We start from the raw sequence: 144,179 nt of genomic DNA, 5'->3' as shown, positions 1-144,179 counted from the left end.
ATGTACGTTAACATAACTTTATTTAACATACGCATATCTTCCAAATATTAAAAAATATAAAAAAAACAATTTACAGGAAAATAACACCCACACCCAACCTCGAAAATGTCAAATATTCCACAAAAGTAGAATAACGAATGGCAAATATTCGAGGAAGATCATATCTTAACTTCAATCCAAAATGAAACGATAATTTCACGTGTTATTGCCAAAACAAACAAAAGAATAGAGCAGAAAAAACACAACGCGGGAAATGTGACAGCATAATAGAAGAAATAACACGGAACAACAACATGTTACACAAGGAAAATATCATCTGAGATTTAGATATGACATTGCAAAAACACACGAGGAACAAAAAACTGAAATGCCATTGTAAGCTTATGGAAAAGAAAATCAGCAGTAACAAAAACAACAACATCTCTCAATACTTATGAAACAATCCAGTGAGTGTGACAAGTAAACATATGCTGTTGTAGAACAACAGGCTGTGTGTTACATTCACCATACATTATGGCAGCATACTGCGACAATACTACGTGGTCTGGGCAGAAATGATGCTGTTTATTTAGGTGTCTTTGGTAGCGGTTGCTTTCCTATGTGTGTAAAAATAAAAACTCATAAATCTTGCAAACAGTCTCCCCAACCAAAAACAAAAATACTTTACAAAGTTTTTTTAGGTTCTATTCAACATTGATTTCCTAGTGCCAATAAGTACCTATGTCAGTTGCCAAAGAGGGAGTGATCCAAAAAGCTCCTTTTGTCTGTCTTTATTTTCGTGTTTTTTCTGGAGAGTTTAGCCTCGACAGTATCATCTTTTCTATCTATTGTTACGCTTAATACATACATAGATGTTGCAAATGATAATGGTAAAAACGTTTAATGGAGACAAAAACCCCGTGTGATTTTTATCTGAAATGAAAACAAAAATACAAAAAGAGAAGAAATTGTTAGCAAACATCCTGATGATCTGTTTCTTTTTGGTTTGGAAACAAAAGGATGTCTTCTGAACTGTGGTGTGAAGAACATAATTTGGGCAGTGGTTTTCTAATTTGGAGAGGCCGTATATATAAATATTCATTATTCTACGTCAAACCTTTAATAGAAGATCATGAAACGACTTGGTATGTATAAAAGATCTTCAAAAGACTTTCAATGGATAAAAGATATTCTATATATTGGGGTACTTGAAGAGATCATCTATTGATATAAGACCTTCTAAAGGTTATTGAAAAGGCTTCTATGGAAAGGTCTTCTATGGAAAGAACATTTTCAAAATATCTTCTTTTGATACAAGTTCTTCAAAAGGTCTTCCTTCCATGGTTAGGAGACCCTCTAAATACCTTCTTTAAAGGAAGACCTTCAAAATGTCTTCTGTAGTTAACCCTTTAAGCCCCGACGTTGCCCACGGGCAACATTTGTGAACTCCCTAACCGCTAGAAACGAATACGAATTTTTTCCACAGAGTACTTATTCCTGCTACTACTAGTCATAATAGATATATTTTCTTATATATAAGAAATATTTTTATTTCGACGGAAAATTACAAGGCCGACATTACTGCTATACAGGAAATACGATGTAATGGGAAAGGCGTCACAACAACACCTAAAGGTGACGCACTGTATTATAGCTGCCATGACATAAAGCATGAGTTTGGTTGCGGATTTGTAGTTGGTAGGAGGTTAAAACAACTGGTCTCCAGCTTCACACCAGTGAATGAAAGACTTGCTACAATTCGAATAAAAGCAAAATTCTTCAACATCAGCTTTATTTGCGCTCATGCTCCCACTGAAGACAAGGACGAACTGACCAAAGATATATTTTATAAGCGCTTAGAGGAAACATATGAGCGTTGTCCTGCCCATGACATTAAAATTATTCTAGGCGATTTTAATGCCAAAATTGAAAAAGAAAATATCTTTGGCCCAACAGTCGGAAAATTCAGTCCCACAGTGAAACATCTGACAATGGTATGAGGCTGATAGACTTCGAAGCTGCAATCACAACAGATAGCCATAGCATATTCCACTCAACTAGCCCAATTGCTTAATCAAAGCACTCCTCTTGGATACCTACTTGGATACCAGAGACCTCCACCAAGGAATCCATGGTATGATCAGGAGTGTCGTGCATATAGGGCTACTTTACAATCCGTAGCAACGCGAAGCGCACGACAGAGATATCAGGAGAAAAGGTGAGAGGAGAAACGCCTTTTCCGCAGAAAAAAGAAGGAGATGGAAAAGCGGGAGTGTGAAAAAATCGAGATGTACAGGATCCAGAATGAAGTCCGAAATTTTTACCAAAGAGTCAACATCAAACTGATGGCTTTGGTACAGGCACATCCTCCTGTAGAGACCAGCGAGGTAATTTGGTAACTGATACAGATAGTGTGCTCAGGATATGGAGAGAACATTTATCAAAACTGTTGGTATCCAATAGCAGCGAAGACGACGAGGATACCACAGACCCAATCCCAGAAGATGGTATTGAATGTATACCGCCCAGCCAAGATGAGGTAAAGACAGCAATAAATCGGCTGAAGAATAATAAGGCAGCAGAAGCCGATGGCTTACCAGCCGAGCTGTTCAAAACCGGAGGCGACACGCTGAGTTAGCACCATCTGGCAGGGAGAACGAGTACCCGATGATTGGAAACTGAGTATCCTGTGTTCCGTCCACAAGAAAGGAGATAAGAATGTATGCTCTAACTATAGGGGCATAAGTCTACTCCCTATATTGGGATATTGTGCGAACGACTAAAGCCAATGATCAACGAGATAATTGGACCATACCAAGCGGCTTTAGACCTGATATTTACCCTGCGGCAAATCCTGGGGAAGACCCAAGAGATGCAGATCGACACCTACCACCTTTTTGTCGATTCCTTCGACAGCCAGCTGCGTTCAAAGGTATTCCAAGCCATGTCTGAATTTGGTATTCCCGCAAAGCTCATCCGGCTTTGTAAAATAACTTTAACTGACACGAGGTCCTCAGTTAAAATAGGAAAGAACCTCTCCGAAGAGTTTTCTACCAAAAGAGGTTTCAGACAAGGAGACATTCTGCTGGAAAATGTTATACGAGAGGCAAACGTCAAAAGAATTGGCACAATCTACACCAATAGCCACATGTTACTTGCTGATGATATAGACATCATGGGACGATCAGTAAAAGAAGTAACTGATACCTTTATGAAGGTCGAAGGAGAATCTGCGAAAGTGGGCCTGGCGGTAAACGGTGAGAAGACCAAGTTGATGGTGTCGACGCGCAATGCGTCCATTGAGCTCGGACCACCTGTGGAAGTTGGTTCCTTTAATTTTGATGTAGTAAAAGACTTCGCCTACCTCGGCACCTCCGTAAACACAACAAACGACATTAGTTGTGAAATAAAAAGAAGAATTGTATTGATTAACAGATGCTACTTTGGTTTAAGTAAGCAGTTTAAAAACAAAGTCACATCTCGTCAAACAAAAATAACGCTCTACAAAACACTGATACCACCCGTGCTGATATATGGCTCCGAAGCCTGAGTACTTGCACAAGCAGACATGACAGTGCTTGTTGCGTTTGAGAGAAAAATTCTTCGAAAGATCTACGGACCAATCTGCGTTGACGGTGAATATCGACGTCGCATGAACCACGAGCTGTATCTGCTATACAACGACATCAATATAGTTAAGTATCGAGATGCAGAGATTTCGTTGGCTAGACCATATCATAAGAATGGGCGAAGATGAACCCGCTAAAAAGGCGTATAAGTACGAACCGCTTGGCTGTAATGGGTCAGCTAAGTATTACTTACTTAGGGATAATGATAAGGATTTTTTAAGAATTATTGACGAACGTAGATTTATCAAAAATATTTTCTAAGAATTTCTGACGAACGTAGATTTATTAAAAATCGTTTTTAAAAATTTTTGATGAACGTGCATTTTTTAAGAATTTTTAGCGAAAACAAGTAAAAAAGTATCAGTCGGCTTTGCCGACAGAGATATACCCTCAGCCTGTGCAAATTGAAACACTTTTTTCATAAAAAACTTATGTATTTAGGGGGTTTCAAAATTTCGATCGTATGAACCGACAAAAATGTTGATTAGGATTAAAGTTCAAAAATTTTGCGGAAAAGGTACTCAAAGGAATGGACCGACATAGACCATGGGGTGCCATAGGGGGTTTTTACAACCTTCGGGCGAATGTAAGTTGCTTCAACAAAAATCAAAGTGATTCAATAGCAGGTCTTAGAGTGAACTTATCCAAAATTTTGTGTGGGAGGTACGGGGTGGAGTGGACAAATATAGTCCATATTCGAACCTGATCTATATCTGGTAGATATTATGAGAATGTGTAAAGTATGGACCAAATCGGTCACTCCCATCAAGAGTTATCGTGCGCACAATTTTTCCGAATATTTTTTAACTTTTGTGGGGTTGGTACCTGAAGAAGTGGACCGATATAGCTTATCTACGAACTTGAAGTAAGTTTGGAAACAATATTACGAAGGTCAAGTTTTGGCCGGAATCGGCATTTCCGTTCGAGAATTATCTTGCGCTTCCACCCATAAACATGGTGTCATAGGGTTTGTTTTTAAACTTTCAGGCAATTTTTTCAGGAAGTAAGGAGTTGCCCCTGAGAAAACTTGTACCTTCGTATAGTGAATACAAGATGCTACAACAAAAACCAAGGCGATTGGAGAGCAGGTCCTAAACTGAACTTTTCCGAAATTTTGTGTGGGAGGTACTCGAAGGAGTTTTAATTACACGATGTGCAAAGTATGGACCAAATCGGTTACTCCCTTCAAGAGTTATTGTACGCACAAATTTTCCGAACATTTTCGAACTTTTGTGGGGGAGGTACCGGAAAGAGTGCACCGATATAATCCATCTTTGAACTTGAACTAAGTTTGGACAAAATATTACGAAAGCCAAATTTTGGACCGAATCGGCAGATCCGTTCGAAAGTTATCTTGCGCTCCAACCACTACACACGGTGTCATAGGGTTTTTTGTAACTTTCAGGCTATTTTATCAGGAAGTATGGACTTGCCCCTAATGAAACTTACAGCGTCGTATAGAGGACAGCGAATACAACTTGCGTAAAGAAAAATCAAAGCGATTCGAGACCAGGTCCTAAACTGAACTTTTCCGAAATTTTGTGTGGGAGATACCCGAAGGAGTGCGCCGATTGAGTCCATATTGGAACCTCATATAAGTTTGGTAGAAATTACACGATGTGCAAAGTATGGACCAAATCGGTTATTCCTTACAAGAGTAATCGTGCGCACAAGTTTTGCGACAATTTTTGAACATTTGTGGGGGAGGTACCTGAAGGAGTGGACCTATATGGCCCATCTTCGAACTTAAATCGAATCTGGACAAAATATTTCGATACCCAAAATTTGAACCGAATCGATTGATCCGTTCGAGAGTTATCCTGCGCACCAGCCAGCCAGACAGACAGACAGACGGACGGACATTGCTAGATCTACTCAAAATTGTCTGAAACGGATATCGTACAAACATACTTGGGGTCTAAAACCATTATTTCGATGAGGCACATTTTTGGTCGTATCAAAGTGTAAATACCCTCTTTAGCCTAAAGGCTGAGGATATAAAAAGATTCATGTAATGTTAAAAACGCATACTCGCGTCTCAAAACATAAAAATTACTACATAGTTACAGTTTGTGATAAGCCAAGAATTGGCTTTTTTAAATATATATATTTTTTTAATGTAAAGGGTGTGGCTTTTTTCTAATATTTTTAAAGATTTTTAAAGAGCGTTGATTTTTTAAAATACTTTTTAAGAATTTTTTCATGGACAGAAAATCTGTGGATAGAAAATCATTAAAGTTCGTCTATCAGAAGAATATATTCAGAAGATCTCCTATGGATAGAAGGCCATCAACGGATAGAAGAAGAACTTTGAAACGCCTTCTAGGGATAGAAGCAGTCTTTTGGAAGGCTTTCTAAGTACAGAAGACTTTCAAACCATCTTTTTAAGAACGATAACATTCAAAACGTCTTCTATAAAAATAAGGTCTTCTAAAAGAAATAAAAGAAATGCTCTCTAAAGGCCCTCGAAAGGTCTTCTAAGGAAAGAAGGACTTAAAAAGGTTATATATGAATAGAAGACTTTCATAGGGCCTTCTGTAGATTGAAGAGCTTCAAAAGGTCTTCTACGGATAGATTGTTGCCACCAATACCAACAAAACTTAAAAAAAAATTATTTAATATTAAAATCACACACTCGCATCTTTATCAAAACATAAAAATTCCTAGTGACAGTTTCTGATAAGCCAAAAATTTTTACAGTAAATACATGTTCTAAAGAAGAAGATGAAATAGTGAAAGATACCCTGCCGCGCCGACCAGCAGTATCAAATACTCAAAACTCCTTTGAAAAATAGCAACACTTGCAGTACGGTTTCCATTAGACTAACACCCATTCACGGATGCCACCAGTTTTTTTTTTTGGAACACAAGTAATACGCGATAATAATAGTGACGGCTGTTGTTCCACACCGAACATGACACTGAAACACTTTCCTTTTGAGAAAGATAATTTTCCACCAGTAGACGACATAAGAGTGTAGTAGTCGACGTCTACAAGCTCCAACGGCACGTGACAAATCGTTACGTTTTAAGGCAATTATTACATTTAACAGACAGACTATCCCAGCGAATGAATATGTTTCACGTAGTACATGGTAGACAGTGTGGAACAGTGGCTAGAAAGAATGGTTCTTTTTGGTGTTATGAGACAAAACCGCCAGAAGCCATTTACGGTTTGGAGTTTGAAATGAGCACCAACACCAGCACCACATTCGTCGTATCTTCAACTTTTGTAATGTGATCTATGCTAAGTATATTTTATGACATAGTCTTGGAAGCCTTGGACATCATCGATTTCAATGGTACACTTTCGGAGGAATCTGTTTAGGAAGAATACGTATTGTACATATGAATACACATGTTTAGCATCCAACATTTGGCGATGTATTTTGAAGTTTTTGGCGTGTTCGCAGTTTTATTCTTCTTTGGTTTGCCCTACCACCTTCATCCTTGTCCTTACTCTGTTGTTTGCTTTATCTCTCTCACTCTCTCGTATTATTCTTCTTCTTCTTAATTTTTATTACTTTAATGAAAAATGGAAGTCGTAAATTTGTCGCAACCACAATTATTCCAAACAATAAAAGGAAAAGCAGAATGGAACACAAAAGGAAAACTTTGCCGAGATATGAATCTTTGCATTTGCCATAAAGAAGTGGAACAGTTTGGATTTTTTCACTTTTTTTGAAAGACCTATAAAAGTCCCTAAACAGGACTTTAAGGTCTTCCGACTGCAGGAGACCTGTGCTTCTATAACAGGAGATTGGCTAAAGGTTTTCTAGCTACCTCTTAAAGGATATTAAAAATATTCGTTAGGGACTTGGATTTTTTACTATACTTTAAGGGACGTGGGCGTGGGCAAGTGAATTTAGTTTAAATAATTTTTGGAACATGAATTTGTACAACTTTTTTGACGTGGATTTTTTAAATATTTTATTTTTAAATACGCAACTTTTTTAAAAATATTTTTTATAGACGTGAATTCTGTAAATATTTTTAGAAACGTGAATTTCTTAAATATATATTTTAGGGACTTTTTTTTAAATATTTTTTAGGACGTAAATTGTTTTAAATAGTTTTTAGGACGTGGATTTTTTTAAATTATTTTTAAAGGACGTGGGTTTTTTATAATATTTTTTTGGGATGTGGATTTTTTTTTAAATATGTTTAGGGCGTGGAGTTTTTAAAAAATAGTTTTAGGACCCGGAGTTTTTAAAAAATATTTTTAGGGACCTGAATTTTTTTAAATAATTTGTTAGGGACATGGGTTTTTAAATAATTTTTTAGGGACGTGGAATTTTTTAAAAATATTTGTAAAACGTGGATGGTTTTTAAGTATTTTTGGGGCGTGGATTCTTTAAGAATATTTTGTAGGAACTCGGATTTGTTCAATAACATTTTTATGGACTTGGACTTTAAGAAGTAAAAAAAGATCAGTCGGCTTTGCCGACAGAGATATACCCTCAGCCTGTGTGAATTCAAACACTTTTTTTCAAAAAACGTATATATTTAAGGGGTTTTGAAAACTTTGAGCGTATGTACCGACAAAAATATGGATTTGGATAGAAGTTAAAAAAGTTCTGCGCGGAAGCTATCTAAAGGAATGAACCTATATATTCCATTTTGAAAGAGGGTCTTATTTTGGGTGTCATTCCCCTCGATAGATATCGCGACCACCTGTCGTTACAGATGGTCACCATATAATTCAAATGTTTTGCACCATTATATCAGGAAGCATGTACTTGCCTACGAAAAACATGATATCGCTGTAAACAGGACCACTAGGTAAAACATTTCAAGGGATCCTCGCACAGACCCTTAACCTGGTTGCTCTGGTTATGAGATATCGCGCGTACTATTTTAGCTAATATTTTAAATTTTTTGTGGGGGAGGTATCGGAAGGAGTGGATCTACAAGCACCACATTCGAATTTCGTCTAATATTTGAAGAAATATTACGATATGAAAAGTGTGGATTAACTAAGTATTAAGTTCGAGAGTTGTCGTGCTCTCCAGCCACTACATGGTGCCATAGAGGGTTTTAACACTTTTCGGGCTGTTTTCTCAAGAAGTATGGACTTGCCCCTGAAAAAGCTTTTACTATCGTAATTGAGGCAGCGAATAAAAGTTGTTTCAACAAAAATCAAAGTGATTCCAGAGCAGTTCCTAAAGTGAACTTATCCAAAATTTTGTGTGGGAGGTACCCGAAGGAGTGGACAAATGTAGTCCATATTCAAACCTTATATATACTTGGTAGATATATTGTGATTTGTAGAGTATGGACCAAATCAGTCACTACCATCAAGAGTTATCGTGCGCACAATTTTCCGAACATTTTTCAACTCTTGGGAGAGGTACCTGAAGGAGTGAACTGATATGGCTTATCTTCGAACTTAAACTTTACTTTAGACAAAATATTACGAAGGCCAAATTTTGGACCGAATCGGCAGATCCGTTCAAGAGTTATCTTGCGCTCCAACCACTACACACGGTGTAATATGGGGTTATTTCACCTTTCAGGCTATTTTCTCAGGAAGTATGGACTTGCCCCTAATGAAACTTGTACTGTCATATAGAGGACAGTGAATAGAAGTTGCTACAACAAAAATCAAAGCGATTCGAGAGCAGGTCCTTAACTGAACTTTTCCGAAATTTTGTGTGGGAGGTGTCCGAAGAAGTGGACGTTTGGGTCCATATTGGAACCTCATCTAAGTCTAGTAGAAATTTTAAGATGTGCAAAATCGCTTACTCCCTTCAAGAGTTATCGTGCGCACAAATTTTCCGAAAATTTCCGAAGTTTTGTGGGGGAGGTACCGGAAGGAGTGGAACGATATAACCCATCTCCAAACTTAGACTAAATTTGGACAAAATATTACGAAAGCCAAATTTTGAACCGAATCGGTTGATCCGTTCGAGAGCTATCGTGCGATCCAACCAGACAGACAGACGGACGGACGGATTTAATTTTTAAGGTATTGCATTTTAAAAAAAAAAAATTGTAGGGACATGCATTTTTTTAAAAACATCGTATTGTTAAAAATATTTTTATGGGCGTGGATTTTTTAAAAATTGTTTAAGAGGCGTGGGTTATTTTAAAAATATTTTTAGTGGCGTGGATTTTTTAAAAATATCTTTTAGGGGCGTGGATTTTTTTAAAATATCTTTTAGGGGCGTGGATTTTTTAAAAATATCATTAAGGGGCGTGGAATTTTTAAAAATATTTTTTTGGGACTTTGATTTTTTTTAATATTTTTAGGGACGTAATTTATTTAAAAATATTTTTAGGGGAATGGGTTTTTAAAAATATTTTTAGGAGAGTGGATTTTTTAAAAATATTTTTGGGGGTATTGGGTTATTTAAAAACGTTTTACGAGAGTGGGTTTTTTTAAAAATCCAAGTCCCTAAGTATTGTTAAAAATATTTTTTAGAGACTATTTTTAAAAATATTTTTAGGGATGTGGTTCTTAAAAAAATGTTTAGGGACTTGTATTTTTTAAAAACATTCTTAAGGATGTGGTTTTTGGTTAGGCATGAGAATGTTTTTACTAATATTTTTAAATATTTTTACAAACGTGGGTTTTTTTAAATGGCTTGATGATTTTTTTAAAAGACCTTTTAAAATTGTTCTGCCCAGCATATTGTTTTGTCCTTACAATTCAATTTTTAACAGCAGCTTCTTTAATTTAATGCAATTTCCTTACAATTCAATGAACAGGGTTGGTACCTTCCGTCCTTCATGCCATTACTTGGTGGCCCTCAATCCTATTACAGTCATGATGACCATAATAACTATTGGCCAATAAGAGTATACTTTGTTTGACTTTATTTTCAACGTCATGCCCAAGAATAACCATACAAGCAGCAACAAAGAAGGGCGAATCTTCTACACTTACCTCGCATATTTGTTGCTAGGAACAAACAAAACTGCCATTGACCAGACTTACAAAATATATTTAAAAAATAAAATAAAAAAACTACAACAAAGGTGAAAAATAATATGGATGTAATAAAAACATTGTGGAAATAGAATGGAAAAAGAAAGCAAAACAGTAAAACAAGTAAAAATGTACAAACACCAGCCAGTAAACAATTTAACAAAAGAAACGAAACTTCGTTTGCCTCTTGTCCAAATAATCCTGAAATACTATTGCCAGCAAAATCTTTGTGTTAAAAGAAGCAATAAAATAAAACAAAAACCTAAATAAAACAACAAAAATAAAGAACAACAAAAACAAACAACAAAACCAAATACCAACCTGTGATGACCTATAGAGTAGGATCTAGGGTCGGGCATTTCATTGTGTACATTGGTGGCCTGTGTTTTGTGTGTAATATAAGGTCCAGACATCATGATAGACAAGACTATTTTAGACAAAACATGGTTCTCGGGATGGCAAGCCAAATTATTAGCAGCAGAATTCTTGTTTTATGCTGGCATCGGCAGTTTGCTTTAGCGCTCAAGATGCTGTTTCAAAAAGAGAGAGAAATGTAATTTTTGGAGAATTGTTATTTAATCAAGCATAAAACAGTTGAAAATTAAATAAGAAATAAAGTTACTTTTTTGTTTGAAAGCAACATGTTTGAAGAACCAAAGCTAGCCACTTGGATCGATTGATAAACAGCTTTCTTTGGTAAAATAAATTGATTTATTTGTGTGGCTGCATTGAGGAATGCCATTCTTTTACAACTCAAGGTTCAAGACAAAGTTGAGAACCATCAGAGCCACACTGCATAATATTTTTAGGAACGTGGAGTTTTTGCGTACTTTTGAAAGAAGTGGATTTTTTATAAATTATTTTTGAAGAACTGCATTTTGAAACTATTTGTAAGGTCCTGAATTGTTATGAATACTTTTAGGACCTGGATTTTTAGGAACGTGGATTGTTTAATATTATTTTTTAGAAACGTGTATTTTTTAAGAATTTTTTTAAGAATTATTTTTTAGGGACATTTATTATTTTTTAAGGAGGTGAATATTTCAGAAACTTTTTTAGAAACGTGGATTTTTTAAAAAAAATTTTTTCGGGACTTAGATTATTTAGAAATAATCTTTTAGGACATGGATTTTGGAACCTTGGTGGCGTTTTTATTGGGTTAGCTGTTGCAATTTCGTTTTCTTTTTTCAAAATAGAAGCATCGTCTGGTTTCCCATTGTTGTTTTAATATTTTAAGACAACTAATTTCTTAGAGGAGAACATTTAGCATTTTTAAGTATCTGGATTTTTTTAAAAACTATTTTTTGACGACGTGAATTTTTTAAATTATTTTTTTAACACCTGGATTTAAAAAAAACTTTTTTAGACAGCGGATTTTTAAAAATTATTTTTTAAGGGCGTGGATTTATTAAAAATTATTTTTAAGGGACGTTACTTTTTTAAGAATATTTTTTTATGATGTGGACTTTTAACAATTATTTTTTAAGGACGTAAAGTTTTTAAAAATATTTTTAAGGACGTGAATTTTTTAAAAATTATTTTTAAGGGACGTGACTTTTTTAGGAATATTTTTTTATGATGTGGATTTTTAAGAATTATTTCTTAAGGACGTGGAGTTTTTAAAAATATTTTTAAGGACGTGAATTTTTTAAAAATAATTGTTTAAAGGCGTATTTTTTTTAAAAATTATTTTTTAATACGTGGATTTTTTATTTTTAAGGAGCCACGTTGGTGGCGTTTTATGGGGTTAGCTGTTGCAATTTCGTTATCTTTTTTCAAAATAGAAGCATAGTCTGGTTTCCCATTGTGGTTTTAATATTTTCAGACAACTAATTTATTAGTGGAGAAAATTTGGCATTTTTAAGTATGTGGATTTTTTAAAAACTGCTTTTTGACGACACGAATTTTTTTAAATTATTTGTTAAGGACGTAGATTTAAAAAACCAACATTTTTTTAAGACCCCGGATTTTTAAGCAAAGTATTTTTGAAGGATGTGCATTTTTTAAAATTTGTTTAAAAACGTAGATTTATTAAAAATTATTTTTTAAGGACTTGGATTTACTAAAAATTATTTTTAAGGGACGTGACTTTTTTAAGAATATTTTTTAGGATGTGGATTTTCAAGAATTATTTTTTAAGGGCGTGGAGTTTTAAAAACTATTTTTAAAGACGTTAATTTTTTAAATTATTTTTAAGGGCGTAAATGTTTTAAAAAATGTTTTTTTAGTAAGTGAATTTTTTTCAAAAAAAAAAATGTATATTTAAGGAGTACATTTCTTAAAAATTTGTTTAAGGGCGTAACTGTTTTAAAAATTATTTTCTACTACGTGGATAACAAAAATGAAGGCGTACATTTTTTAAAAATTATTTTTTAACGACCTGGATTTTTATACCCTACACCACTATGTGGTAAGGGGTATTATGTGTTAGTGCATTTGTATGTAACATACAAAAGGAAGCGAGATAGACCCATAGTTCCTTCTAGGGATATACATAGAATCACTTTCTGAGTCGATTTATGCATGTCCGTCCGTCCGTCCGTCCGTTCGCAACATACAGGTCGCATTTGTTGACCGATTTCGCTGAAAATTGGGGAATACAATTTTTTTAGCCGTCGGAAGATCAAGTTCGAAGATGGGCTATATCGGTCCAAGTTTTGGTATAGCCCCCATATAACGGTACCCCCGATTTGCGGTATTTTGACGTTTTTAGCTACATTTTCAGACCGATGTAGCTATAATTTGACAGTTAGGGTTCTTAAATGTCAATAAACTTATATAACAAAAGTTGTGGACATAGGTCCACGTTTTGGCATAGCCCCCATATAACGGTACCCCCCGATTTACGGTATATTGACGTTTTTAGCTACATTTTCAGACCGATTTAGCTATAATTTGACATTTAGGGTTCTTAAGTATCAATAAACTTATATAACAAAAGTTGTGGACATAGGTCCACGTTTTGGTATAGCCCCCATAAAACCCCCGATTTACGGTATTTGGACGTTTTTAGCTACATTTTCAGACCGATGTAGCTATAATTTGACATTTAAAGTTCTTAAATGTCAATAAACTTATATGACAAAACTTGTGGACATAGGTCCACGTTTTGGTATAGCCCCCATATAACGGTACCCCCCGATTTACGGTAATTTGACGTTTTTAGCTACATTTTCAGACTGATGTAGCTATAATTTGACATTTAAAGTTCTTAAATGTCAATAAACGTATATGACAAAACTTGTGGACATAGGTCCACGTTTTGGTATAGCCCCCATATAACGGTACCCCCCGATTTTCGGTATTTTGACATTTTTAGCTACATTTTCAGACCGATTTAGCTATAATTTGACATTTAGGGTTCTTAAGTATAAATAAACTTATATAACAAAAGTTGTGGACATAGGTCCACGTTTTGGTATAGCCCCCATAGAACGGTACCCCCCGATTTACGGTATATCGACGTTTTTATCTACATTTTCAGACCGATTTAGCTATAAATTGACATTTAGGGTTCTTAAGTGTCAATAAACTTATATAACTAGTGGACATATGTCCATGTTTTGGAATAGCCCCCATATAACGTTACCGCCCGATTTCAGGTATTTTGACGTTTTAAGTCACATTTCTAGACCGAATTAGTTATAATATTACCGATTTTCGGTATTTTGAGGATTCTAGCTAAAATTTTTAACCGAATTAGGAGTTATTTGACATTAAAGGCTCAAAAACTGTCAACATGTTTTATTATAACACCTATATAACGGTACCTCCCAATTTCTAGCCCACCAAAAATTGTCAACATACATAGTTAGATATAGGCACCATAAAAAATGGTATCCCGAATGAAGCATTTTATGTGCATTATCTGACATTTTAACGTACCCACTTAAAGTTGGGAACAGGAATGAAAACTAATTATTCCATTTTAGTTCAGAATATTTTATGGTGGAGGGTATGAAAAGTTCGGCCCGGCCGAACTTAATGCTTTTTTACTTGTTTTTAATTATTTTAATGGAACTTATTTTTTAGAACTTTGATTTTTTAAAAATTATTTTTAAGGACGTCGATTTTTTAAGGATTTTTTTTGGAATTTTCTTCAAAAGGTATTCTGGCCATGACGATCATCAAAAGGATTTTTTGTCCTAAAAAACGTGCAAACGGCTTCTCCCATAAAAGGTATTCTTTCTCATGGAAGACCTTCAAAAATTCTTCTTCCCATAGAAGACTTCTGAGTGGTCTTCTTCCCACAGAAGACTTCTGATAGGTTACCTTGCTATATAAGATATGTAAATAGTTTTCTTACCACAGAAGACCTTCAACGATCTTATAAGAACCTCAAAAGGTATTCTTCCCATGGAAGATCTTCAAATAGTCCTTTTGTCATAAAAGACCTCCAAAAAGTATTTTTGCCATAGAAGTCTTCTGAAAGGTCTTCTTGCCATATTTTTGCCATAGAAGACCTTTAAAAGTTGTCCTTGTTCTGAAAGGTTTTCTTTCCATAGAAGACCTTTAAAAGGTCTTGTTCCGAAAGATGTTCTTGCCAACGAAGACCCTTAAAAGGTCTAGTTTCCGTTGAAGTCCTTAAAAGATCATTTTGCTATGGAAGATTTTTCAAAGGTTTTCTTGAAATTACATATGTACATACATACATAAATGTGTTCCACAACATTCCCGAAGGAACAAGGGGCATGCCTCTCATATCAATGGGCGCACGCCGATTCATATTTGCTCAATGTTATGGGACCTACTGTTTATTGCCGAGTCCGAACAGAGTGTCTTATGACACCACTTGTAGAGATGTTTTCATGGTTGAAATACTCAGGAAATTTAAGCTGTCATTACACTGAGGGTAGTAGCCACCGTCGAAAATGTTGACCTTCTTGCCAGGGATTGGACCGTGAGTGCACTGCACCATTAAAGTACCTTTATAATAGAAGACTTTCAAAGACCTTTTTTGTATAAAAGGCCTTCAAAAGATCTTTTTCCCATAGAAAACCTTCAAATGGTCTTCTTGTCACAGAATAGATTAAAATATCTTCTTCCGATAGAAGACGTGACTATGTCATTTGTGGGTGGTGCACTTCCACATTAGCAAAAGGTCATGTAGACGGTAGGCAATGTTTGATATACTTCTTAAAATTATGATTGAAATCACTACTTGGATTTGTTTGAAGTCTTCTTGTAGCAGTGCTTCAAATAAACCCCAATGGTGCACATGATAATACGAGTGTAAATGAGGTTTAATTATAGTCTGTGGGAAGTGGCGCCGACACCAAAAAATTACTGGCGGCGTATGGTTGGCTAGACCACTTCGAAATTCGTTCTTTCGTTCTTCTTAGCTGCAAGTGCTGGAACACAAAGCTGGAACTGAGATACAGGCACTTGCCAATAAGTATTGTGGTGCGTGCTGAGATTTGCGGCCGATTAGCTGGTTAACCAAGACTTGGTAAAAATCGTGTGTGTGTGGACACGGGTAGGTGAGTGACTTCCTACCCATCCTGTCCCCCTACCGAGGCCGGTGTATTCCGTCAGAAAAGATCCAGTTCCCCGTTTCCAAGTGATCTTGGAACAAACAAGTCTTCTTGATATTAACATAGAAAACCTTCAAACTATCTACTTCCGATCTAAGACCTTCACAAGGTCTTCTTTCAGCAGAAGTCCTATAAAAGATACTATTGCATGGGCTTCAAATGATTTTCTTGCGGTAGGGTTTCTACCCTATAAGACATTCAAAAGATCTCCTAATATAAAAGACCTTCAAAGGGTCTTCTAGACACGAAGGCCTACACCCATATAAAGTCTTCTTTCTACTTCTTCTTATAGAAGATCTTTAAAAGAGTTTTATTAATGGATAAGCCATGGGGGCTTCCATCTTTGCCATACTTAAAAAAATCGACTACCTTCTCTTCAAATTTGTGCCAAATTTGTTTGCAAAAACTTGTTGTTTAACAATATCTAGCGGAAAATTAAATTTTAGTCTCAGAAATAGTAACAAGAAAGCTAACTTTTGAAAAGTTATCAAATCAAAAAGTGATTTTCACCAACTTAGTGAATGATCAAACAAATTTGAACAGAATGAAAGAGAATTTTTACAGATTTGATATGAACAATTTGGAGTGCGGCGACTTTTTGGACGATAAAATCTAAATATCTACAAGTTGCATTTTGTGTAAACACAATTGATATTCTACTCAAACTCAAGATATTGCTATAACACGAAATGGTGGGTGCGGACAATCATGAGAAGTATGATGGCAGATGACAGAAAGCAAATGATAAGGATTGCGGTAGTGATGACTGGATACCACTACTGGTGATGAAAAAACGTGCAAATGCATAAACAACGATATTCTCCAAGAATGATACTAGCAGTAACACCACCACTTGTCCATCAACAACACCACGAAAGAAATGCGCCAACAACGAACGACAAGCAACATCATCTCACCATCACCATATTGAAATCAATGCACATAAATGACATTAATGTAAACAACGAAACAAAACAAAAAAACGAATGTTAAAAAGATTTCTAACTGAAAGAAAAACGAAAGAAGTCTGAAACATTGTGTGACACATGAAAAAGAACAATTTACAATGTAAATACACAGAGTCGCAGAATAAGAAGAAAAGAAATTGTAGAGAAAAAACCCCGTTAACATTTTTTTTAAATTTCCACACTTCAAAACATTTTCAATATAAATGGACTTTTAAAAACGCCGCCGACAACACCAATGCAATCACACTCATAGCATAAAAAATGCCGTATGAGGGAGCGCAGCAGAAAACAAACAGGACAATGACGTAGCCACGAATGGGTAAATGCAAGAAAATACATTCAAAGTAAGATGGCTATAAAATATGCTATACCTGTCATCAGAACCACTTAAACAGGCGCAATCAAAAGCGCTTTACTGTAGTTTCAGCTACCTTTGGTAGTAAATGTTTTTTCGGGTAATGGTAGATATTGTGATTTTTAGAACCTGTTAGAATTTTAGAATTGTCATGCCCCCATTTTTAATTTGTTGCCAACAAATGCACTAATTTATTATATCCTGTATCTCATAAACCAACATAAAAACCAACAACGGCAACAACTTTGAGACTAGAACACTACGAAAGCAATGGTGGTTGTAAATAACTAAACTGTGTTTCACTTTCAACACTTCTAAATTTATTCTTCCTTTGTTGCTTTCAAATCCCTTAAATGTAGGAGTCTGATAGCAAATGATGAAGTCAAACATTAGTGAGGTTAAAAGAGGGTTTGAAAAAAAAAACTACAAATCCTTTTGCATTATAACTATCATTGAGATTAACATAAAAATATACAAAATTCTTCGTTCTCCTCAACTTCATTTTGGCATAAATGAAACCTTTTGAGATTTGTGTAACAAGTTGTGATGAACGCAGGGAGTTTTATGCGATATCCTTAACCATAAATACACACACACACAAAATACTTCTGGAAATACTATGGAAGGGGAATCAAATATTTGCATGGTTTCTTCTTCATCAATTGATATACTCTAAGGAAATTATCTTGCAAGAATATTATTAAGAATAAAGGGAAGGTAAGGGGTGGAAGATTATTATGTTCTAGTTTTGATGCTGAAGAGTTAATAAAAAATAAAACTTCAAATATTTGTTTGAATAAATTTTCTAACTTCCCCTTTGGAATAGAAATTATTTTTTCAATTTCAATGTTTTATTTGAGGAATCTTTAAACAAAGTGAATGCTATAGAACGTTTAAGGTCGCGAACTAAGAATATATTTCCATTCCTATCTTCTTGCTGCTTTATTTCCCAATCTGAGATAAGAAATTTTCCGATTTCGTATTTCACTTGCTCGTTCCATCGAAGCCTTGGCTTTCCAGTTCTGCATGTGCAATGCGGGCCCCCGTATTTATGGTAACATAGGGCGTCTTCGCCACATTTTTTGTAAGTGCTATATTTTCAACACCGTTCAAGTTTTTTTAATTTTATTTTAATGCAATTTGTATGACTGTATACTATAAATTGTAAAGAAAGCATTATTAATTTTATTTATTTTTTAAGTTCTTTCAATAATTTTCAAAGTTTCCAAAAGTGGGGAAGTTGCCCCAACCATGGTTGGCGAAGCTGCCCAAACTGAAGTTTAAAAACCCTCAGCATCACCTAGATTATTCCGATTTCAATCAATGTTAAAGAGTGAAATTTCTCTGTCGTGGTTTCTCCGCCATGATAGCGACAATTTCTTTATAATGAAAGCGACACTTTTTACCATGAAATAAAAATTTAGATTTTGACACAACACAAATAAGTAAGGAACCACCTTAATATAATAGGGAGCAGTTCCCTTATCAAACCGCTGCATTATTACAATAAGCAGAAAGTAAAATAGCAGGAGCTAATTTCGTCTATATAAGCTAGTTGGCAGAAATGTACCTCCAGAAATTGAAATATGGACTAAAACTTGAATTTTAATATTTTTTTACACAAAAGCTATGACCAATTTCACACGTTAAATACCATTCGATCATCATCCAAAATTATTGGTATCTTCATTGACCTAAACTCTTACCTCGTGTAAAATTTTGTTAGTATTGAACTATAACACGACATTTTCGTGATTATAATACACTACGCGCTGTAAGATCCCTTTATACATTAGGCTGTAACTCTGTCATCTGGCCACCTACGCCAACATAATTGACATCAATGGAAATGTCAAGAGTTTCTCTTCCAAATATCAATAACTGGACCGAAATTGGTCTTCCAAGAATAAAGATACAGACTGTACATTAGCATTTTTTACAATTTTCACACAAAAGTTTTGGTCGATTTATCCTGCTAAATATTATCCGATCATCTTCTAAGATTGCTAGCTTCTTCTTCTTTATTTGCCTATTCGATTTTCGAATGTTGGCGACCAAAATGCAAATATAAGTATAGTATTACAATAGTTTGAATTATTAAATATTATTTATAATATCAGTAATACACAACTCTTCAGAACATATCATTGTTGTTAAATGCCTCGATAGCGTTGTTTCTAGAACTAGAATATTATTCAACGGCAATTTGAAAAACATATCAACAATACATTGAAATTTCAAATATGAGAATAAACAGCGTGTGTGAACGTTGTTTGAAATATGTTTTGTAGAAAGTATGATATGAAATACCGCCTAAACAACATGAAATAAGTGTTTTGCAGTTTCAGAATGTTCTGAAGAATTGCTAAGGACATTATTTGCGAAACGCTACTTGGTTCAACTCTCAATAGTTTGGCAGTTACTGACCATAATTTCAGAAATTATGTAATATTTCCTATATTTTATCAATTTTTATGAGCTATATGCGGTTTTTCGTAGGTCGTATGTCAGACATACATATAAGTACTACTACCTTAGGACTACAATATTGCTGAAGACCGCAAAGCAATTAAAAAAGGGGTCGTTTTATCCCGGTATAGATGAGGCAATAAAATCCAAACCCGATCTAAAAACACGAAACCCAACTAGGGGTTTTGTAGTCTTAATATGTACTTTCAGAAAATGTCCACTAGAAGATACGATTATTTGCATTTTCAGTGTTGCACAGTGTTATGAGACCCATACAAAAATTTGATTGGGGCGATAGGTTGGTTACCCATCATCGATACCGAATCTTAGAGAATTGGAGAAATGAACCAGAAAACAGATTCATCAACAGATTCGTCAACAGATTGACGCAACGCACTCATACAGGGTGCCAAGCTTTTTCCTAGTAATATCCAAAGTCTTCACACAATTAAATGTAGGGTGGGATCTAGGACGGAAACTGAACCTCGAGGAAAACGTTGTTCAACGAAATAATAAAATAATTACTACAAATGTTTTTTAGTCTAAATCTTCACTATATATGAAATCATAAAGAAGAACCGTTAAAACCATAGACACATTCCACATATTCTTCGACTATAAGATCACCGTCGTCAATTGGATACGGACAAGTTTAGCTGTATAATTTTCTTTAGCAGTAGGCGGAACACAGGGGATCAAAATTGTTTCTGCGGGTCAAAACTCTGTAACTTTTGAACGGATACATTTATTTTCATTTTTTGATACGTTAAAAAACTCGAATTTGGTCTAGCAGTTGCAGAGCAATTCAAGGTCAAAGTAAAAATTGAGTTCAAACACCAATAAACAAACCGTAAAAATAAATTTTTTTTTCAACAAAATTAAAAAATACTCCTTGGGTTTTCATAAAACTCATATGTCTATTTGTGTAAAAAAGCTATAATTTATATAAAAAACACAAATTTTTACCCATTTGACTTATTTTGAAAAAAAAATAAGAAAACTGTTACACGGACGGAACTGGCGGGTACAATATTATATTTGGGCTGAAAGAGGACACTCTCTGGCATCATTCTACTTAAACGAAACTTGGATCCATACTGTTCCCGAAAAGTTCTAGTTCACTAAATTATATGTATATATTAGGAAAAATGTCTAAAATTGTCCTTTCCATTTCAAAAAAATCAAAAAAAAAAAAAAATTGATACTACATCAATGATTTTTGGTACATAGATTAAGAAAAAAATCAGCATTCCAAATCTGTTTTCGTTACTAACTTTGATTGTTGCGCGCAAAAGATATGACCGTTTTAATTAATATAATTAGAAAAAATTCTAAAAAAATCGCGGCTTAATATAGTTAGCTGTTATATCCTATTATCGTTAACTGAATTCGTAACCTTTTCGATGAAGCAAAAAATAATCGCGAAGTCTCAATGGATTCGCGAAAAATCAAATTTGTTAAATAATTTCACGTATTTACAAAAATATTTTTGAAACAATAACGCTCATAGTTACGAAAAAAAATATAAAAAAATTATAACAGCATCCAGACATTTTGAGGAATAAAATGAAACCTAAGTTGTGAAGGTTGGAGCTATAGTATTCATGTTATTTGCAAAAATACGAAGAAAATATTAGGAAAAAATTAAAATCATATTATTCTAATTTTATTTTTTTATGGTTTTATAGGAAAAGTTGGAGAAAAAATATTTGAGTTCTTCGGCATTTTAGTGAAAATTTCGCGCAATAATGATATTCCGTTGTAACAAATTTTTCGCTTATAGTTTTCCTATTGTATAATTTTATTATAGCCTTATATTAAATCACAAGGAATTCCAATTGTGGCATAACGTTAAAATAATATTATATTGAATATTACAACACTTGAGACGCATATAAACCGCGTAATTATGAAAAGACATGATGCGCACCCGATTTTCCAACATATCGAATCAATCCCTTTTATTTGATGTACAGTTTGTCAAATTCTATTTGGCGGCCACGATGTAGCATATGCTGCATTTAAGGGTGCAAAATACAGTAAAATGGTCATAATTTCCGCGAAGTTCATTTACATTTTATGCGCATCCGATTTCAATAATCACCATTAAAAAATACATCCTTCTATGCCGTTTCAATGCGATCCATCAAGAACCGTGGATGTAGCATGGCACTCAATTTTTAGAAAAAATCTATTATATCTCTGGATTTGCGAGAGTTTTTAAATATCTGTTTTCGCGCAATTTAAACACGCATATCGGTCAATTTATTTAAGTAGAGCTGACACATCCAAAACGCGTTTTAATATGCGATATTTTCAAAATAATTTTTTGCAAATTTGCGAAATTTGAGGGGTATCATATCCACCGATCTAGTGGGTGGATTTTTACGCGTCGTGGCTTGTTAGATTCAGAACGTAATAAAACTAAATTTACGCGGGTTTCCACGGAAATCGAATGACGTTTGTAAATTTTTGAGAAAAATTTACGCACAAAAATTTCGTGTTAGGGCGCAGATTACTGTGATCCTGTGAGGGCTACACCCTCATGTTATACATTAAAAAATGCGAAATCGCGAGTACTACAATCAAATAATAAGCTTTTAGGGGATCTAGCCGCGCGTCCCAATTAGAGCAAAAATTCAAAAAAACCCCATTTTTCAGGTTTCAAAATGTCAGCATCCGTCATCATACATTAGAAACTTCAACTCTGAAGTGTACTCTTTAACTTCTCCTTTGAGCATTAAGCTCTACATTGTGTTGTAAAGGCACTAATTGGAAAATAACATAATGAAACTCGTTTATTTCAACGATTTTTTCCGATTTTTTTACATTAGTACGACCACAGTTCCGCTCAAATTATTATTTTAAGAAACCCCTCGGTGAATCTGGCTTAACAGTTTATTTTACCTAAGTTTTATTTAACATAAGTTAATTTTCTACAAAAAGCTTGATATATAAGTAAAATGATATTTATGGCAGTCCTTTAAATTTCCACTCATCACCTAATAATCATAAAGAAAATATTAGCTTTGTCCATAACATTATCTCGCGCTATCAGTCCTGTGAAATGCAGATAAATTTTAGCAATGGGAAATGAGAACTATTAATTTCTAACGGCGGTTGGATGTTAATCAAAACTTCATCAATTAGTTCCGGCATTCTAATAAATAATTTGATTAAAAAGAGGGGGTCTCAACCCCTCAAACAAACAAACATTCAGCAATGAATGAAAGCCGCAAACACATTAATGAAAAGGGTTAATAGGGGGAAAAGAAAAGAAAAGAAAAGGGGGTGAAAGCTAATGCTTAAATGTTTGATAAATAATTAGATATCATTTTGCATGCTACTACAATTAACCCTAGGATTATTGAGGGTGGATTTGAAGGTACAAAGGATAGATATAAAAGGATATGAGAGAAAACTTATTGAAAAATAACTAGGGAAGCATCAGAATAGAGAAGCAATAAGTCTTCAGACAATTGACTTTTTTATACCGTCAGCCTTTAGGCTAGAAAGGGTATATACACTTTCATACGGGCAAAATGTGCCTCATCGAAATAACGGTTTTAGACCCCAAGTATGTTTGGACGAAATGTGTTTCAGACTATTTGGAGTTGATTTAGCAATGTCCGTCCGTCTGTCTGTCTGGTTGGCTGGTGCGCACGATAACTCTCGAACGGATGATTCGATTCTGTTCAAATTTTGGCTTTTGTAATATTTTGTCGAACCTTAGTTTAAGTTCGAAGATAAGCTATATCGGTACACTCCTTCCTTTGTGGGCACGATAACTCTTGAAGGGATTAACCGACTTGGTCCATACTTTGCACATCGTGAAATTTCTACCAGACTTAGATGAGGTTTCAATATGGACTCAATCGGCCCAATCCTTCGGGTACCCCCCACACAAAATTTCGGATAAGTTCAGTTTAGGACCTGCTGTCGAATCTCTTTGATTTTTGTTGAAGCAACTTGTATTCACTTCCCCCCATACGACTTTCCCATCAGGGGAAAGTCCATACCTTCTGAGAAAATGGCCGGAAAGGTGCAAAAAGCCCCTATGACACCTTGTGTAGTGGTTGGAGCGCAAGATAACTCTCGAACGGACCTTTCGATTCTGTCCAAAATTTGCCCTTCGTAATATTTTATCAAAACATAGTTTAAATTCGAAGATGGACTATATCGGCCCACTCCTTCAGGTACCTCCCCCACAAAACTTCAAAAATTTTCGGAAAAATTTTGCGCACGATAAAAGGGAGTGACCGACGTAATCCATATCCTAATATATCTACTAGTTATTGATCAGGTTCGAATATGAACAATATTTGTCTACTCCTTCTGGTACCTCTCACACAAAATTTCGGATAAGTTCACTTTAAGACCTGCTCTCGAATCACTTTGATTTTTGTTGAAGCGATTTGCATTCGCTACCTCCATTACGACGGTAAAAGTTTTTTCAGGGGCAAGTCCATATTTCTTGAGAAAACAGCCCGAAAGGTGTAAAAAACCCCTATGTCACCATATGTAGCGGTCGGAGAGCACGATAACTCTCGAACTGTTCAACCGATTTGGTCCAACATTTTCAGTCCGATTTGGTCCAACATTTCCGGTCCACAACTTTCGGTACTTCTCCCCAATATTTAAAAAATGCTACTAAATTGCTAGGACGATATCACATGAATGGGGCAACCAATTTGGTCCAAACTATGGATCTCCTAATTTTTTATCAAAATTTAGTTTAACTTCTATAATGGCCCATATCGGTCCTCCCTAAGGGTACCTGTAGGGCAGGGTTCAACATTTGTGTCTTAGTGCAGTTAATTCCTAATCCACATTTTTGTCGGCAAGTTCAAATGTCAAAAAGAGCCACAAAATTCTGAAGAGACCTTAAATACATTCGATCTGTCCTCAAGTGAAAGTTTCACTTCACATTGGCTGACACTTTTTTACTTGTTCTATTGAAAAAATCCCTGAATCCCTGATCAGTCTCTCTTGAAAGTGGGAGTTGAGAACTTCTGTCATGACGACAACCGACAGAATCTTGAAATTTCTATAGAATAATGCCTTTAGTGTTTAAATTGCTTATGAACATTTATGAGCTATTCCAAGCTAAAAGATCAGCCATTTCCGTTCTGTGGGTTAATTGATATTAACACTGTTGTGTGTTTATAACCCTTTTTCATTTAACACAACATAGTAACACAAATCAACAGCGACGTGAAGTCATAACAACCCCCACCCTTCGCAATCTAAAAAGCAAACAAAACGACAAACATTTCAACAGTTAAACAAATAGATAAGACAAAACAAAATTAGGATGGATAATATTTGATATATTAAATAAACAAATTTATACAATCAAATAAAGGATAATCGAGATTTATTAACCAAGCAAGGAATACGGCTGAAGATTCCCTATATGTGGGGGTGGTGGATTGTAATTAAATCGAAACCATCTAACAAAAGGAAAACCCTAGCACAAACAAAAGTTCGTTCGTTTTCCATTTCCCATCTATCTCAATACACACCAAAAATTTTTTTTCTAACATTCCTTTTTCTTCTTTTCGAAAAAACCGACACATACAGAAAAATAGAAAGCCAACCACTGCTTTATTTAGTATTGCCTAAAGTGTCAGTTAATTTGACAAGTTGAATTGTTCACAACGTGGAGGAGTGTGTGGAAATCCAAGAAAAATATAAGCCAACATTCGAAGGAGAGTGTCGAACAGAAAAGGATATAAAATAATCGTAAGTGTTTGTAACATTGACTTTACCACATAACCTTGAAGCCACCAATATTATTGACACTTTCCAGGCGAAAAAAACAACATGACGTCAAAAACATACCCTTAGCAAAATACACCAGCAAAGAAGTGGCGCTTAACACCACTGCCATTGCTCACTCATGGCATACGAACATATTGACCTTCTCTATCTGTGACTAGAAGCACAGGGAAACTGCCAGCAGCTAAGAAATGCTACCAGACAAGTTAACACTTTTCCCCAAAAATAAAATGTGAAACACAAAACCCTCATCAAACTATGTTACGATGTCCAAGAATTTTCATGGAAGGAAAGTCTTTGCTTTCCAGGGGGGCCACATTGACAGCAAATTCTGATCACGTAAAGCAAAGATTGATGATATCCCATGGAAAAATTGTGAAGTAACGTGGAGAACATTATAAAGTCGATACAATTATCCCTCAGACTTTTAAAGATTATGCACGAATGTGAATAAAGTATCCACAAACGTGGATAAAGTAATCCACAAATGTGGATAAAGTAATCCACAAATGTGGATAAGTTTAACCACACGCATGGATAAGGCTATCAAGGCTAGGATAAAGTTATCCATTATCGTTGATAATGTTATCCACTAACATGGATAAGGTTGTACAAAAGCGTGGACAAGGTTATACACATATGTGTATAAATTTATCCACAAACGTGGATAAGGATAAAGTTATCCACAAACGTGGATAAGGATAAAGTTATCCACAAACGTGGATAAGGATAAAGTTATCCACAAACGTGGATAAGGATAAAGTTATCCACAAACGTGGGTAAGTTTATCCATAATCCATAATCGTGGATAAACTTATTCACAATCGTGGATAAGGTTATACAAAATCGTGAACAAGGTAATCCACAATCGTGGTTGAGGTAATCCACAAAAGTAGATAAAGTAATCCACAAACGTGGATAAATTTATCCATAATCGTGGATAAGGTTATCCACGCACGGGGATTAATTTAACCACAATCACGGATAAGATATTCACAAACGTGGATGAAGTTACCCATTAACGTGGCTAAGTTTATCCGTAATTGTGGATAAGATTATCCACAAACGTGGAAAAGTTTAAGGCTATCAAAGGCTAGGATAAAGTTATCCATTAACGTTGATAATGTTATCCACTAAGATGGATAAGGTTATCCAAAAACCTGGATAAGGTTATCCACGAACGTGGATAAAGCTATCCATAAACATGGATAAAGTTATCGACAAACGTGGATAGAGTTATCCACAAACGTGAATAAAGTATTCAACAGACGGGGATAAAGTTATCCACAAATGTTGATAAGGTTATGAGCAAACATGGATAAGTTTATCAATAAAAGAGGATAAGTATATCCAAAAACAAAAATAAATTATCCACAAACATGGATAACGTATCCACAAACGTGGATGGGTATCCACAAACGTGGAATAAGGTTATCTACAAACGTGGATAAAGTTATCCAAAAACGTGGAATAAGCTTATCTACAAACGTGGATAAAGTTATCAAAAAACGTGGAATAAGCTTATCTACAAACGTGGATAAAGTTATCCAAAAACGTGGATAAGGTTATCCACGAAAGTGGATAAGTTTATCCACAAACATGGATAAGGTTATCCACAAACGTGGAAAAGGTTATACACAAACGTGGATTAAGTTATCCATAAACGAAGATGAGATTATCCACAAACGTAGTTAAGGTTACCCACAAACATGGATAAAGTTATCCACAAACTTCGATAAAGTTATCCTCAAACGTGCACAAGTTTAACCACAACCACGGATAAGGTTATCCACAAAAGTGGATAAAGTTATTCATTGACGTGGATAAGTTTGTTCATTATTGTGGATAAGATTATCCACAAACGTGGATAAGTTTAACAACAATCACGGATAAAGCTATCCATTAACGTGATTAATATTATCCATAATTGTGGATAAGAATATCCACAAACGTGGATAAGTTTAACAACAATCACGGATAAAGCTATACACAAACTTGGATAAAGTTATCTATTAACGTTGATAATGTTATCCACTTACATGGATAAGGTTATCCACAAACGTGGACAAGGTAATCCCCACACGTGGATATGTTTATCCACAAACGTGGATAAGGTTATCTATAAACGTAGGTGAGATTATCCACAAACGTAGATAAGGCTATCCAAACATTTTGATAAGTGGATAAGTTTATCAATAATCGTGGATAAGGTTATCCACACACCTAGATAAGTTTATACACAATCGTGGATAAGGTTATCCACAAACGTGGATAAGATTATCCGCAAACGTGGATAAGGTCGCCCAAAAACATGGATAAATTTATCCACAAACATGAGTAAAGTTACCCACAAACGTGGATAAGATTATCCACAAACGTGGATAAGGTTACCCACAAACATGAATAAAGTTATCCACAAACGTGGAAAAAGTTATCCACAAACATGGATAAAGTTATCCGCAATGTTGTTAAGGTTACCCATAAACGTGGATAAAGTTATCAATAAACGTAGATGAGGTTATCCTTTAACGAGGATAAGGCTACCAACGTTTGCTTTGATAAGTTTATCTCGTCACCATAAATGCCCGAAGACGTAACCGACATGAAAATCGAAATTCGTTTTTTGACGAAATCTGATACATAAAGCTAAAATACATACTCTGGCAAAATTTCAAGCTTTTCCGTTCAAAAATAACGATGCTATTCAAGAAATTGCATTTCGGAAAATGGGATAATATTGCAGATTTTGTTGTAATGGAGGATCTCAAAACTAAGCACTTCAGCGGTTTTGGTTTCACTACTAATTCCCCTTGGTATATGATCGATAATATACCATATACTCGCCTTTATAAGATTAATATTCCATAAAACAGTTTTTAATTTAATAACGTTTTTTGCTTCTCCTGTAAAGTTTTGTTTTTGTGGGTTACGTCTTCGGGCATTTATGGTGACGATCTACAAATGTGAAAAGGTAGATTGGGTTATCCCTTAACGTGGTTAAATGTTTGCTCTTCGATGGATAAGTTTATCCAATACCGGGGACAAGGGTGTCCTCGTTAGATGATATTATACACTAAATTGGATAAGGGTATCCCCAAACGTGAATAAACTTATCAGTTTATTCACAAATTTGATTTTCTCTTTTTGGCCCCACCGGTGGCTAATCTCTGCTTTCTATTCAAGGTCTAGCTGCATCTAGACTTCTTGGCATATTTCGTTTGGTTTCCCTGCCTTGCCATTTGGGATGAAATTTATTAAAAAGGGTGTATCTCGTCGACTCTCCCCAAAGATGGCGCCATTATTTGTTTGTGTGGTCATTGAAATGATTATTGTTGTTTTGATTTCTTTTTTTGTTGTTGCTCTTCCTCTGATTCTGTTTTTTTGCTGCCGATATGTTTAAGCATTCACAAATTGGCCTATTTGACTTTTGTAACGTCGTTTGTTTGTCTTAATGCTAAAACTTAAATGCTGTCAGTGGATCTCATATTCTCACTTTCTCTCTCGCTGGCACTCTTTACCCCAATTACTTCCCCATTTATCCCTTGTATCAAAAACAAATGAAAATTGTTGGTGTTGATGTTGTTGCTGTAGTTGTCAGTCGATAAGTACGTTATTATTTCAAACTGTCATTGTGCGGATATAAACATTTATCTGGCCGTTTGATGTTGAATAATATTACCGACACGTTTTCCTCTTTTTATTGGTAAGAAGGAAGGGGAGGTTTGAGTCACTGAAAGTCATGGTGGGGAAGAAGGAAGTGAATTTATTTAGGAAATTTATGCCGACGCCTTATGTGACAACTACTTGACAGTTGTACTTGTCAAAAAAAGAACTGCCTGCCAGGCAGAGTTCTTTGTTAAAAATACGAAAACGAAAAGTAAGCCTGGAATTTTGTAATAATTATTTTCTGTCTTTCTTTTTTCATATCCAAGGAAGTTGGTAATTATTTGGATTTGATAGACCTTCTGTTTTTACTTTTTTTTTGTATTTTGATGAAGGTTGAAACAAATGTTAAGTCAAGAAAATATCCTAATTCTGATTGACATTAGAATATTATAGGTAAAGAATATGAAATAAGGACGTGTGATATGAGTGTGTGGGTGGTTGACATATTAAAAAATCGATTAAACATATGGATGATTTGCATTGCAAGGTATCTATCGACAGATGTACGTACATATATGTATAATACTTAAATATACATCTGTACATAGATACCTTGTTAATCATCCCTATGCCCCAAGGACTTTTTAATGTCTTGTTGTATCTTAAAATGTAAGATGGAAAGTAAGATGGTGAGTGTTATAGATTTTACTACGCTATTTGTAAGCGTGGTAATACAGAAGAAATAAACTTATAATTTATTAACAAGTTAGCAAAGTCTATAGTCGGACGGGGCCGACCTTGTGATACCCTACACCACAACCTCTAGGAATTAGCTATGTGCTACCGCCTTGCCTCCTGAATACCCGGTTTCGATGCCCAGGCCTGGCCACATACAATTTTCAACGGTGGCAAAATACCCCTTTTTAATGTTGGCGATATTTCCTGAGTATTTCAGCAATGAAAAACTTCTCTACAAGTGGCAACTTAGGGCATGCCTTTCGGATTCGGCAATAAAAACTAAGTCACATATCAATGATCTAATATAAATCCATTGATATCAGAGAAGCCTCCCATGTCCCTACTGGTATGTTTGTGGAACAATTATATAAATAGTTCATTGTGGTTACATATTGTGCAAACGGACAGGGCTAAATCGACTCCAAATTGTCTGAAGCGAATTTCGTCCAAATATACTTGGGGTCTTAAACCGTTATTTCGATGAGGCCGAGAGTATAAAATAGCTGGCGAAGCGACCAAATGCTGCAATATTTGTATGAAAAATCCAATTGGACAACTGAACTGAAAAATTCTCTGTCATGATAGGTACAATTTGTAGCATGGGAGGAAATTGTGGTTCTCTACACAAAACACATTATATATTAGGCAGTAGGCCTGTTATCTAAAAGACACATTATTGCAATTTGCATCAGGGGAAATGTCAGTAGTTATTTTTCGATATGTAAGCTACTTTGCCGGTATATGCCCTGCAGGAATTAAAATATGGACCAAAAATAAAATTTGTATATTTTTCATACAAAAGCAATGGCCCATGTCACCCGCTAAATAATATAAGATCTTCATGCAAAATTATAGCCATTTTCTTCAACTTAAACTCTTACTTCCAGCAAAATTTCGCGACTATTGAGCTGTAATTGCGACCTCTAGCGTGTTCATGATAACACTACAAACAAAAAACTGGATATATTAGGCTGTAACTCTGTTATCTTATCATGTACACCAACACAATTGGCATCAATAGAAAGGTCAGCGTTCCCCTTCTAAGTATAGCTTACTTGTCCGGAATGTCTCTTCCAGGAAAAAAGATATAAGCTGTGTATTAAAATTTTTCACAATTTTCACACAAAAGTAGTGGTACATTTAACCCTCTAAATATTATCTGATCGCCATCTCAAATTGCAAGCTTCTTCTTTGTCATATACTCTTACTATATGTAAAATTTCGAGGTGATTGGACTATTATTGCGACCTACAGAGCAGCTACAAAATCGGATAAAAATTATGTTTTTGGTCCATTTCATCCGCTAAATATTTCACGATCATCACCAATTAAAATAGCGATCTATTCTGATGTGAAACCGACCTCCATACCAAATTTCGTGACGATCGGTCCATAATTGTGGCCTGGAGTTTGATTACAATTTATAATGGACAGACGGACACACGGACGGACGGACGGACACACATCTCATAATCGCTTTATCTCGCCGAGATATGAAGATAGGTATACCACATTGGGGGTCTCCGACGAATATTTCGCGGTGTTACATGAATTTTTACCAAAACAAACTTATAATACCCTTTCCACATAGTGGTGTAGGGTATAATAATTAATGATAGTTATGACCTTCAGCTCAAGAGTGTCTCTTCACCACAAACACACTCATTTTTAAACCTTGTCAATTATGACATTTTATTTGTTTTTGTTTTTAATCCAAACATCGTATTTCTTCAAAAAATTATACCAACAGTCCCTTTATTTGAATTATTCCTATGAAAATACTTCACAATTCCTTTTTTATTTTACTAAATATTATATTCAACAATTCTTTTTAACGCTGTCCTTATTTTTATGTCGACCGTAATGAAATCATATTATCTTCTACCATAGTTGTTCCATTTATATATAAAATCTCTACTCTACTTCTACATTACTTTTCAAAGTTAACAAAACTTAGAATTAGAACATCATAAATGGAACATGAATTGTGTGTCTCTCTGTGTGTGTTCCAAATGTGTTTTGACAACTGACATCTGCAAGTGCTTTTTTTCAATTTAATTTCAAAAAGAGTTTTTGGTGTTAAGAAGTGAACTTTGTCATACTCATCGTTTACTTTTCATATATTTTATGAGCTCTATACTACAGTGGGAAATCTTATTCACCTACTTTTTTCAGTTTGAAACTTATATAGAAGGTATTATTAGGGATTTACTGTAAAAAAGCTGTTTTCTTAAGCAAATTTCAAAACATAATTGGAGGATTGCGATGATCCTTCCAAATTACAGTTTTTATTTTGTTCATCATCAGAAAATTCAGAAACCGTTCGTGATAGGGATTTAACTATTTCTGTAAAATTTCGGATAAAGTTGAATATGGGATGGAGTATTTATAGGGGTTTGGGTAGGGATATCCCGCACCCTAGAGCCTTCAAGAAAATTTTTGAAAATTATAATGTGATAAAAAAGTTAAAAAAAAAAATTGCAAATCCAATATGGGTCAATTTTTTCCTAAGGTCCCGATATAGCGGTACCAACCGATTTAGTTTAAATCTAGTAACTCATTTTTAACGCAGTTGCAGTTGACCAATCGAACTGAAACTTTGCACACTTTTCAGATGACAATACATGAATATGGGCCCATTTTTTCCTACAGCCCCCGACCACCCTATTTCAGATATTTTGAGGATTTTTTCTTCGTTTTGCCCGAATAAGATGTCATTCGGCATTTGGGATTTCTAATGATACAGACAGAATGATTTCCCCACCAAAAATTGTTGACATAGATCAAGGTTTTGGTATAGCCCTTATATAGTGGTACCACCCGATTTCAAGTGTTTTAAGGATTTGATCTTCATTTTTAGCCAGAATTGGCTGCAACTTGGCTTTTGGAGTTCCCAATGGTACAGAAACTTTACCACCAAAAATTATGGACATAAGTCCAGGTTTTGGTATAGCCTTTATATAACGGTTCTACACGATTCCAGGCATTTTAAAGATGTAATCTAAATTTTCGGCGTAAATTGAGTTGTGGTGCGAGTGATTTTAGCGAAAAGTTTTTAACGTGTATGGGAGAGGTAGCTGAAGGAGTGGACCGATATGGTTTATTTTCGAACTTAAACTAAGTTTGGACAAAATATTACGAATTCAAAATGTTTGACCGAATCGGTTGATCCTCTCGAGAGTTGTTGTGCGTCGAGCCAGAAAAAAGGAAGTACATGGCTAAGACGACTCCAAATTGTCTGAAACAGATTTCGTCCAAACCTTATTTGGTGTCTAAAATAATTATGTCGATAAGGCACTTTTTGATCGTATGAAAGTGTATATAATCTCGTTAGCCTAAAGGCTGAGGGTATGAAAATGTCATACCAAAACGTGGACCTATGTTCGCAATTTTGAGGGGACTATTGTCTATAATTCGGTGGATACATTTTTTGACCACCTTGAACTTAGAATGCTAAATTGCAGAAAATTTACGCCGTAAATGTAGGTAATAACTTCCAAATACCTTAACCCTAAATTCAAAATTAAAGCAAATGTAGATGTAGATAATATCTTGAAAATAACTGAAATCATCTCACGATGCGCTTTAACTAATTTTAAATGAAAGGTACTTACACCTGAGAAGTTTTTGCGGATTTTGAAACTACAATGTTCATGACGAAAATAAATCGAGGTCAAAGTTCACATTTTTAGGTTTTTTTTTTGTTTTCACGATTATGCTCGGAAACCGTAAGTCCTATCGTAAACGAACTAAAGAAAATTATGTAGCAGTGACATTTCTCTACAAGATTGACCGTAACGGTTTTACCATTTTTAAGACATAGGAATTCAAATTTGGACAATGCACTGATTGTATCGTATCCATATAAAACAATGTCAAGTACGGTACCCCTTAACTAACTTTGAATGAAAACCGCTTACACCTAGGAAGTTTTTGCGGATTCTAAAACAGCAATGTTCATAAATGAGAAAAATACAAAAACAAGAAAATATCGCTTTAAATAAATCGCGGTCAAAGTTCACAATTTTAGGTTTATCTTAGGTTTTCAGGATTTTGCTTGGAATCAGCGAGTCCCATCTAAATGGCACTAAAGAAGATGTTGTAGCAGTGAAAGTCCTCTATAAATTTTTCTTTAACCCCATTTCGATAGGATTTGCCGCTTCCAAACAAAATCCTGAAAACCCAAGGTAAACCTAAAATTGTGAACTTTGACCTGCTGGCGATTTTTTGTTTTTTATTTTTCTCATCTATGAACATTGTAGTTTCAAAATCCGCAAAAACTTCCCAGTGTAAGTACCTTTCATTTAAAGTTAGTTAAGACGCACCGTGATCTGTTAAGAAATTACTAAGTTCGAACAACAAGAGGATGTGCTTCCAATGCACAGTGGATGCACCCATAGGACAAAAACGAAAACTGTTATGTCTGCGTATAACACTTTTATGAGCGTAAAAGTGTTATAAACATACCAAAATTCACTGTACTAACAATGTTTTGTCAATTTATAACGGTATTTTCTGATGGGAGCATCATAAAAATATGTGTTCTTTCTTAAAAATAGTGCGTTGAAAACGGATAAAATAAAGTGCTTTACAAATAAAACAAAAATATAAATGAAATCAAATATATATAACGATTTCTAAAATGGAAGTTGTTATTCAAGATATGAACTTGTTTTCTATATCATTTCATCTGTGCATAGTGATCCTTGTGTATTAATAATAACAGCCAACAAAATATGTTAAAATATGTAATATTTTGTTTTTTTGACTAACTTCCCATAAGCTTTTAACTAGTATCGCTACCGATCTCCACCGCCTCATTAGCATTTTTTTCTAGCTTTAGGTGTCAAGATTTATAAAATGTGTAAGTTAGCTGCGGAAATTTGCGGATGAACAGGTGTAACCAATTTTGTGACATAACCTCTAAATGAAGAATTTGGAAAAGGGCCCAAAATCCGTTAAAAAATACCCTAACCCTACAATTGTTGGTGTTGCCTTGGTCCAAACATTGCATATAGTAATATTTCTCCGAATCTGAGATAGAGCAAAGATATCGGTACACTCCTTCCGGTACCTCCCCCTTTAAAGTTCAAAAATAATCAAAAACATGTAACGCGCGACATCTCATAAACGGAACAACCGATTTGGTCCAAACTTTGGATCTCGTATTTTGTCCAAACTTTATTTAAACTCGAAACTAGGCCATATCGATCACTTCTTTTCTGTGAAAAACAGATTTTCAAATCACACAGACTAAGGGTATATCTCCGTAAGCAAAGCCGACGCATACCTTTTTACTTGTTTTACATTGGTTTTTAGTACAACATTAAGTGGTACTATTGATTGATATGTATTTATATGGTTTTAGCATCGAAATGATACTTAAGCATGCCCGATCATGCACAAAATTTGTGATGATTCTTGATGATACTGAGTCCCTAAAGTTTTAAGATGATATACCAATATTTAATATTTTTGTCGCACTGTCGTAAAGGAATGCATCCACTGTGCAATGTCATTAGCTTTATATTTCGTTTTTTTTTATATATTCTCTAAAATGGTGTGAACGATAACTCTCGCAAGGAGCAATCGATTTGGTCCAAAATTTGCCGTATTATTTCATCCAGTCATGTATCAAGTTGGAAAATGTACAATATCAATCCCGTCCTTCGGGTACCTCCCATTCAAAATTTGGGAAAAGTGTAGTTTGAGGATTCGTCAGGGATGTATTTGATTTTTTTCAAAAGGTTGTTTTCACGGTCCCTTTTACAATGGTAAATTTTTTTCCGGATTAAGTCCATACTTCTTGAGATACTTAGTTCAACTTATATTAATATTTCGAGTTCTCTGTGAAGCAGAACATGGCTTACTAAAAATTTTTAGACTATATGTCAATGATTTAGTATAGCTCAACGGTACAGATTCAACATATTTTGAAACAAACTCATGTTGAATATATTTTGTATATGGCATAATTATTGATTTTGCTTCATTTTCAGAGGCTGTAGGGTATAGAGGAGATATACCTTCCGTCAGCACAGCTGACTGACTTTCTTAAATTTTATTTAAATTTTCTGTTTAAATTGGGTGCAATTTAGCATTAAGGGTTCGTAGTGACGAAAAGACTTCTCCGACAATAGTTGTGGACATAGGTTCACGATTTGGTATAGCCCTTAAACAACGATACCTCCCAATTTCAAGTATTGTACAATATTTTAGCTGACCGGATTTGGTTAGGTGATAGTTAATTGTTTTACTTCCGTAACGGAAAGAAAACTAATTATTCCATATTAGTACAGAATATTTCATGGTTTATGTTTCTACTTGTTTTTCATTAATTAAGTACCTAAATAAAGGTTTTAAAATTTTGTAAGTAAAAACTATACTCATCACAAAAAAAAGTTGCCCCCCTAATTTTGATACTGGCTACGCCCTTGGGTCCATAGTGTGGTATACGATATTTAGTTAGCTTATTCTACTCCTCGCAGGAATAAGTCTTGACGTGGCTGGTGAACTTAGTACTCTCATAGAGGAAAGGAAACTAATTATTTAATTTTACTTCAATTTAAATTAGGGATCTGTTCATATTACTTTTATGTCCGCCACCCTTCTTTATAGTCAATCGCCAGATTATTCTTCTTTATTTTTGTATTACCTGCCTTTTTCCATATGAAGACATGATTATTTTTCGTCTTCTACTGTACGTTAAAATATCCAATTTATGTCATCAAACTTCCTTCGGCTCTTGGAACCAATTACGTAGGGAACTATCAAGTCGTCCATGTAAATTATAACAACATTACTACTGCCTGACTGCCTGGATGGTTGCCTGGTTGACTACGTGAATACAAGGCTTAAGAAAATTGTTTAAGTGTGTAAATATTTGTGCAACAATTTGTTGTCACCATAATCTCTTTTTACTTAAAAAAAATAACAACAACAAAGTGAGAGAAATGTTGTCAACTGCATGCATTGGTACTCATGGTTGGGTTAGTTCCTTTTTACTCTTCTTTTCCGTTTCCGTTTACAATGACATTCAAGTCAAGTTACACAGAGACAGATTGCTATCAAAAGGAACGAAAAACAGAAACAAGAATCTGTTTTACTTGGTAAACATACACTTGGTTCACATACAAATGTGAATTGTAAACAAAAATCATAACAGTTTCAGTTGGGTGCGAGTGCATGTGTGTTACGAAAAAGAAATATCATCAGTGGCATCATCATCATCGTCAACAACATCTTTGGCATTCAAAGTTAACTCGTTTATGCTTATTTTGCTTATCGTGGAGGCGCATCATTTATCCTTTTTTTATGAAAAAAGATAAATAGAACGCGAAGCCAAAATAATCAGCACATTAAAGTCGTGCTTTTGAAGGTATTAGGGGCATGGGTGGAAGGATTTCAATACAGCAGTTTCTTCATTTATTTGCCTTACTCACCCGCCAATATATGTCAGTTTGTAAAGTTGTTTGTTAGTATTTGGATGTGTGTATATACTCGTATTTACTAAAGTGCAGTTGGCATAAGAGGATTATCTGAGATCCAAATAACAAAAAAAGAGAAAACATTGGGATAATGGGAAACAGCGTTGAAAAGTTGAACTGTTACAAAATTTCAGTTATATTTTGGGAAAATTGTTATTCTGCCAATTTGAAAAGTCGGTAACTTGGAGAGTCAGTCTGTCAGATTCACACCATGTCAGTTGTTTTTTCGAAGTGTTGACATATGTGACTGCTTCTGTTGGTTTTTGCGGCGATAAGTGTTCCATAAAAGGATTTGTAATCCTTAAAGAATGTTTTTCTGATCTTCATCATTATTTCCCCCCTTTTTTGAAAGGCTAAAAATGAGTTTGATGTTAACAATTCAAGAGTATTGCAGAATTTAGTTTTGGGTTGACTTTATTATGCTTGTTGTTGTAAACAGATTATAAATAATGTTAAATTCAATTGTTATGTTGAAAGTGAAGAAGTTTATTTGAAATTTCTATGTTTCTAGAAAAATTTTCAAAATTTTTATGAGAAGATCATATGGCCTTCTAAAAGAAGACCTCATTGAATTCCATACGAACAACTCGTTGTTCTCTAATCAAAGGCCTTATGGTCTTCCATTCAATTCTTTGTTGGTATTTTATTGAAAGGCCTGTGGTCTTCTATACTAAGACATTATTGTCTTCTATACGAAGATCTTATGGTCTGCTGAACGAAGACTTTATGATCTTCTATACGAAGGCCTTTTTGTCTTCTATACGAAGGCCTCATGGACCTCTATGCGAAGGCGTTACGGCATTCTATACGATGGCGTTATTGTCTTCTATATGAAGACCTTATGGAGTTCTTTTACACGAAGGCTTCATGATCTTCTATACCATGATCTTATTGTCTTCTAAACAAAGACCTCATTGTCTTCTACACGAGGACCTTATGGTCTTCTATACGAAGACCTTATGGTCTTCTATACGAAGACTTTATTGTCTTCTATACAGAAACCTTATTGTCTTCTAAACAAAGAACTCATTGTCTTCTACACGAAGACCTTTAGGCTTTTTATGGTTTTCTATACGAAGACCTTATTGTCTTTTGTACAAAAACTTTATTGTCTTCTATACAAAAACCTTATTGTCTTCTAAACAAAGACCTTATGGTCATCTATACGAAGGCCTTATGGTCTTCTATACGAAGGCCTTATGGTCTTCTATATGAAGACCTTATGGTCTTCTATACGAAGACCTTATGGTCTTCTATACGAAGACCTTATGGTCTTCTATACGAAGACCTTATGGTCATCTATACGAAGACCTTACGGTCTTCTATACGAAGACCTTACGGTCTTCTATACGAAGACCTTATGGTCTTCTATATGAAGGCCTTATGGTCTTCTATACGAAGACCTTATGGTCTTCTATACGAAGACCTTATGGTCTTCTATACGAAGACCTTATGGTCATCTATACGAAGACCTTATGGTCATCTATACGAAGACCTTACGGTCTTCTATACGAAGACCTTATTGTCTTCTATACAAAAACCTTATTGTCTTCTAAACAAAGACCTTATGGTCATCTATACGAAGGCCTTATGGTCTTCTATACGAAGGCCTTATGGTCTTCTATATGAAGACCTTATTGTCTTTTGTACAAAAACTTTATTGTCTTCTATACAAAAACCTTATTGTCTTCTAAACAAAGACCTTATGGTCATCTATACGAAGGCCTTATGGTCTTCTATACGAAGGCCTTATGGTCTTCTATATGAAGACCTTATGGTCTTCTATATGAAGACCTTATGGTCTTCTATACGAAGACCTTATGGTCTTCTATACGAAGACCTTATGGTCTTCTATACGAAGACCTTACGGTCTTCTATACGAAGACCTTACGGTCTTCTATACGAAGACCTTACCGTCTTCTATACGAAGACATTATGGTCTTCTATAAGAAGACCTTATGGTCTTCTATAAGAAGACCTAATGGTCTTCTATACACAGGCCATATGGTCTTCTATACGAAGAACATATGGTCTTCTATATGAAGACCCTATGGTATTCCATACGAAGGCGTTATGGTCTTCTATACGAAGACCTTGTGTCTTTCTAAAAGAAGACCTTATGTTCCTCTATAAGAAGTCATTGTGGTCTTCTATACTATGCATTTATGGTCTTCAATACGATGACCTTATTAACATTTATAGGAATACTTTATGGTCTTCAATCAGAAGACATCGTGGTCTTCTATAACAATACCTAGTGGTCTTCTACAGAAAGAACTAATGATCTTCCATAAAAAAACCTCATCGTCTTTTAAAGGAAAATCTTATGATCTTCTAGAAATAGACGTCATGATTTTCTACAAGAAGATCTCATGATCTTCGGCAAGAAAACCTCACGGTTACCTTCCAGTAAGATTTTTTTTGCATAGGGAAGAGCTTTTTATGGGTCTGAACGCCATTGCTTTTTACAATTTTTTTTTTTTTATACCCTATACCACAATGTGGAAAAGGGTATAATAAGTTTGTTTTCCCAAAAATTCATGTAACGCCGCGAAATATTCGTCGTAGACCCCTCATGTGGTATACCAAACTTCATATCTCGACGAGATAAAGCGATTTAGCGATGTGTGTCCGTCCGTCCGTCCGTCCGTCTGTCCGTCCATTAAAAATTGTAATCAAGCTAGAGGCCGCAATTATGGACCGATTGTCACGAAATTTAGTATGGAGGTCGGGTTTGGACCAGAATAGAACTGATTAGTTTTTGGCGATGATCGTGAAATGTTAAAGGGATGAAATGGACCAAAAACAAAATTTTTGCTCGATTTTGTAGCCGCTCTGTAGGTCGCAATAATAGTCCGATCGGCGCGAAATTTTAAACGTAGTTTTGGTTTGAGATGAAGAAGTAGCGTGCAAGTCAACGGTATGATCGGATAATATTTAGCGGGTTAAATTGATCAAAACTTTTGTGTGAAAATTGGTAAAATTTCTAATGCACATCTTATAACAGCTAGCCCGGAAAGCTAGTGCACAGGGATAGTGGTATAGGGTATCACATGGTCGGCCCCGTCCGACTATAGTCTGTTCTTACTTGTTTTATTTTAAATATAACTTCTCAAAATTTTTTAGGTTTTTTTGCTTTTTTAAATTCAATTTTCAAAAAATTCTTTCTTAGAATATCACATATGTATACATATGCCGTTTGACTAAATACAGAAGAAGGCGGTTTCGTGAAACCAGCGGATATAGAATGGGCTATATCACGCAGACCTTCAAAGAAGTCTTGTGGCCATGACAAAATGCCTGACATTGCTGTGAAGCGGGCAGGTGATGTCCTGTATGAATTTTTGGCAGTGCTCTTTAACCACTGCCTAAATCTGGCATATTTCCCAAAGGCATGGAAAGTGGCCTTAATGGTCCCTATTCCAAAACCCGGGTCAGACCCAGGGAGTTGCAGTGGTTATAGACCCATATCACTGTTGTCGCCTTTTGGGAAACTTTTAGAGATGGCTATCCAGCAACGGATAAAACGGGATATTGAGGACAGACATATCCTGAGAGATTGCCAGTTTGGGTTTAAACCCGGGCACTCTACAACACACGCACTTGCCTGCTTCACAGACTATGTCTCTGAAGGGCTCAATAGGAAGAATGGAACATTGGCTGTAAGCCTAGACTTTGCTAAGGCCTTCGATAGAGTATGGCACCAGGGTGTTGTGTACAAGCTGCAGTCTTTCGGTTTCAGCGAGCACATCTGTAGACTGATGGCAGGCTTTCTTGAGGAGCGTTACTTCACAGTAAAGGTGGGTGTTAAGCAATCTAGTCAGAGACGGGTATTGTCAGGTGTGCCTCAAGGCTCTATCCTGGGGCCCCTGATATACAATATCTACGTAAGTGATATCCCCGGACCCCCTCAGGGGGGCCTGCTACTAGTCTATGCGGACGACGTCCTCATAGCATTTAAGGGGGCTGTGGCGAAAACTCTTAATAGGAAAATGAACACCTATTTGGAAGAATTAAGAGTGTATTTTGATCGATGGAAATTGCGACTAAATGTTGCGAAATGCCAACCCATTGTGCTCACGGGCGCAAGGGGTCTGGTTTATAAAAATTTCCGACAATTTATTCCCAATTTGCAAATAGGAAATGGTGTTATACAAACATATAACACGATGAAATATCTTGGAATATTATTCCATGATAGGTTCGATTTTTGCAGACATATAGACTATATCTTAATGAAAGCTAAAAAGATTTACTTTATGTATCACCGTACACTGAGTATGAGTGGCGGACTACCTATCCAGGTGAAACTTTTAATATATACCCAGGTCATTAGGCCTATAATTTCATACGCCTTTCCATCATGGTTCGGAATTTCGTCCCACCAGATGGAAAGGATACGTATATGGGAAAGAACGGTCTTGAGTGCGTGCTTAGGACTACGCGGATATCCAACTTACGATGGCACATTTAAATGCCCATCTAACAAATTAGTTTACGAGAGATCTGGCCTTTGACGAATCGACAGTTTTATGGTCAAAAGTGGTCTAAAATTTGTTGAGAAAAACCTTGGCCTAGACAATGAAATGATTAAGAACGCATTGAGTAACAACGACAACCGTTCCATTGAATATAAAAGACATCTTTCTCCTGCCGATCTTCTAACACTTCAGGAGGAGGGATTACTTTTTAACAATAATAATCTATTATTCTACCATAGGAGATATAGATCATATAATATTAATTACACATATACATAACATCACAGTAATGCATACTTACTTTTGTATATATTTGTAAATATTTGTATATAGTTAATTATAAGATAGTTTAAGTTTAGTTTTAAGATAAGTTTAAGCACAATAATTTTGAGAGATTAGCCCTTTTTAATAATCCTATTTTTTTTGGGCAACATATACCATGAATTTTAAAAGAAATCAAAATGTGTGAAGATGTACAAGCAGCAATTCTGCTGTACCATTATAACAATAACATAATTGTTATACAACCCGATGTATCTAGGCTTAAGAGATTTTTCTATAATCCCAAGCATTATATTTACTGATTTAAAAAGAACGAAATGGATTTAATGCACAATAAAAACTTGAAACTTGAAACTTGAAACTGACTAAATCCTTGCTGACAGCACTGAGCATAAAATGTAAAGCATATTTTTTTCATAGTCATCTCAGTAATCATGATTATTAGGCGTATTATCCTTATGATGCCAAAACAGAAAGTTTTTTCACACCACATGTGGTGTGAAATTGAGAAGATTCAAGTTAACGGTAGCAGACATCTTATTTATCCTATTTGGATAACAGTTGGTGTTAAGTTGTTAAAAAGAAAAAAGACGCTTAGAATGCTGGTGATAAATGTGAGGTATTAAAACAATGGTGGCTGACATTGCGGATGGAGGGTGTTTAGAATGTTAACAACATGCTAACATTATTTTTTTGCTGGAAATTATAATGCTTTAAGAAATGTTACTTCGTTTTCAGGTTGACTGAACTAATTTCAATTCAATCGACCTTAGTCTCGAAGCAGATTTAATAAAATTGTAAAAGTTTTCGAAAATGTATTCTCAGCTCTTGAAGGGTATCCTCCTCCGTCTAGATCTTTGAAAGGTCTTCTGTCTATAGAACTAACTTTAAAAGGTGTTCTGTCATTTTAATAGGACTCGGGAAAATATAGAATCTGTTTGTTAGTGTAATGGCGCCCAATGTGGGCTAGAGAGTTTTTTAGTGCTTAGTTCTCCCAGAAATATATCTGTTCCATGCGAGAAGTACTTATGAATATATTTGAGGTCTTTAGTACATATATCTGGACACGACCAAATGGATGATATTCTGTCTATGGATCATGTTTTATATATGACGTTCTAAGGGTATTCTGTCAAATGGCGATCTTTAGAACGGAATTCTGGCTATTTTATACTTTATTATAGAACAGAGATAAAATTCACAATGTGACATAGATATGGAATATAAAGATAAATATAGAAACCGAATTATGTTCGCAATTTATGTAATATTGTGTCCAATTTAATTCTTCGGCAAAATAAATGGATTATAGAGAGTTTCCGTAAGTTTGAAAGTTTCAATAATGAGTTATTCAAGATTGATTTATAATTTGGCTTTCCGATTTATTCCATATTCCACAATTAACCTTTCCTTCTTTACCTTATGGGATATTGGCGCCCAACGTAAGACATAGTTGTTACCGTATTTCTTAAGGTCGAAAATCGAATAATTTTTACAATGATCATAATTATTTGTTAATTGGAATTTGTTAATAGGTATTATACAATAATTTTAACGTTTCATAACACATACCATGACCAACATGGTATGAGTCAGTTTGCAAGTATTTGACTTTTATTTCCAGGTATCTCTCAAGCTATCATTCATTGGATGCATGTACATTTCATTGGACATCTGCCACAATTATTCACTTTACTAAATTATTTGTTTACACTTTTGGATAATTATTAATTTTCCCCGGTTTTTTTTATACAAAAAAGCTATAAAATTGCCAACAGTGAAATAAAGATAAACATTTTTCTTAAAAAACCCCACATGTCTCCACAGTGATGCATGAAAGATTTCAAGTATAACTCTTCCTTCACCCTGACAGAGAGATGGATAGATTATTGACAGCTGTTAGATTTTTTTGTTTCTTCCACGAAAGGATTTCTTTCAATTCAAAGACTTCATTTGCCCACTTTTACTCCTTTAATTGCTAGATTTCAATATTTTATGGGCCTTGGGCGCCACTTCTTTCTATCATACATTAATATACATATATTCCACTATCACAAATTTTACTTGTAAAATATTTCTTAGCAACATGTAAACCTATCACCATCCTTTAATACAATGTATTCCATTATCCCCGAGTGCCAACGTGGTGCAATGGTTGGTTCGATTCCCCGGCCAGGCAAACATCAAAATTTTCAACGTTGGCAAAATACCCATCACGACATTTCTGAGTACTTCAGCCATGTAAAACTTCTCTACAAGTGGTGTCTAGAACACGCCGTTCGGACTCGGCGATAAACTGTAGGTCCCATATCATTCAGCTTAATATGAATCGGGGTGCTCTCATTGATATGAGAGAAGTCTCCCTTGTCCCGTATTGGATGTTTGTGGAACAATTATTATTATTCCTTTATCCCCACCTTACCTACACCTGAATTCAAATCAAATGCTTTTCTTAGGCAACAAATCCGAAAAGTAGAGTTTCTTCAAAATCTTTAGAAATATTGAAATCTTTTCAGATAAGTGTAGATGACATTGAGACAGGATTTCATTTCACTTTTATGGTCGCTCTTCATTCTGCATTCATTAAGACTCAACAACTACAAGGGAAAAGACCATGTTTCGCCAAAAACAAAAATAGACAAAACAAAAAGCAAAGCTGCCATAACAAAGAAGGAATTTTAATTTAATTAAAACAACGACAACAAGCAAGCCACGCCGAGACGATCTCGACACCCAACCGACATTGAGACAGACAGAAAACATCAAATATCACATAGCTCCGAGGCTTAAACATTGAAAATCCAGTTGCTTTAATGTGCGCGACATAATTGGGAGTTGGGGAGGTGAAAAGTGAGAAATGTGCCAACTTTCATGACCGAAACTACACAACAGAAATTCTCGCCTGAATTTTGTTTGACAGACATTTTGGCATTGTTTTGTCTGTCTGATAAGGTAGAAGAATATGCAATTGTTTTTCTTGGGTGATTATGCGGATAACAAAATTCGTTATGGGTGGGAAATCGAATGAGTGTAGTTGTTAGGGGATTGTGTTACACACTCATATACAGCTTAGCAAGTAGCGGGAGTTTTTGTAAATAGTTGTTATAACAGTAATGGTTGTGTTATTTCAGAAGTGCGAAGCAGAGTGGCGGTGATATAAACAATCAAATATCATATATGAATCGTCATTGTTTGAAACGAAATTCTTAAATTTATAATATGAAAGTTGAAATATGTTGAAGCATCTAACTAGAACATGTTCTTAGAAGTTGTCTGATATCTAAAAACAACATACATTTTCATAAGTAATTTTAGTGCGAACATTTATCGCCTAGATGGTTATCGTATATTAAATGGGGGTATAAAATGTGTTTTTATTTCAAAAAGGGCCCCCAATCCTAGGCTTCAGATGCAGCAGTTGTGAGTTGGCAGGGTCAATTAGATAATATGGAATATTGAGAAAATTTGAACCTTGAACAAACCACATTAGAAACTATCCTTTCAAAAGCCAACAATCTTGTACGGAGTTTTAAATTTAAATTTTTTTATAGAGGACCCTTAGGCGTTGAATTTACAAACCTCCATTCGTATGTATATCTTACACTTCAAGCGTAATTTTATGTTCAAATTTAATAAGTCCAAAGCTATCCTTTCACTCAAATCCAAATTGTATCAAATTTAGTACCGTTTATTACTTTTCGTACACATTCGTATTAATTTCCAAAACCGTTTCAATATATCAACACCGCTTCCCAACCTTGATTCCCATACCAAAATTTAAGATTCTAGCTATATCTGTTTAAAATATACAATTAGTACTCAATTTAGTAACTTTTAGTACTTTTCGTACACTTATAGGATGAATTTCCTAAAACCCTTTGGTACAGTTTTCGAACTCTCCATAAAAAAATCAATAATTTTGATTTCCCGTACCTTCCCAGTTCGAATTCCCAGCAACTCAAAATTTCAAAATTCTAGCTTCAGCCGTTTCGTCTGGGCGATAATATGTCAGTAACTTACTCAATCAGACACTCAGTCAGTCATCACTAACCTCTTTTATATATTAAGATTTTGTATACTTATAATAGAAGACCATAAAGCCTTCTTATAGAAGACCATAAATTCTTCCTATAGAAAACCATAAGATCTTCTTATAGAATGCGTTAAAGTCTTCTAATAGAGAATATAAAGTACTCCTATAGAAGACCATAAAGTCTTCGTGTAGAAGAACATGAGATCTTCTTATAGAAAAACACAAGGTATTCTTTTAGAAGTAATAAGACATACTCGTAGAAGACCATAAAGATTTCTTATAGAAGGCCATAAAATCTTCGTATAAAAGACAATGAGGTTTACTTATAGAAAGACATAAGATTTTCCTATTAGGTCGTCTTCCGATAATGTCGTCTAGTAGTGAACATAAGGTTCTCCTATCGAAAACCATAACGTCTCCCTGCGGAAAGCCAAAAAGTCTTATTTTAGAAGGTCGTAAAGTTTTCTTTTAAAAGACCATAAAGTCTTCTTATAAAATACCATAAAGTCTTCCTTTAGAAGACCATAAGGTTTTCTTATAGAAGGCAATAAAATCTTCTAATGTAGAACATATGGTCTACCTAGAGAAGGCCATACGTTCTTCTTTTAGAAGACCATAGGGTCTTCTTACAGAAGACCACTAGGTATTCTTACAGAACGTCCTGAGGTCTTCTTATTGGAGACCATAATGTCTCCTTATAGAAGACAATAAAGTATTATTGTAGAGAACATAAGTTTTTTCTATAGAAGACCATAAGCCATCTTACAGAAAACCATGGGTCTGCTTACTGGAAGACCATTAGGTCATCTTATAAAAAACATAAGATCTTCTTATAAGTGACCACAAAGTCTTCCAATAGAGAACTTAAAGTTTTCTTACAGATGTCTTTTTTTAGAAGACCATTAGGTCCTCTTATAGAAGACCATTAGGTCCTCTTATAGAAGACCATGATGATTTCTTAAAAGAAACATATGTTCTTCTTATAGGAGACTGTGAAATCTTATTAATAAGGCCATGAGGTCTTCTAATAGAAGACCATTTGGTCTCCTCATAGAAAAATATATGGTCTTCTTATAGAAGACAATAAAGTATTCTTAATAATTTTATTATTATTTGTTAATATAATAAATATTTATTCAACAAATAATCTTTAATGGGGAGAACAAATTTTCGACATTAATATAAAAATTTATAATTTTTCTTATTACCACATAGAATAAGAGATACTTGTAAATGTTGACTTCTGAATATGATGAAGCCATGAGAGATTTGTGATCTGTGTTTTTTCTCTTTTTTGGGGTATTGCAGTTTTGTGTGTGTGAAGATATGGTTAATTTTCCATGACACACAAAATTATTAAATTAAATGTATAAGAAGACTCGTAGGTGGTCTTCTATCCACAGAAGACCGACAGGCGGTCTTCTATCTATAGAAAACCTTTAGCTTGTCTTCCACCTATAGAAGACCTAGTAGGTCTTTTATACCTAGAATACCTTTAGCAAGTCCTTTATCTTTATGAGATCTTCAGATGTCTTCTTTATGAGGATTTATATATCTAGAAGAGTTTTATGAGGTCATCTATGTATATATATATACAGAAGGCCTCAATAAGATCTTATAGCTATATATGACTGTTATGAGGTCTGAAATTGGCCAAAATCTCAAAAATTCCTATTGAAGACCACTCTCCAAAGACCACTTCCTGAGAAATTGGCCAAAAACTCAAAAATCCTTATAAAAAAACTCTCCGAAGACCACATTTTCGGTTACCTACCACACAATTGTAGGAAAGAGAGCAGATCATGGACTCATCTGCAGTCCTTTTTAAAATATTGGCAACATATTGTGTTATGGTACAAAATCGTTTGGGGCCTTATGGTAATCGTTAGGGGGGTAGTCTTCCAATGATATGTAAAATGTGTCACAATGTGGATTTGCCTAAAAACTGTTCTTCGCGATTTTTAACACCAATTTCTGTATTATATGCTAATAAATAATACTTTCTTTTATTTAATTTTGGGAACTACAATCCAATCTTCATTTCTTCTAATGTCTCAGCAACATTTTCTCCTGCAACATATTCCAATGCCACACGACTCTGTTGTGTTTGCCGGCTTTACTAACAGTGTAAACAATTGCACTGGGAAGCGTCCGTAACATACAACTACACGACAAATGTTCGTGAAGTTTAAGAGAAAGATAAAAATACGAATATACAACGACAACAAAGAGAAAACATTTTCCCCGGAATGGGCGATTGATGAGTGGCGAATGTGTGTTGCATACAAACTGTGGCTTGTAGGAATCCACAGCCCCCAACAAGAGAAATGTTTAGTAACAAATGAAATGTTGACGAAAGCGGAACTCAGATAACGGAACTCAGATAAATGATTTACTCGTATTTGAAGAGTAATAAATAATTTTTTTAAATGTAATAAATAAAAAAATTTAATACTATGCAATATGGAAAATGTAAAGTTTCGAAAGACTTTGGTAAAATTTCAAATAAAATTATGTTGTTTTATGAAATGCATGATTGTGAAGCCCATAACAAGAAAATAAGTGCCAAATGTCCAAACCATTCTTCAACAAGTGTTTATTGAATAAAATCTGCAATATAAGCGAATGTGAAAAGTGAGAAAAAATTAGAAATTAGTTAAAGGATAAGAAAAACCCATAAAAACTGGTGAATAATAAAAAAACTTGGATATAATCAAAGGATTTCTTCGCAAAAGCAATTTAAGGAGCTCGATGGATAAGAGGTTAGTTAGCTTAAAAGCAGATACTTTTCCGGCAATATAGTGAGAAATTTGTATCGAGTATTTTATTAGACCACTCCTAATTTTTAAATTCGTTCCAATGAATTTTTTCTCCTTGTTAGATTCTGTTTACTAACGTAAAATGCGACTATGCACTTCGTCCATAATATCAAAGCCTTTCTTGCAGCATCTACACTAGAGTAATTAATAGAGTTGTGCCAAATGAACTATATCTAACTATCCAGTTCACTAGGCAGTTCCAATGACCCAATTATTTGTATGAAACAACTGTGTATAAATAATATTACACGTTAGATTTTATGAATTTACACATACATACCTTTTGGGACTAGTACAGTGAACTAGGAACTGGGTTACCCAACTCTAGCATCTTGCTTACGGCAACGTTAAGATCACCTCCCACAGTGAAAACAAGTAAGAAAAGCGTTAAGTTCGGCCAGGCCGAAATTTTTATAACCTCAACCACGAACTGTATTGAAATAAATAGGAACAATAAGTTTTATTTCGTTTATGAAAGTACTAAACTCTTCCTTTTATTGCAGGAGAAGGATATACATCTCAACTGATATTACTCCCTTCAAAAATTGCAAAACCGACTAGACCTTAACTGGTATATTCTGGATTTGGATAGTTAACAACATCGGGAGCACCGTTCTATGGAGGCTGTATAAAACGTTAACCTGTACCGATAAATTTCTGGAGGAAAGTTTCGTAACTCCAGCGAAGGCTAAATACCAAATTTATGTTATTCCCATTGAATATTGTGGCTAAAACTTTCAAAATACCGAAAATTAGGAGGGATCTTTCTAAGGAGGGTATATAAAAACATGGAACAATACCGGCAATTTTCAGGTGGGAAGTTTTATACCACCAAAGGAGATTAAATATTATATTTCATCCGTTTCGATGGGATATTGATGACCCAACTTTAAAATCCCGAAATTCGAAATTTACGCTTCTATGGGGGTTATGGGGGTTATTTGAAGAAAAGGGCTTATACTGATAATTCTCTTCTGCAATATTTTATACACCCATGGCAATTTTAATACTAAATTTCAGTCATATCGGTGGTATATTGAGGCCACAACTTTCAAAATACCGTAAATCGGAAGGTACGGTCCTATGGGGGTATTTGAGGACGTCGACCTTTACCGGCACATTTCGGCTGGAATGTTTCATACCTCTATCAAAAACTAAATACCAAATATCAGCTATTTTGGTGGAGAACGAGCTATATGTAGAAAATCGGGAGGTACCGTTCTATGGGGGCTATGTGAAGACATGGACCTATACCGACAAATTTTAGGTGGAAAGTTTTATACCCTCAACGAAGACTAAGTACCATCTTGCAGCCATTTCCGTGTTATAATAAGCCTAAAACCTTCAATATACCGAAAATTTTGGATATACCGTTGTATGGGGGTATCCCCCAAAACATGCACGTATACCGACAAATTTCTGAGGGAAAAAAGACTAAATACCAAATTACAGCTACTTCGGTGAAATAATGAGGTTACAAAATTCAAAATACCGATAATCGGGAGGTACTGTTCTTTCAAACCTGCACCGACAAATTTCTGAGAGAAATTTTTGTAGCCCGGAAAAAGACAAAATACGAATTTTCAGCCACTTCGGTGGAATAATGAGGCTAAAACCTTTAAAATACCGAAAATCGGGCGATGCCGTTCTATGGGGGCTATATGAAGACGTTGACCTATACCGACTAATTTAAGGTGGAAATTTTTATACCCACAACGAAGACTAAATACCAAATATCAGGCATTTCGCTGAGATAATGAGGCTAAAACCTTCCTAATACAGGAAATCGGGAGATGTCGTCCTATGGGGTCTATTTCAAAACCTGGACCAATATAAACATTTGATGGTAGACATATTTCTTAGCCTCTGGAAACACATAATACAAACTTACAACCGATTCTGTAGTCAGATGGGACTAATACATTCAAAATATCTTAAAGTGACGCGTACTATATATGGGCGTTATATGGGGGCTATGCCAAAACGTGGACCTACGAAAACACTTTATGGTAGATACGTTTCTTAGCCTCTAGAAACGCAAAATGCAAAGTTACAACGGATTCTGTGGTCAAATAAGACTAATATATTCAAAATATCTTAAAATGACGCGTACTATATATGCGGCCTTATATGGGGGCTATACCAAAACGTGGACCTATATAAACAAAATTTGGTAGAAATATTTTTTAGCCTCTGGAGACACAAAATACCAAATTACAACCAATTCGGTGGTCAAATGGGACAAATATCTTAAAATTTTCTTAAAACGACGACGCGTAACGCATCACTTTGTATGGGGGATATACGAAGACGTAGACCTACATAGCCCGCTTTCAATACCAAAAGTCCTACATACATATAATAGATTTTACCAAAATTTCATCCACCTACTTCAATCCGTTCGGACGCTAGAGTGATTTCCACAGACTGACAGACGGATAGACGGACGGACATGGCTATATCGATGTAGAATTGCACACTGATCAAGAATATATATAGTTTGTAGGGTCTACAATGATTATTTCGAGTAGTTACAAACGGAATGACAAACTTAATATACCCACCATCCTATGGTGGAGGGTATAATAATACTGATTTAGCGCGCCAAAAATGAAAAAAAATCACATACACCGATTAACCCTCCGTCATGCACATGTTCCGATGGTCGTACGTAGCGCATGTATCTGGCTAGATACAGTATGTATTTCAGTACATTTATATGAAAAATATGCTATTTTAGTGATAATATTATATTCTTATATTGTTATCACGCCAGGCTGATATATATTTTCTATTTTTTTGTTCTTAGTACATGTTAACCCCTGTAAAAAATATGAGAAATAAAACAAGAAAAATTGTATTTTTGTGTTTAATGTCAAAAAAAAAAAAAAAAAAACAAAAGAATTGCTTTAAAGTTCATTTTAATTAAATTTTGTAGTTATAAAGCAAGTTTTAATTAATTCTTAATTAAAAAAGTCTCACAAAGCTTCAGGTAAGCAACTAAAACATGTATACTCTGATTTCGAATGTTGTAGGCATACCGGATTGGAGCAAATGTGTGTGCATCTGGTCAGATACATGCGCTGCGTATACGATGTATAGATGAAAAAATCTACATACATTTTGCCTGTTGTTGTTTGTTTAAAGTATTTTTTCATAAAACGATACCTTACAATATCACTGTACAACACACAAAAAAATTACAAGATAATTCGACCAGATTATGAAAGAGGACCGAAAAAAAGAAGACACGTGTTTTGGCGTTTTGAAAGTTTACGTCGAGAAGTAACCTAAATAGGCGTGGCAAGTTCCGCCCATTTCTACAGGTTTTGAAATATTCGACATCAGATTCCTTGGAATCCTTGCATTTTAGGTATAAAGAGTCTTTGGCAATATTACTGACAACAATGCGGGGTATCTTTTTATGAAAAAATTAACCCTCATGCGAGTCAATAAAGGGGTCTTTTTGGTTAATTTTTTCAAAAACGTTTGAAAAGTCCTTTAAAATGAGATCGTATCAGATCAAAATATTCTACAAAATTATTTGTCATGAAATTTTACTATAGGCCCCCGAATACACCAAAACTGTAAATCGTACATAAACGCCAGGAAACTGCCAAAAGCAAAATCACGTTTTAGGGTTAATGTTGTACTTTATCTGAGTTTATTAAGTTTTGTCCCACAAAACTTCATTCTAGATAGAAGACGTCAAAGATAAAAATATTCTCCATCAAATTTCAATATAAGTCGATGAATAAATGAAATATGTATTTACAATATATATCAAGAAAATATATACATCAAATTTGCCAACAAAACACCCAAATATTTTTTGAATAAATTAGTTTTGTTCTTTTTTCGGGTTGATGCATGAAAGTAACATGAAATTTAGTTTTAGACGAAAGTTGTTAAAAGAAGAAATATTCTACACAAAATTTTACTATAAGTCCCGGAACAAACTATATATCTAAGTAAAACAATTTGTTAAGAAACTGACGTTACAAAATTAGATATTATAGGTAGAAATTATTTGTTAAACATTTAGACTCTTAATTAAAATTTATTCAATACTGAGTCAAAATCTCCTAAAATACTTCACTTTTTGGGCGTTATGTCAAAAGAAGAAATGTTCCAAATCAAAATTCATTATGAGTCTCTAAACAAAAGAAATTTGTAGCTATAATATTTAACATCTCCAGAAATTTTCGCTTTTTATATATGATTAAGGACCATATTCTACGGTTTTATTCACATTTTCGTTATCTGCGGTCACAAAATATATTTTATTGATGTTTTTGATAATAAATTATTTCAGAAGATTATGTGTGCTCGATACAAACTGTTAATTCAGTCAATTTTATCAGAGCAGGAGTAGCTGTCATCATTATAGTATTTAGGACCATGCCAAAACCATGGATGTTAGGACTCGTATGTCAGATATATATTCACTGGACAATAGCCGTAGACTATCCCCGCATTTTCACATACAATGTCAGGAACCTATGATTTATCCTGATGACGTTATTTTAGTTTATAGTACTAAAATACGTAATTTTTCAAAGTCCAATCTGAGTTATCAATATTTTCCCTATATATATTCACCACAGATATTTCAAAAACTGTTTGGATCGAGCACACATAATCTTCTGAAAGAATTTATTATCAAAAACATCAATAAAATATATTTTGTGACCGCAGATAACGAAAATGTGAATAAAAACGGTATAATATGGTCCTTAATCATATATAAAAAGCGAAAACTTCTGGAGATGTTAAATATTACAGCTACAAATTTCTTTTATTTAGAGACTCATAATGAATTTTGATTTGGATTGATTTCTTTTGACACAACGCCCAAAAAAGTGAAGTATTTTAGGAGATTTTGACTCAGTATGGAATAAATTTTAATTAAGAGTCTAAAAGTTTAACAAATAATTTCTACCTATAATATATAATTTTGTAACTTCATTTTCTTAACAAAGTATTTTACTTAGATATATAGTTTGTTCCGGGACTTATTATAAAATTTTGTGTAGAATATTTCTTCTTTTAACAACTTTCGTCTAAAACTAAATTTCATGTTACTTTCATGCATCAACCCGAAAAAAGAACAAAATTAATTTATTCAAAAAATATTTGGGTATTTTGTTGGCAAACTTGATGTATATATTTTCTTGATATATATTGTAAATACATATTTCATTTATTCGGCGACTTATATTGAAATTTGATGGAGAATATTTTTGTCTTTGACGTCTTCTATCTAGAATGAAGTTTCGTGGGACAAAACTTAATAAACTCAGATAAAGTACAACATTAACCCTAAAACGTGATTTTGCTTTTGGCAGTTTCCTGGCGTTTATGTACGATTTACAGTTTTGGTGTATTCGGGGGCCTATAGTAAAATTTCATGACAAATAATTTTGTAGAATATTTTGATCTGATACGATCTCATTTTAAAGGACTTTTTAAACGTTTTTGAAAAAATTGACCAACAAGACCCCTTTATTGACTCGCATGAGGGTTAATTTTTTTCATAAAAAGATACCCCGCATTGTTGTCAGTAATACCGCCAAAGACACTTTATACCTAAAATGCAAGGATTCCAAGGAATCTGATGTCGAATATTTCAAAACCTGTAGAAATGGGCGGAACTTGTCACGTCTATTTAGGTTACTTCTCGACGTAAACTTTCAAAACGCCGATACACGTGTCTTCTTTTTTCGGTCCTCTTTCATAATCTGTGCGGGGTTTATTGTAATTTAAAAAAAAGTTCGATTTTGTTGTACAGTGTATTTGTAGAGGGTACCTGGAGACTCAATCCCCTAGCTAAATCAGAAATATATTTAAATCACAGTTGAATTCGTAATATATCTGGCCAGTTACATGTGCATGACGGAGGGTTAATGTAGAATTCATCTATAGGTTCCACAGAATATAACTGAATTTAAAATATTTTTTTTGTATCAGCCATATGGAAATGACGGTTCCTATTTATTGACAATTTTTAGACTGAGTTTGATAATATATTTTGTGGTTAGTTTTCGTTCGTCGCACAGTATGAAAAATACCGATCTAGCGTGCAGAAAATCACAAAATGGACTTCAAAAAAACTATGAAACTTTAGTACAGTATATACAATAATTAGAATTAATTCGTCTGAACGGAATAACGGTGCATTTTATATAAATATTTTTTACAGTGTTCACGATGATGTTTTTAGTTACAGTGTTTTATTTTAAAATTGCTATCGACGTGTGTTGTCTCTGAACATATTATTGTCAAATCTTTCATATTTTTGGTTTATCGTAAAGGCATTTAATTAAACTAATTAGGTTTCTAAGCCACAAGTATGTAACGTCCATTATATTACATTTCTGCAATTAAAACAGGGGTAATGTATAAAATCGGATCAGATCGGATATTTTTTTATTTTTACATATCTTGTCTAGAATAAATTATTTCCTTTGACTTTTTGCGATTTTTGAATTTTTGCCGTTTATAAGGAAATATGCCATCCTGCGCTAAGGATGCATTTTAGAGTTTATATTAAATATCAGATATCGCTTGGAATTGACAGACTGAAAAATAAATTAAAAATTGAAAACGGCCGTCCTGCGTTTCCTAGGAAATGGGGGAAAAACGAAAAGTAAAGTAGTAATGCGTCTCTAAATACAAGTTTTTATTACTAAAAGAGCACGATGCAAAGTGGATCCACCCATTGCCAAAAATAAAAAAATGAATGTCAAAATTTTGGTACAACATCTGGCAGCTCTGACAGCTATGACTTGGACCTTTTTAAAAATATATTAGTTTTTGTTTCGTTCGAACGCGATCTTCTTAAGAATAGCTTCAAAAGTCGGAACATTTGACTAATATGATTTGTTGTGAGCACAACCTATATTTTATGTGCGAGTAAATATATTCAAATAATCGCGAAACTAATACGTAAAGCAAAATATTATAGTGGATTTTCAAGGAGGAGGTAATAGCTAAATTAAAAAATAGTGTTTTAACGTGTTGTGGAATTCTAGTTAGCTGCATATTTTCTAAGTGTATTTTGTAATGCCAATTCGATCCTCGGGAATAATTTTCCAAAGTAGGTCATGGGTTTAAGATTATTCAGTATTAAAATTAGCTGCCATCTACTGCCAGACTATAAATGGTGGGTTGCTAACTAAAGCTGTCCTAGAATACGGTTTATTAGCGTATAACTCTCTTATTTGACCACGTACATTAACATAATTGTCATCAGTGGCAAGTTGAGGAAATCTTCTTCCAGGAAGAACGCTATAAGATCTATATTAAAAATTTTACCAATTTTCAGACAAAAATGTTGATTTTTTTAATTCGCTAAATTGGTTGGGTTTTGTGTTTTTTTGAGATTGGTTTTGTTTCCCCAATCCAATCTTTGCATCATGTAATTTTGTATTAACATCATAGATCAATTCTTACCGTATACCCCCATCCAGTGGGGAAAGGGGGAAGAATGTTACGCTCGTGGTTTCTTAAAACATTCTTCGCAGCAGCAAAAAGCTGTAATCGGCGCATTGGCTTGATTTTTATACGCTGAATATATTTGGCCAATGTCTGCGGGAATAGTTAGATCTGGAATCTAGAGGTATTTTTATCAGTGTTCGAAAATAAACACTATAATATCGTACCGTACCGTTCTGTACCGTACCAAGGTGGATAGGTACACTACGATAGTGTACCGCTCCGGAGCACAAACACTAAAAAATTTTTTAGTGATACTGTACCGGAACACAACGATAATCGTAGTGTACCGCATGCCGGAGCACTAAAAATCGTAGTGCTCCGACTGCGGAGCACTAAAAATCGTAGTGTTCCGACTGCGGAGCACTAAAAATTTTAGTGTTCCGACTGCCGGAGCACTAAAAATCGTAGTGCTCCGACTGCGGAGCACTAAAAATTTTAGTGTTCCGACTGCCGCATCACTAAAAATCATAGTGCACCACGTGTTGGAACACTAAAAAATAATAAAGGTATTATGTTTTCTTAGGAAAATTAAATATTTGGTTAAATTTGATCAAATAAAAATTAAGATAAACTGTTACATCCATGTATGTTTAAATTAGTTAAACACATTGCGAAATATGGTCAAAATTATGAAAAAACAATATTTAGTTTTTGTGGAATGAAGCAGAAAGATCGTTGTGCCGGAGCACTAAAAATCGTTTTGTACCACGTTTTGAAACTATAAGGTAATGAACCATACATTAATTTATTATGATTTCTGAGGAAATTAAATATTATATATATATTTTTTTTAATAAATAAAAATTAAAAGAAAATGTGAAAAACATCTGATTTGGTTTTTGGACAATGGAGCACTAAAAATCGTAGTGTTCCGACTGCCGGATCACTAAAAATCGTAGTGTTCCGACTGTCGGATCACTAAAAATTGTAGTGTTCCGACCGCCGGATCTCTAAAAATCGAAACAACGGATCAATAAAAATTGTAGTGTTCGGTTGTGGAGCACTAAAAATCGTAGCGTACCAAGAGCCAAAACGCTAAAAATAACGTTAAGGTAATCGTCTGTTTATTATAATTTATGAGGGAAATTAAATATTTTATGTTTTTAGGATAAATAAATACATATTAATAAATAAAAATTAGAAGTAAATGTGTAAAATATCTGATTTGAATTTTGGATACTACAATTTTTAGGGTTCCGATTGCCGGATCACTAAAAATCGTAGTGTTCCTACTGCCGGATCACTAAAAATCGTAGCGTTCCGACTGCTGGATAACTAAAAATCGTAGTATACCACGTGCAATACAATAAGGTAATGTACCACACATGAGTTTATTATGATTCGTGAGGAAAATTTAATAAATACAAATTAAGAAATAAAAATAAGTAGGAAATGTGAAAAACGTCTGACTGGTTTTTGGACAATGGAGCAGTAAAAATGCTACTGTTCGACGTTTAGGTAATCATCTGTTTATTATGATTTATGAGCAAAATTAAATATTTGATGGCTTTTGGGTCAAGTAAAAATTAATAAATACAAATTAAGATGAGCATGTTATATCCATGTACTTATATCCATGTACTTACTTATTATTGATCCTTTGTTTCGATTTTTAGAGATCCGGCAGTCGGAACACTAACATTTTTAGTGCTCCGGCAGTCGGAACACTACGATTTTTAGTGCTCCGCAGCCGAACACTACGATTTTTATTGATCCTTTGTTTCGATTTTTAGAGATCCGGCAGTCGGAACACTAAAATTTTTAGTGATCTGGCAGTCGGAACACTACAATTTTTAGTGCTCCGCAGCCGAACACTACGATTTTTATTGATCCATTGCTTCGATTTTTAGAGATCCGGCAGTCGGAACACTACGATTTTTAGTGCTCCGCAGTCGAACACTACGATTTTTATTGATCCATTGTTTCAATTTTTAGAGATCCGGCAGTCGGAACACTAAAATTTTTAGTGATCCGGCAGTCGGAACACTACGATTTTTAGTGCTCCGCAGCCGAACTCTACGATTTTTATTGATCCATTGTTTCGATTTTTAGAGATCCGGCAGTCGGAACACTACGACTGTTAGTGCTCCGCAATCGAACACTACGATTTCTATTGATCCATTCTCCAAAAATCAAATCAGACGTTTTTCACGTGTTCTATTATAGTTTATTTCTTAATTTGTATTTATTAAAAAAAAATTTAAAATATTTAATTTTCCTCACCAATCATAATAAACTCCTTTGTGGTATTTTCTATGTATCCACAGTCAGAACACTACAATTTTTAGTGCGCCATTGTACAAGAACCGAATTAAAGTTTGTCATATTTTCTACTTAAGTTCCCAACGTTATTAATTAATATGTATACATACATGGATATAACAGGTGTATCTGTGTTTTTATGTCTTAATTTGTACTTAATTCAAAAATTATAAATTTTTAATTTTCCTCCCAAATCATAATAAACTCGTGTGTGGTACATTATGATTACGTTATTTTTTAGTGTTCCGACATGTGGTACACTACGATTTTTTACTGCTCCGACTGCGGAACACTACGATTTTTAGTGTTCCGACTGCGGAGCACTACGATTTTTAGTGTTCCGACTGCGGAGCACTACGATTTTTAGTGCTCCGACTGCGGAGCACTACGATTTTTAGTGTTCCGACTGCGGTACCCAACGTTTTTAGTGTACCAAAATGTGGTACACTACGTTTTTCGTTGTGCTCCGGAACAGTATCACTAAAATATTTTTTAGTGTTTGTGTTCCGGAACACTAACGCTAAAAATATTTTAGTGATACTGTTCTCGGAGCGGTACACTAAGTTAGTGTACTGTTTATTTTCGAACTCTGATTTTTATCCTAATTACGGATAAACAAACAATAACACATCGACTTCTATTTTTCCCTCTGTGCGTCCTGCACGTAAAAATCTTTTGTACAAAGCTGATATCGATCCTCGAACGTAAAATCAATAAAAACAAGTGGGAAAAGGCTATAGTCGGTACTGGGCCGACTATGTGATACCCTACACCACTATCTCTGTGCATAATCTTTTCACTCGAAAACATTTCTTTTAGGGAGATACGAAAGTTTTCACCTTTCTGGCGTTTATACCAAATGACTTAAGGCGAACTGAACCAAAATAATATTTAATTGTATATTTGACTGCTATCGACATCACCAACATCAATAGGCTTCTATCTCTCTGAGAAAATTTCGTGATGATCCGATCAAAATTCCGACCTGTAGTGTGATTGCAGAAAAAGTGGAAAAAAGGAATGCATTACCGACTATTGCGATATCTCTATTATTTGACCACCTACGCTAACCTACTTTGCATAATTTTAAAGATGGGATTTTCTACTTTCTTAGTCAGGCTTTGCTTTTAGAAGGTCCCCAACCAAAGGTGTAATATCCGTCATTATTATTAAAATCGCAAAAATGAAAAGTTGGGTACTATTAGCAACTATTGCGGTATCTTCGTTGTGTGACCGCCTACGACAACCTACGTTACATCGTTTCACAGGTGATATTTTCCACTTTCATTGCCAAGTTTTGCTTTTTATATACCCCTTATAGACGCTGAGATATTTGCTTTGGAATAAAATGTAGACTTTTTCTCCAAATAACTTTTTTGCTCATTCCGACCCCTAATTACTATCCGACCATCACCAAAATTAATAGGCTTCTTCCCCTCCGGGACCCCCATCAACACTCAAAATTTCGTGACGATTCGATCAAAATTGCGAACTGTGGCGTGATTTCCAAAAAAAAGGAAAAATGGGATGAATTACCGACTATTGCGATATCTCCGTTAGTTGGTCACCTAGCCGACTTGGTTGCATCATTGTAAAGATGGGATCTTCTACTTCCATAGTCAGGCTTTGGTTTTGGAAAGTCCCCAACGAAAGCTGTGATATTCGTCATTATAACTAAAATCGCAAGAATGAAAATTAGGGTTTTATTTGCGACTATTGTAATATCTCCGTTGTTTGATCACCTACGAGAACTTACTTTACATCATTAGAAAGGTGATATTTTCTACTTTCATCGTCAGGTATTGCTACTGGTATATCCCATATAGAAGCTGAGATATTCGCTTTGGAAAAAACATTGTCTTTTTATCCAAATAAGTTTTCTGAACATTACGACCCCTAAATTTTATCCGACCATCACCAAAAAAATAGGCATCTTCATCTGTGACGCCCCCATTAACCCTCAAAATTTCGTGACGATCCGATCAAAATTGCGACCTGTAGCGTGATTTCCAAAAAAGTGGAAAAATGGGATGTACCGACTATTGCGATATCTCCGTTATTTGGTCACCTACGCCGACCTAATTTACATCATTGTAAAGATGGGATCTTCTACTTTCATAGTCAGGCTTTGCTTCTGGAAAGTCCTTAACCAAAGCTGTGATATTCGTCATTATAACTAAAATCGCAAGAATGAAAATTAGCGTTTTATTTGCGACTATTGTAATATCTCCGTTGTTTGATCACCTACGAGAACTTACTTTACATCATTAGAAAGGTGATATTTTCTTCTTTTATTGTCAGGTCTTGCTTTTGGTATACCCCATACAGAAGCTGAGATATTCGCTTTGGAAAAAAACGTTGTCTTTTTATCCACATAAGTTTTTTGCCCATTCCGACGCCTGAAAATTATCCGACCATCACCAAAATCAATAGGCTTCTTCCCCTCTGGGACCCTCATCAACAACCAAAATTTCGTGACGATCCGATCAAAATTGCGACCTGTAGCGTGATTACAAGGTTTAGATGGACAGACGGACAGTCGGACGGACGGACGGACACACATAGCCAGATCGACTCAGCTCGTCGAGACATTAATTTTGGTATATATAAATATGGGTCTACGACCATTATTTCGATGCGTTACAAACTTTTTGGGCAAAACCAACTTATAATACCCTTCCCACATAGTGGTGTAGGTTATAATAAAATCCACGGTAATTAAAAAAGTACTTTCATAATTATGTTTTACTAGCAAATGCCCGCTACTTCGTATGCGGAAAGGGAACAAAATATATATAAACAATATTTAATACGGGAATGGTGAATACTGGAGATTCTGTTGTACTAAGACCTATTTTTATTACCAATATTTTTTTCGATTGTAGTCAGAATATACAAAAAAAAAAATCTGAAGTATCGCATCCCTACACAACTACCATATTTTTTATTTCGAAATTCCAATATGATACGTAGTCATATTGCAAATTTCAGATTTGACTCCTGGTTTTAACCCTTCACTAACACAGCATTCCCTTCCAGTACGAATTTCCAAACACTAAACTTTATCTCACGCCTTCACAACAACAATCACGCACATTTACAATGCAAGGTTCTAACTTTAGCGGTTTCGCCCAGAACCCGAATAGGTCCGTTAAATTTTCGGCATTCAAAATTACCATAAAAATCCACGTTTTCGTATATAATGGTACCTCTCAACTTAGTGTATTTTAAAATATTACTTCCTTATATTCAACATATATCCTAACCCCAATTCACTTTTCCAGCTTTATCTGTTCTCCTGAAACCCATTATAGTATTATTTAATACTTTTTGTATAAATAAGTACGAATTTTCAAAACCCCCTCCCTACCTCCACTCTAAACACCAATTGCTAATCTAGTACAGAATTTCAAAATTCCAGTTCTACCCTTTACAAAGTCACAAATTTTACAAAATTCTCTACCATATAGCAAATACCAAAAGGTACCAAATTTTGTACCATTTAGCACTTTCCGTACACTATTTTTCAAAATGTACTTTCATATCTCAGCTCTATCCGTTCACCTAACCCCAATTTATAGCCAATGTAGTTTCATTTAGCACTTTTCCATAAGTATGAATTTCCAAAACTACCTCAATCCTCACTCCAACAGTAATCTGTTCACGCAAATACAGCGAATTCCGTACCAGTTTGTACTGCTTCGTCCACATTAGTACCATTTTCCAAAGCTTCCTCCATATCTCAATTCTATATTCTAACAGTAATCTTAATTCCAAATTTCAGGATTCCAGCTCTTCAAATCCAAATCATACTAAACTCACTACCATTTAGGACTTTTCGACCTTTGGTACATCTTTCTTACTCTTAATCAGTGACCCCCATTCCAAATTTCAGAATTCCGGCCCTATTCGTTAACACATATCTAAATTGCATTATATTTAGTACTATTTAGTACTTTTCGTATAAGTTTAGTTCGAATTCCAAAAACCTTTAATTTTTACTCTTCAACAGTGATTCTCATTCCAAATTTCAGGATTCCAGATCTATCCGTTCACCCAAATCCAAATTGTACTAAATTTAGTATCATTTGGTACTTTTCGTGCACTTATAGCTCGCATTTCTAAAAACCTTTCTTTGTTACTCTCCATCAGTGACACTTATTACAAATTTCATGATTCAAGCACAATCCGTTCACCCAAATCCAAATTGTACTAAATTTAGTACCATTTAGAACTTTTCGTGCACTTATAGTTCGAATTTACAAAAACCTTTCTTTGTTACTCTCCACCACTGACCCTAATTTCAAATTTCAGGATTCCAGCTCTATCCGTTCATCCAAATCTAAATTGTACAAAATTTAGTACCATTTAGTACTTTTCGTACCCTTATAGTTCGAGTTTACAAAAACCTTCATTGTTACTCTTCATCAGTGACACTCATTCCAAATGTCTGTGTTCCAGTTCAATCCGTTCACCCAAATCAAAATTGTACTAAATTTAGTACCATTTAGTACTTTTCGTATCCTTATAGTTCGAATTTCCAAAAACCTTTCATTGTTACTCTTCATCAGTGACCCTCATTCCAAATGTTTGTATTCCAGATCTATCCGTTCACCCAAATCCAAATTGTACTAAATTTATTATCATTTGGTACTTTTCGTGCACTTATAGCTCGAATTTCTAAAAACATTTCTTTGTTACTCTCCATCAGTGACCCTCATTACAAATTTCAGGATTCCAGCTCTATCCGTTCACCCAAATCCAAATTGTACTAAATTTAGTACCATTTATTACTTTCTAATTCCAAAAACCTTTCATTTTTACTCTTCATTAGTGATCCTCATTCAAAATTTCAGGATTCCAGCTCTATCCGTTCACCCAAATCCAAATTGTACTAAATTTAGTACATTTAGTACTTTTACCCTTATAGTTCGAATTTACAAAAACCTTCCATTGTTACTCTTCATCCGGTAACCCCCATTCCAAATGTCTGTATTCCAGCTCAATCCGTTCACACAAATCAAAATTGTACTAAATTTAGTACCACTTAGTACTTTTCGTACCCTTATAGTTGGAATTTCCAAAAACCTTTCATTGTTACTCTTTACCAGTGACCCTCATTCCAAATGTCTGCATTCCCAGCTCTATCCATTCACCCAAATCCAAATTGTACTAAATTTAGTACCATTTACTACTATTAGTGCACTTATAGTTCGAATTTCCAAAAAGTTTTCTTCATTACTCTCCACAATTGACCGTAATTTCAAATTTCAGGATTCCAGCTCCATCCGTTCACACAAATCCAAATTGTACTAAATTTAGTACCATTTAGTAATTTTCGTAAACATAAGTTACGAATTTCAAAATCACCCTCATGTCTCAATCATACACTTCAACAGTAATCTTAATTCCAAATTTCAGGATTCCAGTTCTATCCGTTCACCCAAATATAATTTTGTACTAAATTCAGTATCATTTAGTACTTTTCGTACATATTAGTACGATTTTCCAAAAACATTTAATTACATCAACACCACTTCCCAACCTTGATTTCCATACCAAATTCCATGATTCTAGCTATATCCGTACAAAATATACAATTGGTACTAAAGTTTGTAAATTTTAGTACTTTTCGTACACTTAGAGGTCGATTTTCCAAAAACCCTTTGGTACATCTTTCTAGATCTCCATCAGTTACCCTCATTCCAAATTTTCAGAATTCTAGCTCTTATCGTTTCCCTAATACAAAGGGTACCATATTTAGTACCTTTTAGTACTTTTCGTACACTTCTGGGTCGAATTTTCCAAAACCCAGCCTTATCTCACCCCTACACACCAACAGCAATCTACACCTAAAATATCAACTTTCTAGCTTCAGCGGTTTCGTCTGGGCGGTGATGAATCAGTCAGTCAGTGAATACCTCACCTCACTGCTCTTTTATATATATAGATTTATTTCTAATTTTCTTTATTTCTTATTTCTATTTTTTTTTCTTTGCTAGGTAAACATTGGTCCTTCGAACCGGACTATACGATCGGTCTCTTAAACCTTTACAAGGGGAGAACAACAAATCAATTTATTTTGCAATAAATTGCGATTATAAAAATCACAACAAAGGTAGGAATACTAGGGTAATGACTTTTTTACAACCACGTATCCCTGTATCGTATTTTGATGAGTTTTTACATAAGATTAGATAAAATCTTAATTGTAAGGAGATTCGATAAAAAAGCTCACGAACAGTCATGTGACAAAATGGGTTTAAGCACACTTTTGATATCACTATAAGTAGATATGTAACTGAGTAAAAGCTTTGGAGCCACACGACATAGCAAAAAGGCATAACCTTTGGTTTTCACTAAATATATCAGCATATGATTGTAATATATTTTCGGGCTTTCGAACCACCGAGTAAAAATATTCACCTGTAAATATTTCGTAAACAGATCGGCATCCCCAAAATACCTGGTACAAAGTAGGCTGGTGCATTATATGAAGTTCTTAAAAGCTTGCATATACAAATAGAGCGTACTTTGAACTGTAGCATTAAAACGACTTTTGCCAGTCATTCACAGTATTTCCTGTCAAAGCCGTGCACATGGTGTAAACTGTCGACAATATTTCTATATTTCTCTTCCCCTTTGTAATCTATTTCGATCATATTCCATACAATCCACTTCATGACCCTCTACAATAATCTCAACAAAAAACATCAAAGGTCTATTTTTATTTTTTGGTATCATTAGAGCGTAACCTCAAATTAGTGTCTATGAATGATGATGATGATGCGGTTCTATTCAAATTCTAATATTCAATAGATACTAATTGGTACTATTTATGCATTCGAAAAAGAATATGAAAAATATACAGATCCTTACAATGAAATAGTAAATAAACTGCTTAATTGATTTTGTACAGGGATATCGATGTAAGATTCAAACAAATGCCATGAAATTGATATAACCATCCAATATAATGGATTATCCGCCAACAGGCAACATCGAGCTGAATAACCAGTAGCATTCATACACTTAACAAAACTATTGCAGCCTGCTGGTTTAAGTTGTTAATAGAGCGACATAACGGTGCTGAGGGAATGGAATGGTGGATGTTTCTAGGTTCATTTAAATGTCATAATTTCCGTGCGTCAAGACATATTCTCGCCCCATTTATTCCTTCGCAAATGGGAGAGTCTACTTCAATAACCGCAAATAACTGTCTTGCCTCAAGTGCAGACTGTTGCTACTACAAAGATCTAATACATGTATGCGATATCCTTTGTATTTACATGCTTGAATATCCTTAGTGCTAGTTGTTAAATTAAAACGAATACCATGTGTTGAAGTATGTGTGTGTGAGTGGGTGTAGGAGTGGTTGTAGTGTTGTGTATATGTGACCGGCATAAGGCTCTTGTTAAAGTCCATGTGTGTAGTATATAGGTCCTATTAAATGCCACAAACAAGTGTAACAACGCCAATGTAATGGGATAACAGGATAATACAAAAACAAACAACAACAGAAACAGAAACAAAGACGCAGTTTGTTGGTTGCATGGTTAATGCTAGTGACAGACTAAAAAAACGCAGAACAAGTAAAAAAGTATCAGTCGGCTTTGCCGACAGAGATATACCCTCAGCCTGTGTATATTGAAACAAATTTTTCCCAAAATACGTATGTATTTAGGGGGTTTTAAAAATTTTGGGCGTTTGAACCGACGAAAATGTTGATTAGGATTAAAGATCAAAAGTTTTGCGGAGGAGATACTAAAAGGAATGGATCGACATTGACCGTTATGGAAGTGGATCTCCAGCCACAATATATGGTGCCATAGGGGGTTTTTACACTCTTCGGGCTGTTTGCTCAAGAAGTATGGACTAGCTACTAAAAAAAAACTTTTGCCATCGTAATTGAGGCAGCGTATGCAAGTTGCTTGAACAAAAAAAAAAAAGTGATTCGATATCAGGTCTTAAAGTGAACTTATCCGAAATTTAGTGTGGGAGGTAACGGATGGAGTGGACAAATATAGCCCATATTTCAACCTGATCTATATGTGGTATATATATTAGGATGTGTAAAGTATAGACCAATTCGGCCACTACCTTCAAGAGTTACCGTACGAACAATTTTTCAGAACATGTTTGAAATTTTGTGGGGGAGGTACCTGAAGGAGTGGACCGATATAAGTTATGTTCAAACTTAAACTATGTTTGGACAAAATATTACTAAGGACATATTTTGGACCGAATCGGCAGATCCGTTCGAGAGTTATCTTTCGCTCCAACCACCTCAGAGGGTGTGCGGGGTTTTTTGCAAGTTTGGACTTGCCCCTTATGGAACTTGTACCGTCGTATGGAGGGCAGTGAATACAAGTTGCTAAAACAAAAATCAAAGCAATTCGAGAGATGGCCCTAAACTGAACTTTTCCGAAATTTTGTGTGGGAGGTACCCGAAGGAGTGGACCTATTAAGACCATATTGGAACCTTTTATTACTCTGGTAGAAAGTTTACGCTACACGAAGTATGGACCAAATCGGTTACTCCCTAAAAGAGTTATCGTGCGCACAAACTTTCCGAACATTTTCGAACTTTTGTGGGGGAGGTACCGGAAGGAGTGGACCGATGTAGCTCATTTCGAACTTAAATTAAATTTGGGCAAAATATTACGAAAGCCAGAATTTTAACCTAGTCGGTTCATCCGTTCGAGAGTTATCGTGCGCTCCAGCCAGCAGGACAGACATATGGACGGACATGGCTAGATCGACTCCAAATTGTCTGAAACACATTTTGTCCAAACATACTTGGGGTCTAAAACCATTATTTCGATGAGGCACATTTCCATCGTATCAAAGTGTATATCACCAATATTTTTGAAAATTTAACATAGCTGAAGCCAAGGTTTACCCTTTTAGAACACGCGACTTGTGATTGTATATTATACAAATTAAATGTTTATGGATAAAATGAAATGTTTTTGGACGTGGCAAAAAATATTGGCCTCAAAAGTTAATTTGCGTGGAAGCTGTGGCTATATTTATGTTAAAAAATGGGTAAAAATGGGTTGAAGCCAACGTGTCTTTTTTTGTTTTCTCTCGATTTGTGAGTAAACCACACTTCTCACGATTTTCCTGTCAAAGTAAAAGTAGAAGCCTACTTAATAAGGATAATCTCACTAATGTATAACTTTTCAAAATTTCATCAGCGTCTACCAATAAATGACGCTGACATTTTGAAGCCAAATTTACAGTGTTTTTTGACATTTTCTTCTAGTCGCGTTCCGCAAACAGATTTTTCAAAAAGGCTTTAATAGGATTATAGTACTTGCGATTTTGAGCTTTTTGATACGTATATCGTGAATGTAGCCTCCACAGCTTCACAGAAATATGTATCGAAATGACGAAATTTTGTGTGAATATTTTTCTAAAAATCATATTATTCGGGCCTAATTTTTACAATTGTCATTCGATTTCCTCGTACTTGATTGCACATTTTAGTTTTTTACGTTCCGGATCTAATACATTATTCTCCGTGAAAATCCATCCACTAAAACGCGAGTTACAAGAAAATCCAAAGTAGAAAAATCACCTAAAATTGTTTTTGGAAATATCGCGTATTTTATCGCGTTTTCTGCGGTTCGTTTCCACTGCAATGAAACTACTAATACAGCATCTTTGTTTTAGCGGAAACAGAGATTTGAAAACTTCACTGATAAGGGAGCTACATTCATTTTATCCCAAAAAATAGTGTGTGATGCTACATCCACGGTTCTTCGTTGACCGCCTTGAAATAGATATATATCGATGTAGATTTTTATGGTGGACACTGAAATCGGATGCGGACAAAAAGCATACGCACTCCGCGCAAGTTAGCGACGTTATATAGGTTTTTAGGCACTAAGATGCAGCCGATGCTACATCTTAGCCACCAAATTAAATTTCGAAAACTATATTCAAATTAAAAGATACGGTATTACTGTACATGAAAATCACATGCGGACAAACTGATTTTGATAATTACGCGATTTACACGTATTTAAAAATGCATTTAAATAAAAATGGGTTATTTGACCTCTATTTCCATTTCAGAAGCTTTGACATATATCCCCATCAACCCAATTAGCTTCCCTAATGGGAAAGCTTTAATATGAATGTCAATAAAGCAAAATCCGTCTATTTTGTTGGGAGATTTAAGCAAAATGAAGGAAGTATTCCTATAAATTTTTACAATATTTTCTACTACATAATGCATGTGAAAAATATTTTTTTAAACAAGAAATTATTTTTTTGACCGAAATATGTGCTTATTTTGGCTGTAACATCCAAACTATAACACCAATCTGTATGATTGTAGTCTCATTTGATTTGTGGTGAAGTTTGGATCCACAACAATTTTTTTTGTAATTTTATGACCACTAAATGGGCCTTAATTTTGAAAAAAGTAGACTTATATTCAATAATTTATCAATTTTTTGTACATTCCGCGAATTCTGTGTAACATTTTGCAGGTATTATGCAATCTACTCGCTGAAGTAACTTCGAGAGAACTTTTTTGTAACAATTGTGCTCATTAAAATAATTAGCGTTTTTATAATATTTTCTTTCTTAAAAAGCGAAATAAAAGCGCCATAACTTTTGTCCGCGACAACCAAAAATTGGCTCGCGACCAGATTCGTACTCGGAATTTTTTTCTTAACCTACATATCAAAAATCGTTGATGTAGCGCGAAAAAAATTTATCCTTTTTTTCTGAAATGGAATATGAAATAATTGACAATATTCCTGATATACCCTCCTTAGCCTAAAGGCTGAGGGTATAAAAAGAGAGTAAACCTAATATACAAGTATTTCTATTGAACTAAAAGCGACAGAATAGTAACAGCAGCAGCAACAACAACACCAACAAAAGGGTGAGTTAGTTAGTGTTTTTTAAACGGGTAATGTTGTGAGGTTTTCCTGTATGTTTTCAGTTTAAACAACAACAAAAGCAACACAAGGATGTTACAGGACCATACTATATTGCGCTGGCATATCGCTTTGAATGCATTCATAGTTGTTGTTGTTCGTGCTGTTTTTGTATTTTATGGCGTACTTGTCGTTATACTTTTTTCACTTTCTGGCCGTAGTTATTGTTTTTGTTTGCTTGTTTTATGTGAATGGTGGCAATGATGATGATGTCGTTAAAGAACAATACGAAGCGGGTGTTGAACAATTTTATAACCCTGCATTCTGGTACCACAAAAATCTACAACAACTAAAAACCCCTTTCTTGTTTAACTTTCAACTTTAAAGCAGAAAAAACAAATCCCAGTTACAGCTCTTGCTACTCGAAGCAAGCACCAACCCAACCACTTACTTCACTCATACATACATAGGCATTGTTTGCAGCATCCAGTATTTGGAGAAAAACAGAAAATTGTTAGTGACAAAACAATGACAAAATTAATTATTTTTAACAACATTGTTGTTACTCCCGATGTTGTTTTTATTTGTTTTTTCTTCTTCTTGGGTCTCAGTATGAGTTTTTCCCATTTTGGTATAAATCGGTTTTATACCCTTCACCATAACATGGAGGATATAATTAAATTTTTCATTCCGTTTGTAACACACCGAATTATTCATCGGAGACCCTATAAAGTATATCTATTCTTGATCAGGGTTAAATTCTAATTCGATATAACCATGTCCGTCCGTCCGTCAGTCTGTTGAAATCAAGATACAGCTTGCAATTTTTAAGATAGGGCTTTGTAATTTGGTATAGAAGTTTCTATTGGTATTGCAAATGGGCTATATCGGTCCATGTTTTGATATAGCCCCTATATAACGGTACAAACCGATTTTCTGTATTTTTAAGGTTTAAGCTTCATTATCACACCAAAATGACTGGAATTTGGTGTTTCGTCTTCGCTGGGGTATTAAACTATCCCCCAGAATTTTGTTGATATAGGTCCACGCCGTCATATATTGAATGGTACCTCCCGATCTTCGATATTTTGAGAGTTGTTGCCTCAATATTCCAACAAATTGGCTGAAATTTGGTGTTTAGTCTTCATTTTGGGGTATAAAACTTTCCATATGAAATTTGTCGGTATAGGTCCAAGTCTTTGTATAGCCCCCATAGGAGCTTAGAATCATTACCATATTTTTTTTTGTTGTAGCTACATATAACGTGAGGCTATCTAATACCCCCATTCATACGACCCTCCGCTGCTACTCATCATTAAATTATTACTATTATTTTATTGTCGGTTATTGTTGTTTATGAACTGATAAATTGTTGTTTTTGTCTTTATTGTTTACTAAGTACTAATATTAGCAATAATAATCGCAACAATATCAGTAGTATGTAGCAACAACTAATAATAATAAATCCAAACAACAAAGCCATATTAATAGGATTATGTATGTTTGATAAGTATGTATTAGTTAGGTTACTAGTGATACATTGAAGTATTATTAAAGGAAGACTAAATTTAGTCATATTTATAAAATGTATTGAAAGGAACTAAATTTGTTATATTTAATGGAATTTGTTATGGATAAAGAACATATAAAATACTGAAGAACATTAATTCAGAAAAAAAACTTCGAAGCCCTTTAATCTACATCTACTCTTCTCTTTTTTTATACCCCACACCACCATGTGGGCAGGTTATTATAAATGGGTTTTGGCCCAAAAATTTTTAAAAAATCGAATTATATCAGAAGGGGTCTGAATGGGCAAACTATTTCTTCAGTTTTCAGAAGAAGTTCATCTCTAAATTAATACCCAGTTCTTTGTGTTTTCTATAGGACCTAGCATTCTAGTAATCGATGTACATTTATAAAGAATGCCTTAATTTCGAGAGTGCGACTGTAATTATTTTGGATCACTTATGCTTCCATCTTCTGGTATAAAAAGCCAGGATGATGAATAGCTTATAGTGTATCCTTAAAATAAATGTTGATTAAAGAAAATGTTATACACAGGGGTAGTTGTGTAGGGTATCACAGGGTAGTAGTAGTAGTGTAGATTATTACATACATAATTTTCTCATAGGGTCTCCTAAAAAAGTGCATTATACCTATTTATTAAATAATGTCTGTAATTAAATAAATGTGGACACCCATTTAAGATTACTTTTTCTTTTGTTTTAATATATTTTGACTTTTGTTGTGAAATAATAAGAATGCTTGTTGGAAGTGGTGAAATGAAATCATATTCAAAATGTCATACAAATTCCTTCTCGTGGCTGCCCATTGTGTGTCAGCCCTTGCATCCATCTATGGTTCCTTCGTCATCTTTCGTCATGTGTGTGCGTTGCTATGCATTGAAGTGCGTGAATACAAGTGCATTTTGTGTTTTTGTCAAGGACTGTTGAAAATAAAATGAAAAGCACTTAAATATCGTTGAATTATTAGTCAAGGCAAGCGGCCATTTTCTGTTCGTGCATTCTCTTCTATAGCTAACCATTCGACAACACAAGAGAGAGTTTCATTTTGCCTTTTTGTATATCCATATACATACGTATGTATAAAGATGTGCATGTGTACATTTATTCATTACCTGTGTGGTATTTGAATCCTTAAAATAAAAGTATCACAGGGCACATTTGGCTGTATTCGATTTGTACAGCATTTGTTAGGTATGTAAATTGCATATAATCCCATTGAGATTTTGATTTCAATGCTATTTAAATTTTTGAATTTTTGCCCAAAAAATGGGAATTTTAGTTGAAGTTTATTCAAAGAGGTTTAAACAGATAGATATTTATTAAAATGTGAATCCCGGTGCCTAAAAGTATGCGTCACACATTGAATTTGGTTGCTATCGTCAGCAACATTTTAAATCGTGAACAAATATAGTCTTGAAATATTATATAGAAAAAATATTGTAAATAATGCGTGTTTGTTTATAGTCCTGGGAAAAATATTCTTAAACAATTGAGGTGTTTGTACGTAACTGAAATATATCTTTAATAAATAGAGTATTTTTTATATTCTTTGAAATGTATTTAAAAAAAATCAGGATTTTTGATAGACATTGGAAAAATCTCTGAAAAATTTTAGAAAATTGACGCCTTTAAAGTACATTTTAATAAATTCAGGACTGCTGGAAAATATTTAAAAAATAGAAGACTGCTGGAAAAAATTAAAAAGTAAAATTCAAAATTTTAAAAAAAATAAAGCGTAGGACTTTTTAAAATATTTGCCTACACTGCGGGAAAATATTTAGAGAAATCCTACAGTGCTGGAAAAATATTTTAAGAAGTCGACGACTGCTTGAAAAATATTTTTTGTTAAATCCACAAGTGCTTGAAACATATTTTAAAAAATCCACGACTGCTGGAAAAATATTTTATAAAATTCACGATAGCTGGAAAAATATTTTAAAAAATTAACGACTGCTGGAAAAATATTTTAAAAAGTTCTACAGTGCTGGAAAAATATGTTAAGAAGTCCACGACAGCTTGAAAAGTATTTTAAGAAGTCCACGACAGCTTGAAATGTATTTTAAAAAATCCACGACATCTGGAAAAATATTTTATAAAATTCACGATAGCTGGACAAATATTTTAAAAATTCCACGACTGCTGGAAAAATATTTTAAAAATCCACGACAGCTGGAAAAATATTTTGTAAAATTCACGATAGCTGGAAAAATATTTAAAAAAAGTCCACTACTGCTGCAAAACTATTTAAAAAATCCACGACTGCTGGAAAAATATTTTAAAAAGATTCACGATTGCTGGAAAAATATTATTTTTTATTATTACACTACTGCTGCAAAACTATTTAAAAAATCCTCGGCTGCTGGAAAAATATTTAAAAAATCCACGGCTGCTGGAAAAATATTTTAAAAATCCACGACTGTTGAAAAATTATATTAAAAAATCCAAGACTGCCGGAAAAATATTTTAGAAAATCCAAGACTGGTGGAAAATATTTTAAAAAATCTACGAATGCTGGAAAAATATTTTATAAAATTCACGACAGCTGGAAAATATTTTAAAAAATCCACGACTGCTGGAAGAATATTTTAAAAAATCCACGACTGCTGGAAAAATATTTTAAAAAATCCGCGACTGCTGGAAAAATATTTTAAAAAATCTATGACTGCTGGAAAATATTTTAAAAAATCCATGACAGCTGGAAAAATGTTTTAAAAAATTCACGACTTCTTGAAAAATTTTTTTTTATTATTTTTGCCTTATTAAGGCAAAAATCCTACCAAAAATTATTAAAAAACAACTTTTTACATGATAATTTAAAAATATGTATATGAATGTAGAAATTTTAAAAAGTCACGACTTTTTATTTTTTTAATTAACTACTTTTGTTAATATGTTAAAAACATCCACAATGGTTTGAAAAATATATATTATATAATTATTAACACATCTATCACTGCTGAAAAGTTTAGAAAAAAATGCAAATTAATAAACCGTGACATGAACAAATATTAACGAGTTTATGGTTGACATTTCGTTGAAAAAATTCTCCACGAAAAAAATATTCTTAAGAATCTGCGAATATTGATAGTCCTTGAAAAAAAATACTTGAAATTGATGGCCCTTAATAAAATTTGGAAAATGGTCACTACTGTTGATAGTCCTTCAAAATATTTATTCTAATATGTTGTTATTTAAATTGTCTAGAATAATGTTCGGGGTCATATGAATTTTCTTGCACCTCTTAATATACAACTTTGGTCTGCTTGTCCTCGTCTTTGGTTAGGGAGATGGACATAGATAATAATAATTAAAAATTTAGCTTTTATACGGATACGACAATTTAAGCCTCCCTCCTTAATGGCAGCCACTGTAGTGCAGTGTAGATTCGAAGTCATCTTTGCTAAACATTAAAGGTGATTTTCAACATTCATATTTTCCTTTGTTTTTAGAGTAGTTTGTTTTTATAAGACCAGCTGATTTTACACAATCTGCCAAATTCATTGTTATTGTGAATTAATTGAGGAAAACGTTAGCAGAAATTTTGACGGCTTGAAGGACTTTCAATTAAAATAGTTTAGTTAGATAATACATGATGAGTTGATATTGTCAACTCCTTCTAATCTCTCGAAAAATTCGTCCATAGACAGAATACTTTTCTTTGGACAGAATATATTTTTAAAGGTTTCTATAAATGGAAGACCTTCCAAATGTCTCCAGTAGACAGGTGTAGGTATACACAATTAAAAGATCATTTGAAGGTATTTACTATACAGAGATTATATTTTTTGATCTTCATTCATGTTAGGTCTATCGAGTATTTACAGTAAACAGAAGATTTCTCTCAGAAGATCCATGGGTCGAATACTTCTTAAGTGTATTAATATATACCTTAGTCTTTCTGTAGTCTCCGAATCAGTGGAAATACAACCTAAACTCATGCCCTTGCATCCCATTCTGTATCCCCTTCATAATCCTGACCTTCCCTTCAATCTATCTGTCATGCAATGCAGAATAAAATAATAATTTTTGAAGTACCACTTCAATTCATGCATGCGTACAACAACCAACACACATGAACATGCTGGGCTGTAGCATCCAACAACCAGGATTTCGATGACATAAGCAAATGTGGTCAAAAATGAGAAGGAGAACAACATGTGGGTGGAGGTATGTATATATTACACTCTTGTGTATGCCAACACAATTGTGTTAATGCAATTAACACTTTCAATTATATTTTTTTTTTTCGAGAATATAATCTTTGCAATTCAATGCAAGTGTTTTCCCCCATTTTTCATTGCTTAGTAATAAGGTCGGGTTAATTATTTGTATACTTCATTCTCTCTTTAAATGCATTCTGCGGTATCAAAATAACTATAACCATGATATTTTGTTGTTGTTTTATTTTATTGGGACCTAAGTTCTGCTAGACATAGCTTACCTTCTTTGCCAACCTAAAGCCTTTTGCTGTTTAGGGCAACCTAAAAAAAATACAATTTAGGTTGCAAAGCTTAATGATTTTCTTGACCCAATTTTCGTTTCGTTGTATTTCTTCATTTTCTTTGTAAAATATCCCTCACACAAATCCTGGGTGTTTTAATTTTGTTTATTGTCCTATTATGATAAGGGGCGAGAAATTCTAACATTTGTTCTTTGATTGTTATTTTTTGTTGTTTTTTTATCATGCATGCCGCTTTACTATTGCCAAAGTTTCAATGAACTTGACACCGAGAATGTTTTGATTTAATTGCGTCGACCATGCAAAACCAATTTCAACAGCCAACAAACCGCTAAAAACTTCAAGTCGTTGCCAATCAACCACAACCCACAAGCGACCAGTGGAAATAATTGTCAATGTTTGTAATGTATACAGATTTAACCTCTTCGCTTTAAACCAGTTTTTTCCTTCTATTTATTTCACTTCGACCTCAATGAGTTAAGTTTCATCCACATTTTTGTTTCTTTCTTTTGGGCGATTTTGTTTTGTTATTTTTCAAAATAGAATTTCCGTTTATTGGTGGCGGAAGCTACTACGCATCCAAAACGACCCAAAAAATGCACGTACACAAAATTCGTGGAGTTTTGCTTAAGTCAACTGATTTCATTAGCGTTTATCCCCTCCTCTCTTAATTATTTGTTTGGTTGCGGTTTCTTTGGGCTGCGGCAAAACCAAAGGAATGGGCAAAGGATTTCAAAAGACCTTTGTTATCGCTTATTTATGTGAGCTTTACGCATTCGAAGAGGCAAAAAGTGCGATATAACCGCTCAAAATGAAAGGCTTGAAAATCCCCTCACAATTAAATTGTGAATTGGTGTTAAAAAAGGGAAATGACATATTAAAAAACGCTTCAATTTATAACATCGTTTAAGAGAGGGTAGATGGAGGGTTAACTTCTTTGTTAACATTTCGTGGTACATTCTCGAAATGGACAATAAAAATCGTTAATAGTTTTGTAAATTCCCCTAGGAAGTAAGACAATGAAATCTTGGGGTGTTAAATAAGAATCAATATATAAAGTTCTGTTAAAAATGGTCACGTTTTGGGAATCTTCTTCTTTATTTGCATATTCGATCTCCGAATATAAGCGACCAATACAATTATATATAATTATCTGTTACAAATTTTAAGGTATGTTCATATATTTTCCATGATCTCCATAAAGGCGTCTCTATTTCTGGCTTCACTAAGTAGGGTTGAGATATTTCCAATGCCGGTCCATTTAAGAATATTGTCAATCCATGATATTTCTTTCCGTCCTCTGGATGGCTTCCCTTCTATTGTTCCAGTGATTATGGTTTGGAGCAGTTTGTATTTTGCGTTCCTCATTACATGTCCAAGATATGATGTTTTTCTTCTTTTTATTGTTCCAATGAGTTCCCGTTGACGGTTAACCCTTGAAAGAACCACAGAATTTGGTGTTAGATGTGTCCATGGAATTTTTAGGATACGACGGTAGATCCACATTTCAAAGGCTTCCAATTTCTTTATTTCAGCGGTTTTTAGTGTCCATACTTCTGAGCCGTACAGCAGAACCGACCAGACATAAGTTTTAATAAATCGTATTTTTGTTTCCATATTTATGTCATGACTACATAAAATATTTTTGTATTTGAAAAATGCATCTCTTGCCATTTCAATTCTGCATCGTATTTCTTTCGAGTTGTCCCAGTTTTCATTTATTTTGACGCCAAGATATTAAAAGTTCTGTACTTTATCGATATGTGTATTATTTATATATATTTCGGTTGTACTTTGGTTTCTAGACCTGGTTATCACCATATATTTAGTTTTTGATATATTAATCTTTAACCCATACTTTTCGCTATATCAATTTAGCCGACTCAAAAGAAATTGTAGTTCTGATACACTACTCGCAATTAAAATGGTATCATCTGCATATCTGATATTGTTGACGAATTTTCCACCAATATATACGCCTTTACGAGCGTTGGACATTGATTCTTCAAAAATTCTTTCGGTATATATATTGAATAATAATGGCGACAATATACAACCCTGTCTAACTCCTTTCGATATTGCAATGCATTCTGTCAGTTCTCCATTAATGTCGACTTGTGCTGTTTGGTTCCAATATAATTGCTTGATGCATTGTAATTCTTTTCCTTGGATGCCAATAGATGTGAGGATTTCCACCATTTTGTCATGTTGTACGGTGTCGAAGGCTTTTTCGTAATCCACAAAACATAGGTAAACATCTTTATGTACATTTCTGCATTTCTGTATTAACACTTGAATAGAGAGTAGGGCTTCTCTTGTACCCATGCCTTCTTTAAATCCAAATTGAGATAGTCCCATGGCTTCTTCACATTTTTTATAAATTCTGGAGTGAAAGATTCTTAGAAAAATTTTGAGAGCGTGGCTCATTAAACTTATAAGTCTGTAGTCGCTACATTGTCTTGGGTGGCTTTTCTTTGGAATTGTGATGAAAGTTGATTTCAGCCAGTCTTGAGGATATCGGCCTGAGTCATATATGTAATTAAATAGCACTACCAAAAGCTGTAGGTTTTCGTCATCTATTAATTTTAACAATTCGGCGGGAATTTCGTCTGGTCCACAGCTTTTTTTATTACGTAGTAATTTTATTGCATATTCCACCTCAGATTTAGTGATTGGGTTCCCAGTGAGCGATTGTTGGTTAGCTGGAACGTTGACCGATCGGTTATTGTCATTAAATATCTGTCTTATGTATTCACTCCACACTATTTTCTTTTCATTTGTATCAAAGACGGCTTTGTTGTTAACGTATAGTACTTTCGGTATTGACTTAAATCGTACTCCAGCGGCTTCCTTAAGTCTTTTGTGTAAATTGAAGTCATCGTGAAGCTGTTGGAGACGTTCAATTTCCTGACATTGACTATTTAAGTGCTCAATTTTTGCAATGCGTATTGTCGATTGTATTTCTCTATGAAGCTCAAAATATAATTCATAATTTGTATGTTTGTACTTTCGACGTTCTTCCATTAATTTGAGTATGTCGTTCGTCATCCATTCTTTATTTTTAGGTTTTTTGTAGTTTCCTAGATTGTTGCTGGCAATAAATTTTAATGAGTGCTTGATAGAATACCAAATGCTCTCTACATCATCTCTGTTAATATTGTGTAGTTCACGATTTATATGTTGCTTCACAATTGTGTGTGTATCGTGGTTATCCAGTTTTTCAACAGCAAATTTTTTTCGCCCAATTTTTTTCTTTGATAGGGATATTTTGCAGCACATTTTCGTCATTAAGAGATTATGATCGGATGGTACATCAGCTCCTGGATATGTCGATGTTTTCTTTATGCAAGAGAAAAACCGTTTATTTATGATTATATAATCTATTTGATTCCTCACGATGTTATCTTTCCGATCTTGTGGAGATTTCCAAGTATATAGTCTTCTTTTTGGAAGACAGAAAAATGTGTTCGTTATTTTCATTTTATATTCTTGGCATAGTTGAATGAGTCTATCTCCTCTTTCATTTCGATTTCCAAGTCCATAATTTCCTGTTACACCTGATACAGGTTCTTCTCCAACTTTTGCGTTGAAGTCGCCTTGTATAATGTTTATTTCGTGGGATTTCGTCGTTTTCAATAAATATATGATCTCATCATAGAATGCTTCAATTTCCTCATCGCTTTTATCTGCAGTTGGCGCGTATACTTGTATTATATTTATATTCATTGGTTTTGCTTCTATTTTAAGGAGCATTGTTCTATCTGATTTTGGTATAAATCCTTTTACAGAACTTGCAATATTGTTTTTTACTATAATTCCAACTCCATTCCTGTGGTTGTTATTCTGATTGCCAGAGTGGCATATCTTCATATTGTTGGATGTGAAATCACCATTATCGGGCCACCATGTTTCGCTTACACCCAATATGTCTATGTTATAATGGTTCATTTCGTTTATTGTATTAGCCAGTTTTCCCGGTTCGTAGAGACTTCTTACATTCCAGGTACCGATATTAAGATTTCTTTTTGTTTTACCTCCGGGGATTCTTAGCACCCTTGTGTTGCCGGAGACTAAGGGCCGTGTATTTTCTTCATTGTTCATAATTGTATGGTTTTCGAGGGAGAGATACTTCAGCGGTTTTGTAGTATAATTATAGTTTGTAAGGTAGTGTAACATATCATTCCTAAACACTAAGATTAAGCCAAACCACTCAATTGTAATTACACTCATTTGAGCGTAGGTAGAGACGATATGTGTGTTCGTGTGTGTGCTTGTTTTTGCAACCTAACTAAGAGAAGAGGGAGTTCGAGTTTTTCAGTTTGATTCTGACCACGAACAACTTGTCATCTCTGCGCTCGCTCTAACAGAATAAATAAACGAAATAAAAATATAAATAAGCGGACAACTGCTGTGTTAAATTTTTCATAAAATCACATCGGACATCCTACAGTTTCCCCTTGCCATCTGGAGGGTTTATAGTTTTCCTTCTACATCTTCAGCCGCTCCAATGGAGTACAGACGCTGTTTGCTGCCGCCAATCCTTTGGTCAGACGCTGCCTTTTCCTTTTTTTTTTGGTTCGCCCCGCATATTTTATTTTTGCGGTGCCCGTCATATCTGATGAGCATTCCCCTATCCACCACCTGGGGAGGCGTCCGATGGGAGAAAAAAAGAGGAAAAAATAACTCCACACGGAGTTTTGGGAATGGGGGGTGTAAATTACAAATCGTTATAGTCCATTTTCTCTAATCAGTTCGATTAATTGTTAAACTAACTCAAACTTGACTAACTAATGCTAGAAGATTCACAAATAAATTCGACATTGACCGTCTAAAAGTATGCATTGCACATCCAACTATTTTATTTAATTATCTACTGAAGATTTTAATTTATTTGAAAAATTTGCCTGTTAGGGCGGAGATCATTTAATATTAATTTTAATTTATTACTCGTTGGAGTTGAGCTAATTGTTAGAAGATTTTTTGCAATCTTGGGCTTTCACTTTTCATTTGCAAAAAATCTGCGATCGTTTAGCTCAACTCCAACGAGAAATTAATTTAAAACAAGTAAAAAGTCGATAAGTTCGGACGGGCCGAATTTTTTATACCCTAAATCTAATGTTAAAAATGTATTTAATCAGGTGGTACCTTAATATGGGGGCAATAACAATTTTGACGAAAAGTTGTGTAACTGCAGGGAAGCACAAACGTCTATTTACTGGCAGTTCCGTCAAAAAATGCAGCTAAGACCCTCAAAATACCGAAAATCGGGAGGTACCGTTATATGGGGTATATACCAAAGCATGGACCTATGTTCGCGATTTTTAGTGAAATTTAAATTTAGTTTAAATCCTCAAATATCGGGATATCGTTATGGAGGCTATATCGAAGTGAGGACCTAACAATTTTTGGTAGAAAAGTTTTGTGACTACAGGGATGCACCAATGTCAAATTACAGGTAGTTCTGTCAAAAAATGTAGCTAAAACCCCCAAAATACCGAAAATCAGGAGGTATCGTTATGTGAGGACTTTACCAAAACATGGACCATTATTGACAATTTTTGGTGAAGAAGTTTCCTAACCACTGAGAACCTCAAATGCCAAATTACACCAAAACATGGACTTATCTTGACTATTTTGGGTGGAGAAGTATCGTGTCCACAGAGAACCTAAATGGCATATTACAGCTAGTTCGCTTAAAAATTTTACCTACAAAAATCGGGAGGTGTCATATGGAAACTATATCAAAGTGTGGAGCTATCTTAAACAAACTATTAGTAGTTCCGTCAAACAATGTAGCTAAGACCCTCAAAATACCGAAAATCCGGAGGTACCGTTGTATGGGGACTATACCAAATACTATGACCTATGTTGACAATTTTTAGTGAATAAGTGTCATGAAAATTTTATTGAAAATTAAAAATAAATAAATTCTGGAAGTATCATTACTTGGGCGGCCAGAAGTACTAAATTATATAGATAGATAGGTTTGAGAGGTCCAATTGTGTTAAGATAGACTTTAATAGCTACAGTAGCTTATGTGTACGTGGCTATTGTCTTCAGAGAGAATGTTGCAAGAAGCAAGCAAAATTTAACCTGTCGATTGCGATACTTTAACTCTGAATTACTGCTGTTTGGGAGTCTCAAAACAATGTTCCCGATTATATTTTTCTTCCGTTGCAAATTGTGAAGACCTTGATTAAGCAAAGTGGCAAAATCAAAAACAAATAAATCACTTCTTATTTCACTCCTAAATAAAAATTCAATTTATGTTTATTCATATACACACGTTTGTTTCTTTATTATTCTTGTACTTACTTACTTAGCTGGTCCACTACAGAACATTTGTTCCATAGACCGAACTAAGAAAAGATCTCCAATTCTATCTGTTTAGTGCTTCGCGCTCTGGAATACCGCGCCCTGTCATCTCTTCATCCACTTGTTTGCGCCATCTATTTTTTGGCCTGCCAATTCTGCGTGCACTGCCATGTGGCCCGTATTCATACGCTTTTTAGCGGGTTCATCATCGCTCATTCTTAATTTATGGCCTACCCAACGCAATCGGTGCATCTCAATACGTTTAACTATATTGATGTCGTTGTATAGCAGATACAGCTCGTGGTTCACACGACGTCGATATTCACCGTCAACGCAGATCGGTACGTAGATCTTTCGAAGAATTTTTCTCGCAAACACGTCAAGCACTGCCTTATCTGCTTGCGCAAGTACCCAGGCTTCGGAACCATACATCAGGATACATCATGGTAGTATCAGTGTTTTGTAAAGCGTTATTTTTGTTTGACGAGTTGTAGCTTTGTTTTTAAAGTGCTTACTTAAGCCAAAGTAGCATCTATTGGCCAATACAATTCTTCTTATTTCACAACTGATGTCGTTTGTAGTGTCTACCTCAAAATTATAGGAACCAACTTCAACAGTTGGTCCGATCTCAATGGACGCATTGCGCGTCGACACCACCAACTTGGTCTTCTCGCCGTTTACCCGCAGACCCACTTTAGCAGATTCTCCTTTGACCTTCATAAAGGTATCGGTTACTTCTTTTACGGATCGTCTCATGATGTGTATATCATCAGCATAAGCAAGTAACATGTGGCTATTGGTGTAGATTGTGCCACTTCTTTTGACGTTTGCCTCTCGTATAACCTTTTCTAGCAGGATGTTGAAAAGATCACACAAAAGGCTGTCTCCTTGCCTGAAACCTCTTTTGGTACAAAACTTTTCGGGGAGGTTCTTTCCTAATTTAACTGAAGATCTTGTGTCAGTTAGAGTCATTTTACTAAGTCGAATGAGTAATTACCAATTCAGACATGGCTTGGAATACCTTTGAACGTAGCGGGCTGGCGAAGGCTGTTTTATAATCGACAAAAAGGTGGTAGGTGTCGATCTGCATCTCTTGGGTCTTCTCCAGGATTTGCCGCAGGTTAAATATCTGGTCAATGGTGGACTTGTTAGGTCGAAAGCCGCATTGGTATGGTCCAATTATTTCGTTAATCATGGGCTTTAGTCGTTCGCACAATATCCCTGACACTATCTTGTAGGCGATATGGAGAAGACTTATGCCCCTATAGTTGGAGCACAGGACACAGGATGCTCAGGTTCCAATAGTCGGGTAAGCTTTCTTCCTGCCAGATGGTGCTAACTAGCTGATGCATACACCTTATCAGCGTGTCGCCTCCGCTTTTAAACAGCTCGGCTGGTAGGCCATCAGCTCCCACTGCCTTATTATTCTTCAGCCGGTTTATTGCTGTCTTTACCTCATCTTGGCTGGGCGGGATACATTCAATACCATCTTCTGGGATTGGATCTGTGGTATCTTCGTCGTCTTCGCTGGATACCAACAGGTTTGAAAAATGCTCTTTCCATATCCTGAGCACACTATCTGTATCAGTTACCAAATTACTTTGCTGGTCTCTACAGGAGGAGGTGCCTGTACCAAAGCCATCAATTTGATGTTTCACACTTTGGTAGAATTTTCGGACTTCATTCTGGCTCCTGTACATCTCGATTTTTTTCACACTCCCGCTTTTCCATCTCTCTCTTTTTCCTGCGGAAAAGACGTTTCTCCTCTCTCCTTTTCTCCCGATATCTCTCTCGTGCGCTACGCGTTGCTACTAATTGTAAAGTAGCTCTATATGCCGCGTTTTCCTTTTCGGTAGCAACACGACACTCCTGGTCATGGATTCCTTGGTGGAGGTCTCTGGTATCCAAGTATGGATTTTGCGGCTGTTTGCATGGAGTGGGCAATATTTTGTCATTGTGCTGATATGTTATCGGGACGAGGAGTGCTTTCATTAAGCAATTGGGCTAATTGAGTGGAATATGCTGTGGCTATCTGTTGTGTTTGCAGCTTACCGATGTCCAACTTCCGCGTTGTATCTGACGGGTACATACCTTTGCTGCAACAAGGTAGTGGTCCGAATCGATGCTTGCTCCTCGGAACGATCGTACATCCAACACGCTCGATGAATGTCTTCCATCTATCACAACATGATCAATTTGATTACTTGTTCTTTGATCTGGAGACAGCCAGGTGCCCTTATGAATAAGATGTTTAAAAATTTTGCTTTTAATCGAGTTGCAACGAGTCTTTCATTCACTGGGGTGAAGCTGGAGACCAGACGTTTTAACCTCCTACCAACTACAAATCCGCAACCAATTTCATGCTTTTTGTCATGTCAGCTATAATACAGTGTGTCACCTTTAGGTGTAGTTGTGACGCCTTTCCCGTTCCATCGTATTTCCTGTATGGCAGTAATGTCGGCCTTGTACTTTTCAAGTACATCTGCCAATGCGTAAACTGCACCTTTTCTATAAAGAATGCGAACATTCCAGGTGCAGATTCGCAGATCATGGTGCTTAAAACGTTTGCGGGGTTCGTCAACTTTAGAGGGGTTTGTTTTTCTTTTCTTTCGTTTTTCATACTAGGCTGCATTTTCTAGTGGAGGGTTACTAACCCAACGCCCAAACCCAAGTTTTTAACGCGCGGCATATGTTAGCTCACTACCTTTAACGGGTGTTAAAGGCAGCTCCCCAGGTGACACCACGGGGAGGTCAGTGTCCACTTGAGATGAAAGAGGGACCGAAATAAATACTAGGCTTTGCCATGTTAACCCACTTAGCGCCTAGAATTTTTTTTTTCGAAAACTTAAAATTTGGTATGAAAATTATATTTTTTCTTAGCATTTTTAACAAATAACTTTTTTCTCAAAAACGAATAATTTCCCGGTAATAGGGCCTTCTTTTAAAAGTGCCGAAAATTTGGTTTTTGATTGAGAAATTACTCTTATTACATTCCTAACAAATCTCTGAAGTTATATGCATGTAACATTCTTTATTAAATTTTTATGACATATTTAAATTTTTCATAAAAAGTCGAAAATTACAAAAAAGTCGATTTTTTGAATTGCTTGCGTTTTAGGTCAAATGTGTGGAAATACGTGGGACAAATGAAACTTTATAGTAGTGAAATGACAGATAACAGAGAATACCATAACAAAATGCAAAAAAAAACAAAAATTTCTGCGAAAATATCCGAGTTTTGAGTCAGTTTTTTCAACCATTTTTGGTGGCGTTTAAACTGCCAGTGGCTTTAAGTGGGTTAAAGCCGGTCAGGACCGTTCCTTGATATCTTTCATCCCCAGATTAACTTTTAAGATAAATCCACACGTAGAACTTTAAATAGCCAAAACTATTGCGAAATCAACTTTCATTTTACTCAAGTTTTCACCATTCATGGACATTTCGGCAGCCAGTTTTCCGTATATAGAAGACCTGGAGAAGGTATTTTGTTAAGACGTGTTAACAAATTGACTGTCTATAGAAGACCTGTTAAAAATCTTCTGTCAGTAGAAAGCCTCTAACGGGTATTTATCTATAGAAACCTGTGAAAAGTATTCTATCCACGGAAGATCTGAAAAAGGTCTTCTGACCTAAGATGACCTGTTAAGGGTCTTCTGTGTAAAGAAGACCTGTAGAAGAATACCAAAAGAAAGTCTACTTTACAAAGTAGTAATAGGCATTCCATTGTTAGAAGACCTGTTAAAGGTATCCTGTTTATAGAAGATCAGGAAGCGTTATCCCGTCTATAGATATGTAAAACGTATTTTCTAAGACACTAATTGCTACAGGAGACACATTACAATTCATAACAATGACAGTAAGATACATCATGACAGCAATAAAGTTTCCGTATGCCCCGCATTTGGGACTAAGTTAAAAGTCGTGTTTAGGATTTTTGCAAATTCACACAGCCAAACCGAAATAAACGAAACTCAAATCAATTTCACTTTCCCTCAACAGCCAAATTAAACTTTGGTGTTAACTTTTAATTTGACTAACAACGCAGACACTGATGGAGACAGTTATTTAGACAGGAACAGAGATGAATACCCAGTCACACACCACTGGTTTGAGGTGGACAGACGATGCCCGGCTTGTTGTTGTCCAATAACAACAACTATGATAAATGGCAAAATACTACAATATAACTTTTATTTTTGCAAAAAAAGTCATGACACAAAAAACACATAAAAACATCAACACTTTTTTCCTGGGTTCAACACCCAGACGAGATATTGTTCCTTCCGTTGTTTTTCTTTCTATACCAGACTTATGTATGTCTCTACCAAAACAGAAAAATGTGCAAATCACTTCCACTTAATTATACTACAATTTCAATAGTGCATGATTTGACAAGAAAAATATTTTGACTCTTGTAATCAAAACTAAATTAAATTAATGAAGGAGAACGTAACAGTGAAAAGCACAAGGACAACAACAACAACATAGAATACATGTTAAATACCACAACATGATCTGATTTGAGTATGATTGACAGTAGCTCACACAACATCGTCATCATCGTCATGATTGAAAATCGAAAAAACATTGAAAATTGAAAACCGATACTTCCTTGCCCCCTCGCAAGCAATGTTCGTTTGCCATTGTTTGACATGTTATTGTTTGCTGGGAGTGCGCGTAAGGAACTGTCCAAGCATTAAACTTCAATTAACAGCAATGCCAAACCATAATACCAAAAACAACAGCAGCCCCACAATTTAATGCTATTTTGTTATTATTCATCCCTTATTTGATGTAATTTTTTTGGTTGGGAGACTACGACGACCAGACATCCACTGACGCACTGCCGACAATGACTACATTGCCAACACCATCGGGTATTATGTCAACTTTTGATGGCTTTGATGACACTTTTTCGGTGTCTACTTTTAAATTTTAATCAGGATTAAATTTAAAGGACTATTTTGGGGATTTTTGATGGATTTCCTTTTTTATTAAGTCCTGTAATGTACTTGGTGTTTGGAGTGGACACTTTAAGTACATTCTTATTAAACATGAGAGTAAATTCAGTATCTTCTCAATGGAAAATATCTCTAAAAATGGTGCAGTGGATAGTTCTGTATATCTCTTGAAATAGTGTTGAAAAGAAAAACCCCAAAGTCACTCCACAAGAAGCAACCACAAATCAGGTACATGAGACACACTCTAGAATGCCATTTTTTGTGGATAGAACATCGTCAAATATTTTTGTCTGTAATCCCAGATAGGGCTACTTTACAATCCGTAGCAACGCGTAGCGCACGAGAGATATCGGGAGAAAAGGAGAGAGGAGAAACGTTTTTCCGCAGGAAAAAGAGGGAGATGGAAAAGCGGGAGTGTGAAAAAATCGAGATGTACAGGAACCAAAATGAAGTCCGAAAATTCTACCAAAGAGTCACACATCAAACTGATGGCTTTGGTACAGTCACATCCTCCTGTAGAGGCCAGCAAGGTAATTTGGTAACTGACTCAGGATATGGAAAGAACATTATTCAAAACTGTTGGTATCCAATAGCAGCGAAGACGACGAAGATACCACAGACCCAATCCCAGAAGATGGTATTGAATGTATACCGCCCAAACAAGATGAGGTAAAGACAGCAATAAATTGGCTGAAGAATAATAAGGCAGCAGGAGCCGATGGCTTACCAGCCGAGCCGTTCAAAACCGGAGGCGACACGCTGATAAGGTGTATGCATCAGCTAGTTAGCTCCATCTGGCAGGAAGATCGAGTACCCGACGATTGGAACCTGAGTATCCTGTGTCCCGTCCATAAGAAAGGAGATAAGACTGTATTCTCCAACTATAGGGGCATAAGTCTTCTCCCTATTGCCTACAAAATCCTGTCAGGGATATTGCGCGAACGACTAAGGCCTATGGTCAACGAGATAATTGGACCATACCAAAGCGGATTTAGGCCTACACGTCTACCATTGACCAGATATTTACCCTTCGACAGATCCTGGAGAAGACCCAAGAGACGCAGATCGACACCTACCACCTTTTTGTCGATTACAAAGCAGCCTTCGACAGCCCACTGCGTTCAAAGATATTCCAAGCCATGTCTGAGTTTGGTATCCCCGCAAAGCTCATTCGGCTTTGTAAAATTACTTTAACTGGCACGAGATCCTCAGTTCAAATATGAAAGAACCTCTCCGAAGAGTTTTGTACCAAAAGAGGTTTCAGGCAAGGAGACAGCCTTTCGTGTGATCTTTTCAACATACTGCTAGAAAAGGTTATACGAGAGGCAAACGTCAAAAGAAGTGGCACAATCTACACAAATAGCCACATGTTACTTGCTTATGCTGATGATATAGACATCATGGGACGATCAGTAAAAGAAGTAACTGATACCTTTATGAAGGTCGAAGGAGAATCTGCTAAAGTGGGTCTGGCGGTAAACGGTGAGAAGACCGAGTTGATGGTGTCGACGCGAAATGCGTCCATTGAGCTCGGAGCAACTGTGGAAGTTGGTTCCTATAATTTTGAGGTAGTAAAAGACTAGTCTACCTCGGAACCTCCGTAAACACAACAAACGACACAACAAACAACACAACACGACACATAAACACAACAAAAGAATAGTTGTATTGGCCAACAGATGCTACTTTGGTTTAAGTAAGCAGTTTAAAAACAAAGCCACATGTCGTCAAACAAACATAACGCTCTACAGAACACTGATACTACCCGTGCTGATGTATGGCTCCGAAGCCTGGGTTCTTGCGCAAGCAGACATGGGAGTGCTTGGTGTGTATGAGAGAAAAATTCTTCGAAAGATCTACGGACCAATCTGCGTTGACGGTGAATATCGACGTCGCATGAACTACGAGCTGTATCTGCTTTACAACGACATCAATATAGTCAAACGTATCGAGATGCAGCGATTGCGTTGGCTAGGCCATATCATAAGAATGGGTGAAGATGAACCCGCTTAAAAAGCATATAAATACGAACCGCTTGGCGGTAAACGCAGAATTGGCAGGCCAAGGAATAGATGGCGCAAACAAGTGGATGAAGAGATGAAAAGACACGGAATTCCAGAGTGCGAAGAACAAATAGAGAGAATTGGAGATCTTTTCTTTGTTCGGCCTATGGAACAAATGTTCTGTAATGGGCTAGCTAAGTAAGTAAGTAATCCCAGATTAGCTTTAAGGGTTTTCTACCCAATTTTGTCAGCTTACAAAAGAAGTTGACGTTTAGATACACAATAACCATTAGATAATTTTATTGAAAACTGGAAGTCCCGAACGGAAAATATTGCTCACAAAATAAGAGTCATTCGGAAGTTTGTAAACTTTTCATTAAATCATTCCAATGAAATATATTTTTGTAAACTTCTCCTTAAATCATTCTATTGGAATGGCTGGATTAAATAATAGCCATATTATGTCTTCTATTGCTTTTTCATAACCCACCACCCCTCCCCATTTGGAAAAAGTAAAATAAACTTTGTTTTTAGATGTCAGGTTGATTTTATGGACACCAAAAGAAAACGAAGAAAAACACACAACAAAGGGTCAAATCAATGATTGTCATTCCCCATTTTCTTTCTGTAAGAACTCAAAAATTGTTTAAGTTTTCTCGAAAAATAAAGCTGAAGTTGGTATTCCTTTTATTGTTATTTAAATTGTATGGCAAGGAGTTGAAGGACTAGAAAGAACAACCAGACGGAGGTGGGTTGTTGTATGAACAAACATAAACTTGAAATGTTTTGCAAAAACCTTATGTCCATGCGTTAAATTACTACATCTCACTCCTCCCTCCATCCTGACAACTTTTGGAAGTAAGGATGCTCAGGATATTTTTTTAAATTGCCAATTGTATGAGTAAATAAATGGCATATATTGTTAACTAAGAAGAAAAGGCAGAATGGAATATATGGCCTAAAGGGTTATGTTTTTATACCCTCAGCCTTTAGGCTAAAGAGGGTATTTACACTTTGATACGACCAAAAATGTGCCTCATCGAAATAATGGTTTTAGACCCCAAGTATGTTTGTACGATATCCGTTTCAGACAATTTTGAGTAGATCTAGCAATGTCCGTCTGTCTGTCTGTCCGTCCGTCTGTCTGTCTGGCTGGCTGGTGCGCACGATAACTCTCGAACGGATCAATCGATTCGGTTCAAATTTTGGGTATCGAAATATTTTGTCCAGATTCGATTTAAGTTCGAAGATGGTCCATATAGGTCCACTCCTTCAGGTACCTCCCCCACAAATGTTCAAAAATTGTCGCAAAACTTGTGCGCGCGATAACTCTTGTAGGGAATAACCGATTTAGTCCATACTTTGCACATCGTGTAATTTCTACCAAACTTAGATGAGGTTCCAATACGGACTCAATCGGTCCACTCCTTGGGGTACCTCCCACACAAAATTTCGGAAAAGTTCAGTTTAGGACCTGGTCTCGAATCGCTTTGATTTTTGTTTACGCAAGTTGTATTCGCTCTCCTCTATACGACGCTGTAAGTTTCATTAGGGGCAAGTCCATACTTCCTGAGAAAATAGCCTGAAAGTTACAAAAAACCCTATGACACCGTGTGTAGTGGTTGGAGCGCAAGATAACTTTCGAACGGATCTGCCGATTCGGTCCAAAATTTGGCTTTCGTAATATTTTGTCCAAACTTAGTTCAAGTTCAAAGATGGATAATATCGGTCCACTACTTCCGGTACCTCCCCCACAAAAGTTCGAAAATGTTCGGAAAATTTGTGCGTACGATAACTCTTGAAGGGAGCAACCGATTTGGTCCATCCTTTGCACATTATGAAATTTCTACCAGACTTAGATGAGGTTCCAATATGGACTAAATCGGTAAACTCCTTCGAGTACCTCCCACACAAAATTTCGGCAAAGTTCAGTTTAGGACCTGCTCTCGAATCGCCTTGGTTTTTGTTGTAACATCTTGTATTCACTGTTCCCTATACGAAGGTACAAGTTTCATCAAGGGCAAGTCCATACTTCCCGAGAAAATGGCCGGAAAGTTGCAAAAAGCCCCTATGACACCTTGTGTAGTGGTAGGAGTGCAAGATAACTCTCGAACGGATCTGTCGATTCGGTCCAAAATTTAGCCTTCGTAATATTTTACCAAAATATAGTTTAAATTCGAAGATGGGCTATATCGGTCCACTCCTTCAGGTACCTCCCCCACAGAACGTCAGAAATGTTGGGAAAAATTTTGCGCACTATAACTCTTGAAGGGAGTGACCGATGTAATCCATAATTTGCACATCCTAATATATCTACCATATATAGATCAGGTTCGAATATGGACTAAATTTGTCTACTCCTTCTGGTACCTCTCACACAAAATTTCGGATAAGTTCACTTTAAGACCTGCTATCGAATCACTTGGATTTTTGTTGAAGCTATTTGCATACGCTACCATCATTACGACGGTAAAAGTTTTTTCAGGGGTAAGTCCATATTTCTTGCGAAAACAGCCCGAAAGGTGTAAAAAACCCCTATGTCACCATATGTGGCGGCCACGATAACTCTCGAACTGTGCAATCGATTTGGTAAAACATTTGGTCTTCGTCATATTTTACCTAAACTTAGTTTCATAGGGCAATACCGGTCCACAACTTCCGGTACTTCTACCAAATATTTAAAAAATGTCACTAAAATGCTAGGACGATAACTCTTGAATGGGGCAACCAATTTGGTCCAAGCTTTGGATCTCCTAATATTTTGTCAAAATTTAGTTTAACTTCTAAAATGGCCCATATCGGTCCTCCCTAAGGGTTCCTCCCCATAGAAGTTCAACATTTGTTTCTTAGTGCAGTTAATTCCTAATCCACATTTTAGCCGGCAAGTTCAAATGTTAAAAAAAGGGCCACAAAATTCTGAAGTGACCCTAACTACATTCGATCTGTCCGTAGATGAAAGTTTCACTTCACATTGGCAGAGGGTATATCTCTGTCGGCAAAGCCGACTGACACTTTTTTACTTGTTCTTTCTTCTTTTTTATTTTTTGTAAAAGTTAAATAAGGCTACTTCTTTCAAATGGTCTTAAACCACATGGGCACTTAAAGGCTTAGATAGTGCCATTGGAAATATATTCTGGGATTTCTGTTATAAACAAGTAAGAGAGGGCTATAGTCGGACGGGCCCAAAAATGTGATACCCTACACCACTTCCCCTGGGCACTAGTTTCCAGCGGAATTTATTTATATAAATAAATAATGGGACTAACGAAAATGTTGAAGCAGTGCAAATTCTCTACATCATTTTTGAGTCAATTTCAATAGGACTTGCGGTTTCCAAGAAAAATCGTGAAAACCTCGTGTAGCCCCCATACAAAATGACACGTGACGCGTCGTCGTTTTAAGGAATTTTTAAGATATTTGTCCCATTTTACCACCGAATTGGTTGTAAATTGGTATTTTGTGTTTCCAGAGGCCAAAAAACATTCCTACCAAAGTTGGTTTATATAGGTCCACGTTTTGGTATAGCCCCCATATAACGCCCCATATAAAGTACGCGTCATTATACCCTACACCACTATGTGGGGAGGGTATTATTATACCCTACACCACTATGTGAGGATGGTATTATAAGTTGGTTTTGGCCAAAAAGTTTGTAACGCATCGATATAATGGTCGTAGACCCATACTTATATATATCAAAATGAATGTCTCGACGAGCTGAGTCGATTTGGCTATGTGTGTCCGTCCGTCAGTCCGTCCGTCAGTCCGTCCGTCCGTCCGTCCGTCCGTCTGTCCGTCTGTCCATCTAAACCTTGTAATCACGCTACAGGCCGCAATTTTGATCGGATCGTCACGAAATTTTAGATGTTGATGGGGGTCCCGAAGGGGAAGAAGCCTATTGATTTTGGTGATGGTCGGATAATATTTAGGGGTCGGAAAGGGCAAACAACTTAGGTGGATAAAAAGACAACGTTTTTTTCCAAAGCCAATATCTCAGCTTCTATATGGGGTATACCAAAAGCAGAAAATATGACCTTTCTAATGATGTAAAGTAGGTGCTCGTAGGTGATCAAACAACGAAGATATCGCAATAGTAGCAAATAAAACCCCAATTTTCATTTTTTGCGATTTTAAATATATTGACAAATATCACAGCTTTGGTTGAAAATTTTCCAAAAGCAAAGCCTGACTATGAAAGTAGAAGATCCCGTCTTTACAATGATGCAAACTAGGTCGGCGTAGGTAACCAAATAACGGAGATATCGCAATAGTCGGTAATACATCCCATTTTTCTATTTTTTGGAAATCACGCTACAGGTCGCAATATTGATCGGATCGTCACAAAATTTCAGGGTTAATGGGGGTCTCACAGATGAAGAAGCATATTGATTTTGGTGATGGTCGGATAATATTTAGGGGTCGGAATGGGCAAACACTTATTTGGAGAAAAGTCAACATTTTATTTCAAAGCCAATATCTCTGTTTCTTTGAGAGGTATATCAAAAGCAAAACATGGAAAGGAAAGTAGAAAATATCACCTTTACAAATAGCAAAGATATGGCAATAGCCGATAATGCATCCCATTTTCGGATTTTTTGTAATCACGCTACAGGTCGCAATTTTGATCGGATGGTCACGAAATTTTGGGGGTTAATGGGGGTCCCAAAAAGAAAGAAGCCTATTGATTTTTATGATGGTCGGATAATATTCAGGGGTCGGAATGGGCAAACACTTATTTGGAGAAAGGTCAACGTTTTATTTCAAAGCCAATATCTCCGTTTCTTCAAAAGGTATATCAAAAGCAAAATCTGGCAAGGAAAGTAGAAAATATCACCTTTACAACGATGTAAATTAGGTTGTCATAGGTGGTCAAATAGCAGAGATATGGCAATAGTCGATAATGCATCCCATTTCCGATTTTTTTGTAATCACGCCACAGGTCGCAATTTTGATCGGATCGTCACGAAAGTTTAGGGGTTAATGGGGTCCCACAGAGGAAAAAGCCTACTGATTTTAATGATGGTCAGATAATATTCAAGGGTCGGAATGGGCAATAACTTATTTGAAGAAAAGGTCTACGTTTTATTTCAAAGCCAATATCTCTCTTTCTTTAAGAGGTATATCAAAAGCAAAACCTGACAAGGAAAGTAGAAAATATCACCTTTACAACGATGTAAAGTAGGTTGTCGTAGCTCTTCAAACAACAGAGATATCGCAATAGTCGGTAATGCATCCCATTTTGCGATTTGTTTGTAATCACGCTACAGGTCGCAATTTTAATCGGATCATCACGAATTTTTTGGGAGTTGATGCGGGTACCACATAGGAAGAAGCCTATTGATTTTGGTGATAGCCGGATAATATTTAGGGGTCGGAATGGGGAAAATCTCATTTGGAGACAAATTCAAAGTTTTATTCTTTGTGAATATATTGGCTTCTAGTAGGGGTATTCCAACGACAAAGCCTGTCAATGGAAGAAGAAAATATTACCTTTACATTGGTGTAAAGCAGGTTGGCGAAGGTGGTCAAACAAGGGAGATACCACAATAGTCGGTAATGCATCCAATTCTTCCTTTTTTTTGCAATCAAGCTACAGGTCGTAATTTTGATCGGATGGTCACGAAGTTTTGGTTGCTTATGGGGGTCCCAGAGACAAAGAGGCATATTATTTTTGGTGGTAGTCGGTTTATACTCCCTAAAAGAAATGTTTACCAGTGAAAAGCTTATGCACAGGGGTAGTGGTGTAGGGTATCACATGGTCGGCCCCGTCCCGACTATAGCCTTTGCTCACTTGTTTTAATATATTTTGAATGTATAAGTCCCATTTGACAACAGAATCAGTTGTAACTTTGTATTTTGTGTTTCCAGAGGCTAAGAAACATTTCCACCGTCCCCATCAAAACGTGGACCTATATAAACACTTTAATATAGGTCCACGTATTGATATAGCCCCCATAGGACGATATCTCCCGATTTTCGGTATTTTGAACGGCAAAATTAATGAAAAACGGGTTTCCTTGGATTTTCAACTTTAAACGGGCATAACTTATTTTTTCCACAAGGGATTTTTACAGCTTCTTCTTTGTTTGGAAGGGAAGAATAATGTCTTTCGAACAACCCATAGATTTTTAAAATCGGTTAACAAATGGGTCAATTTCATTATCACACCGAGATGGCTGAAATTTGGTATTTAGTCTTCGTTGGGGGTATAAAACTTTCCCCCAGAAATTTTAAGGTATAGGTCCACGCCATCATATAGGACTTGCGGTTTACAAGAAAAATCATGGAAACCTAAAAACCCAATTTGGATCAAGAGAGAGGTCAAGAGTTGGTTTCCATGTTTAGTTTTCTTAAGTTTTCCGAATATGCCCCCAGAATTTAAATTACTGATTACAAATTAAATTTGGATGTTTTTCTCACAAAAGTTATGGTCAATTTTACACGCTAAATACTATCCGATCATTCTCAACAATTATTGCACTATCCTTGATCAATACTATTACGTCGTGCAAACATTTGTCAGTATTGAACTATAACTGCGATCTCAAGCGAGATTAAGGTTACACCACCACAATTAAAACTGACGGATCCCTGCTAAAACTAGGCTGTAACTCGGTTATCTTACCACATACATCAACATAACGAGTACAATGGTTTAACAAAGTTTCCAGTAATAAAGATATAGTAATTTCACAAACAAAAGTTCTAGTCAATTTAACCCGCTAAATATTATATGATCATCACGTTAAATTGTACGCTAGTTCTCTGTCGTAAACCCAAACCTTACATAAAATTTTACGCCGATCAGACTACCATTGCACAGTGGTCCCACTTGTATGGGAAGGTGCGACAAAAATATTTATAATCGTCGGATCAATCTTATTAGTTCAGTATATGCTAAAAATAAGTAAAAAATACTTTAGCCAAAAAATCAACAATATGGGTCCAGTTGTTCCTATCCCCATGTAGCGGTACCACCGGATTTCAGGTATTTTGAAGTTTTATCTGCATTTTACTAAAACTTCAATTTTAAAAAAAAGTAATTTTAACCTTTCAATTTTATGTTACTCGCCTTGTAAGATGTCACAAACTTACTGAGATCATACGTAAATGTCAACTTCTTCTGTTTTGTTAAATACCGTGATAAATTTCAAAAACAGTGCTGGAATATTAAAACATGATATGTTTACAGGTAATTTGCTGAATTGTCACAGATCGATTTTTCGATTTTTGTAGCAGGTTGGGACCAGGGTGAATTGTGACCTACAGAGCCGCTACAAAATTGAATAAAAATTTTGTTTTTGGTCCATTTCACCACCTAAATATTTCACGATCACCACCAAAAACTATAATGAAGGTTGGTCCATAATTGCGGACTGTAGTGTGTGTACAATTTTTAATGGACGGACACACATCTCAAAATCGCTTTATCTCGTCGAGGTATGCATTTTGGTATACCACATACGACGAGTATTAAACTCCTATACGACGAATATTTCGCGGTGTTACATGAATTTTTGGAAAACAAACTTATAATAAATACCCTTTCCTCATTGTGATGTAGGGTATAAAAATGAAAAAGAGAGATGTACGTCAACCTATCTTGCATCATTATAAATTTGATGTTTTCTTCTTCCATTGACAGGCTTTGTCGTTGGAATACCCCTACTAGAAGCGGATATATTCGCATAAGAATAAAACTTTGATTTTCTCCACATAAGTTGTTTGTGCATTCCGATACCTGACTATTATTCGACCAACACCAAACTCAATGTGCTTCTTCTTCTCTGTGACCTGTAGTGGATCACAAAAATGGGATGCATTACTGATTATTGCGATCTCCGTTGTTTGACGACCTATGCCAACCTACTTTGCATCAATGTAAAGGTTATATTTTTTTCCTCCATTGACAGGCTTTGCCAGTGGAATACCCCTACTAAAAGCCGAGATATTCGGAAAAGAATAAAACTTTGAATTTTCTCCACATAGGTTTTTGCAAATTCCGACCCGACCCCTAAATATTATCCGACCATCAAAGGCTTCTTTTTCGTGAGACCCCCAAAATTTGGCGAGGATCCGATCAAAATTCCGACCTGTAAAGTGATTGCATAAAAAATGGAAAAGGAATGCATTACCGAATATTGCGATATCTCTGAAAAACTACGACAACCTACTTTACATCGTTGTAAAAGCGATATTTTCTACTTTTTCTACAGGTTTTGCTTTTAATATACCTCCTACAGAAACAGAGATATTCGCTTTGAAATAAAACGTTGACCTTTTCTCTAAATAAGTGTTTTGCCCATCCCGACCCCTGAATATTAACCGACCATCACCAAAATCAATAGGCTTCTTCATCTATGGGACCCCCATTAACCCCCAAAATTTCGTGACGATCCGATCAAAATTGTGACCTTTAGCGTGATTACAAAAACTGAAAAAATGGGATGTACTACCGACTATTGCGACATGCGGGTGTGTTCCTCCACCACAGATCGGGAATTAAAAATTCCACAGCGAACAAATAAATATATCCGATTTTATTCCACATTTCCACAAATGCCCATTGTTACTCTTTTTCTTTCTCTGTAGATGAATGTCATCGTTGATGATTATGAGCTTTTCTTCTTTTATGTATTTTTGTTGTTGGAATAATTAATATGACTATATTTTTTTGCATTTAAACGTTGTACGTGTCCACGAGATTTTATTTGCATTTTTATTCTATCAAAAGACCCTTAAATATTATTAGCTGTGAACATTATATTGTTTTGTGACTACATATAATAAACATTTTTTCTCGATCAGAGTGTTTCTTTGCGCACGTATCTATTTGAGCTAGCAATTGACACTTGGGTATAAAAAGTTTCTTGTTGAAAAACAAGAAATAAGGGAACTGATGACGATCTTTGGCGAGATCTGAAACTATAGTATTCCCTGCCTTACCCCTTGGTAAACATCGCCAATTTTTTTCCACTAATAAATTAAAGTTGTTTTAATAAGATATTAAAACAACGACTATGGGATTAAGCCTGACTATTTTGAAAAACAAAATGGTGTTACATAAATTTTTATCAAAACAAACTTATAATACCCTTTTCACATAGTGGTGTAGGGTATAATTAAATATAAAATCTATATATATAAAATTGAAATTTGTTTGTCTGTTTGTTTGTTTGTTTGTGCCTTATAGACTCGAAAACCGCTGAAGAGATCTTACTGAAATGTTAAGGGTACATTGCTACATGGCCTGGAATGAAAATAGGCTATATCATTTTTTGAAATTTCGCGTTGATCTGGAGATATAGCATCAAAACCGGAGGTACCTCCAAAAAATTTAGATTTTGTATGCAAATATCTTTAGAACTATTACAGATACAATCTCCAAATTTTGTATGTGTGACAGAATTTGGTGTAGAAATAAATTTACTAAATTTTATTCAAATCGGTTCAGATTTGGATATAGCTCCCACATACATATATTTTCGGCCGATTTCCTTATTTTATGCACCAAACATGCTATTTATGTCCAATTTCAATGAAATTTGGAATGTGCGGCGGAATTTGTTTTAGAAATAAATGTGCCAAATTATATCGAGTTTGGTTCAGATTTGGATATAGCTCCCATCTACATATATTTTCGGCCGATTTCCTTATTTTATGCACCAAACACGCTATGTATGTCCAATTTCGCTGAAATTTAGAATGTGTGATGGATATTGGCCTAGAAATATATGTGCAAATTTATTTTGAAATCGGTTCAGATTTGGATATAGCTCCTATATATATTTTTTGCCGATCTCATGTATTTGATGCACCAAACACTCTATATATGTCCAAATTCACTGAAATTTGGAATGTGTTACAGAACTTGGTCTAGAAATAAATGTGCCGAATTATATTGAAATCGGTTCAGATTTGGATATAGCTCCCATATATATTTTCGGCAGATTTTCCGCATTTGATGCCGATCTCATGTATTTGATGCACCAAACACTCTATATATGTCCAAATTCACTGAAATTTGGAATGTGTTACAGAACTTGGTCTAGAAATAAATGTGCCGAATTATATTGAAATCGGTTCAGATTTGGATATAGCTCCCATATATATTTTCGGCAGATTTTCCGCATTTGATGCACCAAACACGCCATATATGTCCAATTTCGCTGAAATTTGTAATGTGTAATGGAATTTGGTCTAGACATAAATGTGCCGAATTATATCGAAATCGGTTCAGATTTGGATATGGCTCCAATGTATATTTTCGGCCGATTTTCCACATTTTATGCACCAAACATGCTATATATGTCCAATTTCGCTGAAATTTGGAGGGTCTGACGGAATTTGTTCTAGAAATAAATGTGCTAAATTATATCGAGATCGGTTCGGATTTGAATATAGCTTCCACATCCGGCCGATTTGCTGTATTTTATGCATCAAGCACGCTATATATATCCAATTGCGCTGAAATTTGAAATGTGTGATGGATAATGGCCTAGAAATATATGTGCCAATTTATATCGAAATCGGTTCAGATTTGGATATAGCTCCTATATATATTTTCTGCCGACTTCATGTATTTGAGGCACCAAACACAGTATTTATATCCAATTTCAATAAAATTTGGAACGTGTGACTGAACTTGGTCTAGAAATACATGTGCCAAATTATATCGAAATCGGTTCAGATTTGGATGTAGCTCCCATATATATTTTCGGGCGATTTTCCGCATTTGATGCACCAAACACGCTATTATGTCCAATTTCGTTGAAATTTGGAATATGTGACGGATATTGGCCTAGAAATAGATGTTCCAAATTATATCGAAATCGGTTCAGATTTGGATATAGCGCTCATATATATTTTCGGCCGATTTCATGTATTTGATGCTCCAAACACGCTATATATGTCTGATTTCAATGATATTTTTAACGTGTGACGGATATTAGCCTAGAAATATATGTGCCAAATGATGTCGAAATCGGTTTAGATTTAGGTGTAGCTCCCATATATATTTTCGTCTGATTTGATGAACTTAATGCACCAAAATCGCTGTATATGTACGATTTCAATGGCATTTGGAATTTATGACGAATATTGGCCTGGAAATAGATGTTCAAAATTATATCGAAATCGGTTCAGATTTGATGCACCAATCACGCTGTATATGTCCGATTTCAATGACATTCGTAATGTGCGACGGAATTTGGCCTAGAAATAATTGTGCCAACATATTTCGAATTTGGTACAGATTTAGATATAGCTCCCATGTATATTTTCGGCCGATTTCATGTATTTGATTTGATATATACGTCCCATTTCAATGAAATTTGTATCATTGTTGACATATCTATATCAATATTGGAGTAAAAATTATCAATAATAGAAGCAGTTACCCTAAGAGTAATTTAAGATGTCCCAATAGGCTGAATAAATTACAAGTATCCTCAAACTTAAGGTACTCAATTTTAGTGTTGTTCCTAATTTAATTATCTTCCTAAAAGGAGAGAGTGGACCCAGAAGTGTTAGAGTATATACAATTTTTAAATGTGACCTACGTAGGACTCATTCATTTATTTTTCACTTAGTCGGGGTAGCGAAGCGCACCGGGTTAAGCTAGTATAATATATAAACTATAATTCTAATACTTGTTGTTCTTTATTATAAATAAATGAATAAAAACCAAAGTCTTTGTTTGTAATTTGGGAAACACTTGAAAAGATTTTCCACGAACACGAATATTTAAGTTACTTTCAACATTTATTGTGTGAAAATTGGGTGGGTATTCAATTTTCCACATTCCTTAACATATAACAGTTTTTCTCATTCATTAATTTTGCCCCAATAACTTTTTTAATATCTTTCTGTCAGTCTGTATATCCATCTATCCGCTGAATTAATTCCCTCCACACATCATTCTTCGTTTGCTTGGAAATCCTATGATATTCAACTGGTATGAACGATTGTGATAGTTGTTTTTTATGTTAAAAGTAATTCCCTTTTTTTTACTTGTGGCGTTTTTATTTTTCTGCAAAGCTTACAAATGTTTTGCAATTACTGCAACATATTCTGCTGCTGCTGCGTTTTTCTTTTTTTTCATTTTATTCCAAACAATTTATATCAATTTTCCTTTGTGTGTTGAATTGTGGTTTTTGTAACTCATTTGATTTTTTGCTACCTCGAACTACGCTGTATGTTGCAGATTTGCGGATTTTGTGTAAAGTTTGTGTATTTTCATATGGGATAATCGCATTTTTTCCACTTAATGTTGGCAATCAAGCTATCACAAGTTAAAAAAAAATTATGTAATATTTAAATTGTATTTTTTGTGGAAGAGAAACAACACTAAATCGGAATTTTTATCAGGAATAATGTTTGTTTAAACAAAAATAAAATTAAATTAAATAAATGTATTTACATAAAATTACAAGGATTGATAAATACGAAGAAAAAAGGGATACATAGTAATAAAGATTATGAGTTTTTGTTGGAAATATTTTTTTAAGAGACTGGCACATTTAGAAATTAGTTTTTAGTACGGCGTATAAAAAAAATGTTCTTCAGTGGACCTAAATATACCTGTAATGGTACAATCTATCATTCCCAACTATAATGTATCGAATAAATATGTAGAAATGAAATGAAATATTTATCTGTTAACCAAAATCTTCAAATTTTTAATTACAAAATTTTAGATTTTTTTTTATTTTTCCGCCTGTAGCTTTAATAGACAAATAAAAATCAATTACTTTAATTGTGGCACTTTTTGTTTTCTTTTCAATATTCACTTCAAAAAATTGGGAAAACGTAATTACTTTTTTTGCTGTTTATAATTTTTACAGGACCAAAAATACAAGCCAGAACAATGCACTTGGTAAGGCGAAGCTGGCAAATAGATATCGTACTGTGTTGTTGCACAATGGGGGTCATTATGATTTTACGCAAATAAATAAAAATAAATGTAACAAAGCCAACCAAATATTTGTGCAAAAATTAGTTTTTGGAAATTAATTCCTGTAGATTATTGCCATAATATATTTCTGTGTTTTTCTATAAAACTGAAAATTTTCCGGAGAGCAAAGCAAAAAGAAAACTCAAAAATTTATTCTTAGAAAAAATTTTAATTTTTTTAATGATGTAAATATTTTAGAAACTTGTATTTGTATAAGTGATTATTATTATTATTGTCTGATAATCTGCTTATATCAACAACAAACAAATTGTTTTGTCATACAAATATGAATATTAATTGAAAAATATTTAATTTTGTTTCTTTTTTTCACCTTTATGTCCCAATATGTGAATAACGTTTTTGCTACAGTCCTTACAAATATATTTTCTTTCACGTTTAAGAAAATAAGATAAGTTATTTTTGTAACAGAAAGTTTTCAATATTGGCTTATGTATATTCCCATCCATGTCAAAACAAACACAATTATATGTGTTGTAGATTTCAGATTTGATTAAAATATTGTTACGAATGTAACTGATAGGTTTAAGTTAATTTAGTTTAATTTCCGTTAATTTAAAAATTTGAATTGTAACGTAAAGTTTTATTACGCAGTTACTTTATTTAAGCAACAACAATTATCATGTAGAATTATCTTCATTATTCTAGATGTTCTTTACCTTTCATTAATGTGCTTTTGTTTTGTTTTGCCACAATCATGTAATTACTGTTTAGTTTGTTACTTCTTTATTGCACTTGTTTGTTGTTGTAGTTACGTCATTACTGTGCTTGTCGTCCAATTGTATTCCCCCATGTATGTATGTGAGTATGGTTGTTCGCTTAGTGCGAATGTGCGTCTGTGTGTTCGCTGCACAGATTCGAGATGTTGCCATATGTGTTCTGGAGGACTCTAGAACAGGGAGACTTTGGGATATAAATACCGGGGAAATGGCAATGACGGAGTAGTCGTGTTTTAAGCGTTGAACTGAACAGATCGGTTAAAGAATAGCTGCGTGCTAACTAGAGACTTGCTTTGTGCTTAGTAATTAAAGTCGGTTACGAATAAGTGTAATAAAGTAAATAAAGCATTGTAGAAACGTAATCTAAAACGAACCCTGTTTTATTTGGTACAAATCGTACTGGGGTATAAAACAACGTCTACACGGAGATTAGTTAAATCTAATTCCGTAACAATATATTGCTACATTAAAAACGCATAGCAAGTCAGTTAACAAGAGAAGTAACTAAAATAAGCATGTAAGAGGATACAAACCAACAACATATCCATAAAACATAGAATACAACATTCATAAAATAATATTATATATGTATGTACATTTCTCCGTTTCAAAGCTTTATGTTATTACAATATACATGTTTTGTCTCTGAAAATTAACATAAACAAAAACAAGACGACATACATTCAAACCATAAAGGTGACTAATTTACCAATGCACAGAGAAAAGCAACTCATTTTGCAATTGTTTCTTTATAAGCCTGGGAAATTGTAACACTTTCCATATCTCTGTGTATGTTGTTTGTTAAAGTAATGAAAACCATACACATACATAAATAATATTAACAATATATGGGTTCCACGTCAATGTATGGGTTCGCGCAGTCCTCGCGTATGTGTTTAAAGTTCTTGGAAATCTGTTGTTTATTTGTGTTAATGTTTCTCACACAAAAAGGAATTAAAATTGTTCTTCATTGCGGTTATGTATTTCACCAGCCACAACAGACACTCTCATACCTCCTCCATTCGAGGTCCTCTACGGGACTCTTTATATGTATGTCTGTCTATTTGTCTCGACTTCAAGTCTCAAGCTGCTTGTATGTTTGTTTTTACAATCTTGTTGTTGCAAGAATGTTATCTAATGTTAGGTGAGTATGAGTGTGGTTTTTAAAGGATAGTGTTTTATGGAGAATAACAAGTGATGAGAAAAAACATTCCAAAATTCTTGTTGAAAAGACATTTTTCAAAAAATCCATGCTGATTGAAAAAATATTCTTGAAAAACCCATGTTGGCTGAAATAATATTCTTTGAAAAATCTACATTGGTTGAAAAAAATTTCCTTAAAAATCAACTTGACTTAAAACATATTCTTTAAAATCCATTTTGGTTGAAAAAATATTCTTTAAAATATCCAGGTTGGTTGAAAAATATTCTTTAGAAAGTCCACGTTGGCTGAAAAAAATTCTTTAAAGAATCCATGTTGGTGGAAATTTTTTTTTTTTTAAAAATCCATGTTGGTTAGAAATAACATTCTTTAAAAAATCCATTTGGCTTGAAAAACTTTTTTTAAAAAAATCATGTTTTTTGAAAAAAATATTCTTTAAAAATCCATGTTGGTTGAAAAAATTAAGAACAAATATTCTTTAAAAATCAACGTTGGTTAAAAAAAATATTTTTTAAAAAATCCACATTGGTCGAAAAAATATTCCTAAAAAATCCAGGTTGGTTAAATTTTTTTTTAAATCAACGTTGTTTGAAAGAAAAATTTTATAAAAAGTCCAGGTTGGTTGAAAAAATGCTCTTTAAAAATCAAGGTTGGTTTAAAAAGTATAGTTTAAAAACCGACGTTGGTTGAATACATATTCTGTAGAAAATCCACGTTGGTTTAAAAATATACCAAAAAAATCCATGTTGGTTGAAAAAATCTTCTTGGTTGACAATTTATTATTTTAAAACTTCAGCCTTTTTTTATTTTTTCCACCATGTTTATTATTTTGTTTTTGTACCACTGTCCAACATACTTCAAAGTAACCTTTGTTTTCATAACCATGTGTCGGATGTGTATTCATCTTGACATTGTTTGTCCCTTTTGTATTTTGTGGCGTTGTTAATTAACGTATTAACAACAACAGCAATATGTCTGGTGATATGCTACGTTTGTTAAGAATTGTGTTATCCCCTGCTCCACAAAAGCTTGTTTGTTGTTTTCCTTCTGCACCTTTGAGTTTATTTAATACTTTTGCTTTTTTCACTCTCATTATTATACAACTGTCAAGGATTTAGGATTTGTAGACATTGGACTATATTTTTGTTATTTTACTTTGTGGGGAATGGCCTCAAAGGGATTTTTAAATAACACAGATATCAGGGAAAACCCGTTGGTGATATTTAAACAATTTAATATAAAAAATGCTTTATGTGGTGAGAGAGAGGAAATACAAATGTCTTTATTTTTAAAAGTTACCATTAATTTTTCTAGCCAACCTTTAAAGGTATTTTTGAGTTTTTTTCCTAGCTCACAGTGGATCCACCCATTGGCCAAAAATAAAAAAATTAATGTCAAAATTTTGGTACAACATCTGGCAACACTGACAGCTATGACATGGACCTTTTGAAAAATATATCAGTTTTTGTTTCATTCGAAGGCGATCTTCTTAAGAATATCTTCAAAAGTCGGAACATTTGACTAATATTTTTTTGTTGTGAGTACAACCTATTTTTTAAGTGCAAGTAATTTTATTCAAAATATCGCGAAACTAATATATAACAAAATATTATAGTGGATTTTGAAGGAGGAGGTAATAGCTTAATTTTCATTGAAAAATAGTGTTTTAGCGTGTTGTGGAATTCTAGTTACCTGCATATTTTCTTGGTGTATTTTGTAATGCCAATTCGATCACATACTTAAATTTGACCTAAGGTATTAGTCATGATGCCCACCAGTGCCCACCTCGGGAATAATTTTCTAAAGTAGGTCATGGGTTTAAGATTATTCAGTATTAAAATCAGCTGCCATCTAGTACTAGACTATAAATGGTGGGTCGCTGACTAAAGCTGCCCTAGAATAGGGTTTCTATGGATATATTAGCGTATAACTCTGTTATCTGACCACGTACATTAACATAACTGGCATCAGTGGCAAGATGAAGAAATCTTCTTCCAAATTTGTCTTACATTAGCGGTACGTGCCTTCCAGGAAGAACGCTATAAGATCTATATTAAAAATGTTACCAATTTTCAGACAAAAATGTTGATTTTTTAATCCGCTAAATTATTTGGATTTTATGTTGTTTTGGAGATTGTTTTGTTTCCCCAAGCCTATTTTTGCATCATAAGATAATCGGGACCTTTTTTCATGTCATTTTGTATTAACAGCATAATACAATTCTTACCGTTTACCCCCTCCAGAGAGGAAGGGGGGAGAATATTACGCTCGTGGTTTCTTAAAACTCTCTTCGCAGCAGCACAAAGCTGTAACCGGCGGATTGGCTTGATTTTTGCACTCTAAATATTTTTGGCCACTTTCTCCATACAAGTGGATCCACTGTGTAGCTGGGGGAATTTCAAAATATGTAAGACCACTATTTAATCTCTTAATAAAACATTTCATATTCAGATAGTGTCACCTAATATTGTTAGGAAATAAAAAACAAAAATAATTGTTTTTCAGTGGCTGCTCATTCTTTAACAAACATCACAACCGTATTTACGTAGCGAAACAATGTGAATATTTGTCCCTTTGAAATTGTTTGTTATGGCCTCTATGTGAACGAAAGTCCGTTTTTGGGCTTTTTGTTGCCAAACATTCCCTAATCTAGCTTTCTCATTCTCATCACTCTTACTTCATTTATTTTATTTGTTTGTAAATGTTAAATTAAGACCTTTAGGGTATATCTTGTTTTCCCTTTTCGTTGTTTGCTGTGTATGCTTTTTTAGTTTCAATAGGATTTACAACTTATTCTCTTTTGTGTGAGGCAAGAGTAGACCAAAAACATTCTTTTGACATGTTCCACATTCTATTTTTTCCTAGAAGGAAAAACATTGAGTTCTTTCTGGGAATTGACATTCAAAACACAAAAACACCTTGTGTCAAAGCCATAGAAATTAGTTTGCGGATCCTTAGTAGCCGGACAATGTATTTAAATATGAATTTCTGGGGTATTTTTGTGGATGATCAATACTTTTTGTTGTTGTTGCCTAGACGAAATGTTTCTTTGTTAAGATATTTATATTAAAAAGTCTTAACATAATTTTTTGTTTTCGGCATTTGTTTAGGACGAACATAAACGGACTTTTACAGAATATTATATGAATTTATGTTTTGTGGATCTAAATATTATTGTTTTGTTGTTGTAATAAAATACGATGTGACATAGGGTCGAGCTGAAGAAAGTATGCGGAGGCATGCATATTCTAAAATAAGTTTAAATTGCTCCTACAAAAAATAGCTGCAAAAATACAAATAAATCGTTAAGAACAGGGTTTGCATGACTGACTGATTTCACTGGAAGAAAAACTTAAACATTAAATGGAACGACTAAACCAACTTGCACTTGAGATATTGACGTCGCGACGTCTAATGACATTTCAAATTGTCTGAAGAGCTAACGAAAGGAAAACATTACATTATGACATGTAAAGAAATGAAAAAGCGAGTTGTTCCCATATGAAAGAACGCTCTGGAAAAGTACTCTACAATTTGGGGTAGAAGAAATGTCATAAAAATTAAAGTGAAGAACATCGGTAAAATGGCTTCTTGCACCAGCAGTAAAATGGCTGATAACTCAAGAAGTATATAAGTGAAATTACAACTACAAATTAAAAGTTAGTTAAATTTCCTGTTGTTGTGGGTTGTTATGTGGATGTTTGCGCGATAAAATGTTATGTTTCTGCCGGAACTGCCTGAAACTTAAATGAAACAGAAAAATACTTGGAAGATTTTTTACTTTTAAAAAGTCAAGAAGAAAAAAGTGCAAGTCTTCTTGTGCAACATTTTTATGGTATCATAAATTTTATTGGTTCGCTCATTAAAATGGCTATAATTTAAAACTTGTACTATTTGGGTAATAACATTTTGTAATAATTTGCGAGCTTTAAGAGAGATCTATTTTGATGACATATTTTGAGGCTTTAATAAAATTGTATAGGTCGCCTCTGGAAATGGTCACTAAATGCAATAAGATTAATTGCTTTAATAAATGAAAATACATACAGATAATTAAATGAAATAATTAAAAATCTGAATCTGAAAAGGTTATATATAGAATTAAAAAGGACAGATATCTGATACAGCGGTTTATTAATCTTCACTTGTTTGTCTAACTCAAATATCCCTTTGCCGCTGCTTCTACTTTTGTGCAATCATTAATAAAATTTATAAAACAAATTTAAATTCAAACAGCATATCTTAAAGCAATTCAAACAGCCATCTAAACGTAATAACCTTAAATAATATGACAATAAATGGTTAATATTGTATATTATTTTATACCCTAAGGACATGTGTGATTGATATTCCATAAAACTTTTCAACTAACTTTTAAAATTTTTAGGCAATTGAGACTATACTGGCGGTGCAAAAGTTAGTAGACACTTTGAAGTTCTTTAAATTATTTAACTGAAGATTGTCTGAAATACCAAAGCAGATAAAGTTGGTTCTATATATTTTGGCCTGGCCAACTAGAGAAAAGACACACACACCAATGTAGAGGTTTTATTTTTATTAAAATCCATGACAGACAAAAATAACAAAACTGACAGCTGTCTAGGATATCACACGACACAACTGTAGAATTTTGGAAAACAGACTTGATAATTCATGTGGCGGTAGAAGAAAAATGAATTTTGATTTGTTTTATAAACATTTCTTTCAACCTCTTTTTGTTTTTGGAGACAGCTCATCATGAGGTTCATTGGCTCCTTGCCATTTGTGAATGATTTTGCACATTGTAAACTTTTGCTTTTTAATATTTAATGAAAAGTGAAATTGTTATGGCAGCCAGAAACCACAAAAAATTGTGGTAAATAACCGTTATCACTGTCACAAGAAACCACGAAAATACCAATGCCTAGATTTTTCTAAAGTAAGCGAAATATTATTTTGTTTGTGAATATTCTTGTATGGCTATATAAAAATAAATTCTGTAAAAACGAATGATGCTAATCTTTTACTGTTTTAGGTAGAACATTTATTATCATTATGTGTTCAAATATATATGAATATGATAAGATAAAAGATGTAGCTCTTTTTATTTGTCAAAATACTATTTGCAAAAAAAAAAAACAGTCTATTGGCTTTGCCGACAATTACTTACCCTCAGTCCGGTTCAGTCGTCTACAAGAATATAAAACAAGTAAGCAAAGCCTATAGTCGGACGGGGCCGACCATGTGATACCCTACACCACAACCTGTAGGAATTAGCTATGTGCAACCGCCTTGCACGCTGAATGTCCGGGTTCGATTCCCATCAAATTGTCTACGGTGGCAAAAAACCCTTTAGTAATGTTGGTGATATTTGCTGGGTATTTCAGACATGAAAATCGTCTCTACAAGTGGCAACTTAGGACACTAGGTCACATATCAATATGCATACATAATACATAATATGAATCCATTGATATAAGAGAAGTCTCCCTTTCTTTACTGGGATGCTTGTGGAAAAATATTTAAATTATACATTTCTAAAAAATATTTGAAAATTGGAAAATTCACATTAATTAGCCCCTCCTCCTACATCTTCAAATTGTCTTTGAATATCAGGTTCCTTTTTGGAAAGCACCTAAAATAAATAAATATATATACCATGCAATTTGGTATATTTGATAATTGCGAAAATTGCGAGTTTATTGAAGATCGATCGTCCAAAAATTGTGCACTTGTACCTCACATATGCTTGACAATGCACGCAGTTTTGTGATTATCAGGGCATTTCGAAAATAGTTCATTGTGGGTATATATTGTCATATCAACAATATGTATAATTTATACCGGTAGAAATAACTAACAATGAATAGAAATTCAAAAATGTTGCATGCAAACAAATTTATAAATCCCAAAATTATTCATGTTCAATTATACATTAAAGAAGATAGAAGATGTAACACGAGTTTGCTTTAAAATGCGTGGAATCTTTAGGTATCGTAATATGGGGCTATACCAAATCAATGAGTTTTGGAAAAGTTTGAGAATTTGAGAATTTTGAGAATTATTTTTTCAGATTTGTAATTTTAATTGTAGCCGGCATGGATTTTTGAAACTTCTGGACTCAGGAAGTATGACTTACCCCGGAAAAGGGACCAGAATAGGGACCGTGAAAAGAACCTTCTTCAAAAAAATATATAATCAAATAGATCCGATACGGGTCCTCAAACTGCACTTTTCCCAAATTTTGTGTGGGAGGTACTCGAAGGACGGACCGATATAGTCCATATTCCAACCTGATACATGACTGGATGAAATAGTACGATGTGTAAAAAACGAGTCGAGAGGACTCTTAAATTTCTCTTTTCCAAATTTTGTGTGGGAGGTACCCTAAGGACCGATATAGTCTTATCCGATCTATATCTGGAAGAAATAATAATATATGGAAAGTTTGGAGCAAATCGATTGCTCACTTCCAGTATGCCAGTTATCGTTCACACAATTTTTCGAAAACAATTTTGAACTTTTTTGGGGGAGGTGTGGACCGACATAGCCTACATTTGAACTTAAACAAAGCTTGGGCAAAATATTACGAAGTGTACAATTTGGTTCTAATCGGTAGATCCGTACGAGAGTTATCGTGAGCACCAGCCAGCTAGACATTAAAAGAGGCAGATGAACGGACAGCGCTAAATAGATTCCAAATTGTCTGAAACGAGTTTCGTCCAAATATACTTGGCGTCTAAAACCAATATTTCGATGAGACACATTTTGGTCGTTGTTTGTATCCCCTTTACCCTAAATCCTGAGGTATAAAATAGGTGGCGAGGCGACCCCATGCTGCAATATTTGTATTAAAATCCAATTTGACAACTGAACTGAAAATTTCTCTGTCATGATAGAGACAATTTGTAGCATGGGAGGAAATTGTGGTTCTCCACACAAAACTCATTATATATCAGGCAGTAGGTGCGTTATCTAGCAGACACATTATTGCAATTTGCATTAGGGGAAAGGTCAGTAGTTATTATTCCATATGTGGGCTACAGTATATGCCCTCCAGAAATTAAAATATGGACCAAAAATAAAATTTGTATATTTTTCATACAAAAGTAATGGTCTATATCAGCCGCTGAATAATATCAGATCGTCATGCAAAATTATAGACATTGTCTGCAACCTAAACTTTAACCTCGTGCAAAATTTCGTGACCATTGAGCTATAACTGCGACCTCTAGAGTGTTAATTACTACACTACAAACAAAAAACTATATATATAAAGCTGTAGCTCTGTTATCTGATCACGTACATCAATGTAATCGACATCAGTGCAAAGGTCAAGAGATCGTCTTCTAAACATAACTCACGAGGGAAGAATGTGTCTTTCAGGAACAAAGATATAAGCTGTATATTAAAATTTTTCACAATTTTCACACAAAAGTTCTGGTCCATTTAACTCTCTAAATATTATCTGATCGCCATCTCAACTTGCAAGCTTCTTCTTTGTCATATACTCTTACCTTATTTAAAATTTCGAGGCGATCGGACTATTATTGCGACCTACAGAGCAGCTACAAATCGGATAAAAATTATGTTTTTGGTCCATTTCACCCGCTAAATATTTCACGATCATCACCAATTAAAATAGCGATCTACTCTGATGTGAAACCGACCTCCATACCAAATTTCGTGACGATCGGTTAATAATTGCGGCCTGGAGTTTGATTACAATTCATAATGGACACACGGACGGACGGACGGACGGACGGACACACATCTCAAAATCGCTTTATCTCGCCGAGATATGAAGATTGGTATACCACATTGGGGGTCTCCGACGAATATTTCACGGTGTTACATGAATTTTTACCAAAACAAACTTATAATACCCTTTCCACATAGTGGTGTAGGGTATAAAAATATAAAAAGGGATTTCAAAAAATTTTTCAACATATTTATAAATTAATAAAAATAGCTGACTTTTTTACAAATATTTTTCCGAAATTTTAGATTAGTTAACAACTATAAAATTTATTTTTTATGAATCCTAAACGTTTTTAAAACATCACAGATTTTGTTAAAAACAATTTTTCCAAAATCTTACTTGTAAAAGTAAGACAAGTTTTCCCAATTTAATTGTTTCTAAAGTTTTAACATATTTTTACCTATGTCTGTTTAATATTTTCTTCAAATTTTTTGTAATATTTTTCTGAATTTTTAAAAACAGTTTTCCGAAATAACGGCTTTTTAAAATATTTTTTATCTCAATTTTTTAAGAATATTTTCCTAATTTGATTTTAAAAATATTTTTCTGACATTTTTGAAAATCTTTTTCCGGCATCGTGGGTTTTCGAAATATTTTTTCTTAATCATTTAAAAATATTTTTCGGAATGGATAGTCTAACAATTTTTTTCCGAAATCGTGGATTTTATTTAATATTATTCCTTTTTTCGTACATAATTTTGATATTTTGCTTTAAACTTTTTCTGAAATTTTGTGTTTTATTAAAATGTTTCCAATGGATTTATATTTAACTAATCGGGTTTTTTAAATATATATTACCAAATTTTTAAATTATTTTACAATATATCTTTACAACATATTTTTCCCAAATTTTGAATGTGTTTCTTGATTTTTTTAAAATATTTTTTCCAAATCTTGTATTTTTAATATTTTTCACAAATCTTTGATCTTTGATATCACCTCGCAAATCGTGGACTTATTGCAAAATATTTTAGCCAATTCTTGGAATTTTTTAAATTACTTTTTCCAAATCGAAATTTTTTTCCCAAATCATGGATTTTATAACAAAATTTCCAAATCGTAAAATTTTAAAAATATTTTTCCAAATCGTGCATTTTTTTTTTAAATATTTTTTTCTAATCACAATTTTTTTTTCTTTTATTTCTGAATATTTTTCCCAAATCGTGGATTTTTAAAAATATTTTTTTCAGATCATAAATTTCTTCAAAACATTTTTTCTAAATCCTACATTTTGTCCAAATATTTTCCACAAATGTTATAAAAAATATTATTTGCAAATCGTGATTTCTTTAAAATATTTTTTCTCTAATTGTGTATTTTTTTAGAAATCATTTTCCACCTCGAGAATTTTTTAAACATATTTTTCCTACAGTGAGTCAATTAAGTATTTTGCCTCTTTAGAAAATTGAAAAAAATTCAATAAATTCGTTTAAAACCATCAAATTAGTGGTCAGAAAGTGGAATATTTGTATGTAGTATGTTTGTGGATAGTTTAGTGTCCAATATCTGCAAGAACCGCTGCGAAAGGCTTAATGGTCTTCGAGATATTGACAAAAATCTACAACAACACAAAATATTTTACCTCAAAAAAGTATTTTGCCTTTTACATATTTTTTGAGAAAATGACATTTTTGTTACACGCTAAAGATTTTTATAGTAACCGTTGGAGATTATAACATTATACAACCGTTGTTTTCGCTGTTATTTTCTCACATTTTCCTACATTAATTTCTTCGACAATATTTTACATTAATTTTGGTCATTACCCACATTAATATCTAAGAAAATCAGTGAAATATGATTCGCCGCCACCTTTAAATCATAACAAATTCGTAAAAATAAATAAAAAGCTAAGATGCATCGCAAATAGCGAAATAAATTACAGTTTGGAATTATAAAAATCAAGAACAGAGGCAAAAAATTGTTTAAAAATTCGCGAAGATCCTTCCTGGCCGCTTCCAAAAATTAATCGGGTCTTCAATATTAATCTCGGAACCAATGTCTTGGATGAAGTGTCCGCAAGGTTCCAAAATCCAAAGATATTGACGGTGTTTTTTTAAATATTTTTTAAATATTTTTCCAAATCTTAGATTTTTTGTTAAAATAATCTTCTCGAATGCATTTGTTTTTAATATTCTTTCTTGGGTTTTAGAAAAATATTTTTTCCAAATCGTGAATTTTTTCAAAATATTTTTCGAAATCGTGGATTTTTTTGAAAAATTTTCCTAAATTTTGTGTTTTTTCTTTTTTTGAGCATGTTTTTCCATGTCGTAGATTTTAAATGTTGCTTTTTGTCAAAATATATTGTCCATATCATTGATTTTTTCAAAATTATTTTTCCCAAATTTTGAATTTTACACAAATATTTTTCCATAATTTTCTTAATTTTTAATCAAAAATATGGATTAAAAAAACATGGTGTTAAAAATAAAAATTACATCCATAACAATGGATTAAAAAAATACGAAACTAAGGATACTAAAAATAAATCCAAAATCATCGATTTAAACATTAAATACAAAATCGTAGATTCAAAAATTAGATCCAAAATCGTGGATTAAAAAGTAATTCAAATATCTTGAGTTTTTAATATATGTTTTTCTGAATTTGTAGACTAAAAGTAAATTCTGAAATCACGAATTTTTAAATGATTTTCCAAAACCATGAAAAGGTTTTATCTGATATATTTAAATATTATTTTCCAAAATAATAGTTTAAAAAATGCGAAATCTTGAATTTTTGAAAATTTTGGATTTTTAAATTTCCGAAATAGTGGATTTTTTTAAAGTATTTTTCTTGATTATATTAGGAATACTTTTAAATAAAAATCTTCTTTTTCTCTCCAACTGAAAACTCTTGCCTTTGCATTTCATATAAACCTAAAACGTGTTAAAGTCTGCTTCCTTAATATCAAATATCCTCAAAATATGGTAGTGGATAACATTTCAACTAAACTGTATAATAATGTCAATTTTTCTCTTACTTTTTTTACTTGTAGATCGACCCAAAAAATAGCAGCACAAAGTACGTCAGCAAAATCATCACGCACCAGAGACAGGTCAAATACTTCGGCACGCAATGGTGGCTTCTGTGGCACCTTACAAAAGGCGCCACCGCCTGTGCCAACTGGTCTGGTGGTTTGTATTGGCAAGGTAAGTGGGATTTCGAAGTACCTAATAGCTTTTGCATGTCAAATAAAAATCTGAAACATAAAAATATTTCTATGAACAAATTTTCCGACATATCATAAGTAATCAACAAAAATGCTTCCTCGAAATCCATAATGCTTAAAATCATTAAAAACAACTTAAAAGGGTTTCACATGGGTTTTTTGTTTATAATTTTAGTAATTTTTCATTTTATTTCCATCACAATTTTCGTTTTTACAATATAATGGTTCTTGCTTACAGGTTAAAGTTATGCTGCGTGTTTCCGATACTCACAAAAAAGACCGGATACACCACACTTCATGGCAGTGGATAAGAAAAAGCATTAAGTTACATTAACAGATCCGGAAGCGGCCTCCAATTTCGTTGTTCGTCACAAAAACGTGGTCTCATGGTGGCCGCACCCAAAATGTTTGCATTCGATAATCTTTTTACAGTGCAAGATCAACAGGTGAGTGAAAGAGGGAATGCTGGTCTGCTGGTGTTTTTTATTGGCAAAACAATTTGCCATGTCTCAACATTTAGTTTGAACATAAACACCCACCATTTTATGTTGTTCTTATGGTTTTTCTTTTCTGTTTCTTTTTGTTGTTTTTATCTTTTCTCCTTCTAGTTGGATGTCTGTGCATCTGCTTTATCTGAAGTAATCCCAATCGTTTTATAAGGTTCCGATGGCTGTCTGCTTGCAATTGGTTATCCAAATTCCGGTAAGTTGTCGTTTTGTGACTGCTGTGTCAAATGAAGTAGACTGCACACTGTCTGTCCTTGCATTTATATTCATTTCCTCATCATGTGCATGAACATTCACACACAAGAAAATTGCAATAAATTTCCTTCGTGCCTTAGTTCGTTAGACAACTAATCATTCTTATCTTGCAGTATTTTGCATGTTATATTCTATCATCCTGTTGTCATCTTCACTGATTTGAGTTTGTTCTGTTTCTATTTGCTATATTTTCTCTTTCATGTTTGTGTGCGGTATGTCTGTCTACAGGTCAGTCCAAGACTATGCTATCCCTTTATATGGGTGCGTGTCAGTGCTTTGGATGTTAGTGCCACGAAACCCGATTCAACGTCAAAGGAATTATTACCTGCTCATGAAAATGGTAGGTGTTGAATTAAGAAGGAACAAATTATGAGATATGTATATACCCAGCAAAATAAATTGGAAGTAGTGCAATGTGGACTAGTTCTGTCACGGCATGTTTTGATGCAGTTCAACCGGAGTCGTGAAAAAGGCACTCCAGTCCTCACATTTTAACCGCATTTGGATGCAATCCAAAGAATCACATCCACTTGTCACATTTCAACGACATCCTGATGCAGTTCAGCGGAGTCGTGAAAAAGGCACTCCAATTCCTCACAATTTAACAGCATCCGGATGCAGTCCAAACGGAGTCGTGAAAAAGGCACTCCGTTCGCTACATTTTATTAGCAGTTGTTAGAGATCCCTACATGTACATAAATCAGTTTGTACATCTCTACATTTTCCAAAAAGAGATAAGCGTGTTAACATTTCCAAACATTTGTTAATACAAACTAAATAATATTTAATTTGTGAACATTTTTCCGGTAACTCACGAGAAGAAAATTTCCGAATGGAGTGCTGTTGGAGTACATGTCGAAATCTTAACTGGTGATGGGAAGGCAACCCATTTAGCAAATGAAGTAAAAACAGTTCAGCTTGGAACAAATGGAGGGCGGAGGAAACACGCATGTTTGCGATTAAATTCAATTGAGAATTTTCATAATTTGTGTTAATGTAATAAAGTTCTTAATATTTATGTTTTACACAAATAATAAATGCATTTTATTTGTTCTGGCATATTTTGTAATGGCTTGCACAATTTCCGCATAATGCCTGTATCAAAACACGTGCTTTGGACTGCCTCCTATTCTACCCCAAAGGGTTAGTTAAAATGCAATGCCAAAGGGTCAGTTAAAATGCAGTGCCAAAAGGTCAGTTAAAATGCAGTGCCAGAGGGTCAGTTAAAATGCAGTGCCAAAGGGTCAGTTAAAATGCAGTGCAATGGAGTGCCTCTTTCAGTAGTCACGCTCTTGTAAAAATCATGAGTGAAAATGCATAATTTGATGCACTTCCAGATCACATTTAACTGCCTCTTTGGAGGCAAACTTTTTGCTGGGTATGTACGAGTAGGTAGGTTAATTGACTTTTTTATTAAAATGCAAATGTTTTTGGTGGAAAGAAGATTTTAGTGAAAAAGAAAATTTTTTTAAATGACTTTTAAGATTTAAGGTGCGATTCTAAAGAATATCTTTCAAACGACTCCTGATATTATTACGGAAGTGTTTTAAGGGGTTTCAAAACATTTTGTGTGGGCCCTTGAAGAGTATTTACAAAACGATTTCAGGTTGATAATCATGATAATTTTAATTATATTATTATCGTAAACATCGTAGTCTATGGATTGGAATTTTTTAAGATGAAATTTTTGCTTGAGTTGGAGTATTCCCCCATTGGATCAACTTCATTTATTACCCTCTATTACAGAGAGTAATGTTTTTCAAAACGAACTGAATACTAGACACTTAAAGAGTTCGGTTTTTCGCTAAAAAGGCATCATTTCAAAAACTGAGAAGCCAATAGATAATTCCCTTCGCCGGGATGAAATCATGATATTGGTAGCGATCAGTAAAAATTTTGCAACACTGTCAGTTCGTTTTGAATTTTAAGAATAATAATGACTTTTGGGCCATTATCTTACGATTGCTAAGAATAGTTTTCTAAAGGAGTTCAGGGAGATTGATTCAGAATATTTAAGAAACAAGTAAAAAATATCAGTCTGCTTTGCCGAGAGAGATATACCCTCAGCCTGTGCAAATTGAAATACTTTTTTCACAAAAAACTTATGTATTTAGGGGGTTTCAAAATTTTGGTCGTATGAACCGACAAAAGTGTTTATTAGGAATAAAGTTGAAAAATTTTGCGGAAAAGGTACTTAAAGGAATGGACCGACATAGACCATGGGGGTGCCATAAGGGGTTTTTACACCCTTCGGGCTGTTTTCTCAAGAAGTATGGACTTGTCCCTGAAACAACTTTTACCATCGTAATTGAGGCAGCGAATGTAAGTTGCTTCAACAAAAATCAAAGTGGGAGGTACGGGATGGAGTGGACAAATATGGTCCATATTCGAACCTGATCTATATATGGTAGATATTATGAGAATGAGTAAAGTATGGACCAAATCGGTCACTCCCATCAAGAGTTATCGTGCGCACAATTTTTCCGAATATTTTTGAACTTTTGTGGGCTAGGTACCTGAAGGAGGGGACCGATATGACTTATCTTCGAATTTAAAGTAAGTTTGGAAACAATATTACGAAGGCCAAATTTTGGCCGGAATCGGCATTTCCGTTCGAGAATTATCTTGCGCTTCCACCCATAAACATGGTGTCATAGGGTTTGTTTTTCAACTTTCAAGCTATTTTTTTAGGAAGCATGGACTTGCGCCTGAGGAAACTTGTACCTTCGTATAGAGACAGTGAATACAAGATGTTACAACAAAAACCAAGGCGATTCAAGAGCAGGTCCTAAACTGAACTTTTCCGAAATTTTGTGTGGGAGGTACTCGAATGAGTTTACCGATTAAGTCCATATTGGAAACTCATCTAAGTTTGGTAGAAATTTCATAATGTGCAAAGTATGGACCAAATCGGTTACTCCCTTCAAGAGTTATCGTACGCACAAATTTTCCGAACATTTTCGAACTTTTGTGGGGGAGGTACCGGAAGGAGTGGACCGATATAATCCATCTTTGAACTTGAACTAAGTTTGGACAAAATATTACGAAAGCCAAATTTTGGACCGAATCGGCAGATCTTGCGCTCCAACCACTACACACGGTGTCATAGGGTTTTTTGTAACTTTCAGGCTATTTTCTCAGGAAGTATGGACTTGCCCCTAATGAAACTTACAGCGTCGTATAAGGGACTTGCGTAAACAAAAATCAAAGCGATTCGAGTCCAGGTCCTAAACTGAACTTTTCCGAAATTTTGTGTGGGAGGTACCCGAAGGAGTGGACCGATTGAGTCCATATTGGAACCTCATCTAAGTTTAGTAGAAAATACACGATGTGGAAAGTATGGACCAGATCGGTTATTCCCTACAAGAGTTATCGTGCGCACAAGTTTTGCGACAATTTTTGAACATTTGTGGGAGAGGTACCTGAAGGAGTGGACCTATATGGCCCATCTTCGAACTTAAATCGAATCTAGACAATATATTTCGATACCTAAAATTTGACCCGAATCGATTGATCCGTTCGAGAGTTATCGTGCGCACCAGCCTGCCAGACAGACAGACAGACGGACGGACATTGCTAGATCGACTCAAAATTGTCTGAAACGGATATCGTACAAACATACTTGGGGTCTAAAACCATTATTTCGATGAGGCACATTTTTAGTCGTATCAAAATGTAAATACCCTCTTTAGCCTAAAGGCTGAGGGTATAAAAATAGAATATAATATTTTTCTAAAAGACTTCTGGCCCATAAGAGTGGATTTTTATACCCTCAGCATTTATGCTAACGAGGGTATATACACTTTCATACGGGCAAAATATGCCTCATCGAAATAATGGCTTTAGACCCCAAGTATGTTTGAACGAAATGTGTTTCAGACAATTTGGAGTTGATTCAGCCATGTCCGTCCGTTTGTCTGTATGGCTGGAGCGCACGATAACTGTCGAACGGATCAACCGATTCGGTCCAAAATTTGACTTTCGTAATAGTTTGTCCAAACTTAGTTTTAGTTCAAAGATGGGTTATATCGGTCCACTCCTCCCGGTACCTCCCCCACAAAAGTTCGGATATGTTCGGACAATTTGTGCGCACGATAACTCTTAAAGGAAGTAACCGATTTGGTCCATACTTTTCACATCGTGGAATTTCTACCAGACTTAGATGAGGTTCCAATATGGACTGAATCAGTCCATTCCTTCGGGTATCTCCCACACAAAATTTCGGAAAAGTGTAGTTTTGGACCTTTCTATAGGATATCAGGGATATAACCTCGAAATTTTTAGGATTAATTTAAAGGGGACATCAGGGTTGTTTGGTGTATTTTAGAATAGTTTATCAAAGTACTTGAGGTCTATAAACTTGGATTTTCGAAGATTATTTTTTACAGTACCTTAGAATCGTTTGACATTTTTGGAGTATATTTTAAATATTTTTTGTAGAGGATCGTTGGGTTTCATGGAATTTGTTAGTATATTCGATTAGAAAACCTTAAGGTCACATGGAATTTTCTTAAATATTTGGGTTTACGTGGATTTTTTAAAAATGTTCTAGAGGGCCTAGGGATTGCTTGGAATTTTAAAATATTTTCTAGGTTGTGTGCAACCTTGGGGTTTCCTGGATTATTTTAAAGAATTTGTCTAGAGGGCCTTTTTAATAATTAATATTTATCTAAAGATCATTGAAGTTACATGGATTTTTTTGAAATATTTTTTATAGGGCCTTGGTGTTTCGAGATTTTTTTAAATATTTTTCTGAATGACCTTGGTATTTTGTTTGTTTTTTCATATATTTCACAAAACTAAAATAACTCGATGCCACCTTGTGAGAGAAGATTACGTTCAGCCAAAGAGTAGTTCCCACATGAACCTGTGTAAGGGACAAGAATATTTGTCGCTTAATGAGTTGGCCTTGCCTTCACAATTTTTTATAAAAGTCAGTCTTTACCCTAAGTCCTGAATAAATAAAGCTAATTTTTAGCTAGAGGCTAAACTCTCAATATTTAGGCTATTTCGTGTATGTTGAAACTCGCAGTTTTAGCATAACCCCTTCCAACATTCCCTCTATTATTAAGTTCCCTAAAAATTATTAAAATTTCATTGACAAATCTAAAGAAAGGTACCCACCTGGAACCCTTCCCTTTGGCATCCATTCTAAATCCCTCGTTAAACTCACATTTTGATATGTTATAAAGCAATAATCGTTGTCATTACATATTCCATTCCACGTTAGTTTTTATTATACGCCATAGACGAACTTGAATTTCCTTTTTAGGTTCGCAAATTCCTTAAAAGAAAATCGGCAATTAAAATTGTTTTTATGGCCCCAATGCAGATCAAAGTGTTTTTATAACCTTTTTTCTTGTGAGCAAAAACCGTTTGACTTTCGCTCGCTTCTTCATATATGCGTAAATAACAAATAACTTTAACCTGGCAAGGCAGCTATCAAACGGCTGGCTGTGAGACGCCTTCCTTTAAATTATTTTGCTTTGTCTCCTTTTTCAGACAAAATCCCTACCTTTGGTGTTTTTAACATACATATTATAACAACATTTACATTTAATATAAACAATGGTGGTAAATGGTGGTGGTAGGGCAAGAAAAAATGTTAAGGGAATGAAATGGCAAAGATAATCTAAAACTACTTCCAAACGTGAATATGGCGCACTCATCCCACGGCCCCAATTAAAATGTTCGGTTTCGTTTTCTTTTACAAAGGGGACATTGTAAAAGGGAACTGAAGCGAACAACTATTTAGTTATTTGCTCTCCTTCTCAGGTTTGTTTGCGAGGGATGGCTTGGTAACCACAATAGCTTACGCTTTTTTTTTAAGTTGCCCCTGCCTCTACTCCTACCCCAAAACCATTTGCATTTTTCATTACTTTGAAGTGTGTTTGTTTAACGTTTAATTCCACATTGTTTAACTGGCATTTTGTTTTGTCGTTTTTCTTCTATTTCTCCAGCTTTATATGCTTTATTTTTTGACTTGTGTGTTCTGGTTGATGCTGCATAACTTGGCTCATAAACCAGACTCTCGTGACTCTCCTGGGGTTTATTTGCCTGACGATTTCCTGATTGCTGAGGCCCTACTGAGTTGCGTGCCCCCACTGCTGAGCGTGCTGCCTTGTTCCTAGATGCTGCTCTATCAATACAGTCTATCACGTAAAGGTGGAGTTAAGTAAAATTAAAGGACAAACAAGAAACAAAAACTTGGGGCGTTTAAAAATGTCCTTAGAGCCAGCCAGCATATTTTGCTGGATGAATTTCCACATTATCGTCTGGGATTGGTATTTTAATGTTATGAATTTTCATGGAAATTTTTGTTTCTTCCTCTTCCCGCATTACATAGTGGCTGGAGGCCGAAGTCGTTTGCATCTTATCGATTTGGGTGGCTGTGCCAATTGTACGGGTGGTCTGTCACTCTCCAGCATTGATAATATTCTGCTGGCTATTTTGGATAGCCAATGCCACTAAAAGACTGGCTGGCACCATTGACGTGTCATATCTCCGTAATAACTCATGTTATGCACACCCAGGTAAGTAGTTGCGAACGGCATATGGGTTCCAATGCACTTGCAAAGGATGACTTAACAGGAAGGGCAAGGATAACACGTGATAATGAATTCTTAATCAAAATGTATGTGTTGAGCATTTTAATGTCACTTCTGGTTAAGAGACAGTCAACATAGCGTTGAGTCCTTTGCCACCCACTTCCGCCTAAGCAAGTCTTGGCTGCCCAACGCCAACTGATTGATTGTTTAGGGCCTTGGAGTTCACTAACAGGCTACTACATTTTTTGTTTTTGTTTTGTTCTATTTCCAGTCGCATACGTATGCCTTGACAACCATACAATTGGCTTCACGTATACACCGCATGCGAAGGAGAAAACATCGCTTTCCTTTGGGCATCAGGTGTGGATGGTCTTAGTTCCGTTCTGAATGGTAAGTTCTTTAGTGGCCTCTGTTACTACTACTTTTGATTAATTTTACAATTAAGACGATAAATGTTGCTGTTAGGCCAACAACAGGCACAATCAACTAAATGCAGACTAAAAACAAATTTCTTGGCTTGTTCTCTTCCACTTTCTCTCCCTCTCTCTTTGCGCCTCCAAAAGTTCATTAATCTACTGGTTCATCAGCGGGTTCTGGTGCTGGCCCCTCAATCTCAGAGCTATCAGCAGACACTAACCATGTGATGATGCCGCGGATGGTGAACATCCCCCTGTCTACTTACCCTACTTGAGTAGCGGTTATAATCTTGGTGTGATGATGAGCAAAGCCATCAAAGGTGGTGGTGTGGAGAAACAACAACCCAGCCCCTCAAAAATAGCAGTTTCAGCAAAAAAATTGGTTAGCTAAAAACAAACACCACAAAGTCCCAGCATGGTTGGAAGAACGTGTAGATTAAAACGTTGCACCCACTCACCCATAAGGCAAGCTGGTCTAGAACAAAATACCAACACCACGGCGAGCAACAACAATGAACAAGCCCAATTCTTTTCGCCTGTATACAGTGTTAAAACGTTCGGCAAATTGTCGAAATCGAAATTGTGCCAGGTTCCTGAAGGCATCCTGGTATGACCATGATAAGTTCGAAAGCTTCCAATGTATCATCACCCAAGAGTCCACCTTTAAGGTCTTCCGGTGTGGGTGGAACAGCTTTAAACGGCAACAGTGAAACGGGTGAGTGCCCTGGCATTCCCAGTGCAATATTACCGAAGAACAATGGATGTCCTAGGCCAAAATAGCTGAAGCAAGCCACCTATTGAGGGAGGTAAATCACATAAAACCATGTGAAACCTATAGATGGTTCCACATCAGAATCAAGTCTCTCCATAATTGTTGGAGACCTGCCCATTGCCCTCTCCCTGGCTCAGGGTTATGGTTTCATGGATTTCCACAAAAAGTTCATGATACGGCAATGGTTGAATTTCAAACTTCACAAGTCTTCCTAACGGTTTCGGCTGCATTCTTACCCACACACATCAGGAACAACAGACCAAGCATTTGTTGAAGCAAACGCCTTTGGAAAACACCGAAGTGTTGCCACAAGTACAAGGCAACAGTCGCACCCTATCTATGGTAGTGATCAACATTTCGACAGAGTACTCAACTGGAATTGGTGAATCCCATGGATCCGGGTCTCACCACGGTGGTTAGTACCACCAATGCCTCAGCACCTGCCGAAATATGAGAAGTCCACCATTATCGGCAAAACTCCAAGAATTCTCAACCATCAGCATCAATTATTATCCAGCCAACAGCATCTCAATACCAATATGGAATTAGTAACGAAAAGACTGATTTACACTCCTTACATTCACACACAAATGTGGGTTATGGTCACATTGGGGGTCAACATCATGCGCAAAGGCACTGCTTGGGAATGTTATTTGCCCAATCGCATTGGCAAAACTGCTATTATTTCCCTCTGGGTTTGAGGAAAATTTCCCATGAAAGCTTACATCGCATACTGTCAAGGCATGTCTTCAGGAATCTCATCACCAGCAACAGCACCAGGAACTCAGACGCAAGAGGAGCAGCAACATTTATTGCAACGTCAACTGTCAATCTTCGCATCTTAATTTGCAGCATAGTATGGGCATGTCCGATTGTGGTTTACAGGTGACTGAGGAGGAAATTGCCCGTACCCTGTCTGGAGGGTAAGTAGTTGTTCTTCTTTTTTCCTTTGGGTTTGGGGTGGGCGAGATTTTATAAATAGAGATTTTAATGCAGTTTTTGTTTTTTCTTTCTCTTTTTTCTTTTCGAAGAGATCATACTTTGCCTACCATGAGTCATGTGGAAAACATGTCCATTGTATTAAGCTTCAATATGGCTGGCGATGCGTTCAGTGATTGCGCCATGGGTGAAAGAACGAAGTAAGAATAATTGAAAAATTAAAAATGTTGAAATCAATGACAGTAGAGAGGAAGTGGTTTGATAAAATGGAAGGATGATGGAAAAAATAAGGAATAAGGTTCTTTTAAAGACGATAATAAAAGTGGATTTGTTAAAAAAAGTATTTCGCCCATAGACCGCAATAAACGTGGATTTTTTTACAATTTTTATATCGACCCAAAGTCCACAATAAACGTGGATTTTTTTAACGATTTTTATTTCGCCCAAGGACCACGAAAAAATATGGATTTTTTAAAGATTTTTATTTCGTCCAAGGGTCCCGACAAATATGGATTTTTTAATGATTTTTATTTCGACCAATAAACGTGGATTTTTTAAAGATTTGTATTTCGACCTAAAGACCACAATAAAAGTGGAGTTTTAAAGATTTTTATTTCGACCCAAAGACCGCAATAAACGTGGACTTTTACAAATTTTTATTTCGACCCAAATAACACAATAAACGTGGATTTTTTTTAAAGATTTTTATTTCGACCCAAGTACCACAATAAACGTTCCATTCTGTCTTTTATTTCATTTTCAGGAACCAATTTGAACCACGTTTACGTGAGATCTTTACCTCCAAGCTAGCCATGGCGGAAGAAACACCGGTCTATCGTTCTAGTTATGATGTGGACAGTGTTATAGTGAGGCAGCCTATCGTGGTAATACCGGACCTAGAAGTGTGTGCAGTGAACAACCCTATAGACCATCACGAGAAAATCTTTTTATATAAAGATAAATTTGTTAATATATATGTATGTTATAACATAATTTAACATAATTAATAAATTTAATTTTTACTATAGTTTTTTTATAAACAACAAAATAAACTGAAAAGAGAAATGACGAATAAAATACAACCCAAAACAAAAAATTTTATATAAACTAATCACAAACAATGTTGTTTTTATTTCCTCCATATGTGGCGGTGAGTTCTTTAGCAACATAGCAGCATAAAAACAAACACTTAAGTAAGTTTTAAGGTCAAAACACATAATTTTGCAAACCATACTCTCGAATTGCATGATTAAAGGCTGTAAATTTGTGCCTCAACAAATAAAGAGAGAAAACATAAAAGTCGCATTTTTTTGTTTTTCTCCTTGATAACTTCCTCTTCATGTTAACGAGTTTGTCTTGACTTTTGTGCGAAATAACCTTAAATGTCTCCACATACTGCGATTATTATTAGCTACATTCTTTTCAGCACGAAATTGAATGCACCTGCTTCATGTTTTTTATGTGAATATTTTCTAAGCTGTGCCCCTTCATATCTTAACACGCAATTTAAAGTTTGTTTAATAATTGCGCCAATTTAAGGAAACATTAATGTTCATTATAGCATGGTGTGTGCGATAAGATTAGAAACATTTTTAGATTTGAAAATTTAACATAAAATGAAACAAATGGTCTAACGTCCTGCAGCACTTATTATGGTTCACTCTGTTAATACACAGAAAACAAGTAAAAAGGATCTGTCGTTCTTGCTGCCTGAAATATACCCACCTCTAAAGAAGAAAACAAGTATAAAAGTATCAGTCGGCTTTGCCGACAGGGATATACCATCAGCCTGTGTGAAATTAAACTTTCATCTACGGACAGATCGAATGTATATAGGGACTTTTCAGAATTTTTTGGCCCTTTTTACACATTTGAACTTACAGACAAAAATGTGGATTAGGATTAAAGTTCAAAAGTGTTGCGGTGTAGGTACTTGAAAAAATAGACCGACATAGTCCATTATGAAAGTGGATTTTATTTTGGGAGTCATTTTTTCGATAGATATCGCACCCGCTAGCCATTTCAGTCATTTCATTTGGACCAGTATGCCAGGAAGCATGAACTTGTCCACGGAAAATATAATATCGCTGTAACCAGGACCACAACGAATAGCATCGGTATACATTTCCAAAGGATATTCGAACAGAACCTAAACTACACTTAAATAAAAGTGTGACACTTTTGCAGGAAAGGTAACTTAAGGAGAGGACCGATATGAGCCATTTTAGAAGTTAAATTTGGACAAAATATAAGAAGATCCAAAGTTTGGACCAAATTGGTTGCTCCGTTCAAGGGTGGTAGGGAAGTACTGGAAATTGTGGACCGGTGTTGCCCATCTTCGAACTGAAACTAAGTTTGGACAAAATATGACGACGGCCAAATTTCGGACCAAATTGGTTAACCAGTTCGAGTGATATAGTGCGCTCCAGCCACTACACATGGTGCCATATGGATTTTTATAACTTTCGGGTTATTTTGTCAGGAAGTATTTACTTATACCACCGTAAAGGGGGTCAGTGAATGCAAGTTTCTTCAACAAAATCAAAATTATTCCAAAGCAGATCCCAGAGTGAACTTATCCGAAATTTTGTGTGGGAGGTACCCGAAGGTGTGGACAATTATAGTCCATATTCGAACCTGATCTATACCTGGTAGATATATTAGGATGTGCATAGTATGGACCAAATCGGTCACTCCCTTCAAGAGTTATCGTGCCCATAATTTTTCCGAATATTTTTGAACTTTTGTGGAGGAGGTATCTGACAGAGTGGACCGGCATGGCTTACCTTCGAACTTAAACTAAGTTTGGACAAAAGACTATATGTTCGACCGAATCGGCAGATCCGTTCGAGAGTTATCTTGCGCTGCAACAACTACACACGGTGTCATAGGGTTATTTTGCAACTTTCAGGCTATTTTGTCAGAAAGTATTTATTTGCCCTGATAAAACTTGTACTGCCGTATGGGGGGCAGTGAATACAAGTTGCTGCAACAAAAATCAAAGCGATTCGAGAGCAGGTCCTAATCTGAACTTATCCGAAATTTTGTGTGGGAGGTACCCGAAGGAGTGCACCGATTGAGTCCATGTTGGAACCTCACCTAAGTCTGGTTGAAATTTCAGGATGTGCAATGTATGGAATAAATTGGTTACTCCCTTCAAGAGTTATCGTGCGCACAAATTTTCCAATCATTTTCGAACTTTTGTCAGTCATATTAAATCTTTCGGGCCATTGTGTCAGGTACCATTTTAGTTCATACGAAAAAATTCGATGTAATTACCTATATTTTGTGAAATTTTTAAACCATCCTCGAGCAGTCTTTAATTTGCACATAAGCTAACATATTATTTATATACGTTTGGAAGAAATATTACGACTAACAAAGTTTTATCCAAATCGGATAACCAATTAATTCGCAAGTGCTCTTAAGTAATGTTATTGAAAGTAGGCTGAAATTTCAAAATTTCAAAACGGTCCATGAATAGCCATTTAACTTCATTTGAGTGAGCATTTCAAAATTTTTTGAACCGATATGATTATATCATCATTTGTCATGATATGCCCTATCCAACGTAGTCGAAGTCTGGCATATAGCGCGTGCGGCAGTGATGCTAACATTGCACCACGATATCATACAAAACCTATATTCGCCGTCTACGCATATTGGTCCGTAAATGTGTCGAACATTTTTTTCTTTAAACACACCAAGTACTGTCTTATCTGCCTACAACTGTAGTGTCTTGTATAACGTTATACATACATGTTTGTGCTTTTTAATTAGTCCAAGGAATCAGTTGGTCAATATTATTCTTCTTTTTATACTGTTCTATTTATGGTGGTGAATGGTTAAAGTCATTAACTAGCGCGTAAGTGTAGTTTTCAACATCTACCGTCCGAGTAGTTGCGTCTTGCGCGTTAGTCTTACAACCGTTTCTTGCCATATCCTCTTTAGCGGACTTCTTTTCGAAATTTTTAAGGATATATGTTCATAGTTTGACTCATATGTCATGAGTCTTTGGTATCTCGTATAACTTTATACAGCATGATATTGAAAAGATCGTACAAAGGCTGTCACCTTGTCTGAAACCTCGTTTGGTAATAAACTGTTCCTATATTAACCGAAGATTGTGTATCTGTTAATGGCGTATGAGCTTTGCGAGAATCCTGATTAAAGGCATGATTTAGAAGAGCTTTTGACGTATAGGGCCGTCGAATACAGCCTTATAGTTCACAAAAAGATGGTAAGTAAAGATGAGCAGATACTTAATTTTGTCCTGTATAGTGGATTTGTCAGGTCTACATCGGTATTGATATGACCAAATCATTTCAATGGCCATAATATGTTTTAGTCATTGTAACAGTATGCTGGCTAAAATTTTTGTCGATAATTTCGAGCTATGCGTTCCTCCTGCCAGATAGTCCAAAATTGTGTTCGCTCTGATCTTAGAAAGTTCTCGTGGCAAACTTCATCGGTTTTTTAATCTTAAGCCGGACTATTTCAGTTGACTTTATACCACTCTATTGGATACAAACATGTCCTTAGCATGTTTTCTCTATCTGTTACTAGATCACCTTGATCATCTACACAGGAGAATATACCTACAACATTCTCAGTATTTTATTCAATATATTGTACTGAATTTTATATATCTGATAAGCACTCTGATGTGTACCCTGAGACTCTCCAATTTGACGAAATAATAATGACGATGACATCTTACCTTAATATGTATAATAACTAAAAGATGTAAGGAGTCATAACGTCATTTCGCTGTTTTCAAGTGATGTATAAGTATGTAACTGTCCCCACATTTTCAAAAACGTCCCTCTCAATTTCAGTTTATATTCCGTGGCATATTGCAATAATTTATTTGCCATAAAGAAGCATTTTTCGAACAATTAACGTAATGCAATTAAGTTGAAAACGACACCAAGTCCACTGGAACATACCAGACTGAATTGTTTGATTAAGTGGTTGGATAACGAAAGCGGATATCACTGCGGAATGGTGTCTGGTTTTTCGCCCAATCGATGATATTGAAATTATCTGAAATTCGTGTGTGCAGCGACCGACAGACAACGCAAATTAGCCATTAGCAACGAGTGGCGGGTGACACTAGAACACAAATTATAAAATGTTTTATTTTTTTAATTTATTTTCTTTTTTCACTGAGTGAGAGAGTAAAACAGAAAAACATGTGCGAACATTATATGAATTTTAATTTGGTGATTTATTTGTTTGGATACAATGTGTTGTAATTGGGGACGGGTACACCAGCATTCAACGAATATTAAAGATATAGCCAGTGCGGCGCCGGTAGCACTGAATTATGACCAAATTCAAATCGGCAAATTAACACTTAATATGTTATGATGGAAGCGGTGGTGGTAGAATGAAGTGGGCATAAGCAAATTATATTCTCAATATTGGCTGTGATCACAACATCGACATGCAACTAACACATGACTACAACTATGCAAATGCATGTAAATACACACTCACACATGATTTCACTCTCCTCAAATGCATAATGTTTAACATTGAATATTCGCATTACAAATGACTAAGTTTTGCCCCTTGTGTAAAGGGGCTTATGGCTGGTTGTCGTGCCGGTCGGACGTCCGGCCCATAGTAAAGAGAATAATAATTTGCATATTTTTTGGCATTTATATAAAATCCAAAAAATCTATGTGCGAACGCATTTTTGTTAAATCGACCAACAATATTTTGTATGAATTTGAAGGCATGTAGGCAGAGAAACGACCGCTGGAAATGCACGGATAAAATATACAGACGGACTGCGTTGGTGCGCCATTGGCTATGTCGTAGTGTATTCAAAACCTATTGACACAACAGTGCAACAGACATATTTGTAGACAACGCATTGCAGTGTTACGTCTTTGACACTGAGTGCTTTAGTTTTTATAAATACAAGCATAAAAGTTGATATGTGCATGTAAGTGAGTAGGTTTGCATTTCAAATGCGCTATAGTTTCAAACCGGATATTAAATATTAAGTAGCTAGCTATGAAAACAATATTCTTGATCAGTGTGAAATTATGAGTTGATAAATGCATGTTCGATGTTGTTTTAGCAACACAAATATGTTCGTTCGTATATTTTATTCAGTTATCTGGTTCTGATTCCTCTGCATTCAGATTCAAACATTACTGCAACTTGAACTGGCTGCGTCCATAAAGAATCAAAAGACAGGTAAGTGGAATTAGCTGGACAGCTGAACAAATGTCGCGTGTCGTGTGGTCCCAATCCACAAGCAGGGCATGTATTGGGTATCGTGCAATAAAATTGAGCTCAATATGAATTGAGGCGGCTGCATCGTCCGGATCTTAACCGGGCTGAAACCGTGTTTGCCTTGGCAACTGGCGTTTTTCGGTTGCGATGGATGGGTGATGGTCTCCGAATATAGAATTCACACTGTAAGGCCTGCATCAGCATGAATGCTATTCAAGCCTGCCAGACAGGCTCGATGTTCTAGAGGTTCGTTAATATCTTTGGACCTCTCTCTCTCTCCAGATCATGACGTGCCTGGGTGACGGAAACCTGTCAACAAGATCGTGGTAGAAATGCTTCGACAACTTCTTGTTGTGTTGATGTATCGGTAAAATCTTCGTCTGCTTATGAATATGGTCCACCTCCCTGAGAAGTCACCCGGTTTGAATATTCTTCCACAGCGTAGCGCCAACATATGCATACCACACTGGCGTCGACACCTTGTCACATACCGGCTTATTACTTGATAAAATATCTAAAAGTTTTCTTTAGCAACACCCAAAGTAATGCCAACCTGCGACTTAAGAACATTGTTCCCGCTTCTGATCTTGTCGAAAATAGCTGTGGCTTTCCCGGACGACTTAAACATGCTATCGAACGTTACACCCAATATCTTGCGGTAGTTATTGGTCGGAATAAAAACACCATCGACAAATATGTTCAGGGAGAGCCTCTTTTCAGCCGTCCAGGTTGTGAACTGTGTGGCAACGGATTTAGCGGCGAATATTTTCCTATTCCTCAGATGGATGAACTGCACAAATTCAGCTATGTAGACTAGGGTTATGACTTTTTTACAAAATCGTATCCCTGTATCATATTTCGACGAGCTTTAATCTAAGATTAGATAAAATCGTAATTATAAAATGATTCGATAAAAAGGCTCACCCACAAAAAGCGGTTAAAGTTTTTATATATGAGATTTTTTGAAAATGTTTGAAATCAATTTAAGCACTTATATAACTTAAAAAAGCTTTAATGTCACACGACATAACCAAAATTTTATAAGCTTTTTATACCCTACACCACTATGTGGGGAGGGTATTATAAGTTGGTTTTGGCCAAAAAGTTTGTAACGCATCGATATAATGGTAGTAGACCTATACTTATATATACCAAAATGAATGTCTAGACGAGCTGAGTTGATCTGGCTATGTGTGTCCGTCTAAACCTTGTTATCACGCTACAGGTCGCAATTTTGATCGGATCGTCACGGTCGGAAAGGGCAAAAAACTTAGGTGGATAAAAAGACAACGTGTTTTTCCAAAGCGAATATCTCAGCTTCTATATGGGGTATACCAAACGCAAAACTATGAAAGCAGAAAATATCACCTTTCTAATGATGTAAAGTAGATGCTCGTAGGTGATCAAACAACGAAGATATCACAATAGTAGCATATAAAACCCCCATTTTAATTTTTGTGATTTTAATTATATTGACTAATATCACAGCTTTGGTTGATTGAAATTTTTCAAAAGCAAAGCCTGACTATGAAAGTAGAAGATCCCGTCTTTACAATGATGCAAACTAGGTCGGCGTAGGTAATCAAATAACGGAGATATCGCAATAGTAGGTAATACATCCCATTTTTCTATTTTTTTGGAAATCACGCAACAGGTCGCAATTTTGATCGGATCGTCACGAAAATTTGAGGGTTAATAGGGGTCTCACGGATGAAGAAGCCAATTGATTTTGGTGATGGTCGAATAATATTTAGGGGTCGGAATGGGCAAACACTTATTTGGAGAAAAGTCAACATTTTATTTCAAAGCCAATATCTCTGTTTCTTTAAGAGGAATATCGAAAGCAAAACCTGGAAAGGAAAGTAGAAAACATCACCTTTGCAACGATGTAAAATAGGTTGTCGTAGGTGGTCAAATAGCAGAGATATGACAATAGTCGATAATGCATCCCATTTTCCGATTTTTTTTTTGTAATCACGCTACAGGTCGCAAATTTGATCGGATCGTCACGAAATTTGGGGGTTAATGGGGGTCCCAAAGAGAAAGAAGCCTATCGATTTTGATGATGGTCGGATAATATTCAGGGGTCGGAATGGGCAAACACTTATTTGGAGAAAGGTCAACGTTTTATTTCAAAGCCAATATCTCTGTTTCTTTAAGAGGTATATCAAAAGCAAAACCTGGAAAGGAAAGTAGAAAATATCACTTTTACAACGATGTAAATTAGGTTGTCGTAGGTGGTCAAATAGCAGAGATATGGCAATAGTCGATAATGCATCCCATTTTCCGATTTTTTGAAATCACGCCACAGGTCGCAATTTTGATCGGATCGTCACGAAATTTTAGGGGTTAATGGGGGTCCCACATAGGAAGGAGCCTCCTGATTTTAATGATGGTCGGATAATATTCAGGGGTCGGAATGGGCAAAAACTTATTTGAAGAAAAGGTCAACGTTTTATTTCAAAGCCAATATCTCTGTTTCTTTAAGAGGTATATCAAAAGCAAAACCTGGAAAGGAAAGTAGAAAATACCACTTTTACAATGATGTAAAGTAGGTTGTCGTAGCTGCTCAAACAACAGAAATATCGCAATAGTCGGTAATGCATCCCATTTTCCGATTTGTTTGTAATCACGCTACAGGTCGCAATTTTCGGATCGTCACGAATTTTTTGGGAGTTGATGCGGGTCCCACAGAGGAAGAAGCCTATTGATTTTGGTGATAGTCGAATAATATTTAGGGGTCGTAATGGGGAAAAACTCATTTGGAGACAAATTCAAAGTTGTATTCTTTGTGAATATATCGGCTTCTAGTAGGGGTATTCCAACGGCAAAGCATGTCAATGGAAGAAGAAAATATTACCTTTACATTGGTGTGAAGCATGTTGGCGGAGGTGGTCAAACAAGGGAGATACCACAATAGTCGGTAATGCATCCAATTCTTCCATTTTTTGCAATCAAGCTACAGCTCGTAATTTTGATCGGATAGTCACGAAATTTTGGTTGCTTATGGGGGTCCCAGAGAGAAAGAGGCATATTATTTTTGGTGGTAGTCGGTTTATGTTCCCTAAAAGAAATGTTTACCAGTGAAAAGCTTATGCACAGGGGTAGTGGTGTAGGGTATCACATGGTCGGCCCCGTCCCGAATATAGCCTTTGCTCACTTGTTATGTTTGTTTTAAGACTTGCGTCTAAGCTTTTGTTTCTAATCAAGTTCTAGTTCATACAATCATCAACATACATTACGATCTCTGTGCAGTGTGGAGGGTGTGGAATTTCAGAACGATACAGGTTAAACTTACTTACTTGGGCATTACCATTGAGATTCCATGTGGGCCCATCGAATAGGACGATTTCGCATTTCGGATGACGTCTGCAACATCGCCCATCGTAAATTGTGGTGGTACAACCTTGACTGTGAGGGCTCTTCTTATACGGCGTAGCACACTCTCATTTGCCGTATCACTCTCGGGGCGCTCTATAAACTGGCGGTTAAAATAAAACGCGCACCTTTTCGGGCCAGTTACTGTCACGCCCCTAAAAGAAAGATCTTCTGCCATCCACTTTTTCCGGATTCTAGAGTAATTTAACCACTGCACACAATTTTCTTAACCCTGTACCAATGTTGCATTGCTTCATGTGGCCTATCCACTTTTTCCGCATATGTTCGCCTACTACTTTTAGAGTAAGTTCTCCAACTATTTGTTCTTCAGGGTTCATACGACGATGCTCATCACGCTCATTTGCTAGTCCCGTCGCTTCTGTTGGGAAATTTGGTCTGATTTCGGCAATTGGACCAGCAGGTATATAGCGACCGGCTGTAGCAGTGATAATATCCTGGAGTATTCTCCACGCTACCCAAGGATCTGAGGGAATGGGCAACTCTCAGAATTATCTTAACCCTTGCCAGTCAGCTTTTCCATGGTTCAGAAAAGAATCGCTGTCAGAGGTTATGAAATCGGGTGGTCTGTTTACGGAGGCTATGATCGGAAGATGGTCTGGGCCAAGTGAAAGGACGGGTTGGTAGGATACGTCAGACAGCGGAATTTTATGCAAGCCCTATTTTTGGTCCCATTCATGTCAAATTTTGGGACTGGGCATATTTTTGGCTTGTGATTAAATTGCAATCGAAACATATGACATATGTACAAAAATAGGTACAAAAATGTTTGTATGTACAATTTTTTCTGTTTAAAATTCTTTTCAGACAAGTCAATAAAATAGAGAAATGTATAACCGCAGCCTCAACCTTCAAAATACCGAAAATCGGGAGGTATCGTTCAATGGGGGCTATATGAAGACCTGTACCTAAACCGACAAATTTAAGGTGGAAAGTTGTTTACCTCCAACGAAGACTTAATACCAAATTTCAGTCATTTCGGTGGGATAGTGAGGCCAGAACTTTCAAAATACCGAAAATCGGGAGGTACCGTTCTATGGGGGCTATATGAAGACGTGGACCTATACTGAAAAATTTCAGGTGGAAAATTGTATACTCCCAACGAAGACTTTATATAAAATGTCAAAATATCGGAAATCGAGAGGTACCGTTCTATGGGGGCTATATCAAGACGTGGACCCATGCGGACAAATTTCATTTGTAAAGTTTCATAACCCTAACGAAGACTTAATACCACATTTCAGCCATTTCGGTGGGATTTTTAGACCACAAATCCTTGTATATATTTTTGCATATGGTTTTGCATATGCTCATTTTATGCAAATATGAGAAAATATGTCAAAATATTCGTTTTGTTTTGTGATAAAACGAGTTTCTGTCTAATCAGATTTTCTCTACGACCATTCTAACATATATGCATTTGCATAGGATTGCGCTGTCTAGTCATTTATCAAACCGGTTGCCACAGTGGTGATGCTGGCGAGTTGTGGCAAACCCCTCGTATACTCGTAAGCACGTCTTTATTCAATGTACAAAACGTGGAGCTATAAATCTGCTGGGTCAGCGCTGTTTCCCTCTGGTCATTACATAGGACGGAATGGCAAAGCTCATGATGACCATGAAGTCCCCTAGCACCAGCCGGTTATTGTATTTTAATAGCGAATAACATCGTGCAAATAACACAAGGCGCATTTATTAATCGTCTATATGTAATACTAGCATGTGCCCGCTACTTCGTTAGCGGAAGTGACACAATTATAAAGAAAATCTCATCATTAAAACTATTTTTTTAATAGAAATTATTTTTGTTATTTCTGACCGATTTCTGAATTTAATACCCTAATTTTGTCTTCAACAGCAACTAATATGTACAACAAACGAAACATTATTGAAAGAATTTTTGTTTTAATTTGAAATTGAAAATCAAAATTTTTACAAAATCATCGTTTGTAATCATTTTTTGTCTAACTGGATTTTAACGAAAGAAAATCTTTTGTGCGACACCTGTTATGTGAAAACAAAATTATATAGCTTATAGCAAAATTTTATAGCTTACTTGAAGTTTATACCATTATCACCAACTGCACACATATGTTGCAATGGAAAATAACAACCTTCATTGTCCTTCCAATATATATTGGTTTACGATAAAATAAATGCGCCTAGAAGTAAACTACAAAATTTGAAATTGTTTGTGATATTTTACGGTATTAAGAAATTATAGCATTTAATTTGACAAATGTGTTGCCAACTAAGTACATAAGTAAGTAATAACAGTGAATAATAAGGATTTTTGTTATTGTTATTTTTTGTGGTTCCAGGACGAATTTTGCAAAACCCGGCCTTATCTCGCACATTTGCACCAACAGTGATCTACTGGTAAAATTTCAAGCTCCTAGCTTTAGCCGTTTTAGCTGGGCGTTGATGATGAGCCAGTCAGTCACTTATCACCAAACTCAAATATATAATAGATAATATATGTATATGTAATCGCACACTTAACTTCTACCTTGTTTGGGTCACTAGAGTCGAGCTCAAGCCAGATAGGTGTGCACTGGACAAACTGGTGTGTAAGGAAGGCAAGTCCACATCCTCCGCTTCTTGTACGATCCATCCGCAAAACATTGTGATTATCGCAACTTTGCAAGTTACATGTGACGGTGAGTCTTCGAGTCGACTCATAAAGTTGCAATTGAGGATTGCAGAATTAATTAATTTGCGGGGAGCTGAACAACAACATGGAATTTAGGCTGGTGCATTTGTTGCTGTTCGGTAGACTGTGGGGGTTTCTCGTATTCCGACGACGACGAAGAATCTGACAACGAATTGGAAACGCGCTTGTAGTGCACCAAGTAGACGCAGTGGTTCTGTGCTGATGGCCCCTTTCACCATGGCACGATTTTATTTATCCATACTTCCAGATATAAGGTTTCAAAAGCTCTAAAAAACCCTGATATATCCCCCATAGAAAGATACCTTCTGATTTTCTGTATTTTGTCGGTATAGGTCGATAGAGATATGTACTCAGCAAAATGTTCGATGCCAAGGATGCTATTGAATCATGGGTGCAAGTGATCTGGTATGTCACCTTTTTTAGCATTTTCACTCATGAATTTTATATGAGCGTGACCACCATAAGATGACATTCATTGTCGGATCCTAAGCATGTCATTTTGACCAATGCTTTGACATGTCATTTTCACCAACCCTTTGGCATGTCATTTTCATGTCTTGTTTGGAAAATGGAAAATTCTGTATTGAAATATGATTTTCATGACAAACCAAACTCTTTATTAATTCAAACTAATTCATGAAATAACTAGAACTAATTTATCAGCATAAAGTTTACACCCAAAATTTACACCCAAATTTAATCACCGCCGCTGCACCGCAACAGAGTTTACTTCGTCCACTCTCAGCCACTAATTTTGTTTCATCTTAAAAAAGCTTTTCTATTATCTTCTCATCACCAGTTCAGATTTCGACCTGGACTCCAACAGCACTCCTTTAAGAATTTCTAGTTCGTGAATCTACATTTAATTTGTAATTTTGTAATTTTATAACAAAAATTTTGGATATGTATACTCTTTTGTTTTGATGTCGCTACTTCTAGGGATGTACAAATCGACTTGGTTTTTTTGTAGTGATCTGTACAAACGGATCTTTCACGACTTGCTTTATCAATGCAAAATATGCCATGAAATCACGTCATCGCGGAAGGGGTTCTTCCTTCAAATTTTGCTGAGTATGCAATAAAATAACATATGTATACTGCTATACGAGAGTGGAAGCACACTACTCTACCTACTTCTAGCAACACACATTTCAATTGCGTAGCACAGTTACGACAGGTGTTGGTAATGCGTTTCATATCTGCAATCAAGTCTTTGCAGTGCAGGAAACTATACGCTTTGCGAAATGTCGAAATACAATAGCAACAGGAACGGAGTTCTATGACAATGTACCTCCTTCACCGCCCTTTATGACCACACATCCTGCCAGTTCCTTTCTATTTTAAAATTATGCAACTGAATGCATTTGAATATGCCTGTGTGAGTATGTTTTTACAATGTATGTGTAAACTATAGAGAAAATGAAACATTGCCGCAAACAATATCGATTGTTAGGTGACAGTAATTTATAATACCTTGGGGGGTATAAATTTTACTATAACGGACATTTGAAAAACTTCAACTACAACTGGCAAAACGAAAACTTTTGGAGTTTTGCATTTGTTGTAGATATTATTGTCAAATGTATTTGGTTGAGGGGAATTATTGTTAATTTTCGAAATTATCAAAATATGACATATGCATGAAAACACTAACAGCAATATTATTGTCCTATGGTATATGACAAGAAAGTAACAACCTCACATGTGTTGCTTTCAAAATATCTTTTCCTAGAATTTGTTGAATTATGAACAAAATAATTTATCATCTAAACTATTTCAAATATGTTTGTTTTGGCGTTTGGTTAAGAAATCTTTCAAAACTAATTTGGGAAATGATACATATTTTTATTTCCTATTCTAAACATGATGGTGGTTTGTGTGACGATGATTCATAACAAAGTGTTTAAAGTTTGAATATGTATGCAAAGGAAGTGTACATATAAGAAACGTTACCTGGGACACGTGAACTGAAAACGTCTAGGAATAGCGAAAATATATTTGATTAGTCTTAAATAACTGTAGGACTATTTAGAGTGAGTGCTAATTGGAATATATCTAAGATTTTTTAGAAAACCTATAGTTCTTAAGTTTTGCTTTAACCATCATCTAAAAACAGGTAAGAAAGGACTATAGACGGGCGGGGTTCAACATTTAATACCATACACCGCTTTGATATTAAAAGTGAATACGAGACCATAGTCATATCGTTTAATTCTGTGCCAGTCTGCGACAATAACTATAAGATAGCCTCCTTTGTAAAGAAGCCTTTTACGAAATAGGAATGGTGTATTTCAAAATATGACAACATGAGTTCAGCCTTCACCGTACAACAGAGGTCCTATGGAAATAGAACGCTTCGAGAACACTTTTCTCAATTTTTTGTGGAAATTATTCATTGACATGTCTATACAAAAAGTAAGCATCAGTTCTATCGAACAGGGTGGTTCCCAATAATGCACTCTAATATTTCAAAAGTTATGACCTCTCTAATGAGATTAACCAAAATTACCAAAATGGTCACACCTTTTTGGTGCTAGCCATTTTTAGCTTTTTTACGATATATGTACATTCAATTTTTTATGAGGGAAGTACCCGAAATTGTTGTCCGATATAGTCCATCTACGAACTTGATTTAAGGTTGGAAATAATATTACGATGTACAAAGTTTGGACCAAATCGGTTACTCGCTTCGAGAGGTGCCGTATTAACCAGCCCGATATAAGGACGGACATAGCTAGGTTAGGTTGTAACGACAAGTCTCCTCCGGTTGCTGGGATCTCACAGGGGTAGGGTTCGTCACAGAAAATTTATATTGAAGTGACTGAGAGTGACAGAAAGAGTTTAGGTTAAAAATTCGGAGGGTACACTTTATTGAATAACTCGAAATACTACTCTATCTTATTATACTTATTCTATGCAGGTTCGCGCACGACTGGGTCTTCATGAAGGTGGGCTGCTTCGCTGCTATGGCGGTGGGGATGACTTCGGTTCGGCGCCTTATGTCGGTGTCGTAGTTGGCGATTCACCAGACCCACGACTTTACTGGTGTCGGCTTCCTCGGTTAAGACTGGCGTCAATACCCACGACGGCGCTTGACCAAGGTAATGCAATCTTTGCTTATGTTCTGGCCCACGACGGCCCTTGAACCATGTATCGATCGCTTTTTCTTATGTTCTGGCCCACGACGGCTCATGAACGATATTTCGGTCACTTTTCCTTATGTTCTGACCCACGACGGCTCTCGAACGAAATTTCGGTCACTTTTCCTTATGTTCTGGCCCAGACGGCTCTTGAACGAGATTTCGGTCACTTGTCTTGGCCCACGACGGCTCTTGAACAGGATTCGATCATTTAATGTTTATGTTCTGGCCCACGACGGCTCTTGAACTTCGTGGCAAAATCTATTAAAGTCACTTAAATTCGTATGTTCAGACCAACGACGGTTCATGAACTTCGCGGCAAAATCTATTAAAATCGCCTAACTTCGTAAGTTCAGACCAACGACGGTTCTTGAACTTCGCGACAAAATCTATGAAAATCACTTAAAATTCTTAAGTTCAGACCAACGACGGTTCTTGAACTTTGCGGCAAAATCTATTAAAATCACTTAAATCTCTAAGTTAAGATCAACGACGGTTTTTGAAGTTCGATATCACTTAAATCCTTAAGTTCAGACCAACGACGGTACTTGAACTTCGCGAGAGAAACTTCAGTTAAAATTCTGAAGTTCAGACCAACGACGGTTCTTGAAATTCGTGGGTTATTTGTTGGGACAAAATTGAGGGACGATTTTTGTCCTCACACCACCCCCTCCTTAGCGGGGGTTAACGACCGCCAATTCTTGGCGAGAAATGGTGATTCGGAATCTCCGACCCCCTGCTGTCACCAACAGATTGGTTTGTTGACCCCGGCGGCATGTGGCTATGGCCGTTGCCACCCATGGCTCCAGCCTGGCAATTTTTCCTGGGGCAGCGCCTCTTTACAAACAAAATTCTGCCAGACACGGTCCTGGTTTCTATTCCCCTCTTCGTCCCCGTGCACGGTGCAAGTCTCACCATCGTACGATTCAAGCGACGAAGTGTCGAAGGATATTATGGTTGAAGGTGAGCATGGTCTCGCGATGACCGCTGCAGAGGTAGATGGAGACGACCCGGACGAGGAGGACGGGGATGACGTCGTGTCCGAGGATGTGGGTGAGACCGATGAAGTGGACGACGATGTACTGATGTAGATGGGGTTCTCTGTATCCCCTCGTCCCAGAGAGATCGACAGCAGTGCGATATTGACGTATGTAGACGACACGCTTCCCGTGGTACTACCCACTTCAATCGGCTATGTGGATGGGGGTAGCAATTCCTGTGGTAAAGCACTTCTCAAACGCTTCTTGCTTCCGCCTATCTTGCTTCACTGCGCGGATGCTCCACGGCGATACGTCCGTGGGGCCGCTGGCGGTGGCTCATGACTTTCGGGGTGACATGCACGGTTTCTCGTCGTCACTAGATATCACGATGATTTCATCCTCCGAAACTAAATCAATGACCTCGACCTCTGATATGGGCGCCGTGATCGGGCAATATGGCACCCGCTTCGCTATTCCAACCCCAGCGGCCGCTGGCGGTGGCCCAGGACTTACGGGGTGATATGCACGGTTTCTCGTCGTCACTGGATATCACGATGATCTCATACTCCGAAACTAAATCAATGACCTCGACCTCTGATATGTGCGCCGTGAACGGGCAATATGGCACCCGCTCCGCTATTTCACCCCAAGTCTGGAGTTCCACGCAACAGGGCCTGGTTAAATAGGGGGCTAGCTCTTCCACCGTCATACGATGCAGCGCCACCCAGCAACGACGGGTTGCACCTCCTGTGCTGTTGCCATTCGGAGGGGTCATCATGTCCAGACGCACATGGGACACTCCAGCTGTCGGTATAATTCTTTGTAGTACCCCTTTGTGCGGCAACTCCTAGTTTCCATGTCGGCAAGGTAATCTGTGAAGGAGATGGGAAAACAAGGTAGAGAGAAAAGAAAGTTAGGCATGGTAATTAAGAGGTGAACTGCTCCCGTGGAGAGTCTGGGTTAGTAACTAAAATTTACGGTTCTTGAACTTAGCGGCAAAATCGATGAAAATCACTTAAATCCTTAAGTTAAGACCAACGACGGTTCTTAAAATTCGTGGGTAATTTGTTGGGACAAAATTGAGGGACGATTTTTGTCCTCACACCACCCCCTCCTTAGCGGGGCTTAACGACCGCCAATCCTTGGCGAGAAATGGTGATTCGGAATCTCCGACCCCCTGTTTTGTTGACCCCAGCGGCGTGTGGCTATGTCCGTTGCCACCCATGGCTCCAGCCTGGCAATTATTTCTTGGGGCAGCGCATTTTTACAAACAAAATTCTGCCCGACACGGTCCTGGTTTCCATTCCACTCTTCGTCCCCGTGCACGGTGCAAGTCTCACCATCGTACGATTCAAGCGACGATTGGTTGAAGGTGAGCATGGTCTGGCGATGGCCACTGAAGAGGTAGATGGAGACGACTTGGACGAGGAGGACGGGCATGACGTCGTGTCCGAGGATGTGGGTGAGACCGATGAAGTGGACGACGACGAACTGATGTAGATGGGGTTGTCTGTATCCCCTCGTCCCAGAGAGATCGACAGCAGTGCGTTGTTGACGTATGTAGACGACTCGCTTCCCATGGTACTACCCACCTCAATCGGCTTTGTGGATGGGGGGTAGCAATCCCAGTGGTAAAGTACTTTCTCGGACGCTTCTTGCATCCGCCTATCTTGCTTCACTGCGCGGATGCTCCACGGCGATTCGTCCGGAGTGGGGCCGCTGGCGTTGGCCCAGGACTTACGGGGTGACATGCACGGTTTCTCGTCGTCACTGGATATCACTATGATCTCATCCTCCGAAACTAAATCAATGACCTCGACCTCTGTTATGGGCGCCGTGATCGGGCAATATGGCACCCGCTTCGCTATTCCACCCCCAGTTTGGAGTACCACGCAACAGGGCATGGTTAAATATGGGGCTAGCTCTTCCGCCGTCATACGATGCAGCGCCACCCAGCAACGACGGGTTGCACCTACTGTGCGGTTGTTGAAGAATATGATGGTTCAAGGTGAGCATGGTCTGGCGATGGCCGCTGAAGAGGTAGATGGAGACGAACCGGACGAGGAGGGCGGGGTTGACGTCGTGTCCGAGGATGTGGGTGAGACCGATGAAGTGGACGACGACGAACTAATGTAGATGGGGTTGTCTCTATCCCCTCGTCCCAGAGAGATCGAGAGCAGTGCGTTGTTGACGTATGTAGACGACTCGCTTCCCGTGGTACTACCCACCTCAATCGGGTTTGTGGATGGGGGTAGCAATCCCAGTGGTAAAGCATTTTCTCGAACGCTTCTTGCATCCGAGAACTTGCTTTACTGCGCGGGTGCTCCACGGCGATACGGAGTGGGGCCGCTGGCGGTGGCCCATGACTTACGGGGTGACATGCACGGTTTCTCGTCGTCACAAGATACCACGATGATTTCATCCTCCGAAACTAAATCAATGACCTCGACCTCTGATATGGGCGCCGTGATCGGGCAATATGGCACCCGCTTCGCTATTCCACCCCCAGCGGCCGCTGGCGGTGGCCCAGGACTTACGGGGTGACATGCACGGTTTCTCGTCGTCACTGGATATCACGATGATCTTATCCTCCGAAACTAAATCAATGACCTCGACCTCTGATATGGGCGCCGTGATCGGGCAATATGGCACCCGCTCCGCTATTCCACCCCAGTCTGCAGTACCACGCAACAGGGCCTAGTTAAATATGGGGCTAGCTCTTCCGCCGTTATACGATGCAGCGCCACCCAGCAACGACAGGTTGCACCTCCTATGCGGTTGTCATTCGGAGGGGTCATTATGTCCAGGCGCACATGGGACACTCCAGCTGTTGGTACACTTCTTTGTAGTACCCCTTTGTGCATCAACTCCTAGTTTCCATGTCGGCAAGGTAATCTGTGGAGGAGATGGGAAAACAAGGTAGAAAGAAAATAAAGTTAGGCATGGTAATTAAGAGGTGAACTGCTCACGTGGAGAGTCTGGATTAGTAACTACAACTTACGGTTCTTGAACTTCGCCTATTAAAATCACTTAAATCCTTAAGTTCAGACCAACGACGGTTTTTGAACTTTGCAACAAACTCTATTAAAATCACTTATATTCTTATCGTTTATATCTGGTTAAAATCACTTGTTGTCTTCGTTTTACCTCTTCGGTCTGGTATCCAAGTCGACCGCTGTGCACTGACTAATCGTTTCCTCGTTCTTACCGGTTTAAAAGTCTTACTCCGACTGAATACCCAGCGTGGTTTGTCTCTGCCTTTTATACTCTCGGCAGCGGCTTCCAGGCTATTTCCAGCAGACTTCTCGACACCGCTTCTCTGCTGCTGTAAATGTATGCTAATGGTAACGGGAACTTGTTTTTGTCTACATGATTTCGAACTAATTCGGATTTTTAACTACATTTAATAAGCACAACTGTACCTATCACTATTTTCGAGAAACAATTATTCTCATTATTATTGTTATGACTATTGACATTATTAATGACATTATTATAAAATTCATAATAATTAT

General features: G+C 35.6%; 1 pseudogene; it reads left to right on the top strand.

Moving 5' to 3' along the window:
• Window positions 1-48,873: 48,873 nt before the first annotated feature.
• Window positions 48,874-125,177, top strand: LOC141392562 (kinesin-like protein GA13060; annotated as a pseudogene).
• The last annotated feature ends 19,002 nt before the right edge of the window (window positions 125,178-144,179 follow it).

This window comes from Musca autumnalis, unplaced genomic scaffold (assembly GCF_047663935.1).
Source record: "Musca autumnalis isolate F117 unplaced genomic scaffold, ASM4766393v1 scaffold_2, whole genome shotgun sequence".
Lineage (NCBI taxonomy): Eukaryota > Metazoa > Arthropoda > Insecta > Diptera > Muscidae > Musca > Musca autumnalis.
Note: the sequence above shows the minus strand (reverse complement) of the source record. Positions and strands in the feature narration are given on the sequence as shown.